The sequence below is a fragment of the Tachypleus tridentatus genome, chromosome 5, assembly GCF_004210375.1.
Source record: "Tachypleus tridentatus isolate NWPU-2018 chromosome 5, ASM421037v1, whole genome shotgun sequence".
In the NCBI taxonomy this organism is placed as follows: Eukaryota; Metazoa; Arthropoda; class Merostomata; order Xiphosura; family Limulidae; genus Tachypleus; species Tachypleus tridentatus.
The window spans coordinates 15,350,712-15,490,834 of NC_134829.1; the positions used below are offsets into that span (position 1 = coordinate 15,350,712).

The window sequence follows — 140,123 nt, forward strand, 5'->3', positions numbered from 1 at the left end:
AGTTTCTTTGTTATTATCGTGCTACACTCACACAGTTTCTTTGTTATTATCGTGCTACACTCACACAGTTTCTTTGTTATTATCGTGCTACACTCACACAGTTTCATTGTTATTATCGTGCTACACTCACACAGTTTCTTTGTTATTATCGTGCTACACTCACACAGTTTCTTTGTTATTATCGTGCTACACTCACACAGTTTCATTGTTATTATCGTGCTACACTCACACAGTTTCTTTGTTATTATCGTGCTACACTCACACAGTTTCTTTGTTATTATCGTGCTACACTCACACAGTTTCTTTGTTATTATCGTGCTACACTCACACAGTTTCTTTGTTATTATCGTGCTACACTCACACAGTTTCTTTGTTATTATCGTGCTACACTCACACAGTTTCTTTGTTATTATCGTGCTACACTCACACAGTTTCTTTGTTATTATCGTGCTACACTCACACAGTTTCATTGTTATTATCGTGCTACACTCACACAGTTTCTTTGTTATTATCGTGCTACACTCACACAGTTTCTTTGTTATTATCGTGCTACACTCACACAGTTTCTTTGTTATTATCGTGCTACACTCACACAGTTTCATTGTTATTATCGTGCTACACTCACACAGTTTCTTTGTTATTATCGTGCTACACTCACACAGTTTCTTTGTTATTATCGTGCTACACTCACACAGTTTCATTGTTATTATCGTGCTACACTCACACAGTTTCTTTGTTATTATCGTGCTACACTCACACAGTTTCTTTGTTATTATCGTGCTACACTCACACAGTTTCTTTGTTATTATCGTGCTACACTCACACAGTTTCTTTTGTTATTATCGTGCTACACTCACACAGTTTCTTTTGTTATTATCGTGCTACACTCACACAGTTTCTTTGTTATTATCGTGCTACACTCACACAGTTTCTTTGTTATTATCGTGCTACACTCACACAGTTTCTTTTTTGTTATTATCGTGCTACACTCACACAGTTTCAGTTTTTGTTATTATCGTGCTACACTCACACAGTTTCTTTGTTATTATCGTGCTACACTCACACAGTTTCTTTGTTATTATCGTGCTACACTCACACAGTTTCTTTGTTATTATCGTGCTACACTCACACAGTTTCTTTGTTATTATCGTGCTACACTCACACAGTTTCATTGTTATTATCGTGCTACACTCACACAGTTTCTTTGTTATTATCGTGCTACACTCACACAGTTTCTTTGTTATTATCGTGCTACACTCACACAGTTTCATTGTTATTATCGTGCTACACTCACACAGTTTCATTGTTATTATCGTGCTACACTCACACAGTTTCTTTGTTATTATCGTGCTACACTCACACAGTTTCTTTGTTATTATCGTGCTACACTCACACAGTTTCTTTGTTATTATCGTGCTACACTCACACACACAGTTTCTTTGTTATTATCGTGCTACACTCACACAGTTTATTTGTTATTATCGTGCTACGTGCTACACTCACACAGTTTCTTTGTTATTATCGTGCTACACTCACACAGTTTCTTTGTTATTATCGTGCTACACTCACACAGTTTCATTGTTATTATCGTGCTACACTCACACAGTTTCTTTGTTATTATCGTGCTACACTCACACAGTTTCTTTGTTATTATCGTGCTACACTCACACAGTTTCTTTGTTATTATCGTGCTACACTCACACAGTTTCTTTGTTATTATCGTGCTACACTCACACAGTTTCTTTGTTATTATCGTGCTACACTCACACAGTTTCTTTGTTATTATCGTGCTACACTCACACAGTTTCTTTGTTATTATCGTGCTACACTCACACATTTTCTTTGTTATTATCGTGCTACACTCACTCACACAGTTTCAGTTTCTTTGTTATTATCGTGCTACACTCACACAGTTTCTTTGTTATTATCGTGCTACACTCACACAGTTTCTTTGTTATTATCGTGCTACACTCACACAGTTTCTTTGTTATTATCGTGCTACACTCACACAGTTTCTTTGTTATTATCGTGCTACACTCACACAGTTTCTTTGTTATTATCGTGCTACACTCACACAGTTTCTTTGTTATTATCGTGCTACACTCACACAGTTTCTTTGTTATTATCGTGCTACACTCACACAGTTTCATTGTTATTATCGTGCTACACTCACACAGTTTCTTTGTTATTATCGTGCTACACTCACACAGTTTCAGTTTTTGTTATTATCGTGCTACACTCACACAGTTTCTTTGTTATTATCGTGCTACACTCACACAGTTTCTTTGTTATTATCGTGCTACACTCACACAGTTTCTTTGTTATTATCGTGCTACACTCACACAGTTTCTTTGTTATTATCGTGCTACACTCACACAGTTTCTTTGTTATTATCGTGCTACACTCACACAGTTTCTTTGTTATTATCGTGCTACACTCACACAGTTTCTTTGTTATTATCGTGCTACACTCACACAGTTTCTTTGTTATTATCGTGCTACACTCACACAGTTTCATTGTTATTATCGTGCTACACTCACACAGTTTCTTTGTTATTATCGTGCTACACTCACACAGTTTCTTTGTTATTATCGTGCTACACTCACACAGTTTCATTGTTATTATCGTGCTACACTCACACAGTTTCTTTGTTATTATCGTGCTACACTCACACAGTTTCTTTGTTATTATCGTGCTACACTCACACAGTTTCTTTGTTATTATCGTGCTACACTCACACAGTTTCTTTGTTATTATCGTGCTACACTCACACAGTTTCTTTGTTATTATCGTGCTACACTCACACAGTTTCTTTGTTATTATCGTGCTACACTCACACAGTTTCTTTGTTATTATCGTGCTACACTCACACAGTTTCATTGTTATTATCGTGCTACACTCACACAGTTTCTTTGTTATTATCGTGCTACAGTTTCTTTGTTATTATCTGCACACAGTTTCTTTGTTATTATCGTGCTACACTCACACAGTTTCTTTGTTATTATCGTGCTACACTCACACAGTTTCTTTGTTATTATCGTGCTACACTCACACAGTTTCATTGTTATTATCGTGCTACACTCACACAGTTTCATTGTTATTATCGTGCTACACTCACACAGTTTCTTTGTTATTATCGTGCTACACTCACACAGTTTCTTTGTTATTATCGTGCTACACTCACACAGTTTCATTGTTATTATCGTGCTACACTCACACAGTTTCTTTGTTATTATCGTGCTACACTCACACAGTTTCTTTGTTATTATCGTGCTACACTCACACAGTTTCTTTGTTATTATCGTGCTACACTCACACAGTTTCTTTGTTATTATCGTGCTACACTCACACAGTTTCTTTGTTATTATCGTGCTACACTCACACAGTTTCTTTGTTATTATCGTGCTACACTCACACAGTTTCATTGTTATTATCGTGCTACACTCACACAGTTTCTTTGTTATTATCGTGCTACACTCACACAGTTTCTTTGTTATTATCGTGCTACACTCACACAGTTTCTTTGTTATTATCGTGCTACACTCACACAGTTTCTTTGTTATTATCGTGCTACACTCACACAGTTTCTTTGTTATTATCGTGCTACACTCACACAGTTTCTTTGTTATTATCGTGCTACACTCACACAGTTTCTTTGTTATTATCGTGCTACACTCACACAGTTTCATTGTTATTATCGTGCTACACTCACACAGTTTCTTTGTTATTATCGTGCTACACTCACACAGTTTCTTTGTTATTATCGTGCTACACTCACACAGTTTCATTGTTATTATCGTGCTACACTCACACAGTTTCTTTGTTATTATCGTGCTACACTCACACAGTTTCTTTGTTATTATCGTGCTACACTCACACAGTTTCTTTGTTATTATCGTGCTACACTCACACAGTTTCTTTGTTATTATCGTGCTACACTCACACAGTTTCTTTGTTATTATCGTGCTACACTCACACAGTTTCTTTGTTATTATCGTGCTACACTCACACAGTTTCATTGTTATTATCGTGCTACACTCACACAGTTTCTTTGTTATTATCGTGCTACACTCACACAGTTTCATTGTTATTATCGTGCTACACTCACACAGTTTCTTTGTTATTATCGTGCTACACTCACACAGTTTCTTTGTTATTATCGTGCTACACTCACACAGTTTCATTGTTATTATCGTGCTACACTCACACAGTTTCTTTGTTATTATCGTGCTACACTCACACAGTTTCTTTGTTATTATCGTGCTACACTCACACAGTTTCTTTGTTATTATCGTGCTACACTCACACAGTTTCTTTGTTATTATCGTGCTACACTCACACAGTTTCTTTGTTATTATCGTGCTACTCACACAGTTTCTTTGTTATTATCGTGCTACACTCACACAGTTTCTTTGTTATTATCGTGCTACACTCACACAGTTTCTTTGTTATTATCGTGCTACACTCACACAGTTTCTTTGTTATTATCGTGCTACACTCACACAGTTTCTTTGTTATTATCGTGCTACACTCACACAGTTTCTTTGTTATTATCGTGCTACACTCACACAGTTTCTTTGTTATTATCGTGCTACACTCACACAGTTTCTTTGTTATTATCGTGCTACACTCACACAGTTTCTTTGTTATTATCGTGCTACACTCACACAGTTTCTTTGTTATTATCGTGCTACACTCACACAGTTTCTTTGTTATTATCGTGCTACACTCACACAGTTTCTTTGTTATTATCGTGCTACACTCACACAGTTTCTTTGTTATTATCGTGCTACACTCACACAGTTTCTTTGTTATTATCGTGCTACACTCACACAGTTTCTTTGTTATTATCGTGCTACACTCACACAGTTTCTTTGTTATTATCGTGCTACACTCACACAGTTTCTTTGTTATTATCGTGCTACACTCACACAGTTTCTTTGTTATTATCGTGCTACACTCACACAGTTTCTTTGTTATTATCGTGCTACACTCACACAGTTTCTTTGTTATTATCGTTACTCACACAGTATCTTTGTGCTACACTCACACAGTTTCTTTGTTATTATCGTGCTACACTCACACAGTTTCTTTGTTATTATCGTGCTACACTCACACAGTTTCTTTGTTATTATCGTGCTACACTCACACAGTTTCTTTGTTATTATCGTGCTACACTCACACAGTTTCATTGTTATTATCGTGCTACACTCACACAGTTTCTTTGTTATTATCGTGCTACACTCACACAGTTTCTTTGTTATTATCGTGCTACACTCACACAGTTTCTTTGTTATTATCGTGCTACACTCACACAGTTTCTTTGTTATTATCGTGCTACACTCACACAGTTTCTTTGTTATTATCGTGCTACACTCACACAGTTTCTTTGTTATTATCGTGCTACACTCACACAGTTTCTTTGTTATTATCGTGCTACACTCACACAGTTTCTTTGTTATTATCGTGCTACACTCACACAGTTTCTTTGTTATTATCGTGCTACACTCACACAGTTTCTTTGTTATTATCGTGCTACACTCACACAGTTTCTTTGTTATTATCGTGCTACACTCACACAGTTTCTTTGTTATTATCGTGCTACACTCACACAGTTTCTTTGTTATTATCGTGCTACACTCACACAGTTTCTTTGTTATTATCGTGCTACACTCACACAGTTTCTTTGTTATTATCGTGCTACACTCACACAGTTTCTTTGTTATTATCGTGCTACACTCACACAGTTTCTTTGTTATTATCGTGCTACACTCACACAGTTTCTTTGTTATTATCGTGCTACACTCACACAGTTTCTTTGTTATTATCGTGCTACACTCACACAGTTTCTTTGTTATTATCGTGCTACACTCACACAGTTTCTTTGTTATTATCGTGCTACACTCACACAGTTTCTTTGTTATTATCGTGCTACACTCACACAGTTTCTTTGTTATTATCGTGCTACACTCACACAGTTTCTTTGTTATTATCGTGCTACACTCACACAGTTTCTTTGTTATTATCGTGCTACACTCACACAGTTTCATTGTTATTATCGTGCTACACTCACACAGTTTCTTTGTTATTATCGTGCTACACTCACACAGTTTCTTTGTTATTATCGTGCTACACTCACACAGTTTCTTTGTTATTATCGTGCTACACTCACACAGTTTCATTGTTATTATCGTGCTACACTCACACAGTTTCTTTGTTATTATCGTGCTACACTCACACAGTTTCTTTGTTATTATCGTGCTACACTCACACAGTTTCTTTGTTATTATCGTGCTACACTCACACAGTTTCTTTGTTATTATCGTGCTACACTCACACAGTTTCTTTGTTATTATCGTTTCACACAGTTTTTGTTATTATCGTGCTACACTCACACAGTTTCTTTGTTATTATCGTGCTACACTCACACAGTTTCTTTGTTATTATCGTGCTACACTCACACAGTTTCTTTGTTATTATCGTGCTACACTCACACAGTTTCTTTGTTATTATCGTGCTACACTCACACAGTTTCTTTGTTATTATCGTGCTACACTCACACAGTTTCTTTGTTATTATCGTGCTACACTCACACAGTTTCATTGTTATTATCGTGCTACACTCACACAGTTTCATTGTTATTATCGTGCTACACTCACACAGTTTCTTTGTTATTATCGTGCTACACTCACACAGTTTCTTTGTTATTATCGTGCTACACTCACACAGTTTCTTTGTTATTATCGTGCTACACTCACACAGTTTCTTTGTTATTATCGTGCTACACTCACACAGTTTCTTTGTTATTATCGTGCTACACTCACACAGTTTCTTTGTTATTATCGTGCTACACTCACACAGTTTCTTTGTTATTATCGTGCTACACTCACACAGTTTCTTTGTTATTATCGTGCTACACTCACACAGTTTCTTTGTTATTATCGTGCTACACTCACACAGTTTCTTTGTTATTATCGTGCTACACTCACACAGTTTCTTTGTTATTATCGTGCTACACTCACACAGTTTCTTTGTTATTATCGTGCTACACTCACACAGTTTCTTTGTTATTATCGTGCTACACTCACACAGTTTCTTTGTTATTATCGTGCTACACTCACACAGTTTCTTTGTTATTATCGTGCTACACTCACACAGTTTCTTTGTTATTATCGTGCTACACTCACACAGTTTCTTTGTTATTATCGTGCTACACTCACACAGTTTCTTTGTTATTATCGTGCTACACTCACACAGTTTCATTGTTATTATCGTGCTACACTCACACAGTTTCTTTGTTATTATCGTGCTACACTCACACAGTTTCATTGTTATTATCGTGCTACACTCACACAGTTTCATTGTTATTATCGTGCTACACTCACACAGTTTCTTTGTTATTATCGTGCTACACTCACACAGTTTCATTGTTATTATCGTGCTACACTCACACAGTTTCTTTGTTATTATCGTGCTACACTCACACAGTTTCTTTGTTATTATCGTGCTACACTCACACAGTTTCTTTGTTATTATCGTGCTACACTCACACAGTTTCTTTGTTATTATCGTGCTACACTCACACAGTTTCTTTGTTATTATCGTGCTACACTCACACAGTTTCTTTGTTATTATCGTGCTACACTCACACAGTTTCTTTGTTATTATCGTGCTACACTCACACAGTTTCTTTGTTATTATCGTGCTACACTCACACAGTTTCTTTGTTATTATCGTGCTACACTCACACAGTTTCATTGTTATTATCGTGCTACACTCACACAGTTTCATTGTTATTATCGTGCTACACTCACACAGTTTCTTTGTTATTATCGTGCTACACTCACACAGTTTCTTTGTTATTATCGTGCTACACTCACACAGTTTCTTTGTTATTATCGTGCTACACTCACACAGTTTCTTTGTTATTATCGTGCTACACTCACACAGTTTCTTTGTTATTATCGTGCTACACTCACACAGTTTCTTTGTTATTATCGTGCTACACTCACACAGTTTCTTTGTTATTATCGTGCTACACTCACACAGTTTCTTTGTTATTATCGTGCTACACTCACACAGTTTCTTTGTTATTATCGTGCTACACTCACACAGTTTCTTTGTTATTATCGTGCTACACTCACACAGTTTCTTTGTTATTATCGTGCTACACTCACACAGTTTCATTGTTATTATCGTGCTACACTCACACAGTTTCTTTGTTATTATCGTGCTACACTCACACAGTTTCTTTGTTATTATCGTGCTACACTCACACAGTTTCTTTGTTATTATCGTGCTACACTCACACAGTTTCTTTGTTATTATCGTGCTACACTCACACAGTTTCTTTGTTATTATCGTGCTACACTCACACAGTTTCTTTGTTATTATCGTGCTACACTCACACAGTTTCTTTGTTATTATCGTGCTACACTCACACAGTTTCATTGTTATTATCGTGCTACACTCACACAGTTTCTTTGTTATTATCGTGCTACACTCACACAGTTTCTTTGTTATTATCGTGCTACACTCACACAGTTTCTTTGTTATTATCGTGCTACACTCACACAGTTTCTTTGTTATTATCGTGCTACACTCACACAGTTTCTTTGTTATTATCGTGCTACACTCACACAGTTTCTTTGTTATTATCGTGCTACACTCACACAGTTTCTTTGTTATTATCGTGCTACACTCACACAGTTTCTTTGTTATTATCGTGCTACACTCACACAGTTTCTTTGTTATTATCGTGCTACACTCACACAGTTTCTTTGTTATTATCGTGCTACACTCACACAGTTTCATTGTTATTATCGTGCTACACTCACACAGTTTCTTTGTTATTATCGTGCTACACTCACACAGTTTCTTTGTTATTATCGTGCTACACTCACACAGTTTCATTGTTATTATCGTGCTACACTCACACAGTTTCTTTGTTATTATCGTGCTACACTCACACAGTTTCTTTGTTATTATCGTGCTACACTCACACAGTTTCTTTGTTATTATCGTGCTACACTCACACAGTTTCTTTGTTATTATCGTGCTACACTCACACAGTTTCTTTGTTATTATCGTGCTACACTCACACAGTTTCTTTGTTATTATCGTGCTACACTCACACAGTTTCTTTTTGTTATTATCGTGCTACACTCACACAGTTTCTTTGTTATTATCGTGCTACACTCACACAGTTTCTTTGTTATTATCGTGCTACACTCACACAGTTTCTTTGTTATTATCGTGCTACACTCACACAGTTTCTTTTGTTATTATCGTGCTACACTCACACAGTTTCTTTGTTATTATCGTGCTACACTCACACAGTTCCTTTGTTATTATCGTGCTACACTCACACAGTTTCTTTGTTATTATCGTGCTACACTCACACAGTTTCTTTGTTATTATCGTGCTACACTCACACAGTTTCTTTGTTATTATCGTGCTACACTCACACAGTTTCTTTGTTATTATCGTGCTACACTCACACAGTTTCTTTGTTATTATCGTGCTACACTCACACAGTTTCTTTGTTATTATCGTGCTACACTCACACAGTTTCGTGCTTTGTTATTATCGTGCTACACTCACACAGTTTCTTTGTTATTATCGTGCTACACTCACACAGTTTCTTTGTTATTATCGTGCTACACTCACACAGTTTCTTTGTTATTATCGTGCTACACTCACACAGTTTCTTTGTTATTATCGTGCTACACTCACACAGTTTCTTTGTTATTATCGTGCTACACTCACACAGTTTCTTTGTTATTATCGTGCTACACTCACACAGTTTCTTTGTTATTATCGTGCTACACTCACACAGTTTCTTTGTTATTATCGTGCTACACTCACACAGTTTCTTTGTTATTATCGTGCTACACTCACACAGTTTCTTTGTTATTATCGTGCTACACTCACACAGTTTCAGTTTTTGTTATTATCGTGCTACACTCACACAGTTTCTTTGTTATTATCGTGCTACACTCACACAGTTTCTTTGTTATTATCGTGCTACACTCACACAGTTTCTTTGTTATTATCGTGCTACACTCACACAGTTTCATTGTTATTATCGTGCTACACTCACACAGTTTTTCTTTGTTATTATCGTGCTACACTCACACAGTTTCTTTGTTATTATCGTGCTACACTCACACAGTTTCTTTGTTATTATCGTGCTACACTCACACAGTTTCTTTGTTATTATCGTGCTACACTCACACAGTTTCTTTGTTATTATCGTGCTACACTCACACAGTTTCTTTGTTATTATCGTGCTACACTCACACAGTTTCTTTGTTATTATCGTGCTACACTCACACAGTTTCTTTGTTATTATCGTGCTACACTCACACAGTTTCTTTGTTATTATCGTGCTACACTCACACAGTTTCATTGTTATTATCGTGCTACACTCACACAGTTTCTTTGTTATTATCGTGCTACACTCACACAGTTTCTTTGTTATTATCGTGCTACACTCACACAGTTTCTTTGTTATTATCGTGCTACACTCACACAGTTTCTTTGTTATTATCGTGCTACACTCACACAGTTTCTTTGTTATTATCGTGCTACACTCACACAGTTTCTTTGTTATTATCGTGCTACACTCACACAGTTTCATTGTTATTATCGTGCTACACTCACACAGTTTTTTTGTTATTATCGTGCTACACTCACACAGTTTCTTTGTTATTATCGTGCTACACTCACACAGTTTCTTTGTTATTATCGTGCTACACTCACACAGTTTCTTTGTTATTATCGTGCTACACTCACACAGTTTCTTTGTTATTATCGTGTTACATCGTGCACACAGTTTCTTTGTTATTATCGTGCTACACTCACACAGTTTCTTTGTTATTATCGTGCTACACTCACACAGTTTCTTTGTTATTATCGTGCTACACTCACACAGTTTCTTTGTTATTATCGTGCTACACTCACACAGTTTCTTTGTTATTATCGTGCTACACTCACACAGTTTCTTTGTTATTATCGTGCTACACTCACACAGTTTCTTTGTTATTATCGTGCTACACTCACACAGTTTCTTTGTTATTATCGTGCTACACTCACACAGTTTCTTTGTTATTATCGTGCTACACTCACACAGTTTCAGTTTTTGTTATTATCGTGCTACACTCACACAGTTTCTTTGTTATTATCGTGCTACACTCACACAGTTTCTTTGTTATTATCGTGCTACACTCACACAGTTTCATTGTTATTATCGTGCTACACTCACACAGTTTCTTTGTTATTATCGTGCTACACTCACACAGTTTCTTTGTTATTATCGTGCTACACTCACACAGTTTCTTTGTTATTATCGTGCTACACTCACACAGTTTCTTTGTTATTATCGTGCTACACTCACACAGTTTCTTTGTTATTATCGTGCTACACTCACACAGTTTCTTTGTTATTATCGTGCTACACTCACACAGTTTCTTTGTTATTATCGTGCTACACTCACACAGTTTCTTTGTTATTATCGTGCTACACTCACACAGTTTCTTTGTTATTATCGTGCTACACTCACACAGTTTCTTTGTTATTATCGTGCTACACTCACACAGTTTCTTTGTTATTATCGTGCTACACTCACACAGTTTCTTTGTTATTATCGTGCTACACTCACACAGTTTCTTTGTTATTATCGTGCTACACTCACACAGTTTCATTGTTATTATCGTGCTACACTCACACAGTTTCTTTGTTATTATCGTGCTACACTCACAGTTGTTATTATCGTGCTATTATCGTTATTATCGTGCTACACTCACACAGTTTCTTTGTTATTATCGTGCTACACTCACACAGTTTCATTGTTATTATCGTGCTACACTCACACAGTTTCATTGTTATTATCGTGCTACACTCACACAGTTTCTTTGTTATTATCGTGCTACACTCACACAGTTTCTTTGTTATTATCGTGCTACACTCACACAGTTTCTTTGTTATTATCGTGCTACACTCACACAGTTTCTTTGTTATTATCGTGCTACACTCACACAGTTTCTTTGTTATTATCGTGCTACACTCACACAGTTTCTTTGTTATTATCGTGCTACACTCACACAGTTTCAGTTTTTGTTATTATCGTGCTACACTCACACAGTTTCTTTGTTATTATCGTGCTACACTCACACAGTTTCTTTGTTATTATCGTGCTACACTCACACAGTTTCTTTGTTATTATCGTGCTACACTCACACAGTTTCTTTGTTATTATCGTGCTACACTCACACAGTTTCTTTGTTATTATCGTGCTACACTCACACAGTTTCTTTGTTATTATCGTTACATTATCGTGCTACACTCACACAGTTTCTTTGTTATTATCGTGCTACACTCACACAGTTTCTTTGTTATTATCGTGCTACACTCACACAGTTTCTTTGTTATTATCGTGCTACACTCACACAGTTTCTTTGTTATTATCGTGCTACACTCACACAGTTTCTTTGTTATTATCGTGCTACACTCACACAGTTTCTTTGTTATTATCGTGCTACACTCACACAGTTTCTTTGTTATTATCGTGCTACACTCACACAGTTTCTTTGTTATTATCGTGCTACACTCACACAGTTTCTTTGTTATTATCGTGCTACACTCACACAGTTTCTTTGTTATTATCGTGCTACACTCACACAGTTTCTTTGTTATTATCGTGCTACACTCACACAGTTTCTTTGTTATTATCGTGCTACACTCACACAGTTTCTTTGTTATTATCGTGCTACACTCACACAGTTTCTTTGTTATTATCGTGCTACACTCACACAGTTTCTTTGTTATTATCGTGCTACACTCACACAGTTTTTTGTTATTATCGTGCTACACTCACACAGTTTCTTTGTTATTATCGTGCTACACTCACACAGTTTCTTTGTTATTATCGTGCTACACTCACACAGTTTCTTTGTTATTATCGTGCTACACTCACACAGTTTCTTTGTTATTATCGTGCTACACTCACACAGTTTCTTTGTTATTATCGTGCTACACTCACACAGTTTCTTTGTTATTATCGTGCTACACTCACACAGTTTCTTTGTTATTATCGTGCTACACTCACACAGTTTCTTTGTTATTATCGTGCTACACTCACACAGTTTCTTTGTTATTATCGTGCTACACTCACACAGTTTCTTTGTTATTATCGTGCTACACTCACACAGTTTCTTTGTTATTATCGTGCTACACTCACACAGTTTCTTTGTTATTATCGTGCTACACTCACACAGTTTCATTGTTATTATCGTGCTACACTCACACAGTTTCTTTGTTATTATCGTGCTACACTCACACAGTTTCTTTGTTATTATCGTGCTACACTCACACAGTTTCATTGTTATTATCGTGCTACACTCACACAGTTTCTTTGTTATTATCGTGCTACACTCACACAGTTTCTTTGTTATTATCGTGCTACACTCACACAGTTTCTTTGTTATTATCGTGCTACACTCACACAGTTTCTTTGTTATTATCGTGCTACACTCACACAGTTTCTTTGTTATTATCGTGCTACACTCACACAGTTTCTTTGTTATTATCGTGCTACACTCACACAGTTTCTTTGTTATTATCGTGCTACACTCACACAGTTTCTTTGTTATTATCGTGCTACACTCACACAGTTTCTTTGTTATTATCGTGCTACACTCACACAGTTTCTTTGTTATTATCGTGCTACACTCACACAGTTTCTTTGTTATTATCGTGCTACACTCACACAGTTTCTTTGTTATTATCGTGCTACACTCACACAGTTTCTTTGTTATTATCGTGCTACACTCACACAGTTTCTTTGTTATTATCGTGCTACACTCACACAGTTTCATTGTTATTATCGTGCTACACTCACACAGTTTCTTTGTTATTATCGTGCTACACTCACACAGTTTCTTTGTTATTATCGTGCTACACTCACACAGTTTCTTTGTTATTATCGTGCTACACTCACACAGTTTCATTGTTATTATCGTGCTACACTCACACAGTTTCTTTGTTATTATCGTGCTACACTCACACAGTTTCTTTGTTATTATCGTGCTACACTCACACAGTTTCTTTGTTATTATCGTGCTACACTCACACAGTTTCTTTGTTATTATCGTGCTACACTCACACAGTTTCTTTGTTATTATCGTGCTACACTCACACAGTTTCTTTGTTATTATCGTTACACTCACACAGTTTCTTTGTTATTATCGTGCTACACTCACACAGTTTCTTTGTTATTATCGTGCTACACTCACACAGTTTCTTTGTTATTATCGTGCTACACTCACACAGTTTCTTTGTTATTATCGTGCTACACTCACACAGTTTCTTTGTTATTATCGTGCTACACTCACACAGTTTCATTGTTATTATCGTGCTACACTCACACAGTTTCTTTGTTATTATCGTGCTACACTCACACAGTTTCTTTGTTATTATCGTGCTACACTCACACAGTTTCTTTGTTATTATCGTGCTACACTCACACAGTTTCTTTGTTATTATCGTGCTACACTCACACAGTTTCTTTGTTATTATCGTGCTACTTTGTTATTATCGTGCTACACACAGTTTCTTTGTTATTATCGTACTACACTCACACAGTTTCTTTGCTATTATCGTGCTGCACTCACACAGTTTCTTTGTTATTATCGTGCTGCACTCACACAGTTTCTTTGTTATTATCGTGCTATACACACAGTTTCTTTGTTATTATCGTGCTACACTCACACAGTTTCTTTGTTATTATCGTGCTACACTCACACAGTTTCTTTGTTATTATCGTGCTACACTCACACAGTTTCTTTGTTATTATCGTGCTACACTCACACAGTTTCATTGTTATTATCGTGCTACACTCACACAGTTTCATTGTTATTATCGTGCTACACTCACACAGTTTCTTTGTTATTATCGTGCTACACTCACACAGTTTCTTTGTTATTATCGTGCTACACTCACACAGTTTCTTTGTTATTATCGTGCTACACTCACACAGTTTCATTGTTATTATCGTGCTACACTCACACAGTTTCTTTGTTATTATCGTGCTACACTCACACAGTTTCTTTGTTATTATCGTGCTACACTCACACAGTTTCTTTGTTATTATCGTGCTACACTCACACAGTTTCTTTGTTATTATCGTGCTACACTCACACAGTTTCTTTGTTATTATCGTGCTACACTCACACAGTTTCTTTGTTATTATCGTGCTACACTCACACAGTTTCTTTGTTATTATCGTGCTACACTCACACAGTTTCTTTGTTATTATCGTGCTACACTCACACAGTTTCTTTGTTATTATCGTGCTACACTCACACAGTTTCTTTGTTATTATCGTGCTACACTCACACAGTTTCTTTGTTATTATCGTGCTACACTCACACAGTTTCATTGTTATTATCGTGCTACACTCACACAGTTTCTTTGTTATTATCGTGCTACACTCACACAGTTTCTTTGTTATTATCGTGCTACACTCACACAGTTTCTTTGTTATTATCGTGCTACACTCACACAGTTTCTTTGTTATTATCGTGCTACACTCACACAGTTTCTTTGTTATTATCGTGCTACACTCACACAGTTTCTTTGTTATTATCGTGCTACACTCACACAGTTTCTTTGTTATTATCGTGCTACACTCACACAGTTTCTTTGTTATTATCGTGCTACACTCACACAGTTTCTTTGTTATTATCGTGCTACACTCACACAGTTTCTTTGTTATTATCGTGCTACACTCACACAGTTTCTTTGTTATTATCGTGCTACACTCACACAGTTTCTTTGTTATTATCGTGCTACACTCACACAGTTTCTTTGTTATTATCGTGCTACACTCACACAGTTTCATTGTTATTATCGTGCTACACTCACACAGTTTCTTTGTTATTATCGTGCTACACTCACACAGTTTCTTTGTTATTATCGTGCTACACTCACACAGTTTCATTGTTATTATCGTGCTACACTCACACAGTTTCATTGTTATTATCGTGCTACACTCACACAGTTTCTTTGTTATTATCGTGCTACACTCACACAGTTTCTTTGTTATTATCGTGCTACACTCACACAGTTTCTTTGTTATTATCGTGCTACACTCACACATTATCGTTCACACAGTTTTTGTTATTATCGTGCTACACTCACACAGTTTCTTTGTTATTATCGTGCTACACTCACACAGTTTCTTTGTTATTATCGTGCTACACTCACACAGTTTCTTTGTTATTATCGTGCTACACTCACACAGTTTCTTTGTTATTATCGTGCTACACTCACACAGTTTCTTTGTTATTATCGTGCTACACTCACACAGTTTCTTTGTTATTATCGTGCTACACTCACACAGTTTCTTTGTTATTATCGTGCTACACTCACACAGTTTCTTTGTTATTATCGTGCTACACTCACACAGTTTCTTTGTTATTATCGTGCTACACTCACACAGTTTCTTTGTTATTATCGTGCTACACTCACACAGTTTCTTTGTTATTATCGTGCTACACTCACACAGTTTCTTTGTTATTATCGTGCTACACTCACACAGTTTCTTTGTTATTATCGTGCTACACTCACACAGTTTCTTTGTTATTATTATCACACAGTTTCTTTGTTATTATCGTGCTACACTCACACAGTTTCATTGTTATTATCGTGCTACACTCACACAGTTTCATTGTTATTATCGTGCTACACTCACACAGTTTCTTTGTTATTATCGTGCTACACTCACACAGTTTCATTGTTATTATCGTGCTACACTCACACAGTTTCATTGTTATTATCGTGCTACACTCACACAGTTTCTTTGTTATTATCGTGCTACACTCACACAGTTTCTTTGTTATTATCGTGCTACACTCACACAGTTTCTTTGTTATTATCGTGCTACACTCACACAGTTTCTTTGTTATTATCGTGCTACACTCACACAGTTTCTTTGTTATTATCGTGCTACACTCACACAGTTTCTTTGTTATTATCGTGCTACACTCACACAGTTTCTTTGTTATTATCGTGCTACACTCACACAGTTTCATTGTTATTATCGTGCTACACTCACACAGTTTCTTTGTTATTATCGTGCTACACTCACACAGTTTCTTTGTTATTATCGTGCTACACTCACACAGTTTCTTTGTTATTATCGTGCTACACTCACACAGTTTCTTTGTTATTATCGTGCTACACAGTTTCTTTGTTATTATCGTGCTACACTCACACAGTTTCTTTGTTATTATCGTGCTACACTCACACAGTTTCTTTGTTATTATCGTGCTACACTCACACAGTTTCTTTGTTATTATCGTGCTACACTCACACAGTTTCTTTGTTATTATCGTGCTACACTCACACAGTTTCTTTGTTATTATCGTGCTACACTCACACAGTTTCTTTGTTATTATCGTGCTACACTCACACAGTTTCTTTGTTATTATCGTGCTACACTCACACAGTTTCTTTGTTATTATCGTGCTACACTCACACAGTTTCTTTGTTATTATCGTGCTACACTCACACAGTTTCATTGTTATTATCGTGCTACACACTACAGTTTCTTTGTTATTATCGTGCTACACTCACACAGTTTCTTTGTTATTATCGTGCTACACTCACACAGTTTCTTTGTTATTATCGTGCTACACTCACACAGTTTCTTTGTTATTATCGTGCTACACTCACACAGTTTCTTTGTTATTATCGTGCTACACTCACACAGTTTCTTTGTTATTATCGTGCTACACTCACACAGTTTCTTTGTTATTATCGTGCTACACTCACACAGTTTCATTGTTATTATCGTGCTACACTCACACAGTTTCATTGTTATTATCGTGCTACACTCACACAGTTTCTTTGTTATTATCGTGCTACACTCACACAGTTTCTTTGTTATTATCGTGCTACACTCACACAGTTTCTTTGTTATTATCGTGCTACACTCACACAGTTTCTTTGTTATTATCGTGCTACACTCACACAGTTTCTTTGTTATTATCGTGCTACACTCACACAGTTTCTTTGTTATTATCGTGCTACACTCACACAGTTTCTTTGTTATTATCGTGCTACACTCACACAGTTTCTTTGTTATTATCGTGCTACACTCACACAGTTTCTTTGTTATTATCGTGCTACACTCACACAGTTTCTTTGTTATTATCGTGCTACACTCACACAGTTTCTTTGTTATTATCGTGCTACACTCACACAGTTTCTTTGTTATTATCGTGCTACACTCACACAGTTTCTTTGTTATTATCGTGCTACACTCACACAGTTTCTTTGTTATTATCGTGCTACACTCACACAGTTTCTTTGTTATTATCGTGCTACACTCACACAGTTTCTTTGTTATTATCGTGCTACACTCACACAGTTTCTTTGTTATTGTTATTATCGTGCTACACTCACACAGTTTCTTTGTTATTATCGTGCTACACTCACACAGTTTCTTTGTTATTATCGTGCTACACTCACACAGTTTCTTTGTTATTATCGTGCTACACTCACACAGTTTCTTTGTTATTATCGTGCTACACTCACACAGTTTCTTTGTTATTATCGTGCTACACTCACACAGTTTCTTTGTTATTATCGTGCTACACTCACACAGTTTCTTTGTTATTATCGTGCTACACTCACACAGTTTCTTTGTTATTATCGTGCTACACTCACACAGTTTCTTTGTTATTATCGTGCTACACTCACACAGTTTCTTTGTTATTATCGTGCTACACTCACACAGTTTCTTTGTTATTATCGTGCTACACTCACACAGTTTCTTTGTTATTATCGTGCTACACTCACACAGTTTCTTTGTTATTATCGTGCTACACTCACACAGTTTCTTTGTTATTATCGTGCTACACTCACACAGTTTCATTGTTATTATCGTGCTACACTCACACAGTTTCATTGTTATTATCGTGCTACACTCACACAGTTTCTTTGTTATTATCGTGCTACACTCACACAGTTTCTTTGTTATTATCGTGCTACACTCACACAGTTTCTTTGTTATTATCGTGCTACACTCACACAGTTTCTTTGTTATTATCGTGCTACACTCACACAGTTTCTTTGTTATTATCGTGCTACACTCACACAGTTTCTTTGTTATTATCGTGCTACACTCACACAGTTTCTTTGTTATTATCGTGCTACACTCACACAGTTTCTTTGTTATTATCGTGCTACACTCACACAGTTTCTTTGTTATTATCGTGCTACACTCACACAGTTTCTTTGTTATTATCGTGCTACACTCACACAGTTTCTTTGTTATTATCGTGCTACACTCACACAGTTTCTTTGTTATTATCGTGCTACACTCACACAGTTTCTTTGTTATTATCGTGCTCACACAGTTTCTTTGTTATTATCGTGCTACACTCACACAGTTTCTTTGTTATTATCGTGCTACACTCACACAGTTTCTTTGTTATTATCGTGCTACACTCACACAGTTTCTTTGTTATTATCGTGCTACACTCACACAGTTTCTTTGTTATTATCGTGCTACACTCACACAGTTTCTTTGTTATTATCGTGCTACACTCACACAGTTTCTTTGTTATTATCGTGCTACACTCACACAGTTTCTTTGTTATTATCGTGCTACACTCACACAGTTTCATTGTTATTATCGTGCTACACTCACACAGTTTCATTGTTATTATCGTGCTACACTCACACAGTTTCTTTGTTATTATCGTGCTACACTCACACAGTTTCTTTGTTATTATCGTGCTACACTCACACACTTTGTTATTATCGTGCTACACTCACACAGTTTCTTTGTTATTATCGTGCTACACTCACACAGTTTCTTTGTTATTATCGTGCTACACTCACACAGTTTCTTTGTTATTATCGTGCTACACTCACACAGTTTCTTTTTATTATGTTATTATCGTGCTACACTCACACAGTTTCTTTGTTATTATCGTGCTACACTCACACAGTTTCTTTGTTATTATCGTGCTACACTCACACAGTTTCTTTGTTATTATCGTGCTACACTCACACAGTTTCATTGTTATTATCGTGCTACACTCACACAGTTTCATTGTTATTATCGTGCTACACTCACACAGTTTCTTTGTTATTATCGTGCTACACTCACACAGTTTCTTTGTTATTATCGTGCTACACTCACACAGTTTCTTTGTTATTATCGTGCTACACTCACACAGTTTCTTTGTTATTATCGTGCTACACTCACACAGTTTCTTTGTTATTATCGTGCTACACTCACACAGTTTCTTTGTTATTATCGTGCTACACTCACACAGTTTCTTTGTTATTATCGTGCTACACTCACACAGTTTCTTTGTTATTATCGTGCTACACTCACACAGTTTCTTTGTTATTATCGTGCTACACTCACACAGTTTCATTGTTATTATCGTGCTACACTCACACAGTTTCTTTGTTATTATCGTGCTACACTCACACAGTTTCTTTGTTATTATCGTGCTACACTCACACAGTTTCTTTGTTATTATCGTGCTACACTCACACAGTTTCTTTGTTATTATCGTGCTACACTCACACAGTTTCTTTGTTATTATCGTGCTACACTCACACAGTTTCTTTGTTATTATCGTGCTACACTCACACAGTTTCTTTGTTATTATCGTGCTACACTCACACAGTTTCAGTTTCTTTTGTTATTATCGTGCTACACTCACACAGTTTCTTTGTTATTATCGTGCTACACTCACACAGTTTCTTTGTTATTATCGTGCTACACTCACACAGTTTCTTTGTTATTATCGTGCTACACTCACACAGTTTCTTTGTTATTATCGTGCTACACTCACACAGTTTCTTTGTTATTATCGTGCTACACTCACACAGTTTCTTTGTTATTATCGTGCTACACTCACACAGTTTCTTTGTTATTATCGTGCTACACTCACACAGTTTCTTTGTTATTATCGTGCTACACTCACACAGTTTCTTTGTTATTATCGTGCTACACTCACACAGTTTCTTTGTTATTATCGTGCTACACTCACACAGTTTGTTTGTTATTATCGTGCTACACTCACACTGTTTCTTTGTTATTATCGTGCTACACTCACACAGTTTCTTTGTTATTATCGTGCTACACTCACACAGTTTCTTTGTTATTATCTTGCTACACTCACACACATTTTTTTTGTTATTATCGTGCTACACTCACACAGTTTCTTTGTTATTATCGTGCTACACTCACACAGTTTCATTGTTATTATCGTGCTACACTCACACAGTTTCTTTGTTATTATCGTGCTACACTCACACAGTTTCTTTGTTATTATCGTGCTACACTCACACAGTTTCATTGTTATTATCGTGCTACACTCACACAGTTATTATCGTTACACTTTGTTCTTTGTTATTATCGTGCTACACTCACACAGTTTCTTTGTTATTATCGTGCTACACTCACACAGTTTCTTTGTTATTTGTTATTATCGTGCTACACTCACACAGTTTCTTTGTTATTATCGTGCTACACTCACACAGTTTCTTTGTTATTATCGTGCTACACTCACACAGTTTCTTTGTTATTATCGTGCTACACTCACACAGTTTCTTTGTTATTATCGTGCTACACTCACACAGTTTCTTTGTTATTATCGTGCTACACTCACACAGTTTCTTTGTTATTATCGTGCTACACTCACACAGTTTCTTTGTTATTATCGTGCTACACTCACACAGTTTCTTTGTTATTATCGTGCTACACTCACACAGTTTCTTTGTTATTATCGTGCTACACTCACACAGTTTCTTTGTTATTATCGTGCTACACTCACACAGTTTCTTTGTTATTATCGTGCTACACTCACACAGTTTCTTTGTTATTATCGTGCTACACTCACACAGTTTCTTTGTTATTATCGTGCTACACTCACACAGTTTCTTTGTTATTATCGTGCTACACTCACACAGTTTCTTTGTTATTATCGTGCTACACTCACACATCGTGCTACACTCACACAGTTCTTTGTTATTATCGTGCTACACTCACACAGTTTCTTTGTTATTATCGTGCTACACTCACACAGTTTCTTTGTTATTATCGTGCTACACTCACACAGTTTCTTTGTTATTATCGTGCTACACTCACACAGTTTCTTTGTTATTATCGTGCTACACTCACACAGTTTCTTTGTTATTATCGTGCTACACTCACACAGTTTCTTTGTTATTATCGTGCTACACTCACACAGTTTCTTTGTTATTATCGTGCTACACTCACACAGTTTCTTTGTTATTATCGTGCTACACTCACACAGTTTCTTTGTTATTATCGTGCTACACTCACACAGTTTCTTTGTTATTATCGTGCTACACTCACACAGTTTCATTGTTATTATCGTGCTACACTCACACAGTTTCTTTGTTATTATCGTTTCACACAGTTTCTTTTGTTATTATCGTGCTACACTCACACAGTTTCTTTGTTATTATCGTGCTACACTCACACAGTTTCATTGTTATTATCGTGCTACACTCACACAGTTTCATTGTTATTATCGTGCTACACTCACACAGTTTCATTGTTATTATCGTGCTACACTCACACAGTTTCTTTGTTATTATCGTGCTACACTCACACAGTTTCTTTGTTATTATTATCGTGCTACACTCACACAGTTTCTTTGTTATTATCGTGCTACACTCACACTGTTTCTTTGTTATTATCGTGCTACACTCACACAGTTTCTTTGTTATTATCGTGCTGTACTCACACAGTTTCTTTGTTATTATCGTGCTACACTCACACAGTTTCATTGTTATTATCGTGCTACACTCACACAGTTTCTTTGTTATTATCGTGCTACACTCACACAGTTTCTTTGTTATTATCGTGCTACACTCACACAGTTTCTTTGTTATTATCGTGCTACACTCACACAGTTTCTTTGTTATTATCGTGCTACACTCACACAGTTTCTTTGTTATTATCGTGCTACACTCACACAGTTTCTTTGTTATTATCGTGCTACACTCACACAGTTTCTTTGTTATTATCGTGCTACACTCACACAGTTTCTTTGTTATTATCGTGCTACACTCACACAGTTTCTTTGTTATTATCGTGCTACACTCACACAGTTTCTTTGTTATTATCGTGCTACACTCACACAGTTTCTTTGTTATTATCGTGCTACACTCACACAGTTTCTTTGTTATTATCGTGCTACACTCACACAGTTTCTTTGTTATTATCGTGCTACACTCACACAGTTTCTTTGTTATTATCGTGCTACACTCACACAGTTTCTTTGTTATTATCGTGCTACACTCACACAGTTTCTTTGTTATTATCGTGCTACACTCACACAGTTTCTTTGTTATTATCGTGCTACACTCACACAGTTTCTTTGTTATTATCGTGCTACACTCACACAGTTTCTTTGTTATTATCGTGCTACACTCACACAGTTTCTTTGTTATTATCGTGCTACACTCACACAGTTTCTTTGTTATTATCGTGCTACACTCACACAGTTTCTTTGTTATTATCGTGCTACACTCACACAGTTTCATTGTTATTATCGTGCTACACTCACACAGTTTCTTTGTTATTATCGTGCTACACTCACACAGTTTCTTTGTTATTATCGTGCTACACTCACACAGTTTCTTTGTTATTATCGTGCTACACTCACACAGTTTCTTTGTTATTATCGTGCTACACTCACACAGTTTCTTTGTTATTATCGTGCTACACTCACACAGTTTCTTTGTTATTATCGTGCTACACTCACACAGTTTCTTTGTTATTATCGTGCTACACTCACACAGTTTCATTGTTATTATCGTGCTACACTCACACAGTTTCTTTGTTATTATCGTGCTACACTCACACAGTTTCTTTTGTTATTATCGTGCTCTACACACACAGTTTCTTTGTTATTATCATGCTACACTCACACAGTTTCTTTGCTATTATCGTGCTGCACTCACACAGTTTCTTTGTTATTATCGTGCTACACTCACACAGTTTCATTGTTATTATCGTTATCGTGCATTGTTATTATCTGCTACACTCACAGTTTCTTTGTTATTATCGTGCTACACTCACACAGTTTCTTTGTTATTATCGTGCTACACTCACACAGTTTCTTTGTTATTATCGTGCTACACTCACACAGTTTCATTGTTATTATCGTGCTACACTCACACAGTTTCATTGTTATTATCGTGCTACACTCACACAGTTTCTTTGTTATTATCGTGCTACACTCACACAGTTTCTTTGTTATTATCGTGCTACACTCACACAGTTTCTTTGTTATTATCGTGCTACACTCACACAGTTTCTTTGTTATTATCGTGCTACACTCACACAGTTTCTTTGTTATTATCGTACTGTACTCACACAGTTTCTTTGTTATTATCGTGCTACACTCACACAGTTTCTTTGTTATTATCGTGCTACACTCACACAGTTTCTTTGTTATTATCGTGCTACACTCACACAGTTTCTTTGTTATTATCGTGCTACACTCACACAGTTTCTTTGTTATTATCGTGCTACACTCACACAGTTTCTTTGTTATTATCGTGCTACACTCACACAGTTTCTTTGTTATTATCGTGCTACACTCACACAGTTTCTTTGTTATTATCGTGCTACACTCACACAGTTTCTTTGTTATTATCGTGCTACACTCACACAGTTTCTTTGTTATTATCGTGCTACACTCACACAGTTTCTTTGTTATTATCGTGCTACACTCACACAGTTTCTTTGTTATTATCGTGCTACACTCACACAGTTTCTTTGTTATTATCGTGCTACACTCACACAGTTTCTTTGTTATTATCGTGCTACACTCACACAGTTTCATTGTTATTATCGTGCTACACTCACACAGTTTCTTTGTTATTATCGTGCTACACTCACACAGTTTCTTTGTTATTATCGTGCTACACTCACACAGTTTCTTTGTTATTATCGTGCTACACTCACACAGTTTCTTTGTTATTATCGTGCTACACTCACACAGTTTCTTTGTTATTATCGTGCTACACTCACACTTTGTTATTATCGTGCTACACTCACACAGTTTTTGTTATTATCGTGCTACACTCACACAGTTTCTTTGTTATTATCGTGCTACACTCACACAGTTTCTTTGTTATTATCGTGCTACACTCACACAGTTTCAGTTTTTGTTATTATCGTGCTACACTCACACAGTTTCTTTGTTATTATCGTGCTACACTCACACAGTTTCTTTGTTATTATCGTGCTACACTCACACAGTTTCTTTGTTATTATCGTGCTACACTCACACAGTTTCTTTGTTATTATCGTGCTACACTCACACAGTTTCTTTGTTATTATCGTGCTACACTCACACAGTTTCTTTGTTATTATCGTGCTACACTCACACAGTTTCTTTGTTATTATCGTGCTACACTCACACAGTTTCTTTGTTATTATCGTGCTACACTCACACAGTTTTTTTGTTATTATCGTGCTACACTCACACAGTTTCTTTGTTATTATCGTGCTACACTCACACAGTTTCTTTGTTATTATCGTGCTACACTCACACAGTTTCTTTGTTATTATCGTGCTACACTCACACAGTTTCTTTGTTATTATCGTGCTACACTCACACAGTTTCTTTGTTATTATCGTGCTACACTCACACAGTTTCTTTGTTATTATCGTGCTACACTCACACAGTTTCTTTGTTATTATCGTGCTACACTCACACAGTTTCTTTGTTATTATCGTGCTACACTCACACAGTTTCTTTGTTATTATCGTGCTACACTCACACAGTTTCTTTGTTATTATCGTGCTACACTCACACAGTTTCTTTGTTATTATCGTGCTACACTCACACAGTTTCTTTGTTATTATCGTGCTACACTCACACAGTTTCTTTGTTATTATCGTGCTACACTCACACAGTTTCTTTGTTATTATCGTGCTACACTCACACAGTTTCTTTGTTATTATCGTGCTACACTCACACAGTTTCTTTGTTATTATCGTGCTACACTCACACAGTTTCTTTGTTATTATCGTGCTACACTCACACAGTTTCTTTGTTATTATCGTGCTACACTCACACAGTTTCTTTGTTATTATCGTGCTACACTCACACAGTTTCTTTGTTATTATCGTGCTACACTCACACAGTTTCTTTGTTATTATCGTGCTACACTCACACAGTTTCTTTGTTATTATCGTGCTACACTCACACAGTTTCTTTGTTATTATCGTGCTACACTCACACAGTTTCTTTGTTATTATCGTGCTACACTCACACAGTTTCTTTGTTATTATCGTGCTACACTCACACAGTTTCTTTGTTATTATCGTGCTACACTCACACAGTTTCTTTGTTATTATCGTGCTACACTCACACAGTTTCATTGTTATTATCGTGCTACACTCACACAGTTTCATTGTTATTATCGTGCTACACTCACACAGTTTCATTGTTATTATCGTGCTACACTCACACAGTTTCATTGTTATTATCGTGCTACACTCACACAGTTTCATTGTTATTATCGTGCTACACTCACACAGTTTCATTGTTATTATCGTGCTACACTCACACAGTTTCTTTGTTATTATCGTGCTACACTCACACAGTTTCTTTGTTATTATCGTGCTACACTCACACAGTTTCTTTGTTATTATCGTGCTACACTCACACAGTTTCTTTGTTATTATCGTGCTACACTCACACAGTTTCTTTGTTATTATCGTGCTACACTCACACAGTTTCTTTGTTATTATCGTGCTACACTCACACAGTTTCTTTGTTATTATCGTGCTACACTCACACAGTTTCTTTGTTATTATCGTGCTACACTCACACAGTTTCTTTGTTATTATCGTGCTACACTCACACAGTTTCATTGTTATTATCGTGCTACACTCACACAGTTTCTTTGTTATTATCGTGCTACACTCACACAGTTTCTTTGTTATTATCGTGCTACACTCACACAGTTTCTTTGTTATTATCGTGCTACACTCACACAGTTTCTTTGTTATTATCGTGCTACACTCACACAGTTTCTTTGTTATTATCGTGCTACACTCACACAGTTTCTTTGTTATTATCGTGCTACACTCACACAGTTTCTTTGTTATTATCGTGCTACACTCACACAGTTTCTTTGTTATTATCGTGCTACACTCACACAGTTTCTTTGTTATTACACTCACACAGTTTCTTTGTTATTATCGTGCTACACTCACACAGTTTCTTTGTTATTATCGTGCTACACTCACACAGTTTCTTTGTTATTATCGTGCTACACTCACACAGTTTCTTTGTTATTATCGTGCTACACTCACACAGTTTCTTTGTTATTATCGTGCTACACTCACACAGTTTCTTTGTTATTATCGTGCTACACTCACACAGTTTCTTTGTTATTATCGTGCTACACTCACACAGTTTCTTTGTTATTATCGTGCTACACTCACACAGTTTCATTGTTATTATCGTGCTACACTCACACAGTTTCTTTGTTATTATCGTGCTACACTCACACAGTTTCTTTGTTATTATCGTGCTACACTCACACAGTTTCTTTGTTATTATCGTGCTACACTCACACAGTTTCTTTGTTATTATCGTGCTACACTCACACAGTTTCTTTACACTCACACAGTTTCTTTGTTATTATCGTGCTACACTCACACAGTTTCTTTGTTATTATCGTGCTACACTCACACAGTTTCTTTGTTATTATCGTGCTACACTCACACAGTTTCTTTGTTATTATCGTGCTACACTCACACAGTTTCTTTGTTATTATCGTGCTACACTCACACAGTTTCTTTGTTATTTGTTATTATCGTGCTACACTCACACAGTTTCATTGTTATTATCGTGCTACACTCACACAGTTTCTTTGTTATTATCGTGCTACACTCACACAGTTTCTTTGTTATTATCGTGCTACACTTGTTTCTTTGTTATTATCGTGCTACACTCACACAGTTTCTTTGTTATTATCGTGCTACACTCACACAGTTTCTTTGTTATTATCGTGCTACACTCACACAGTTTCTTTGTTATTATCGTGCTACACTCACACAGTTTCTTTGTTATTATCGTGCTACACTCACACAGTTTCTTTGTTATTATCGTGCTACACTCACACAGTTTCTTTGTTATTATCGTGCTACACTCACACAGTTTCTTTGTTATTATCGTGCTACACTCACACAGTTTCTTTGTTATTATCGTGCTACACTCACACAGTTTCTTTGTTATTATCGTGCTACACTCACACAGTTTCTTTGTTATTATCGTGCTACACTCACACAGTTTCATTGTTATTATCGTGCTACACTCACACAGTTTCATTGTTATTATCGTGCTACACTCACACAGTTTCTTTGTTATTATCGTGCTACACTCACACAGTTTCTTTGTTATTATCGTGCTACACTCACACAGTTTCTTTGTTATTATCGTGCTACACTCACACAGTTTCATTGTTATTATCGTGCTACACTCACACAGTTTCTTTGTTATTATCGTGCTACACTCACGTGTTTCTTTGTTATTATCGTGCTACACTCACACAGTTTTTTGTTATTATCGTGCTACACTCACACAGTTTCTTTGTTATTATCGTGCTACACTCACACAGTTTCTTTGTTATTATCGTGCTACACTCACACAGTTTCTTTGTTATTATCGTGCTACACTCACACAGTTTCTTTGTTATTATCGTGCTACACTCACACAGTTTCTTTGTTATTATCGTGCTACACTCACACAGTTTCTTTGTTATTATCGTGCTACACTCACACAGTTTCTTTGTTATTATCGTGCTACACTCACACAGTTTCTTTGTTATTATCGTGCTACACTCACACAGTTTCTTTGTTATTATCGTGCTACACTCACACAGTTTCTTTGTTATTATCGTGCTACACTCACACAGTTTCTTTGTTATTATCGTGCTACACTCACACAGTTTCTTTTGTTATTATCGTGCTACACTCACACAGTTTCTTTGTTATTATCGTGCTACACTCACACAGTTTCTTTGTTATTATCGTGCTACACTCACACAGTTTCATTGTTATTATCGTGCTACACTCACACAGTTTCTTTGTTATTATCGTGCTACACTCACACAGTTTCTTTGTTATTATCGTGCTACACTCACACAGTTTCTTTGTTATTATCGTGCTACACTCACACAGTTTCTTTGTTATTATCGTGCTACACTCACACAGTTTCTTTGTTATTATCGTGCTACACTCACACAGTTTCTTTGTTATTATCGTGCTACACTCACACAGTTTCTTTGTTATTATCGTGCTACACTCACACAGTTTCTTTGTTATTATCGTGCTACACTCACACAGTTTCTTTGTTATTATCGTGCTACACTCACACAGTTTCTTTGTTATTATCGTGCTACACTCACACAGTTTTTTGTTATTATCGTGCTACACTCACACAGTTTCTTTGTTATTATCGTGCTACACTCACACAGTTTCTTTGTTATTATCGTGCTACACTCACACAGTTTCTTTGTTATTATCGTGCTACACTCACACAGTTTCTTTGTTATTATCGTGCTACACTCACACAGTTTCTTTGTTATTATCGTGCTACACTCACACAGTTTCTTTGTTATTATCGTGCTACACTCACACAGTTTCTTTGTTATTATCGTGCTACACTCACACAGTTTCTTTGTTATTATCGTGCTACACTCACACAGTTTCTTTGTTATTATCGTGCTACACTCACACAGTTTCTTTGTTATTATCGTGCTACACTCACACAGTTTCTTTGTTATTATCGTGCTACACTCACACAGTTTCTTTGTTATTATCGTGCTACACTCACACAGTTTCTTTGTTATTATCGTGCTACACTCACACAGTTTCTTTGTTATTATCGTGCTACACTCACACAGTTTCTTTGTTATTATCGTGCTACACTCACACAGTTTCTTTGTTATTATCGTGCTACACTCACACAGTTTCTTTGTTATTATCGTGCTACACTCACACAGTTTCTTTGTTATTATCGTGCTACACTCACACAGTTTCTTTGTTATTATCGTGCTACACTCACACAGTTTCTTTGTTATTATCGTGCTACACTCACACAGTTTCTTTGTTATTATCGTGCTACACTCACACAGTTTCTTTGTTATTATCGTGCTACACTCACACAGTTTCTTTGTTATTATCGTGCTACACTCACACAGTTTCATTGTTATTATCGTGCTACACTCACACAGTTTCATTGTTATTATCGTGCTACACTCACACAGTTTCTTTGTTATTATCGTGCTACACTCACACAGTTTCTTTGTTATTATCGTGCTACACTCACACAGTTTCTTTGTTATTATCGTGCTACACTCACACAGTTTCATTGTTATTATCGTGCTACACTCACACAGTTTCATTGTTATTATCGTGCTACACTCACACAGTTTCATTGTTATTATCGTGCTACACTCACACAGTTTCTTTGTTATTATCGTGCTACACTCACACAGTTTCTTTGTTATTATCGTGCTACACTCACACAGTTTCTTTGTTATTATCGTGCTACACTCACACAGTTTCTTTGTTATTATCGTGCTACACTCACACAGTTTCATTGTTATTATCGTGCTACACTCACACAGTTTCTTTGTTATTATCGTGCTACACTCACACAGTTTCTTTGTTATTATCGTGCTACACTCACACAGTTTCTTTGTTATTATTATCTCACACAGTTTCTTTGTTATTATCGTGCTACACTCACACAGTTTCTTTGTTATTATCGTGCTACACTCACACAGTTTCTTTGTTATTATCGTGCTACACTCACACAGTTTCTTTGTTATTATCGTGCTACACTCACACAGTTTCTTTGTTATTATCGTGCTACACTCACACAGTTTCTTTGTTATTATCGTGCTACACTCACACAGTTTCTTTGTTATTATCGTGCTACACTCACACAGTTTCTTTGTTATTATCGTGCTACACTCACACAGTTTCTTTGTTATTTGTTATTATCGTGCTACACTCACACAGTTTCTTTGTTATTATCGTGCTACACTCACACAGTTTCATTGTTATTATCGTGCTACACTCACACAGTTTCATTGTTATTATCGTGCTACACTCACACAGTTTCTTTGTTATTATCGTGCTACACTCACACAGTTTCTTTGTTATTATCGTGCTACACTCACACAGTTTCTTTGTTATTATCGTGCTACACTCACACAGTTTCTTTGTTATTATCGTGCTACACTCACACAGTTTCTTTGTTATTATCGTGCTACACTCACACAGTTTCTTTGTTATTATCGTGCTACACTCACACAGTTTCTTTGTTATTATCGTGCTACACTCACACAGTTTCTTTGTTATTATCGTGCTACACTCACACAGTTTCTTTGTTATTATCGTGCTACACTCACACAGTTTCTTTGTTATTATCGTGCTTGTTATTATCGTGCTACACTCACACAGTTTCTTTGTTATTATCGTGCTACACTCACACAGTTTCTTTGTTATTATCGTGCTACATCACACAGTTTCTTTGTTATTATCGTGCTACACTCACACAGTTTCATTGTTATTATCGTGCTACACTCACACAGTTTCTTTGTTATTATCGTGCTACACTCACACAGTTTCTTTGTTATTATCGTTTGTTATTATCGTGCTACACTCACACAGTTTCTTTGTTATTATCGTGCTACACTCACACAGTTTCTTTGTTATTATCGTGCTACACTCACACAGTTTCTTTGTTATTATCGTGCTACACTCACACAGTTTCTTTGTTATTATCGTGCTACACTCACACAGTTTCTTTGTTATTATCGTGCTACACTCACACAGTTTCATTGTTATTATCGTGCTACACTCACACAGTTTCATTGTTATTATCGTGCTACACTCACACAGTTTCTTTGTTATTATCGTGCTACACTCACACAGTTTCTTTGTTATTATCGTGCTACACTCACACAGTTTCTTTGTTATTATCGTGCTACACTCACACAGTTTCTTTGTTATTATCGTGCTACACTCACACAGTTTCTTTGTTATTATCGTGCTACACTCACACAGTTTCTTTGTTATTATCGTGCTACACTCACACAGTTTCTTTGTTATTATCGTGCTACACTCACACAGTTTCTTTGTTATTATCGTGCTACACTCACACAGTTTCTTTGTTATTATCGTGCTACACTCACACAGTTTCTTTGTTATTATCGTGCTACACTCACACAGTTTTTTTGTTATTATCGTGCTACACTCACACAGTTTCTTTGTTATTATCGTGCTACACTCACACTTTGTTATTATCGTTTCTTTGTTATTATCGTGCTACACTCACACAGTTTCTTTGTTATTATCGTGCTACACTCACACAGTTTCTTTGTTATTATCGTGCTACACTCACACAGTTTCTTTGTTATTATCGTGCTACACTCACACAGTTTCTTTGTTATTATCGTGCTACACTCACACAGTTTCTTTGTTATTATCGTGCTACACTCACACAGTTTCTTTGTTATTATCGTGCTACACTCACACAGTTTCTTTGTTATTATCGTGCTACACTCACACAGTTTCTTTGTTATTATTATCGTTTCTTTGCTACACTCACACAGTTTCTTTGTTATTATCGTGCTACACTCACACAGTTTCTTTGTTATTATCGTGCTACACTCACACAGTTTCTTTGTTATTATCGTGCTACACTCACACAGTTTCATTGTTATTATCGTGCTACACTCACACAGTTTCTTTGTTATTATCGTGCTACACTCACACAGTTTCATTGTTATTATCGTGCTACACTCACACAGTTTCATTGTTATTATCGTGCTACACTCACACAGTTTCTTTGTTATTATCGTGCTACACTCACACAGTTTCATTGTTATTATCGTGCTACACTCACACAGTTTCATTGTTATTATCGTGCTACACTCACACAGTTTCTTTGTTATTATCGTGCTACACACACACACAGTTTCTTTGTTATTATCGTGCTACACTCACACAGTTTCTTTGTTATTATCGTGCTACACTCACACAGTTTCTTTGTTATTATCGTGCTACACTCACACAGTTTCTTTGTTATTATCGTGCTACACTCACACAGTTTCTTTGTTATTATCGTGCTACACTCACACAGTTTCATTGTTATTATCGTGCTACACTCACACAGTTTCTTTGTTATTATCGTGCTACACTCCCAGTTTCTTTGTTATTATCGTGCTACACTCACACAGTTTCTTTGTTATTATCGTGCTACACTCACACAGTTTCTTTGTTATTTCGTTATTATCGTGCTACACTCACACAGTTTCTTTGTTATTATCGTGCTACACTCACACAGTTTCTTTGTTATTATCGTGCTACACTCACACAGTTTCTTTGTTATTATCGTGCTACACTCACACAGTTTCTTTGTTATTATCGTGCTACACTCACACAGTTTCTTTGTTATTATCGTGCTACACTCACACAGTTTCTTTGTTATTATCGTGCTACACTCACACAGTTTCTTTGTTATTATCGTGCTACACTCACACAGTTTCTTTGTTATTATCGTGCTACACTCACACAGTTTCTTTGTTATTATCGTGCTACACTCACACAGTTTCTTTGTTATTATCGTGCTACACTCACACAGTTTCTTTGTTATTATCGTGCTACACTCACACAGTTTCTTTGTTATTATCGTGCTACACTCACACAGTTTCAGTTTTTGTTATTATCGTGCTACACTCACACAGTTTCTTTGTTATTATCGTGCTACACTCACACAGTTTCATTGTTATTATCGTGCTACACTCACACAGTTTCTTTGTTATTATCGTGCTACACTCACACAGTTTCTTTGTTATTATCGTGCTACACTCACACAGTTTCTTTGTTATTATCGTGCTACACTCACACAGTTTCTTTGTTATTATCGTGCTACACTCACACAGTTTCTTTGTTATTATCGTGCTACACTCACACAGTTTCTTTGTTATTATCTTGCTACACTCACACACATTTTTTTTGTTATTATCGTGCTACACTCACACAGTTTCTTTGTTATTATCGTGCTACACTCACACAGTTTCTTTGTTATTATCGTTTCACACTTTGTTATTATCGTGCTACACTCACACAGTTTCTTTGTTATTATCGTGCTACACTCACACAGTTTCTTTGTTATTATCGTGCTACACTCACACAGTTTCTTTGTTATTATCGTGCTACACTCACACAGTTTCTTTGTTATTATCGTGCTACACTCACACAGTTTCTTTGTTATTTGTTATTATCGTGCTACACTCACACAGTTTCATTGTTATTATCGTGCTACACTCACACAGTTTCTTTGTTATTATCGTGCTACACTCACACAGTTTCTTTGTTATTATCGTGCTACACTCACACAGTTTCTTTGTTATTATCGTGCTACACTCACACAGTTTCTTTGTTATTATCGTGCTACACTCACACAGTTTCTTTGTTATTATCGTGCTACACTCACACAGTTTCTTTGTTATTATCGTGCTACACTCACACAGTTTCTTTGTTATTATCGTGCTACACTCACACAGTTTCTTTGTTATTATCGTGCTACACTCACACAGTTTCTTTGTTATTATCGTGCTACACTCACACAGTTTCTTTGTTATTATCGTGCTACACTCACACAGTTTCTTTGTTATTATCGTGCTACACTCACACAGTTTCTTTGTTATTATCGTGCTACACTCACACAGTTTCTTTGTTATTATCGTGCTACACTCACACAGTTTCTTTGTTATTATCGTGCTACACTCACACAGTTTCATTGTTATTATCGTGCTACACTCACACAGTTTCTTTGTTATTATCGTGCTACACTCACACAGTTTTTTGTTATTATCGTGCTACACTCACACAGTTTCTTTGTTATTATCGTGCTACACTCACACAGTTTCTTTGTTATTATCGTGCTACACTCACACGGTTTCATTGTTATTATCGTGCTACACTCACACAGTTTCTTTGTTATTATCGTGCTACACTCACACAGTTTCTTTGTTATTATCGTGCTACACTCACACTGTTTTATTGTTATTATCGTGCTGTACTCACACAGTTTCTTTGTTATTATCGTGCTACACTCACACAGTTTCTTTGTTATTATCGTGCTACACTCACACAGTTTCTTTGTTATTATCGTGCTACACTCACACAGTTTCTTTGTTATTATCGTGCTACACTCACACAGTTTCTTTGTTATTATCGTGCTACACTCACACAGTTTCTTTGTTATTATCGTGCTACACTCACACAGTTTCTTTGTTATTATCGTGCTACACTCACACAGTTTCTTTGTTATTATCGTGCTACACTCACACAGTTTCTTTGTTATTATCGTGCTACACTCACACAGTTTTTTGTTATTATCGTGCTACACTCACACAGTTTCTTTGTTATTATCGTGCTACACTCACACAGTTTCTTTGTTATTATCGTGCTACACTCACACAGTTTCTTTGTTATTATCGTGCTACACTCACACAGTTTCTTTGTTATTATCGTGCTACACTCACACAGTTTCTTTGTTATTATCGTGCTACACTCACACAGTTTCTTTGTTATTATCGTGCTACACTCACACAGTTTCTTTGTTATTATCGTGCTACACTCACACAGTTTCTTTGTTATTATCGTGCTACACACTACAGTTTCTTTGTTATTATCGTGCTACACTCACACAGTTTCATTGTTATTATCGTGCTACACTCACACAGTTTCTTTGTTATTATCGTGCTACACTCACACAGTTTCTTTGTTATTATCGTGCTACACTCACACAGTTTCTTTGTTATTATCGTGCTACACACACACAGTTTGTTGTTATTATCGTGCACTCACACAGTTTCTTTGTTATTATCGTGCTACACTCACACAGTTTCTTTGTTATTATCGTGCTACACTCACACAGTTTCTTTGTTATTATCGTGCTACACTCACACAGTTTCTTTGTTATTATCGTGCTACACTCACACAGTTTCTTTGTTATTATCGTGCTACACTCACACAGTTTCATTGTTATTATCGTGCTACACTCACACAGTTTCTTTGTTATTATCGTGCTACACACACAGTTTCTTTGTTATTATCGTGCACACAGTTTCTTTGTTATTATCGTGCTACACTCACACAGTTTCTTTGTTATTATCGTGCTACACTCACACAGTTTCATTGTTATTATCGTGCTACACTCACACAGTTTCTTTGTTATTATCGTGCTACACTCACACAGTTTCTTTGTTATTATCGTGCTACACTCACACAGTTTCTTTGTTATTATCGTGCTACACTCACACAGTTTCTTTGTTATTATCGTGCTACACTCACACAGTTTCTTTGTTATTATCGTGCTACACTCACACAGTTTCTTTGTTATTATCGTGCTACACTCACACAGTTTCTTTGTTATTATCGTGCTACACTCACACAGTTTCTTTGTTATTATCGTGCTACACTCACACAGTTTCTTTGTTATTATCGTGCTACACTCACACAGTTTCTTTGTTATTATCGTGCTACACTCACACAGTTTCTTTGTTATTATCGTGCTACACTCACACAGTTTCTTTGTTATTATCGTGCTACACTCACACAGTTTCATTGTTATTATCGTGCTACACTCACACAGTTTCATTGTTATTATCGTGCTACACTCACACAGTTTCTTTGTTATTATCGTGCTACACTCACACAGTTTCTTTGTTATTATCGTGCTACACTCACACAGTTTCTTTGTTATTATCGTGCTACACTCACACAGTTTCTTTGTTATTATCGTGCTACACTCACACAGTTTCTTTGTTATTATCGTGCTACACTCACACAGTTTCTTTGTTATTATCGTGCTACACTCACACAGTTTATTTGTTATTATCGTGCTACACTCACACAGTTTCTTTGTTATTATCGTGCTACACTCACACAGTTTCTTTGTTATTATCGTGCTACACTCACACAGTTTCTTTGTTATTATCGTGCTACACTCACACAGTTTCTTTGTTATTATCGTGCTACACTCACACAGTTTCTTTGTTATTATCGTGCTACACTCACACAGTTTCATTGTTATTATCGTGCTACACTCACACAGTTTCTTTGTTATTATCGTGCTACACTCACACAGTTTCTTTGTTATTATCGTGCTACACTCACACAGTTTCTTTGTTATTATCGTGCTACACTCACACAGTTTCTTTGTTATTATCGTGCTACACTCACACAGTTTCTTTGTTATTATCGTGCTACACTCACACAGTTTCTTTGTTATTATCGTGCTACACTCACACAGTTTCATTGTTATTATCGTGCTACACTCACACAGTTTCATTGTTATTATCGTGCTACACACACAGTTTCATTGTTATTATCGTGCTACACTCACACAGTTTCTTTGTTATTATCGTGCTACACTCACACAGTTTCTTTGTTATTATCGTGCTACACACACACAGTTTCTTTGTTATTATCGTGCTACACTCACACAGTTTCTTTGTTATTATCGTGCTACACTCACACAGTTTCTTTGTTATTATCGTGCTACACTCACACAGTTTCTTTGTTATTATCGTGCTACACTCACACAGTTTCTTTGTTATTATCGTGCTACACTCACACAGTTTCTTTGTTATTATCGTGCTACACTCACACAGTTTCTTTGTTATTATCGTGCTACACTCACACAGTTTCTTTGTTATTATCGTGCTACACTCACACAGTTTCTTTGTTATTATCGTGCTACACTCACACAGTTTCTTTGTTATTATCGTGCTACACTCACACAGTTTCTTTGTTATTATCGTGCTACACTCACACAGTTTCTTTGTTATTATCGTGCTACACTCACACAGTTTCTTTGTTATTATCGTGCTACACTCACACAGTTTCTTTGTTATTATCGTGCTACACTCACACAGTTTCATTGTTATTATCGTGCTACACTCACACAGTTTCTTTGTTATTATCGTGCTACACTCACACAGTTTCTTTGTTATTATCGTGCTACACTCACACAGTTTCTTTGTTATTATCGTGCTACACTCACACAGTTTCTTTGTTATTATCGTGCTACACTCACACAGTTTCTTTGTTATTATCGTGCTACACTCACACAGTTTCTTTGTTATTATCGTGCTACACTCACACAGTTTCATTGTTATTATCGTGCTACACTCACACACATTGTTTCTACATTGTTATTATCGTGCTACACTCACACAGTTTCTTTGTTATTATCGTGCTACACTCACACAGTTTCTTTGTTATTATCGTGCTACACTCACACAGTTTCTTTGTTATTATCGTGCTACACTCACACAGTTTCTTTGTTATTATCGTGCTACACTCACACAGTTTCTTTGTTATTATCGTGCTACACTCACACAGTTTCTTTGTTATTATCGTGCTACACTCACACAGTTTCTTTGTTATTATCGTGCTACACTCACACAGTTTCTTTGTTATTATCGTGCTACACTCCCAGTTTCTTTGTTATTATCGTGCTACACTCACACAGTTTCTTTGTTATTATCGTGCTACACTCACACAGTTTCTTTGTTATTATCGTGCTACACTCACACAGTTTCTTTGTTATTATCGTGCTACACTCACACAGTTTCTTTGTTATTATCGTGCTACACTCACACAGTTTCTTTGTTATTATCGTGCTACACTCACACAGTTTTCTTTGTTATTATCGTGCTACACTCACACAGTTTCTTTGTTATTATCGTGCTACACTCACACAGTTTCTTTGTTATTATCGTGCTTCACACAGTTTTGTTATTATCGTGCTACACTCACACAGTTTCTTTGTTATTATCGTGCTACACTCACACAGTTTCTTTGTTATTATCGTGCTACACTCACACAGTTTCTTTGTTATTATCGTGCTACACTCACACAGTTTCTTTGTTATTATCGTGCTACACTCACACAGTTTCTTTGTTATTATCGTGCTACACTCACACAGTTTCTTTGTTATTATCGTGCTACACTCACACAGTTTCTTTGTTGTTATTATCGTGCTACACTCACACAGTTTCTTTGTTATTATCGTGCTACACTCACACAGTTTCATTGTTATTATCGTGCTACACTCACACAGTTTCTTTGTTATTATCGTGCTACACTCACACAGTTTCATTGTTATTATCGTGCTACACTCACACAGTTTCATTGTTATTATCGTGCTACACTCACACAGTTTCATTGTTATTATCGTGCTACACTCACACAGTTTCATTGTTATTATCGTGCTACACTCACACAGTTTCTTTGTTATTATCGTGCTACACTCACACAGTTTCTTTGTTATTATCGTGCTACACTCACACAGTTTCTTTGTTATTATCGTGCTACACTCACACAGTTTCTTTGTTATTATCGTGCTACACTCACACAGTTTCTTTGTTGTTATTATCGTGCTACACTCACACAGTTTCTTTGTTATTATCGTGCTACACTCACACAGTTTCTTTGTTATTATCGTGCTACACTCACACAGTTTCTTTGTTATTATCGTGCTACACTCACACAGTTTCATTGTTATTATCGTGCTACACTCACACAGTTTCTTTGTTATTATCGTGCTACACTCACACAGTTTCTTTGTTATTATCGTGCTACACTCACACAGTTTCTTTGTTATTATCGTGCTACACTCACACAGTTTCATTGTTATTATCGTGCTACACTCACACAGTTTCTTTGTTATTATCGTGCTACACTCACACAGTTTCTTTGTTATTATCGTGCTACACTCACACAGTTTCATTGTTATTATCGTGCTACACTCACACAGTTTCTTTGTTATTATCGTGCTACACTCACACAGTTTCTTTGTTATTATCGTGCTACACTCACACAGTTTCTTTGTTATTATCGTGCTACACTCACACAGTTTCATTGTTATTATCGTGCTACACTCACACAGTTTCTTTGTTATTATCGTGCTACACTCACACAGTTTCTTTGTTATTATCGTGCTACACTCACACAGTTTCATTGTTATTATCGTGCTACACTCACACAGTTTCTTTGTTATTATCGTGCTACACTCACACAGTTTCATTGTTATTATCGTGCTACACTCACACAGTTTCTTTGTTATTATCGTGCTACACTCACACAGTTTCTTTGTTATTATCGTGCTACACTCACACAGTTTCTTTGTTATTATCGTGCTACACTCACACAGTTTCTTTGTTATTATCGTGCTACACTCACACAGTTTCTTTGTTATTATCGTGCTTTGTTATTATCACTACACTCACACAGTTTCTTTTTGTTATTATCGTATTACACTCACACAGTTTCTTTGTTATTATCGTGCTACACTCACACAGTTTCTTTGTTATTATCGTGCTACACTCACACAGTTTCTTTGTTATTATCGTGCTACACTCACACAGTTTCTTTGTTATTATCGTGCTACACTCACACAGTTTTATTGTTATTATCGTGCTACACTCACACAGTTTCATTGTTATTATCGTGCTACACTCACACAGTTTTTATTTGTTATTATCGTGCTCGTGCTACACTCACACAGTTTCTTTGTTATTATCGTGCTACACTCACACAGTTTCTTTGTTATTATCGTGCTACACTCACACAGTTTCTTTGTTATTATCGTGCTACACTCACACAGTTTCTTTGTTATTATCGTGCTACACTCACACAGTTTCTTTGTTATTATCGTGCTACACTCACACAGTTTCTTTGTTATTATCGTGCTACACTCACACAGTTTCTTTGTTATTATCGTGCTACACTCACACAGTTTCTTTGTTATTATCGTGCTACACTCACACAGTTTCTTTGTTATTATCGTGCTACACTCACACAGTTTCTTTGTTATTATCGTGCTACACTCACACAGTTTCTTTGTTATTATCGTGCTACACTCACACAGTTTCTTTGTTATTATCGTGCTACACTCACACAGTTTCTTTGTTATTATCGTGCTACACTCACACAGTTTCTTTGTTATTATCGTGCTACACTCACATTTTTTTTATTATTATCGTGCTACACTCACACAGTTTCATTGTTATTATCGTGCTACACTCACACAGTTTCATTGTTATTATCGTGCTACACTCACACAGTTTCATTGTTATTATCGTGCTACACTCACACAGTTTCATTGTTATTATCGTGCTACACTCACACAGTTTCTTTGTTATTATCGTGCTACACTCACACAGTTTCTTTGTTATTATCGTGCTACACTCACACAGTTTCTTTGTTATTATCGTGCTACACTCACACAGTTTCTTTGTTATTATCGTGCTACACTCACACAGTTTCTTTGTTATTATCGTGCTACACTCACACAGTTTCTTTGTTATTATCGTGCTACACTCACACAGTTTCTTTGTTATTATCGTGCTACACTCACACAGTTTCTTTGTTATTATCGTGCTACACTCACACAGTTTCTTTGTTATTATCGTGCTACACTCACACAGTTTCTTTGTTATTATCGTGCTACACTCACACAGTTTCTTTGTTATTATCGTGCTACACTCACACATCGTGCTACACTCTCACAGTTTCTCTTTGTTATTATCGTGCTACACTCACACAGTTTCATTGTTATTATCGTGCTACACTCACACAGTTTCATTGTTATTATCGTGCTACACTCACACAGTTTCTTTGTTATTATCGTGCTACACTCACACAGTTTCATTGTTATTATCGTGCTACACTCACACAGTTTCTTTGTTATTATCGTGCTACACTCACACAGTTTCATTGTTATTATCGTGCTACACTCACACAGTTTCATTGTTATTATCGTGCTACACTCACACAGTTTCATTGTTATTATCGTGCTACACTCACACAGTTTCTTTTGTCTATCTTATCGTGCTACACTCACACAGTTTCTTTTGTTATTATCGTGCTACACTCACACAGTTTCTTAATTTGTTATTATCGTGCTACACTCACAACAATGTTTCTCAAACGCCAACCACTTGTTATTATCGTGCTACACTTCACACATGGTTATAATTTGTTATTAGTCATTTGTGCTGCCAAGCACACTCACACAGTTTCTTTGTTATTATCGTGACTTTACAAAGTGGAGAACTAAAGTTGCTTACAATATGTGATAGGCTTAAATTAGAATCACGCCATGTGGTTACTATGATGTACCAGCTACTTCTGAGCAACTGATGGAACTTACAGCACATCTTTTGCAACTGGATCAGCATCTAAGCTAACGAGCTTTTTGCGCTCAGTAACATGTTTTAGGCATACATTGAAAGTATAAGTATAGTATTTCAACATTTGCAAAGAGCAGGGCTGACACTGAAGCCAGAGATCGTTCTATTATGTGAATGAATATGGAGCTTTTAGAGCATAGTGTGAGTACGGATGGAATGCCCACAGACCCCACTAAAACAAAAGCAAGAGTACATTGGACTGAACCATCAAACAAGAAGTCAATGAAAAAGTTTCATGGCTTTAGGGTGTGTAAGATTTTTGGTGACCAACCTTTCAATAAAAGTAGTAATAACTCGATTCTCATTTTCACGGACTGAAAACTTTGTAAGATAATTTCAGTTACCAAAAATGTGTTTTGGTTGATAATTTAGTTCTAACTTATTTAAGAAAAAACATTATATTCGTATCATCTATAGATATGAAAAACAGTGTAATTTTAGTCGTGTTAAAGAATATGCAATTCACACATTAATATTTACCGTCACAGTTAATGTGCAGTAAAGAAAGAACTATTTAAATTTGTAATGAAAATAATATATGTCATTAAAAAACCAATATTATACAATATTACTTTTAAATCTTCTACTGACCGAAATATATATGTTTATGTCTTCTGCAAATACACAGGCATATTGCTCGTGTATAGTAAGTATTTATAAAATCACATTAAAGCAAAGAGTCAAACGAATTTTCCCTATTGTAGTAATAAAAACTTTAAATTAAAGTAAGAACACATGATTATTTAGTAAAACATCGAGATTTTGAATGAGAATAACCAGCTACTGCTGTAGCTGTCTTTTGTATACAGTTAAAAGAATATTCAGAAAACTCAACTTTAATGTTATCGTGTACAGTAGAAAAAATAGACAAAGTTTTAATATTTTATTTTAAGAAGTTTGAACGAGGAAAATCAGCTGTTTTTCCTCATGCTAATTTGTAACAAAATGTGTAAAATATAGTTTAGTTCAATGTTCTTTTTTTTTCCCCTCTGTTTTAAAAGCAATAAAATCAGTTTTAGTGGTGGTCATTGTCACGCTCAAGGGTCAAGAGAGGAAGCAGCAACTTCCGTAGCTGCAAACATGTGAAGCAACAATGTAGTTGAAGCTGCATTATATAAGATCTGTTTGAGAAGGCTTCTTTCTGCTGCATTGTTGCAATTTATACTCTTTGAAGTACTCATGCAACTGCATTTTTCTTGTACCATCCAGTGGATACCAGAAAGGGTGGCACTTAGCATGTAGGTAAAATTGTACACAACAATGATATGTTGGTAAATATAAACATACGAGAGATAAATTTATGTTTATTTTTATTTTTAAAACCTTTGCATTTAATTTCATTTATAGTTTGAGAAAAGTTAAGTGTATAGTTGAAATGGAGGTTTGACCAATCACCATACAATATTAAAACTTGAATGTTTGACCTACGTTTGGATAGGTTGGCCAGTAGTGATATAAACGCTTTTGTCTTTTTCTTAATTGGTATAGGACAGCGTTGAGAATAATCGTTGTTGAGGTGACCTTTGCAGTATTTTTGAAAATTTACTTTATTTTTAAATTCTAAAACAAACCCATATTATGTCGTTGTGGAAAACACATTATATCTCATTGATAAAGATATATTGAAGTTGTGTGTATGGAGTAAGTTTACCATTATGTTTATTGATTGTTATCCAGTGGCTTCACCAATATACATTGACTATTTACTTGTTTTCTAGACCATCTCACCATCAGAGATTTAATGTAAATATGACATGTTAAGAAAGTAGGCAGTCGCTCAAATCTCAACATCACCAAACACACGAACTTTGTGTCAAAGAAGGTCATACCTTTGATCTCATCCATCAACAAGTCAAGCGTCTCATTTTTGGCCACCACATAAAACTCAAAACAAATCTCTTTGAGACCACAACTTACGGGTTATGATGTAAATGCAGAAACCATTACCAAACTTAAGCAACATGCTGAAGAAACACCTTAACATATACGTTGTGTAAAGACAGCCAACACAAGGAACAGGAATGGGAGTGTCCTCGAACACTACTGAACTCTTGTTTATGTGTATTGGTTAAATACGATAAGCTTAACAATGATAAATAACGATTTGAGTCATTCGAATAGTTATCTGTCTTAGAAAGTAAAATACCTTTCATTTCTATAAAAATCTAAGAAGTCTTATTGGTAAAAATCAAGTAGTGAGATGCTTACCAAAGAAACTCCTTTCATCTTTCCAGAAGTGTATGTTTTATTTTTTCATTTTTATTTGCAAATTACACTACCAAATGTCAAATTACAAAATATCAATTATAAAATATTTTTGTTGAAACAGAATTATAACTATTATCTTAATACTCCAGGTGTCTCAATGGTAAATCAGCGAGCTTAAAATTCTAAAACTCGGGTTGCGATACCGAGGGAGGGAGACTACAGATAGTCCATTGTTGGGTATGCAAGGTTATTTAGTGTGTTATTATATGTTTATTTTATGATTTAATAGTTAATGATCGTTTAGTTTTCATGATAGAAGTGTTGAATATGGACTATTTTAAAAGTGTTAGCTTTGATAATTTTTTGTTGTTTATGCTTTACTAATATTATAAACATAATGTTATTCGAATCTTCGGTATATTTCTCATTACTTTAATTGACTATCGGTACATTAAAGCGCCCGTAGCATAGTTTGTAGAAAATTCAAGGCCTCAGTGAGCGAAAGTGAAGTAAAAGTTGAAGCAAAGTCAAATAAACGTACAGTTAGAAGGAAAGATAGTGAGTGATTGGCCTCAACGGTTGATATTTTAAAGCACTTTTCACAGAGATAAGGAGAAATAATTTGCCTTGCCAAAGGGTGTTCTAAAGTAATTGGATACGTCTGTGTGGACTTTGACGATAGAGAGCCATTTACTTAATTAAAGTTCAGGATATGACTGTGATAACCCACAGAGTATTGTAAATGAATTATTCACGGTTACTATTGTGGTAAGAGTAGAGAAAAATAATTCGTCTTGCCAATTGGATTCTAAAGATTTGTATCAGTGTGAACTTTTGACAAGAAAAGTTATTTAGAGTTTTAAATATATCTGTGATATCCTACAGTATAAAACATTTGGACATACGTTTTTAACATGTTTTGAATGTATTATTTTGTAACAAGTGAACTGTGTGCTTTTCATTTATTGTCCGAATTTATCGCCCATATGTCACAACATTTACTATAAAATAATCCAAGCCTACATTTACATGTTTAAACCCCAACATCCATTTCGTAATTTATGCTTACCACCAAACAAAAATAAATAATTGACAATACATATCAGAATAGCTCTCATAGTATCTTCATAATCAGTCAAATGCACTTAACCTCTTACGGAATAGACAAATATAAAACGTTAATGCAAATGACTTATTACTTCTATTATATATAATGTAACAAAAGAGTAATAGTATAAGTAAGATGAAATAGACTTGAAACTCGGATTAAAAATATGAAAACCAGAAACTGTTTCTTTTTTGCTTTTATTTGTATTTAAGTACACAAGGGGGTTATCTGTGTTCTACTCACCAAGAGTATTGAAGCCCTTTATTAGGGTTTTAAGAACTCTTGGGCCACTGAGGGGGTGCTTTTTTGCAATTATCCAACATTTATTCTCCTTATGGTGGGAAGCGGTAAGTCTATGAGTTTACAATGCTAAAATCAGGGATTCGACCACCCTCAATTGATATAACAGATAGCCTAAGGTCATTTTACTATAAACACACATTCACCTTATTTATATTATTGTCAACTTTATTTTCAGGCAGAGCAATTGCAAATAATTCTTGACAAGCATATGTACATTCATGGTTTTTGTTACAAAATATTTGTAAATTATTTATTTTTTTTTTTATTTTTTTTGTATTTCGCGCAAAGCTACACAAGCGCTATCTGCGCTAGCTGTCCCTAATTTAGAAGTGTAAGACTAGATAGAAGGCAACTAGTCATCATCACCAACCACCAACTCGTGGGCAGCTCTTTCATCAACGAATAGTAGGACTGACCGTAACGTTATAACGTTTCAACGGCTTAAAAGGCAAGCATGTTTGGTGTGACGAGGAATCGAACCAGCGACACTCAATTACGATTCTAACGCCTTAACCACATGGCCAAACCAGGCCAAATTATTTAAATCGCGCCATTTTGTTTTAAATAAATCAAAGATCGTCCAATGAGTTCACCTACCTCTATTAATGGGCCAGGCAATGCCAGGTGGATTAAGATGTTCAACTTGCAATCTGAGGGTCGTGGATTCGAACCCCCGTCGCACCAAACATGCTCGCCCTTTCAGCCGTGGGGGCGTTATTCGTTGGTAAAAGAGTAGCCCAAGAGTTGGCGGTGGATGGTGATGACTAGTTGTCTTCCCTCTAGCCTTACACTGCTAAATTAGGGAAGGCTAACGCAGATAGCTCTTGTGTAGCTTTGCAAGAAATTTAAAACAAACAAACAAAACCTCTACTAATTTCACCGACTACTTCATCTAACGCTCAAAAAACTTCAATAAAGTAAAGCTTTTAAAATACAAAAGTGTGTAGGATTAAATTAAGGATAATATTTTTTTATAAATTTCAACTTTACCCGGTCTGAATATCGAGTTTTTCGATAGCACTCCATATTATTTAGGCCTATTGTTCGTGACAAAAGTAACTTAGGAGACATTTTTCTTTTTTTGGTTAGTCCTAATGGGTTTCAGCGCTTCTTAAGCTTCAGGTGATTGAACGATAAATTTAAATATGCACCTCTGATTGAGAAGTTGGCATACAAGATCACATACACAAATTGTAGTGGTTTTCCAACAAGATCCAAAAGTCTAGCGATTTTTCTAATAGTTCACAATTTTTCAGGATAATGAATATGCAATATAACTTTAAATATATTATTGACAGCTATATTTTCGGTGTCAACCGATGAATAAAATACTTTTAGCAATTGTGATTGAGTATTCGTTAAATTTTTGTAATAAAGTTATTACTTTGTGTAATACTGTAACACGAAGAATTTGAAAACTATGTTATTTTACATGTTATACAAAGTTGTTATCTCCACTAAAATTGTGAATTTTTTGAAGAGATAAACGTGAAACCCAGTCTGTCATTCGATTCGCTATTTACCATAGATTTAGGCTGTTTCGAAAAAATCCACTTCTCACCAGCAACTCCGAAACTTTATAATTTTTGTTAAGAAGGTTTGTGTATATATATATATATATAAACAATTTATTCGCTGAAAAATTGAGAACAGACTAGTAGAATTAATGCTTTTTCTTCCAAATACCTAAATAAGTTCACTGTTGTGATTGAAGGACAAACTGATCAATATAATTTTCATGAAGATTTAACATGTTTACAATATTTAGTGCAAAAAATATTTTACATGCTCATTCATTTATGATACAATACTATTTTGTATGATATCTGTATAATGCCACATAGGTGAAACGATACGCGGGTTTAAACAAAACATATATGAAAATGCAGCTATTACGTCTGGAAAGCTGCTTGGTACCTGGAAATTTGTGTACCGTTAATTTATTTATAATACTGTTTGGTCTAAAGGGCGAAAAACAAAAAACGATGGCCTCTCTCACTTATTATACCTTTACGTTCAAAGTACTCTTTCTGCTGATGAGCGGGAAAGTAGTGTAGAGGCTTTGTAAAAAGGAAGAATCGGGTAGGGGAAGGTTTTGCATGGTGACGTACCAGTTGGTGACGTTCACGAGGGCGTGAGGCTGACATGCGCCATACTGATAATTCCTGTTATAAATTTTTCGTTATAATAGTCAGTTGATTGAAGAGCACGTCACTCAACGTTAGGAGGCAGTTAGCATTATTAAAGCTGTGCCTTAAACAGGAAATTCGGGCACAAGAAACCAGATGCAACCCAGTAAAATACTGCAGGATAAAACATTATTTAGGTAGATTGAATTATCCACCAGCCATTCTCCTGCAACTAGCCATATTTCTTGTCTTGGATTGTCTAAGAGAATGCTATTGGTATTATACTACCCGTTTTTAGTGTAGACTCTTGCTGATCAGAGTTAATGTAATGACGTTGTACTAGTTATCAAAGACTCCATCTGTGTAAAACCGTGTTAACTGCGTTCTTGGAAAGTGTTGTATATAACATTCGTCTCTTAGCAACATACCGGAACACGAGTGTGCCCCCCTATGTGGTTATGAAAGTGCCAGCAAAAATATTTGCAAACGAGATTAATATCTGTTTTCGAAGAAACGGGGAAATTTTATATTTATCAGCGTCAGTTTAGTCATTTTGTTTTGTTGTTGTTTTTTTATGCACGGTAAGCGGTGAAAGGCCTAAGTATACAAAATCGCAGCCATAATGGGAAATATTTTTTTATCGCAAAGTATTTATGTATTCTCTATGTTTGTTTTCTGTTGTAGAAAGAATGTCGTCACCTGTGAAAAAGTTAAAATTTCCTCAGTGCACTTTTTTTCACCACTTAAAAACAGCATTTACAATAATAATACAACTATGTTTCCGTTAATGTTTTGGTCTTTCCCTGTATTTAACCTTAAGGAAAGAATAGCCAATGAAGTTCAGCAAACGTCTACATCTAGAATTCTTAAACAGGCGTTTATCACACAGCCCAAGGCGACAGGTAAACCCGAATCATCAGTAATAGGATACAAAGGTAAGCCAGTTTTATAATATTTAAAGATGCTAGTCGAACATTATTGAAATACATTTAATATTGAACAGTTAAAGTTCGCAAGCTTTTAATATACTTTTACTTCACAAGCTTTGGGTTGAAATACTAAATATTCTATTACTGACAATTTTATTTTCAGATAAATAGATATAAACCCTCGGGAAATTTTTGTTATCTGTACGGTAAGGGTATTTGATTTATGGTTTAAAGCCCTTTAGTTTCTTAGATTTGTTATAATATTTGTACCAAACAAATTTAAATGATTTGCTCTCTGTATACGTAAGACTGTGTTAGATGATAAAATAATTTTGTTATGCATTTAGTGTACAATAAGTACTAGAAAACAAAAGCTACCTCAGTGACATTTTAAGTCTTGTTTTTGAATTTTTTAGTTAAGTAATAAAAATAAATTTTATTAAAACTCCTCTGAAAGCTGCTTTAATAAAATTTATTTTTATTACTTAACTAAAAATTTCAAAAAGTAACCACCAGATGTAACTTTAGTTAAACATTTTTCTGCTATTTCAGTTTCATAACGTGTTTAGTTTTGCAGATTATATTTTGACTTTTGCGTATAAAACATAAAGTAAAACATTAACAGCAACATATATATGTAAAGACGGCTCGTTTGGGTTGAGAAATTTTTTTATGTAGAGGAGTGAACAACGTTTAGGCCTTCTTCGGTCATCGTCAGGTTCACATCGTATTTTCGCTCCTCTACGTAAAAAAATTTCTCAACCCAAACGAGCCATTTTTACATATATTTTTCTCTACAAGTGGGTTTTGTCGACATCACTGATTAACAGCAACAGATCCTGTGGTGTACGTTATGGAAGGTAGACACAGTTTACAGACAGAAGTATTTGTCGCTGGTAATATCAGGGTTTTCTTTTTCTTTACTAATTTAGATTATGGAAACTAGACGCAGTTTACAGAGAGAAGGATTTATCACGGTTTGTTTTTACTGTTTTGGATTAGGGAAGCTAAAGGTAGATTGCAGACAGAAACATTTTTTAAGTTTTGTTTTCACTGCTATAGATTATAGAAACCAAACACAGTTTACCTACAGAATTGAGGATTTTTCAAGATTTGTTTTTACTGGTGTAGGTTATAGAAGCAAAACACAGTTTACTGACAGAAAGAAGTGAGTATTTCTCTGGGTTTGCTTTACTTTTTCTACTTTTTTGTTGTGACTTGTACACATTTAAACAGGACCTGTTCGATGTAGAAAAAGCATTAAGGATAGGTAGTACAAACACACTTATATAACCCAAACATCAATAAGATTCATTTGTGAATACAATTGGAAGAACACTGGCATATCAAAACCTCTTCCTCATATATTTATTTCTTCTAACGGTTTTGCGACTTCAAAGGTCTCTCACTCTTCAGGAAATAATGTTACCGAGAATCTGTAACAAAAAGAATACAAATACCGTTTTCAACTAAACATTAATTATTCAAATAAAACATATAAACTTTCCAAGTATACAAACATATAATACACTCTATTTATCAATTAATTAAATAACACAATCTCCAAAATAAATGCAATTAGCTAATACGCTTTATTTTTAAATTAAAACCTTATTCTAATTATATTTTCTCTTATTATCATAATAGAAAAGCAATTTATATGTCCTATAATTTCCTACTCTTACTTACGTTTTCTTTTTAGTAACTATTTTTACGATTTCACAATTCTTGCTGACTTAGAAAAGTGTCTTTTTTTATAAGGTTTATTGAATAATTCATAGAAGTTTTTAAGTTTCCTTCTTGGTGAGGTCAGGTGGTTAGGACGCTCGATTTGTAATCAAAGGGTTGGGTGGTTGAAATCCCCGTAGCACTACATATTTTCACCATTTCAACTTGTGGGGGCGTTATAATGTGTCAGTCCCACTATTCGTTAATAAAAAGAGTTTCCAAAGAGTTGGCAGTGAGTGGGATGACCAGTTGCCTTCCCTCTAGTCTTACACTGCTAAATTAGAGATTGCAGGCGTAGATAACCTTCGTGTAGCTTTGTGCGAAATTCAAAAACAAAAAAATATAGAAACCTTTTTGGTGAAATCATTTTATTATTTTGGAATCCATCTTTTAATTCAGAAATTGGGTATTTTTACGTACTTCGTAAAATCCATAAACTAAAAGAGATCAATGAATTATTGTTTAAAACAAAAAGTAAATATCTTCATATTGTAAAACCTTCCAGTATTCCAGGAAAACCGATTGTAAGGTGGTTAGGTTAGTTGATTGTTTGACATTTGTTGGCGTAAAGCAACTAGGCTATATCTGCGCCAAACAACTTGTAAAAATGTAAAAGCAAAAATTTATAAATTGTAATAATAAATCGAATTTAAAACCCAAACAATGTTCAAAACTTGAATAAAAGGTTCAACTGGAATGAAAAAGGTCAGTGGCTCATAAAAAATTTAAAAACAAAATTAAGTTGAACAGTGTCACCATCACTAGTGACACTGTCCAACGTTAGGGGTAAACCTGCAGAAAAGATGCATCTAAAATGGTGCCACCACTCGCAGTCGTAACGAGGGTACAATAGTGAAAAACGTTGAGTATTGTGACTTGAATGTCACAGAGGCCACATATTGGTGGACCCAGAAAAGAAAACGAAAAGTTTAAAAACTGTGACCAATACGTAACCTTGGCAGGACAACTTCCTCCTTCGAATCCTCACGGAAACAAGATGTTCAAAGAACAATAGTAGGTTTAATCTGGAATAGCTAGTTATCAATTTGGTCAGTCCACGTAGACTGCCAACTGGAGCGTAGCGGAGCCTTAAATACAGGACTGTAGTCCATATATGGGACAGGCACGGTCGTGACGGTACCAAAACAGACGAACTTAACTGAGGTGTCAGTGAGCTCCTTTCCATGAACGTGGCTAGGTGTCTAGGAAAAATGAACGTTAATTGAAGATGAAAAAAAGTGGCAAGTCGTTGTTGAATATCGACCAGAAGAAGGTGAGAAGTAATGTTAAGTGATACCAGGGCTAGTAGAGAGCTAAGAGAGTCAGTGTACTGCATAGTTTCTACGTGTTCCAGGAGAAGAGAAATGGTATACAATTGGCTGTTAACACAGAAACTGTAGAGGGGATCCTGTGAAAACTCATCAGCAACAACAGATCATGGCAGCATTCACAGACACATTATTTCGAACCATTTGTATAAGCGGGAATAGAAGAATAGTTAGAAAGATGTTCAGCAAAGAGAAGACTGTATTTCCAATGGAAGTCTGCCTTTCTCAGATAACTCAAAGAAAGGTCACAGGTGGGGATGGTAATAAGCCGTGGTAGGATGGGCTGTTCAGTGGAGAGAACAACAATACCCACTTCAGCCAGCTATGCCTGGATACAGAGGCCGAAAGAAAGAATAGCAGACCGTTTATTCCAAAGGAGCATAGCCCATTGAGAAAAGAAGACAAACCCCAGGTGGGATGCTGTGGTAAGGATTGTAGTTTAGTAGCATATTGTTTGTTTTTAATTTCACGCAAAGCGACACAAGGATTATAAGCACTTAGTAGCATATTGCAAACAGAGTTACAAATGACAGAGTTCAAGAGAAGGTTCATGGGGATCATTGTACAAACTCTGGGCTGTAAAAGTATGAAAAGCCACTGATAAGAACCAAACACTAGATGGTGAATATGATTTAGCATCTTCAAGGCCATAGAACAGAGACCCATACTCCAGTTTGGATCGAATGAGGGAACAACAGGTCTTGAACATAGAATCTGAATCCTTTGCCCAAGAGGTTGAAGAAGGGACACGGAAGACATTCAGTGCCCTCGTACATTTGAAACACAGATGTTTTATGTGAGGATTAAAAGTAAGCTTATGGTCAAAAATAAAACCCAAGAAATTTGCCTCTGGAACAACGAGAAGGCTAATATCACTTAGATGGAGCTCAGGATTATGATGTAGATCCCGATAATGGCAAAATTGCATGCAAACGGTTTTTTTAAAAAAGGTAAAACCATTTGCTGTGACCCACTTCAAAAGCAATTGAAGGCAGTCTGAAGCTGCCTCTCATTAAATCTTATATTCATCATCTAGCAAAATATGTGGAAGTCGTCAACACAGAGCCCATTTGCAACAGTAGGAGGAAGTTGTGTAACATTGATCTTGACGCTGGAAAGGGTGGCACCCAGGGCACAAGCCTGAGGGATTCCAAGTTCCTGAGTGAAAGAATGAAAGAGGGTACAACCCACACTGATTTGGAATCACATGTTTAATAAAATATTATGAATAAAAATAGGCAAATGGCCATACACCCCATATAATTGGAGGCTCTGCAAAATGCCTGACCTCCAAGTTGTGTAATAAGACTTCTCGAGATTTAAAAAAAACAACATAAACAATATCATTTCTTGGGGAAGTCTACCCTGGTTGATGTTTCAAGTCAAATCAGGTGGTCCACAGTGAAGTGCCGTCGCAAAACCAACATTAGGTGGGTGAGAGGAGGTTGTTTGATTCAAGAAACTGAACAAGATGAGCAATCAACATCCATTCTAAGATATTACAGTAAAAACTAGTCAAAGCATTTGGACGATAATTAGAAGGAATCTTGGGATTCTTTCTAGGCTTAAAAGAAGGTAGGACATATATCCTTATGTCAAGAATAAGGAAAAACATTTTCGTGCCAAATCAGGTTAAAAACAAACAGAAGAAGAGCAAGAGAGGCAAGAGATAGATGGTGCAACATCTTATAATGAACATCATTGGGCCCAACTAATGCATTGCCAGACTGATAGCGATCAAACTTGAGTTCCATCAGTATAAAGGAGCAGTTATAGTCTTAAAGACGATTGTTCCAAAAGGAAAGATGGGAATCGCTCTGCTCAAGATTTGATGATCAAGAAAGCAGGAGAGGAATCAAAAGTGCTGCAAAGATGAGAATACCTGCAAAAGATATCCCAGGTTCATTTTTAAGTCATTTTCTGTGTCAGCTTGCAGGCTGGAGGATACCATGGGAAATATGTTGAATTTTAGGTATAAAATAAACATCTGCTTAAACAATGCAATCGGTTATTGCTTCCATATAATTGTTAATAAATGGTAGATGAACGACAGCCATTTTTACTTAGATCGAGAAGATCTGGATTGAGAACCCTTCTATTTACCACCAAGCCATTTTTCTTTACTAGAAGAAGATCTATCGACCTCTATGGCTCGTGCCCTTGGTCAAGTGAGCAGATCCTCGTTAGGTGAAGTACATTCCAGTGACTGTGGGTGCTAATGAATAACCATCCTGCACGTCAGGGCTGAAGACGACAGACTCGGGCAGGCACCAGAATCTTGGGTTAAGGGGGATAGACCTGGGTAGTGAATGGAAGAAACAGTGCGAATAGAGGCAAGAATAAATGTGGACTTGTCAACTCTTTGTTTTATTCCTTGGAAAGCAAAAGATTCTTCATACGGTATGAAAAAGACTGTGATGGAAGTGCAGAAAAATCTCTATGCACACGAATTATAGCATCGTAGTATAGTGCAACTGCATGTGTCTGAGATGCACCTGGGGACTATAACTTCTAAGCCTCATAGTATGAAATATTATTGTTAGTTTTCAAGTGCTGTGCCTTTTTCTCCTCTACTAATTGAGGACAAGAAAGACAGTAAGAGGGATGGGAACCATTATAGTTAACGCAGTGAGGGTCCATTTGACACTCATATATGCATCGTGGACTTTGCCACCACAATAAGCACACGTCACAGAACTTTAACAAGATGCCTTCAAATGACTGAACCACTGACGCTAAAAACACTGCAGAGAGTTAGGAATATATAGCCGTATCTTACAGTGAAGACAATCTGTCTTTTAAAAAGCCTATTATATGCCAACAAAAATGTTAATGAATTTATTTTGAGAAAATTTAAAATTCTAAAAGAACCATATTTTCCTTTTCTGGAAAAGATTATTTATGAAAAACATATTTTATACATTGTTTTTAGTACCACCATAACTAAATAATAGTAAACAGGCATAACTTCTTGGTTGTAAAGTCAGCAGGAATTGTAAAACTGTGAAAACAGTTACTAAGACTTATAAGAAAGGTAAATAAGTAAGAGTATGAAATTATAGGATAAACAAATTTCATTTCTGTGACAATAACAAGAGAAAGTATATTGACTAATTGAAAGTATAATAAAGGTGTATTGACTAATTTCATTTATTTTGGAACATATGTATTGAACTTCATTTTCACATGGAGTTTATTATATATTTGTACATTTGGAAAGTTTGTGTGTTTGATTTAGATTATTGATCCTTACTTAAAAACGGTATTTGTATGTTTTTATTATAGATTTGCGGTAAAATTATTTTTTGAAGAATGACCTCTGAAGTCAGAAAATTAGTAGAAAAAACTTATAAACAAGTAAAAGAGTCTGATATTGCACTATTTTATTACGTTTGTGATTGAAAGTTTGGTTGTTTGATTGGTGGTTCATAGCTAGCTCAACTAGGCTATCTACGCCAAACAAGTTGTTTTTTTTTTTCGTTTGTTTTTGAATTTCGCGCAAAGCCGTACGAGGGCTGCCTGCGCTAGCCGTCCCTGATTTAGAAGCGTAAGACTAGAGGGAAAGAAGCTAGTCATCACCACCCACGGCCACTCTTGGGCTACTCTTTTATCAATGAATATTGGGATTTGTTTGTTTGTTTGTTTTGGAATTTCGCACAAAGCTACTCGAGGGCTATCTGTGCTAGCCGTCCCTAATTTAGCAGTGTAAGACTAGAGGGAAGGCAGCTAGTCATTACCACCCACCACCAACTCTTGGGCTACTCTTTTACCAACGAATAGTGGGATTGACCGTCACATTATAACGCCCCCATGGCTGAAAGGGTAAGTATGTTTGGTGTGACGGGAATTCGAACACGTGACCCTCAGATTACAAGTCGAGCGCCCTAACCATCTGGCCATGTCGGGCCAAACAAGATAAAAGTACAAAAATATATGAGTAACCGAACTTATCACTAATTTGCATTTTCATTGTGAAACAAATAAAAAATAATGATTGGCAACCATGGAAGGACATTCTGGCCATACCAAAATATCCATCAGATAGAACATTTATTCAACGTACATCATTCACACGTCCCAACTGTATGTTTAGAGCCACATTATATATACAGATTACAAAACATTTTTGGTGCCAGCGGGAGGTGTGATAAAAGCTAAATTAATTGTTAACGCTTTTCGAACTTCCTTGGCTACTTTAATATCTTATATCCATCAAAAGTCTCTGTATTTATTCTTCTTTTTGTTCCTGAAGCGATGTCGTCCATAAAACCCTTTTAGTTTTCTCTCATATTTGAATGCTTAACATTTAATTATTTAAAAGCCGGTAACCTTAACTTCTTCGTAGGCTTCATCTTTAGCATTGACTCGTTTAAGTACGATAGAAAGTTGAGATTAAGTAGTTTCCTAATCCTAGTTGAAACGTTACATATTGACCTCTAGTGACAAAATCTAAACCAGAAAAGTTAAATGGCATTTTTTCACTACAAAACAATAAGACGACCAAACTTTTCAAAAAGTTTTGACAGAGAACGAAAATGATATGCAGACAAATAAACTCTGAAGAATTCGTAGACTTATAAATCATAATAATCAATGATTTTCAAATATTGTTTCGTAGAACCACGAGGTCCCGCAAAGTGCCATTAGAGGTTTTTCCACAAAGGTAATGACTTTTTTTTTTTTTAAACTACTGAATGTTAACCCGTTAGGGACCAAATGTATTTTTAAAGATTACAAGTCACTTGATATTCACTTTTAATATTTTTGTATAGTTTTTGTTTTGTTTTTTAATTTTACATCAATATTTCTGTTACGTACTCGGTTGCTTTCACCTACGTTGTAGCCTTTAAAATTGGTTTAGAGTTGGAGTTTCGTGACGGAAGAAATTAAGTAGGAGGATTTCTTGACTTTGTAGAGATTCGAAACCACTGAGATATATGTGTAGATATAAAACTTTGATAGCAAAACAGCCCAAATTCAGAAGTTTCCAAAATCCAGAAAACAGTTAAAATGAAATAGAAAAATATTTAGTAAAACAACATTTTTCCATTAACAGTAGTGAAACTTTGTTTTGCTGAAATTTTTCTATTTTATTTTAAATATTTTCTGGATTTTAAAAATTACGTAGTGTGTGGGATACCTCTATAGATTCAGAAGGATACATAATTATTATCATAACAGTCTCAATACACAACCAGCTGCTTAGAACGCTCGACTCGTAATCTGAGGGTCGCGGATTCAAATCCTTGTCGTACCAAATATGCTGGCCATTTCAACCTTTGGGTCGTTATAATGTTACAGTCAATCCCTATGTTCTTTGGTAAAATAGTAGCTCAAGAGCGTGTGGTGGGTGGTGATGACTAGCTGCCTTCCCTCTAGTTTTAGAAATGCAAAAACAAACAATAAATACATTGATAACATATATCAAGCGCACACATATGTAAACAAATCCAAATATTAGCATGTTTAAATGTTTGCAAAATAAAAGCTACAAAGTATAAAGAATAAAATAGACTTTATGGTATGCGCGATTGATGACTAAAGAGACAAAAAGTAGTCTAGTAAAAAGGTAAGTAATTTGAAAAGTATTGATTTATATATAATGTCTATTACTGTCTTTTGCTATACGTTAGCAGACGCGTCTCTTTTCGGTATAGCGCGGAAAGATATCATTGATAAACATAATGAATAATAATATTCTACAATATTAGGTTTCACTTAACGTTTACCTGAAACCTTATTTATTTCAAAGCCTTGTGGTAAAATTTTACACACTTTAAACGTATAGAAAACGATTTACTGTTTTCGACATAAACCTAGTTTAAGATATATTCATGGCGCTAAGCCTATACTAAGCAGTTCAGTTTGTGAAAAATATTTTCTAAAACGTTTGAGTTTCTTTAATGGTAACTGCAGTAATAGTATACGACTTTGAATAACCAAAGCTATTCTGTAGACTTGAATATAAATACACATTTATATCATGTAGAGTTTCTGGCAAACTTCAGTAACAATGTTGCTCCAGAATATAAGTGTCTACTTATCTTTTTATTAGCTTAGACTGCTTGCTTATGAGATCTCAAAAATACATTAGAACAGTTTAAATAACGTATTGTAAATGCAACTCTACAAAAGTATTTGTTTCAAAACGTTTAATATTAGTCTTATTTTATTATTCCGTAGGCTTTTACATAGCTATGATTTTGCAAAGAAATATTGACTATTATTTTTTAAATAATCGTTTATTATTATTATTTCCATTCTGACAAATACTGTAAGATAAATCTCTAGTTTAGAAATTTTGGATGTCCAAGAAGGAATCATTGCCGATAGAGGTTCAGGAAATATCATCGTCCGTGAAATATTCGAGAATATAAACAATCTGGTTACGTAACCGGTGTACGAAACAAGTCTACAGGTTAAAGCAAGATTAAACAACCGGTTTACAACTTTATTCTGCAGTTTAACGTGCGTTAGCTGTTCGTCTTTCTTTTTGTAGTTGAGTTTCAAATGTTATTAGAATTTCACACAACGTTACATAAGTGCTAACTTTGTATAGTCGTTCCTAAAACTTGAACTGATAAACTAACGGAAAGTGGCTGGTCATCCACCGTTCAGCAGATTTGTTTGAAACGTTTTCCTTGAAAGGCTATAAACTGCATATGATATTGAACGGATTTTAATTATAATAAGTCGGTTTGCTAGAGGTGTTACAAATACGCAGATTGCATTGATAACCGTAGGCAGAAGCAATGAGATTTGCCAGCTATTTTATGAACCTTAAAATATATAGTTTATATAACATTTCAAACACAGATATACACACACATATATATATATAATATAAAATATTTATTCCTTGTTTTTCATTCAGTCGAAAACGCTTTCACACTCCTTTTTTAGGAATGCTCAACAATATACACTGCCGCTTGGCAACAAAACTATGCTTAAGCCAACAATGGTATTTACGTTGAATACTTGATATTCATTTTGATTTGTAAGAAAGATTTGTTTTCCATTCTTTGTTTTTTAAATAACTTCGGTGATGTAACAACAAAATAGATTATTTCAGAAGTTATATGACATTGAGTTATAGCCAAAAATAAAATAAAATTTACCAAGTCGTGTTTCAACTAAGCCTTACTTTACGTTTTAGGGCTAACGCTTAAATTATACTATAAACGGGCCTACTGTTACTAGCCTTATAGTTTGTTTGAAACGTTTTAAGTGGTGAATAAATGTTAGTTAATGCATATTGTGTCGGTATTTTAACACATATATTACATAATTGGCCTTAAAACTTAAACTTGATAGTCATAACTATCAAATATATTTTATCCTTTTCTGCTGTTGAAAAAGTTGAAAATTTGTATCGGAATGCCTACACTTTATTTTGTACTTCCTGATCTATACAGGAATACAGAAGAATACAATGAAAAGGCTTAAGAGTGCTATGTTAGTCTCTTTCAGAATGAACACGTATTTTGTGCTCGATAACACTTACTTTACTGCGTAGTTTTTGACTAAAAATGTGGTGATTAAATAATAACTTCGAGATTGATGAAGTAAATGAAGAGTAGGTGCATTTTGGAGGTAAAAACAAAATAGTTTTAGTTCAATTCTAAAATTTTCGATAATCATTCAACAATGGTTTCCCGCCATTTTTGACGGTCTTTTATACTATTTTATATGTACACATATATATATGTTTAATTAGAAAGTTCGAAGATAAAAACTCGAATTGTTTTGAAATCTTCATATGTAAAACTGTCTTTGATCACTTTATTTCGACATTGTTTTAAAAAAAGCAAAAACGAATGTAGTTAAACGTTTAATAATAATACAGAATCTAGTAACACGTAACTTGTTTCCTCTTTTCTGATTTCCCTGAATTCTATACAGTATTTAAACTTCCTTGTTTGTTCTAGTACTTGTATATTTTAATCTTTTTTTGCGCCAATTGACGCATAACGCCTCGTTGCTTATAATACGGTACACGTTATTCCATTTTATTCAGATAGAATTGTTTTACTTTCTACCCTTGAGTAATTTGAACGACCTTTACAGTGCTTAACATTTTCTACGAAAACAAAGCTTACTTGGCTTAACAACGCATACTCGTCTCATTGCTCACAGCCTATAACACGCAATATACTGCATATGATAGAACGTTAAAATTCATTTTATGTATAGTGAATGTGTAGCGGTTTCCAAATATTTGATTTGGTAATTTATGTGCAAATAAGCGTCTTTTATTCTTGTGTGACGAATGGTTTTTCATGTTCATAACATAATGTGGTAAGATGTTATCCATATTTATACTGAAGTTGAAATGTGGAATGAGGAAGCCTTTTTTCAAAAACATTTTGTAACGATACAGTAAATTTCATAGAACTGAACTATAACAGCACATAAATAAATGTGGCCAGTCCATTATTTCTCTTGTGTCTCAAACCAAATTTTTTTTTTATCATTGTTGATAGTAATATAATGTAGACCACGTATAGCATAAAGGTTATCGTGCTGTATTGTGAATTCAAGGGTTTCTGGTTCTGGTCTCGTACCTGTAAATTCTCGATCTGCACTTTGGGGCCGTTTGTGCGTTATAAGATTAATAGTCAGATCCAACTATTCAATTAAGAATAGCACAAGAGTTGGCGGTGAGTGTACTTGGTTAGCCGTCCTCCCTCTTCTTTTTCAGCTAAAAATTAAGTACGGTTAGCATAGATTATCCTTGTTTCTTTCTTCGAATGTTAGAATAAACCAAATATAATCTAAAGTAAATTTTTCCGTTTTCAACTAAGTTTCAGTTGGTCCTGTATACATATTTTTTGATATTGTTCAGTAAAAATTTATTTTATATTTTAGATAAAATGTGTAAATAACATACCAATCACTAATGCTCGGAAACTTGCAACACGGTAGTAGAAAGATTTTGTGTTTGATATTCAGAATTAGAAGCGGAAACGGATGGTCTACACATTTACATGAAAAGACAGGAAAACTGCCAAAACTGTAATTGAATTCAAGCTATTCTAGAATGTATTCCAGACTAAAAACTGACGAAATTTACCAAAGCGTATTCGCTGAAATTTTTTAGGCTTTGAAATCTACTAAGTAAAACTATTAAATTTAAGTCTTCTTAGAATGGAAGTTTCGTAAGAGGTGTAATGAAATTTGAAGTAAATTGATGATAGTGAAAGAAGCAAATCTTGACTCGCAATCTGAGTGTCGCAGGTTCGAATCTCCATCACCCCAAGCTTGCTCGCCCTTTCAACCGTCGGGGCGTTATAATGTGCAGTCAATCTCACTATTCGTTGGTAAACGAGTAGCCCAAGAGTTGGCGGTGGGTGGTGCTGACTAGCTGTTTTCCCTGTAGTTTTACACTGCTAAATTAAAGACGGCTAGCGCAGATAGCCCTCGTATAGCTTTACGCGAAATTCCACACAAAACAACTAAATACACCAATAACAGTCAGTGGATTAATACTTCACCTGCTGGAACTGCATCTGCGCTAATAAACTTATCTGATGAAACAAGTAAGATACACAAAATGTCATCTGTGTAATTTTGAAATTTAAATATGTTCTAAAGCCGGCTGCTATTGGTATTAAAGCTTCAATTAAAAATTAAAAAAAAATGACCTTCTTTGGTCATTTTCAGGTTAACCTGAAGTTAACAATATTTTGCCATACCTATTGCCTTAAAATGATTAGAAACCTAGAAATATTAAGCTAACTAATCTGGAGATTTTTCTTCCCTGATGTCAGTAAATTCCTCCCTGTGTATGTTATATAAATTAAAAAAATAAAGCAGAAAATTTTGTTAATATTATATAGAAATAGTGCGTGGTTTTTAAAACTTGTTCTACAAAATTACATTTCTAGTTAAACCTTTTTTGTGTGTGTGAAGTGTGAGTCACCCGCAGGTATAGCGGTAAGTATACGGATTTACAACGCTAAATTAAGAGGTTCGATAGCAGATAGCCCGATGTGGCTTTGCTGTAAAAAAACACATATACACGCGCGCGCGTTTATACTATAAAGTCTCCAAAACTTACGTTATATTTATAAAAATAAAAATCTGAAAAATCAAGTGACATGGCTACAACTAAGCATTAGTTTATTGTCAATACTTGGTTATCTGCAAGCTAAGCATTCACTTATGAGACTGCAGTGTATTCCTCACCTTTAAAAAAGGTGAGTATTAGATGGAGATATAAATAGATAGGTATATGGACTAGTAAACAGATATACTGTAATAATCAAATCCGTGACTTAACTATAGGAAACAGGGAAATGGAATTTCATTGAGGGATTACAAAAACAAATGATAATGATCATATAGTGCCTGGAAGCCAAACTGACACTAGAGGAATTCACTACCTAACTCTAAACTTGTCACTGAAAAAAACAACACACTTTGGCTTTTACCTTCACAGATTAAAAACTGTAACTGGTAGATTTTTACTGGAACAAAATTTTGATGTGAAAACCTTGTACAGTTTACACGCATAACCTAATTGGCTCATGAAAGCAGGAAATAAAGTTAAGGAGGTGACGTCAGCAAGCCTACGTACCAAGGTTAGTTGGTTGGCGCAGAGAGTTGTATTGCACAAAGCTCCATAGAAATACGCTAATAGAAAGTAACTGCGAGTTCAGTGTAATGATCATTATTTTAATATTTGTTTCTATCTCAGCACTGGAAGATATAGTCACCTGGTGATTGGACTTTGTAAACATAAAACATACAAGAGCCTACAAGATAAGCAATTCAAGGTCAGAAGAAACGTGTCCCCCATCTTGGAAATTTCCCCTTTAAACACGTACATTTTCACTGTGTGTTAACAATTATGCAGTGTTGAAAAGTTGTCACTAAACTGTAGGATTCACTAAAGCAGGATTTTTTTTTTGTTTAATTGTATAAACACATATTGTAATAACGAATATACAGAGGGTTGCTTTAGTCTTTAGGCATATGATGCAGGAACAATGAACAGACCGAGTTGTGCAATGGTCGTCAAATGTATAATACATGGGATACTATATTATACATAAGATACTATAGTATCGACAAGACTGAATTGTGTACTGGTCGTTAAATATAGCAACGATTTACTTACATACACATGTCCTAATGGCTTGTGGTTTAAAGCTCAAGCACAAATACCTTTTTACATTCAACATTACCAGTTTTGATCTGTGAATGAGATTAAAACGTGAAGACGTTTCGCTGTAAAAGAAAAAAATATACAAGTAATCCTGATAAATAAAATATTTTATTATGGTGAATTTTAGTGCCAGTTGCCTTATATTTTCTGTTTCTTGTTTGAAGCTTTAATATAAAAATCAGTGATGACGAGAAAACCCACATGCAGAAAAAAATATATATGTAAAAACGGCTGGTTTGGAACCTGACGATGACAGAAGAAGATCGAAACGTTGTTCGCTCCTCTACATAAAAATTTTCTCAACCCAAACCAGCTTTACTATCAAAGTTATTTGTAAATATTTCGTCTCTAATTTATTGTTCATATGCATAATTCATTCTAAATACATAATTACAAGAAAAGGCAAAACTGTTTGTTTCGTTGTAACTTATCTACATGTGATTGAATGATGTAACTACAACACTGTCGCTGTTATTATGTTATATACCTGGCCCGGCATGGCCTAGCGCGTAAGGCGTGCGACTCGTAATCCGCGGGTTCGCGCCCGCGTCGCGCAACATGCTCGCCCTCCAGCCGTGGAGGTGTATAATTTACGGATGTTCTTTAGTTCCAAACAAACAAAAACAATGTTATATGCACTATGATGTTCTTTAGTTTCGTAATTAGGATGACTTTGAGGAGAAGATACGTAGCGCAATGATGTAGCTAATAAATAAAACTAGGGAACTTGATGATCTATGGCTCTTTATTTACGGGTTTATCACCCCTTCCGTTTTTGATTGTGTAAACGTTATTACCAATTGTAAACTTAAAAATGTAGAAATAATACGATGAAAGTAGTTCAATAAAAGTATTTGAACTAATATTTTACACTTTTCCAGTTCACTGATCATGGCCGCTATAATGGAAATTTGATTTCTTCAACCAAGTTACGAACTGTTGTTAGTAGCCCCACTTTTTTATGTGCTCCAAATTAAATCAATGCCAGATTTAGGGTCCGCTTTCGGGGATTCCCTGGTAAAATTATTTTTGCGAAATACTCAGGTTCCCTTAGGGGTTGGGTGAAAAGACTTATTAGTGTGTAAAACCTCAATGGGGGTGGGGGTAAAATAATTCGATTTATAAGTTGGTGAGCCTAGAAGAAGATTTCGGGAAACCCCCGGGTCTCCCCAAAGCGTAGAGTGAAAATAATTACCTTTATTCAAGCCTCGGAACCTAGACAATTTGTTTGGTATCATTTATAAATAGATGCCACCAACTCTTAGGAAGAGTTACGTGACACATAAACAGAAACTGAATATTATTATATGAAAGTCGAATTGATAATATAATAAAAAATGCGAGTGGACTGAAACGACATCCAGCATCTATCCGTTAAAGAATTAATAATAATGTCAGTTACTTGTTTGCAATACAACAAATGTAATAAACAGTACAGTCGTATTGTGTGTTTACTATATCGTATGAGGCATTTCCTTTTAGAACATGTGAGATGACTATCAAAAATAGGACTGAGAAATTTAAGAAAATCTATCTAAACAAGTATAATATAGGTTTTGAATAAGAAGAGTGAATTTTATTAGTTCACTTACCCTTGCCGAAATGCACACCATATTAAGCCTTTGTGTCAGTGTCAGTGTTGGATAAACCATGAACAATGACGTTATAAACAGGAATTGTAAAAAAAGAAAGCTGCATTAATAATATCAGCCAAAGTAACTTAACCCTGTATTCATGAGTTTTGTCATGCATACGTCAACTCTTACTTGTGAGTGTGTTTGTTTTTTCTGGTTTAGTAACAACGTATAAGTAAAGTTTGCATTTACGTACAGTTTTTGAAGAAATCTGAATTCATACGATTCGAAAGTCTCTAAATTCTGGTGAACCAACTACATAAGAAACATTCTAAAATCTAACAAATGAAAGGCATTAACACATATTGAAGAGAAGACTATTATACTATTCGAAGACTGATTACCATTAAGTGAATTAGCTCTTTCTCTAGAGCAATTTTGCTTACTAGGCTGCTTAATTCGTGAACATTACATATTTCTATAATAAGGAAAGACTGTCTGAATAATGTTCGATATACATTAATAAATACATTTGATTTGTTTGTTGTTGTTTCTTTTTATTTGAGTGATTGTGATTTTTATTGTGATAAATAAACACAGTTATAGAACAGAATTGTACACATCCTTGAAAATTTCTTAAATATTTTCAAACGCTTACGTTCATTATTTAAGACTGTTTTGTTAGGTGGAGTTGTGGTAGTTTCAGTTATTGAACAGCGTCATATTGTCTGTTTGTTTGTTTTTGAATTTCGCACAAAGCTACTCGAGGGCTTACTGTGCTAACCGTCCCTAATTTAGCAGTGTAAGACTAGAAGGCTAGTCATTACCACTCACCGCCAACTGTTTGACTACTCTTTTACCAACGAATAGTGGGATTGATCGTAACATTATAACGCCCCCACGGCTGAAAAGGCGAGCATGTTTGGTGCGACGGGGATGCGAACCTGCGACCCTCAGATTACAAGTCGCACGCCTTAACGCGCTTGGCCATGCCGGGCCTCATATTGTCTTACTAAACAAATGCTAGTCAGTTAACCCTTTACTTCTCAGTTAGTAGAGTAATTTCCTTAATGTTTTAATATAAAGTGCTAGTCGGTTTACCCTTTGGTTCTCAGTTAGTAGAGTAATGAGATGTAGAGGAGGAATATTGAGTTTATCCAATCTGTCGGTACATTTTTCACCATTTGATATTCAGAGATGAATTGATTTCTATAGAATGGAGTTGGTCCTCTAATAATAATAAGGTGAAACAGGATATTTGCTGGTTAACTAAATTTGCAAATTCGACTGATTTAGTTGAGTGTGAAATCAACAGAGTAGAAAGGTTTGAAGTTAAATAAAACAAATTTTGTGAAAATTCAAGAACAAGGACATAAAACAGTTGACTGTCCACACAAGCACACAAACATTAGCTCTGTATTGGAAATATACATATACAGAGAGATGTAGCTTTTCATATCTCATGACGAACTCGTGTGAGAACTAAATACATAGCAAACCAAATAAAAGATAACTGCTGTAGCGAGTAAAACCAAAAAGCAATTTTTTAAATTAAAAACCAACTTACCATCTGACTTGTTCGCAGAAAAGCTCGGTTTTTTTCCGGTCCTATGGTGTAACCACGCGACTGATTTCTCTCTCTCGTAATCTGGATCGTCACATGTTCTTCCCTAAATTCTTGTAATTTTAATCATGGCTTTCATTCACCAATGGGATTTCCTACGTGATGGCTAATCTGTGCTATAGCTGAAATGTTTACGGTTTTAACTATCATATATGATATTCAGACAACAGTTCACAAATGAACAAGGTTTCACAATACAGTGAGACAACCCATCTTTACTTCTGTGTTGTGGATTTGGATGATTAATTATGACAGCCATATTCTTGCAATACAGTGAGTGATTCAACGTGCAATCATCTCTTGTGAGTTTCCAAAGCTCATTAGCCATTTTATTTAACAAGGATCATCTTAGATAGTGAATATCCAACCATATAAACAGTATTAAAATTATTTTATTATGACATAAAACCAAGAAATCATGAAACCTCTTACTTTTTCAGAGGTTGAGGCAGGTATCTTACTATAGCTATCTTGCTAGGTTTGTAGTGTCTCCATCTCCTCTTAACATGTGATCGAGAAATTCCATCTTTGTTTGCAGGAGTAAACATTTTCCGTGTTTCAGTATTAAAACTTTTTATTTATCCATTATAATACTATTTTTACTTTCTCAGTAATGGATTAAAAGTGTGACCCAACATAAAAAATACTATCCGTATGGACTAGGAATTTTTCCTATTGCAGTCCCTTCGGTATGAGATTCATTGGCCTTTTGAATGTGTTAAGTTCATTACATAGACTAAATGGCATGATGTGAAATTTACATAAACCATATTTACCATAAAAGTGGTCTTAGGTCTGCTCTAGTCACCCAGTTCTACTTGCCCTTTACCAGAGGTCATCTCTGGGATGCTGAGCTGATAGGGATCTTCTAATGCATTCACACAGTCAGGGTTTTGTGGTAAATGAAATGTATCAACACCTCTTATCACATCTAAAATCAACATTAACCTTGGCATACCAGTCTTCTTCCTGATAATCACTAGTGGGGATGACTAAGGATTTTACAAAGGTTATATGGCTTTCCTTTAAAATGCATTGTATGCCAGCACTGGTAACCTCCTTGGTGCTCCAGAATTACCAAAGCGACAATTTCTTTATTGAACACGTGTTGTCTATATCTATGTAAGTTTCAGTTATCGTTTTTTTTTTCTACTCAATCAATCATCTGGACCTACATATACATCAACATAATAAACCAGAAAGTCAATGAGCTGCTTTTACTGCATTGCACCAATCCTAAACCAGTGACCTCTTGTGTATTTATAGTCTTGTATTTGTTTTTGGATGTAATTCCATAGATATAACCATAGCAACGATTACTTTCACTTGGCCCACCATGTCTGAAAACATTTTAGTATCCAGCGTGATATAGAATCGCCCATAATTGCAAAAGAAAACCAGGATTGCATTCCATGTTAGACAAATGACTTTACAATCTAATACTGCCTGCTTTCTGTGCAGGAAACATCTCATGTGTAGTTTTTAAAACTTATTGTATGGTTATGATGCACTAGGCATTGTCTAGAGTAAACCATGGAAAACAACTTGTGTACAGAAAAGTACTGTTATTCCTTGTATCACATACACTCATGAAGTCCTTCGTTCCGAGGAATGATCTTGTCAGTAATAAATGAATATCCTGTAGAAAAATAGCTCACCTGCTTCACGGATGAAAATTATGAATAACTTCTACAGTTTATCCACCTCGAAGATGCCAATATCAGACAACTACTTCAGTTTTATGAGTGCCATTTCCTTGATACAGAGCTTTACATCTTCTCTAACTATTAGTTTATCATTATTTATCAGAATAAAGTTAGCACTGACTGGACTGGGTGGTGATTACGCTTTGAGGACTTGGAAGATCACAAGGTGTACTAAGGTTCTCATTGCTTCTGTATCAACCAGGAAATAACCTCTCACCTTTGTACTATATAAGCACTCAGAAAACTGAGCTGACCGCTAAATATTTTGGTGCCAGTATTTCATTTTGGCCTCGTCTTAAGTTCATGAACAACAGAACTTGTGCTTCATAAGTTTTCTTGGATGTTTGTCACTCATTATTGGTTGTCCTTTTCTTTGTGATCTGGCAGCCGGGAATGGAAACCTTACCTATTTTATGCTTGGTAAAGTACTGGTATTGTTCAATAGCTTGCAGCTTTTGAGTATTTGGGTTAAACTGATTGCTCTGTCATCTTTGCTACCTAAGAGAGTATGGGCAGTGTGCTTGGCACTACTTGCTACTGTCCCTCTTCTCCAGTACCACAAGCATTGCAGATGCTTTACTTCTCGTATCCTGGAAAACACCTGTGCAGAGACAGTACTGGCGTAATTTACCCTATGAGTGGACCTGCATAGTCCTGTTTATCCATTAGAATACAGTGTTGCTGCATCACAGTGCAAAGATTGTGGATAGCTAGCCGACCTTCGGTAAAGGTCTTACCCAATGTGACAGAGGTACCTGAGTGGGCCTATCCTTACATGTTGTAACGACAACAACTATTGCTGTAATTTGTTTTTCCTCTGGTGACTTTTAAAAGTTACCACTTCATATCTGGTTATAAATAAGGTAGATAATGCACGTTCTTAGCCAGTCACTTTCGTGCCTTAAATTTAGCCCTTTGGATACCAAATTCTGTACTTGATTAAGTCGATGACGTAATTCGCTGATGAATTTTTTAAATTCGTCATTCAGGTGATCAACGGCATCAAGAGCTGAACTCTTCAAGCTCGGCGTCAGGTATTGGACTGCCTATTCCTGAGTCCATCCATTCCAGGTAGTTACCTATCGGAAATGTTTTAGGAAATTGGCTCAAGTCTTCCTTCACTGCACCTTTGAACATTGGGAGCATGATCTGTGTGGCATTGTTCGCATGGAACTGTGGTCTGTCCTAAATCTCTCTTTTACAGGTTCTTTGTCAAAGCTTAGCTGAGGTTCTACTGATGTTGCGAGTATAGGATGATGGACTTTCTCATGCACTCTGACAATCTGTTAAATATTTCTACCAATCCACATTTTTCATATCTAGTACCGATAACGCCTTTTGTTCAATACAATTGGGCTACTCTTTTATCAACGAACAGTATGATTGACCGTTCTTTATAACGTCCCCACGGTTGAAAGGGCGAGCATGTTTGGTGTGGTGGGAATTTGAACACGTGACCCTCAGATTGCCTCTCAAGCGTCCTAACCACCCGACAGATTTGGACTGCCTACTTATAACAATTGTAACAAAATACTTTTGGAGATATCTTGTAAAGTTTATAGGATGACTGAACATAGCAGTAGTACATTTCCATATTGATCAGAGGACCAACAAACGCATACATAGATATCGTGGTTTCCACCACATATTATTCTAAAAGGAAACTTTCTAACAAATCTCGTTGAGAGAGAATCGCACATCCAAACAATCTATTCAAAAAGCGAAGTTCAAATTGAAAATACACTTTCAGTAAGTGGAGAAACCGCTAACCTGTCTGTAGGTATTAAACACGTTTACTGATGTCACATTAATAATTACTTTCATATCACCTTTCAAAAGCCTCCAAGCAACATCTGTGAATTACCATATGTATATAGCCCCTGAGTATAAACATATATGCGACAACCTTATTTCGTATTCATTCGTTCACAGCGAAATTCCTAGAATAAAACTTTTACCACGTTCCTAGAATGTCGTTGTTGCATATATGTTACCCAATGTTTAAACACAGCCACCTTACATACTTACATTGATCAGAACAATCAGTACGCTAAGAGATATCAATATTTATGTATTTTGTTACTTATTCTTGCTGATAAAATTTTCTGGAACTTCTACACACAAAATCCAATTCAACTAGTTGGCTTCTTGCACTATATAAAAAACAGAAACCGGGAATATAACTTATTGTTTGTAAAGTGAAATTTGAGAACAAGTACAAACAAAGTTGTTCCCCTACCATGAAGTTTCTCATGAGTGCGTTTCACATTTGCTGGACGAACTTGTGTGACTTTTCGACTTTAAAGTGGAACTCCGCCTCTCATATATCGTTATTGTATCTGAATGCATTATGTCAGCTCAACTGTATCTTTTGGTTATTGAATATAAGTGTTATAGTAAATGTGGGACTCTTTAATACCGCGTGTCCCATCAGTACTCCGACCCGTGACTTAAAACTCTGATAGCCGTTTATTTACCCATTCTTCCGTGTATGAGTTTGGAACTAAAGAGAAGCGATTTGTAGAGCAGTCGTGTACATGTATATCAAAGGATTCTGTAACTTTAATTGACTAAAACACGTTTTAATTTCTCCTGATTTCCAGTAATCTTTCTCTACCTTGGCTTGGAAGAGGGGTGAAATGCTTGAAAAGCGTTGATACTGCCCCTTCTACAAGTTATAATTAAAGGTGTTGTACCCCACAGACTTAACCTGTAAGTATTTTCATGAGATATTCCGTTCATAAATGATATAGCCATTTATTTTTGTTTTGATTTCCATTTTTCTGCATTCATCTTGAGAGCTGACGAAGGTGTATGGCGTCGTAAAAATGGAGCATCTTGTTGTTAGTGCATTCGGTCAGGTATCTTAGCAGGCTGTTAATTTTTTTACCTCTCCAATGGCGACATTATAAGTAGACAGTCCGGATCTGGGGACAACGAAATTTCTCGGAAATCGCGTAACGTACAGGTTTATAATATTTTTGTGGTTTTAAGAAACGGCTTTTACAAAGCAGTAGGAAAGACACATTTCTGAGACACTGTGTTTGTTTTTTATTAGTGATATTTGTAACGTTTCGGCGCTCTGTTCTTGGGAACTAGTCTCATTATGACTAGTTTCCTTTGTGTTCGAAGTTTGTTTTTTGCAATGTACTTGACTTTAACGCTGGAATAAACAATAATTAAGTCCTCCCTGTTACGTATCTACGTAGAAATGTATATTAATAGCAACATAGCAACATGTATATTAATAGCAATATAGTTTAAATAAGATTTGATTTACTGTTTGATTAACGAGGGGAAGCTTTGTTTAAAACAGGTACAATTACCACGTTAAAAACATAAGCGGAAATCATTTTTAACCAAGAAAATGAATCAGCTCAAAACGCAGGTAGGTCAACAGAAAGTAAAATTACAAACCCTATGATGAGACACACCTGTCTGGGTCGCTAAACTAATGTATATATGCTTAAAGTAAAAGGTCATAAACAGGTGAGTGCATTGGTATAGTGGTGGGGGTGTTTCCTTATAGAAAAGCCACATCGGGTTATATGCTGAGTCCACCGAGTGGAATCGAACCCCTGATTTTAGCGTTGTAAATACGTAGACTTACCGTTGTACCAGTAGGGGAGTATTGATATAGAGATGATATCTCAAATTGTTTGACTCTGTATGTAGATATCAGGGGAAAAGATTTACCCAAGGTGATTAGGTGAGGTCACTTCCGTTACAGTTTTTGTTTGTTTTTGCTTAACTTACAGGTGGTTAATCGCTCGTATAATTTATAGTGATTTGTTTAATTTTTGGAATTATAAGAGTATACATATAAGAAGACGTATTTTTAGTATATTGTAAACAAAATTATTGTACTTGAATGCCCACAATTTATGATAAATTAAATTTCGGTATTATTTTTAGCATTTACTAATCCCCCATCCGCCAGCGGCATGTCTGAGGACTTACAACGTTAAAAACCGACTTTCGATACCCGTGGTATGTAGAACACAAATAGCGCATTGTCTATCTTTGTGCTTAACTTCAATCAAACAAACAAAAATAGTTTCTTATAAACACTGTATGCATTACACTGAAAGTATTTTACCCGTAAATTGCTTAATAAAGGTATGGCTATTTGACTTACATATTAATAACACTATGTAACAAATTTTGTTTCTGGATAGTATGTGTTATTTCTTAATTCTTTATGTTGTAAAAGTACAGAAAATGGCCATTATTCCCTTCAAATTTTGCTTCTGTGACCTGGATAATGAAATTTATAAATTAACCTATTTTCTATGTAAAAACGGGCAAATTTGCACATTTTCATTTACATAAGATCTGAATAAAACAACATATGAATCAAGATTTACATATATTCATACTAAAGTTATACAAAAATGTTTAGAAGTGAGTAGTTTTCCAAGATTTGCTACTGTAATGTAAACTACTTTCACGTATCAGCCCCTAAATATAGTCTCCATTCATGTTTTCGTTATACGCTCCTTGGTAGCAACGTTCAAAGTCCAGTATATCTTGGTGGAAGCCCTTGCCTTGCTTCCCTGAGTATGCTTTCATGCTCTCCTTGAATTTATCAAGAATAGCGTCAAGGATATGGACTTTCAGGGACATCCTGCAGCCAATTTTGCTGTAGTTCTTCACCAGAGCCTCAACTAGTTCCACATAATTTTCGGTCTTGTGATTGCCCAAGAAGCCCCGAACCACTGCGACAAAGCTGCACCAAGCTTCATTCTTTCTTACTGAGCTTCTTGGGGAATTCTGTGCACTCCAGGATCTTCTTTATTTGTAATCCAACGAAGACACCACCCTTGACCTTTGCATCAGACAGCTTAAGGAAGAAGTCTCGAAGGTACTTTGAGGTTGCTGAGTCCTTATCAACAGCTGAGACAAATTGTTCCATAAGACCCAGTTTTATGTGCAATGGTGGGAACATCTTCTGGAGGTTCACTAGTGGCTCACACTTGACATTGTGCCTCCCCACAGAGAACACGGTCCGTTGTGGTCAATGCTTCCTGTTGTAGTGCGCTGCGGTGTCCCAGCTGTCCCAAAGGCAAAGATAACAGGGAAATTTGGTAAAGCCTCCTTGGAGACCCATCAGGAATGCCACCATTTTGAAGTCTCCGATAACCTCCCAGCCATACTCATCATACAGGTCTTGACGCTGTTGTATTCTTCTTTGAGGTGCACCGAATGAGCCAGGGAAAGAGATGGATACTTATTCTAGAAAATGTTTGAAAATTATTGTAAGGTCGAAAAAATTCTCTATCAGCTACTCAGCACTGAATCTACATGGAATGTTCTGGAAAATGGGTAAATTTGAAAATTTCATTACCCAGGTCACAAAAGCAAAGTTTGAAAAGAAAAATAGGTCTTTTCCATTTACTTTAGGCATAAGCAATTGGGAAATAACGCTTTCTCCCCAGGAACAAGAAAAAGTAAAAATTTTGTTACATATTTTAATCAGCCATTGTCACTGCAAGTATCGAAAGGAGAGCTGCTTCGAAAAATCGCGAAGACTATCTTTTTTTTCTACATTTTCCCGCATATATCTATTTAAGATGTGCGAGGACTTTTTTTTACACCGATGAATAACGCTTTCAGTAAAGCAGCAAGAGGAAATCCTTAATAATCAGGGTTGTAATTAGATCTTAAATTGGTCAAGAGATGGAGCTATGAGCTAAAAGATTATACCTTAAAAACCTCTCTAATTGTATGAGCCGCGGCCACAAAGAAAAATAACTGCCATACTGATGAGTGTGGTAGAAGTTTGAAGCTGTACAGGTAAAATTATCATGCACGAATACTGAACTTTTAAAGGTATCTTACAGTTGTAAAATTTCCAAGGATCAAATATACGAAGTAGCTGAGTAGTTTTACGAAAGATAATTGAGACACACATATTCTATTATATGTAAGTTCAGGGTGTATATGTTTGTTTGGTTTCTGAATTTCGCGCAAAGCCCTACACGAGAGCTATCTGCGCTAGCCGTCCCTAATTTAGAGTGTAAGACTAGAGGGAAGTCATCACCACCCACCGCCAACTCTTGGGCTACTCTTTTACCAACGAATAATGGGATTGACCGTAACATTATAACGCCCCCATGACTGAAAGGGCGAGCATATTTGGTGTGACGGGGATTCGAAGCCGCGACCCTCAGATTACAAGTCAAACGCCTTAACCCACCTGACCATGCTAGGCAACCAATGTGGATATAAATAACATTATGTGTCATACATTTAAGAAAGAAAGTTTCTTGGACTATTGGACTAACGTTCTGAACCATTTCAGAATACAATTATCTATCCACAATTACGTTGTAGCTCTACGATATGTGGCGCGTCACGTTTTCACACTATCTTTATTGATGCAGAAATTTATTAAAATTTTCATATAGTCTGTTTATGTGTAGTTTTAGCATAAACATGTGGTTCAGAAAACCGCTGAAATTGTTTTGTTATTTTTTATTACAAATAAAATTTACTTTACTCGCGATAAAACCGCTGCAACTTTGCACGTTTTATAGGAATTTATCAATGACTGTAACGTCCTTTGATGGCTTGGCGAGTGGTGTCTGTATGTTAAAGCAGACGACTGCTTTGAGACAATGATCAATTTTGTGATGACACAATCGTAAAGAGACGATAGAGCTTTCTTGGATAATTCGATCAGAACCTTTATACTTTCAGTTTTACTTAGTGATCGTAGTGAATAGTTCCACAGTGGGGTAGTTTTTAAGAGAAGAAAACTGTTATTCTACTGGCAGATTCAGTATTAAGGCGAATAAATTGTATCAGTGCAAGTACTCACGCTATTTGTTTTGGAGTTGTGTATTATGGAAATTGTTTTATTTAACATTACACGTGGCCAGTATCTTTATTTACGACGTAGCTAAAATCTCAATAGAGTTTTTAAATTCACATGATTTCTTAAAATTCCTGTTTCATCGTCCCGATAATTAAGTAGACCTATTGATACTTGATGGGAAACAGCGTATCTGAGAATATCACATTTCAAAACAATTTCGAGGCAGACTTAGTGTTTAGCATGCCGAGCATGAATCTGAAAATTCACGAATCAAATCTCATTGCCGCAAAATGGTGCTCTATATTTTGGGTCTATGCGCTATAAGCATAACAGTTATGCCCACTTGTGTGATTAGATTATCCGAAGAGTTTGTGTTAAGTACTGTTGACTAACTGCCTTCATTCTAATGTATAATTCAAAATTAGGATCAAATACTAAACATATATTTGTACGACTATCCGAAATAAACAAACTCAAGAAAAAAAAAGATTTATAGTAAGTATTCGGTTTGTACGTGGGTCTGGAGTGATCTAGTTGTAAGCCTGTCTGGAGTATAAAACGGTGGATTTATGATATTACCCCAAACAAAACAACGAAAATACACACGAGGCTTTTACTTTGGAACCATGGGTATTGTATTTGAGAGGACAAGAGAATTTTAAAGAGTTTGCAGTGGAGGTAATTGACTAGCTACCTTTCTACTAGCCTTTAAGTTGAAAATTAAGATGGCTATAAAATAGCCCATGTGTTGTCCTGCATAAAATTCTTAAGCAAAACGTTAAAGCGCCTTCTTTTTCTACAGTAGTCTGTGAACAAAATATTTCGTTTTACTGTTGTTAAGCTCAAACTACGCTATGTCCACCATGAGAATCAAAACCTGATTTTTTAGTGGTTTTGAACCCTTAGATTTATCGCTGAACCATGAGATCGAGTGAACAAGTAATGCTGCAAATCCGGTTTCCTCAAAAGGAAACTGCTGTCTGGAGGGATAACCTGTCTTAACACCCGCACCATTATACAGTAGTGTATTGTCTGTCAATCAGTGAGTCGATACCAAAATTATATCAGTAAAAGGTATGCATGCTATGAATAACGGGGAGAATTATGCACTCTGTAAGCTACAAAGCAGCATGACATATGAACTTGAAAAACAAGAAATAAAAATATTTGTTACTGTTAATTTTCTTCCTATTTAGTCTAAAAATTTTTTTTAGAAACCCTGCGGAAATACATCAGTAATATACAGTAATTTGTACACAGTACACACACACACATTCTTGTTTTAATTCAGTTTCAGTTCATCCTTTCATAAGAAAATAATTGGCATGTGACCCATATAAAAAGAACAGGTGTTTCATATCAGGAACATTTTAAATTGTTTTAAATACGGTTAAGAACTATATTAATATATGGAAGCTTTTTATTATTTACCTGCTTTCTTGTAAAAAAACTGTAAGAAATATCTTTCAACCGAAAACTTAACAATGCGCTATGAAGAACTAAATATACTCTTCAAAAAAAGAAACGCAAAAGGGATATTTTTTATTTTGAAGAGAAATATATGTAATAACGTTACAAGGTCAGAGTATGTTATGTTACACGTGTTAAGGCACTGATTGTCAGACCAAAATGACAATAAAAGTTGTGCACTTTGAAAACGGAGGAAAACATCGGATTTTTCGCCAAAACGCATTCGTGCCCAATAAATTTGTTTGAGAGACCTGCATGTTCAGCAAGTGCAACATGTGCAAAATCCCTATAAAAGTGACGGGTTCTCGGTTTCCATAGCTCAGTGTTAAGCCACCGACACGCAATACAGTTACGCCAAGACTGACTGAAGCACAACGCAACAACGCCATTGGTCGCTTGGAAGCAGGCGAATCTCGATCAGATGTTGCCAGAGCTGTGAATGTCCACCCAAGCACCATCACAAGGCTATGGAATCGTCACCAACAACATGGATCAACTCGTGACCGTCCACGATCTGGCAGACCTCGTGTGACCACGCCCGCACAAGATCGCTACATCCAGTTACGTCACCTTCAGGATAGGACCACCACTGCGACCTCTACTGCCTCAACCATACCAGGGATGCGTAGGATTTCCCATCAGACCGTACGCAACCGTCGACGAGATTCTTAGGCCCCATGTGCAACCCATCATGGTAAACGTCAACGACGTTTTTCAACATGACAACGCTCGTCCTCACACAGCCCAACTCACCACTGTCTTCTTGAGACACCACAACATCAACGTTCTTCCCTGGCCCTCCAGATCACCAGATTTAAATCCCATCGAATATCTTTGGGACGAGTTGGACCGACGTCTGCGACGGCGACAACCTCAACCGCAGACTCTACCTCAGCTTGCAGCAGCTTTGCAGGCTAAGTGGACAGCCATCCCACAGGATGTGATTCGTCATCTCATCGCTTCCATGGGCAGGAGATGCCAAGCAGTTATTGATACTCACGGGGGGCATACTCGTTATTGACGTTGAGTGACGTTAAACTTCAACTAGTGAGCGTGGACTTCGCCTTTGCAGACTTTGGATGTTCAGCAGTGAATGTGCAAAGTTTCACACATGTCATACAGAACTACCCGGAATAAAGTTGTTAACAATTTGTCTCATATTTTGCCTTTTGCGTTTCTTTTTTTGAAGAGTATATATAGATTAAGAGCATAGTTTAAATAAGTAAGGTTTGTTTGTTTGTTTGAGTTTCGCTCAAAACTTCACGAGGGCTATTTACGTTAGCCGTCCCTCATTTAGCAGTGTAAGACTAGAGGGAAGGCAGCTAGTCATCGCCACCCACCACTAGCTCGTGGGCAACTCTTTAACCAACGAATAGTGGGATTGACTGAACAATATAACCCCCTCCCCATAGCTGAAAAGATGTATGATTATTGTGATGGGTATTTGAACCCGGGACGCTGAGATAACCAGTCGAGTGCCTTAACCACCTAGTCATACCGAACCGAACGAGTAAGATTAGCAATTTATTGTAAATAACTGAAAATTTACGTCCGAAATAACGGTAGTCAATTGAGACGCAATCACAATAGTAAAATTTTATCTTTTCAATTCCTTGAATTTTCTTCTTCGATATACATCCAGGACTTTATTAATGTTACATGCGTAATTAGTATTACCTAGTTTTCTACTTATGTTCACACATATTTGATTCCCACTAATTTCCCCTTAAAACAACGCGTAACTTCCTTTATCATGCAACCACGGGCAGAATAATTAGAAATACCAATCACGTGATTTTATTCACGTGACTATGATCCGTAATGTTGCCATTAAAACAGAAGCTTTACGCGAATACGTTTAATGTTTTTAATGTTCTCTAAATGCATAGTATTAGAAAGCAAAAGGTTGTGTGAGATTTTTCGCTGACTGCTAATATAAGATCACATACATATATTCAGATTTACAGTTTAAATTGTTTGTTTTTTAACTAAATATTATGTCTGTAAACATGAATTACTTGTACGTTTCAATACGTTTCAGTTTCCGTTCTGTAAATTCTTGAAAATTAGTAACGCGGGTGGGAAACAACTGAGTTCTGAGTAAGACCTGTTTATACCAAAATAGGTTATTTTCGAAAGTTTTACAGTTTTTGTTGTGTTTTTTTTTTGTTATAATAACCTATTTTCTACACGGAATGAAACAAAGTTGAAAGAGTTACTGTGTGTGTTCAGTAAGAATTTTGGTGAAGCGGAAACACTTTGTCACCTGTTATTTTAACGTGGATGGATACTACATATATAATTGAAACAGATCATACAGATTGAAAAAAAGAAACTCATTTTCAGATGTGACTAACAGTGTGCCCCGGCATGGCCAAGCGTGTTAAGGCGTTCGACTGCTAATCCGAGGGTCGCGGGTTCGAATCCAGGTCGCACCAAACATGCCCGCCCTTTCAGCCGTGGGGGCATAATTATGAGATGGTCAATCCCACTATTCGTTGGTAAAAGAGTAGCCCAAGAGTTGGCGGTGGGTGGTGATGACTAGCTGTCCTTCTTCCAGCCTTACATTGCTAAATAAGGGACGGCTAGCGCAGATAGCCCTCGAGTAGCTTTGCGCGAAATTAAAAAAACAAACAGACTAACAGTGTGAACGATTTCGTACTCTTGTGTTTGAAATCTTGTAAAAAACAACAACAACAAACTAAGACCCCATTGATAAAGCAAACCATGAAGGACCAAATTTATTTTTCAAAAGTGACTTGTGGGTTACAAATAGAACAAGATAAATAAATAAAAACATTTCTCACCTCATAATGAAACAAGAGCCCTTGTGGCACAGCGGTATGTCTGCAGACTTACGACATTAGAAACTGTATTTCAGTACCCGTGGTGGACAGAGCACAGGCAGCCTTTGTGTAGTTTTGTACTTAGTTACAAACAAATGAAACAGAGCAAGATAAATCGACATGAATTATTGTTTAACCAAAGGATGCTAACTGTTCCAACTGCCACAATAAAACATTAGCTGAAACGCGAATCTCAAGATCAAATATCAAAAATACATTTTTAATGACCATATAACGTTCTTATATAATGTTTTACTCAACCCTGTAACTTCTGAGATGAAAGTACTAGCTGGGTAGTTTGGTGTTTATATATATTACAGGTTTTTACAACCAAAACTTTTTTATGGTTTATTTAACTTTTGTACCAGAGTTAGCACTTGGAGATTCAATACAAATGTGCCTGTAGTACATGCAAAATATTGAACAGGGCAAATTTATCAAACGATGTTACTAAGCCCCAGGTCCCCAGTTATCTTTATTACAGAACAAACTGTTCCGTCTGTTTATAGAAACCGCATCCCTACCTTTTGTGTAACTAGATGGCGCTGCAATAATATAAAATTTTCTAAATATTTCAGCCACGATTATGTGCCGAAAATCAAGATTTATTTACATACATTTTTTTTATTTACCTACAGTTGCAAATATCAGAAAAATTAATACTGATATTTTTGTTATTGTGAAATGTGATGCATTTGATTCCTCTTATGAATTGGAATTTAATCTTGTTCTCAGAACTCTTCCTACTTAAGTGTCTTCCATACAAAAACTCCATAATGATCAACCAAGAAGATGGCAGGCTTAACTTAAACTCATTTAAACTTGTTCCATACGGCATTACTCTCTCAACTCCGAAAAAACTATCTGTATGAGAAGCCGTTTTGAGTAGATCCGTAGCTAATCTCTTGCCTTAACCCATCACTTTTGACTTGGAAGATGCGTGGTGATTTTCCAAAGTATTGTTAAAGAAAAAAGTGCGTCTTGCAAGTCGTAAAATACGGTAACTGTTTCAGAAACAAAACGAAACCTCATTACAATTACTCTCATGTCTTGTAATTATGAATGTTGATATGTGAGAGTTTTACTTGAATTTGTTGACTAATATCCTATTCTGTTTGCTTTATTAGAAACCTTTACCAAATAACCTAAACATTTCAAGAGTAAAGTTGCTACAGCTGACTGATCTTTAGAGATTTTACTTAGTATTTTACTTAGTTCTTTCAAAGCAAATCACCTGTAGGTAAAAGTGCTATTATGTAGACCTTTAATAATGAATTCAAACACTGTATTTAATGACACATAACATAGTCGAAGTATAGTGTAGTATATGACTTACAAATTGATCGTGTACTGTATTGTGGCCAAAGGATAATTAAGTATACTCTTGATTCTAACAGTTTACATTATGTATTAAATCCATTTATATCATAGTTACCAAATGGCACTTGATGACATTCTCCATAATTATGACTTTTTATTGTATAATTGTTGTTGTTGTTTGTTATTAAGCAAAAAAACTACACAAAGGGCCATCTGTCCACCAGAGGTATCAAAATCCGGTTTCTAGCAGTACAAGCCTGCAGACATACCGCTAAGCCACTGAGGGGTACAAAATGATGTATAACGTTTACTTTTCCTGCGTAACACCAACACAAACTTTTGAATTTTACAAAAGATAAAACTTTTATATCTATAATTGTAAGAACGTAACTTTACCAGCATAAGTAATTAAAAAACTGTTATGTTGTTAAAAGAATCTTAAATCGACGAATGAAATATCATTTTTTAGCTTGGACTTCAAAATAATTAATTACACCTCAAATTGACAGTTTTAAAGATAATGCTGTGTTAAAAGTCTTCAAGCATTAATCACTTCACATTTAGTTGAAAATATAAAACTCAACAATGTAGATGACATTTACAACACTATCTTTACTTCTATTATTACGAGCTGTTGCCATATAAATATTTCGATTACCCTAATTACATACACGCACACACACGCATATATAATAAAACTGGTTAAGATTACTTCTAAATGGCTGCTCAAAACAAACGGCAACAAATGTGAGCGTTGCCTCTCTTACTATAATAAATCAAACATAAAAACCATCCACTATACTATAATTCATGTACATCATTCCAAAGGAAAGCTAAATGGCTGAAAGTTTATAAAATTAAATGGAATTATACTCATTACTTGAAAATAAATAGTAGTCATTTTCTGGTGGAATATATAGGTTTTACTTTTTGAAATTCACGAACGTCATAATCGGCAGTGAAACATTATTATTCTATTGTATTTTGGCCTTTAATGTCTTTGACAATGCCAGTCCTAAAGTCTGACTTCAAATGATACTAAGTTTCTTAGTGAAACGTAAGAACAGAATATTACTGGACAGCTACAGTCATTGTGCTATAGGCCTAGGAAGCTATAATTGTGATTAACACTTATTAATCAGAAAACTACAGAATTTTACCAGGAACGTTAAATATTTCGAACATTACAAATCGTTCTTCAACGAATTACTTCGGACGTTATTATTTCTATAAGGACATTTACTATCTTCGCCGGTAAAATTAGGTTGTGTGTGGCTAGGCGATAAAAGACGTCGTTAGCTTAAGCTAGATGCAACAATACCAGCCCGGAAGTAGTTTCTTCGTCATGGACCTGGAGCCTCGATAAAGTATTTAGTTCTGGATCGGATATAAGACTCAGTGTTGTCTTTAAGTTTGTAAAACTGTTGTATATAAACCATCATTTGTAATAACTATTAGTAATAATCGTTGCAATGAATTGTATTGTTTTTATGTTAGTATATTGAAATATATTTGCGCTTAAAAAAGAAATTTGTGTATCAATTTAGTTGGCAAATAACATATATTTAGTGCATATTAACATTTAATTAACTACTGAGCTTTAATTAAAATCCCCATTATTTGAAGTAATTGTACGTAACCGTAACGTACGGTGGACTTAGGAAATAGGCCGATGTGGCTTTGCTATAAGGAAAACGCGCACATAACACACTACTCATCGGAACTAAATTATAATATGTAACATAACAAAATGAATTCATTTCTTTGAAGAATTATTGAAAAAATGTCCTTACAACTATAGTTATAAAATACAACAGCGAATTTGTTGACGTCATGCAATAAATAAGTACCTTAGTTTATGAGTTCCTAGGTCTTGTGTTAATATTTGCTGTATTTCTGTTTTTTTACCAAAAGTTGAATGTTTTGCGAACGATTTGGATAAGGTTAAGAATATCTGTGAGAAAACAGCGATTATAAACTAAAAGAAATGTGTTTGTTAATTGTAAGATTGTTTGATTTTGATAATAGCGCTTCTCTGATTTTGCTTCTATACACTGTTATGCCAGCTGGGAAGTAATTTCTATTCAATAAACCTACAAGATAAAACTAATAAATAGAAACTGTCATTTCTTCTCAGAAATTTCTTTGGATGTTTAGATAAGCTTGTCAAAAACTATTGAAGTTTTGAGGACTTTTATTAATAATATCTGCTAAGTCATCATTCATATATTTCTGTTTAGAAGTACGGCAGACAGCAGTAGGTGATTGGTGTTCTAAGGATTCGGACTGTAAATCTTCAAAGACCACATGTGTCAGGGGAACCTGCCAGTGCATCATTAATTATCCTGTTGTTGTTACTATAAACTCAGAGAAGGAATGTATGGCAGGTAAACTTTTCAAGAGTTTGTTTGTTCGTCTTTAAACGTAAAGCTGTATAATGGGCTACTTGTGCTCTACCCACCACGGGTATCGAAACCGATTTTTATTATTAACTTACCATAGAGCCATCGGCGGACAAATTTTCCAAGATAAGTTTTAAAATGTTACCGTCTAATTTGTAAACTTTAAAAGCGTCAACAAACTAATACTTAGTGTCGGATACACGGAATCTTTGTTTAAAAATATATTTATTTTACTCAAAAATTATAATCTTAAATAATAATATGATACCTATTTGTATAGCTCAACTATAACGTGGGAATATCCACTCACGAAATGGAAATATTTTGTATGGTTATCGAAAAGTTTTGTAATTAATTCACAATTAATACATATTGATGTTGAACAAATTCGTAACAGGGGGAAAATGTTATTCTGGTGTTTTGTCAGTCAATAATTTTAAAATGTAACTTTCTTGAATAATGATTGTGTTGTAAAATGTTCCATAGACCTTACACGACAATTGATAATATATATTGATATATATGTGCCGCTGAAGTAAGGTGTTTTATATTATATCACAATTTTTAGACTACTATTAATTACAAACTGTAAATGTAGCTTTTACACATAACTTATTCCTATTATTTATATAGAAAATCTAAAATGAACTTTTGATTCAGTTCGCAGTGTCGTGTAAGTGTTTACAGAGAGGTAGTTTTCCATTCACAAATGGTGAATAACACAAAGATTAGTTTAAAGACCAAACTTGTGATGTTCGATCAAGGGGTTTATTAAAAATTAACTCGGAGGACAGAAATGTCCTGCCAGCTGGGAAACAATATCTGTTTAATAAACCTACAAGACAAAACTGGTAAATAGAAACTGTCATTAACAATCAAAATATCCTTGAATGCTTAGATAACCTCGTCAAAAATTATCAAAGTTATGAGCCATTGTTTTCTTAAATACAAATTTGTTAATTAAAAAGAACAGTAAAACACTGTCTGAATGTTTCGTTTACTTAATCTTTATAAGTATTTGATCATAAGTTACAGCTTTTACAGTGAGTTAGAAGTGTGTTTTTTCACAGGTGCGATCGCTTTCAAATATACAGGTGTTAGTGATAAGAAATGTTTTAGTATTTAAATCAGAACTAAACAATATAACGACAGTGGTTACTTGAGATTAACAAATAATATGAATGCAGTAACAATGCAACATTGTTACTGAGTTTAGTTTCCAGACTGATTACAATATGTTACAAAATTTTTACATTTTGTTGTTCCTGGGGAGAAAGTATTATTTTCCCAATTGCTTATGCCTAAAGTAAATGGAAAAGACCTATTTTTCTCTTCAAACTTTGCTTTTGTGACCTGGGTAATGAAATTTTCAAACATGATGGGAGACTATATTTGGGGGCTATTACGTGAAAGTGATTTACATTACAGTCAGAAATCTCGAAAAACTTCTCACTTCTAAACATTTGTGTATAACTTTAGTATAAATACATGTAAATCTTGATTTATATGTTGTTTTATTCAAACCTTATGTACATAAAAATGTGCAAATTTGCCCGTTTTTACATATAAAATAGGTTAATTTTTAAATTTCATTATCCAGGTCACAAAAGCAAAGTTTGAAGGGAATAATGGCCATTTTCTGTACTTTTACAACATAAGCAATTAAGAAATAACATATACTATCCAGGAACAACATTTGTGTTACATAGAGTAATGAATGTGTTACCTGTGGAGGTAATGAAAACACTGGCATGGATTTCGCATTGCAATTGTATGTGCGATATTTAGTGGAATAAGATATCTTATGCAAAAGATTTGGATATGGTGAAGAATATGTGGAAATATAGTGATTATAAACATAAATAGATATGTCTGGGTGTTTATTAATTGTAGGATTGTTTGATTTCATTAATAACGTTTCTCTGAGTTTTCTTCTGTTAATATCAAATTCATGTTTTCACATGGAGATATGACGTTCACAAAAACGTTTTGTTCATACGTTTAATGATGTCAAAAATGGGACTTTTAGTGTTGTTTTAACCTAATCTTTAAGGTAAGTCCTGTTTTCTAAAACGTAAAAGACTGGATAATTGTTACACTTTATTTTCTAAATGTTTCCTGGCGGGGTGGGTTCGTTATGTATTTTTAACATGTATTTGTGACTCCAATTGATTATGTTACGTGTTTATAATTTATCCGGGACAACTCTTTAATTTATTATATAACATACGTTATGTTTTACGATTTCAACTAGCTGGAAATTTTAATTTTAATTTAGAAGTTAATCGAATTTCGATACGTATCAAATTTATAATATTTGTCAACAAGATTGATACAGTTTTCTTTCTTAACACAAATTATCTTAATATACAAACAACAATACAATTTATAATAACGGTTTATTGCAAATTATCTTAATATACAAACAACAATACAATTTATAATAACGGTTTATTGCAAACCGTTATTTCAAATATTTGTTTATATACAAGAATTTTACAAACTTAAAAACTCTACTGAGTCTTTTATCTGGTCTAGAGTTGAATATTTTATCGACAGTCCATATTTACAGCGAGCAAATTAATCCTGAGTTGATATTGTTGCACTTTGCTTAAGCTAGCTAACTGTCTTTTCTTGGCTGGTCTCACACCGCGTAAAAGCTGACTTTTTAGATAGGAAGATACTTAATGTTCTCGTAGAAATAGCAACGTCCGAAGTTAATTCACTGAAGTTGAACGGTTCGTAATGTTCGAAATCAATAAACGTTCCTGGTCAAATTCTGTAGTTTTCCGATTAATAAGCGTTTATCACAATTATTGTTTCCGGGATTTACAATATATTGACTGTAATGAAAACAGTAAAGAAAATGTTGATTTTGCTGTTATCACTTGCCAAACTTATTTTAATGTGGAGAAGGGCACAATAGAAACTTGGCTGAGTTAGAGGATTAGAAGTCGCTGCTATTTAAAGTTTGTAAAACACTAGTCCATGTAGCCAAGCTGTTAAGACGTATGAAGTATCATCTGCTAAGATGAGTTAAGACGTATGAAGTATCATCTGCTAAGATCCCTAACTCTAGCTTGCCACATTCCACCGGTAATCCTTGATGAACTACCACCTGACTTCTCCTCCCCAACTCTAGCTCGCCACATTCCACCGGTAATCCTTGATGAACTACCACCTGACTTCTCCCATAGATACATTTTCTTCTTGATCGACTATTACAAACCTAATATTTCAGTTGACCCGATGAAAACAAGTATCCTGCAACGTGGCGGAGTTTTCCTCCAGCTCTCCACCATGAAAGACTTCACATTTCTATGTAAACCTTGGAATGCGAACATTAATGTACAGTCTTATGCGACTGAAAGCCAAACCAGCTTGTTTTCTGTCTTCCTCAGAGACGTTCACTCATCTATCTCCCTAGACGATGTACAATATTCATTCGAAGCTACCACTTCATCAAGCCTACCTGCCATAAAACGAATCCGTTCGAGAATCACTGGTCAATGTACCCACTTCATGAAAGTGGTAACCTATTCTAGACAACTGGCAAAATATATTCTGATTCACGGCTGTTTTCTACACTTCTTTCACCACAAAGCCGAACGTCCTCGCCGAAGACCACCACCACGAGAAGTGAACAAGTTCTATAAACGTATGTTCACACGTAATATTAACCCTACAACCCCTTCACTGCCTATAACCTCAACTACCAACAGTGCCTCAACTTCTACCTTGAAGCCGAAAAACACCTCTATCCAGACTGTCACAGACAGTTGCCTCCAGTCCAAGTCAACTCCGAAGAAATGCAACAAATTTAGCCAGACTCTACCTGCCCCCAACTTAATCACAACCACAATCCAAACTCAAACAACACGTGTTTCAACTACCCATTCGTCAGCTTCAACGGACAACATATTTACAACCTGCCAGCAGACAGAAACCCGAATTGTGAGAAAAGATAAAAAACTCCAGACCAATGAAGACCAATTTGATGATCATTACCTATTTCTACGATTGCCTCTACCCCCTCCCCCCAATCTCCTGGCATCATTCATCGAGAATTTCAACCGTAGGACAACGCAAATGAAGATCTGACCGAAACGTCTTACTACTTTTAGTTCAAATCCACGAGACGACCGTAGCATATGTGTTTTTACCAACTAATTCACCTGTACCACGTTTATGTTCATTGTGACATCTCTCACATTACTAGTTTTGTGTTTATATCATTCATGCCAGTTATATTTCCTATGATGTTGCATCAACCTTGATTTCCTTCTCAGCTATTCTCGGGCACAGTTACGGTAACTCAATCTGCGCCCAGGCCGTGAAAGTGGGTTTTCCTGGGGTATTTTCGTTCCCCTCAAGCTAAATTATTTTACTTTGTCGTTAAATCCTATGATCTTTGTCCTGAAAGGTACCTTCTCTTGTAAGTGTTTAAAACGAAGTTTAAGTCACGCAAAATCTATATTGAAAGTGAAAAAGTGTCATTCACAGTTTAAACTAACTGTTAAATTATTGTTTAGCCACATTTCTTTAGTAAGCCTTTTATCTTGTTCATTTTGTAAATCCAAGAACTCGTTACTTCATCACAGGCTCGATTTCTTCCGCATTATACGGATTTACTAGTCGCTATTTATGTCCTGTGAAGCCAGCATTATTCCCCCCAAGGACGTCCTCCTCTCAGTCCTCCTCAACTTGTGTCTCTCCATGCTCACAGCCTTCTCTCCAACTTTGACATTAATTCTAATTCATTTTTAAATTTACCCAGTGTTCTCATGGAATTACATTTCCCCCATGTTTGGTCAATATTCGCCTACACTTTGAACCAGACCTATTTTCGAGCGCGGAGCTGAAGAGAAACAAAAGTTTCTAAGCGCCCCTGGTTGTTTCACAAGCCCCCTAGAGGCTCGTGTGATTTAAAATCTAAACCACTGCCATGCATGATTGAATTGGATTGGTGGATACAAAATTGAGGCTTTTTCTAGCGCCAAGTTCCTGGTGGATTACCTGATGAGAAAACCAGTTAATGTACTTTTCGTTGTATGTGTGTTTTCTATGAATATTAGTAGTATAATGTTGATATGTAATAAATTTACAATGGAGTTATTTTCATTTTATACAGTAAATTGTATGTCTTTTTTGTATTGAAATATACATTATTTCCTGCTGTAAAAGCTGTAACTTGTAAAAAAACAGTAAGGTAAAATAAAAAGAAATGCATGTTTAGCTTCCCCATCTGCTCTCATTTTTGGAGACGCCTTCCCCTTGTTGGTGATTTTTTTTCTTTTTTTGAATTACTGTTTTTAGATCATACTAAGAGACAAAGAAGACTTCTGAATAAAATATAAGATGGACTCAGTTTATTCATTTTGCTTTTTATTTATTTGTCATAAGTTATGTATAGTTTGATTAAAAAAAATTAACAAATAATTATGTTTGGCATGGACCTTTTGAAAACAAGGAATAATAAAAAAACAAGTGCAAACTTTATTTCAAAGATGTTAAAAATAGACCTCCTTCCTTTTTTATGGAAAACTCAGAATGTTAAACATGTTTATTTTTGCTTTCTTTCAACTGACCTGAAATGCCTTGTTATCGGGTGACTGATAAATGAAAATAATCATTCAAAGACAGGAATCTTAGGGAAGAATGTACCTACAGCCAACAATGTAGTTTTAGGACGTCTAACGCCGTATGTAGAAATAATCGTTGCGAGTGCAAACCCGAACACGATTCAATAGTGGACGACTATGGAGTTCGAAAGTGTTACCAAAGGGGTAAGCAATACTAAAATAGTTGAAGTTACGCAAAATGAATTAGCTCATGTAAACAATAAAATGAGTATCGAGTGAAATGTTACAATAGGATTCAGGTCAGGTTCATTTGTGATATAGAAAGTATCATCAGTTGTGCAGTTTTTCCTAACTGATCTCATCATTATGTTAATAAAGAAAGACAATTTTTGAACGCGCCAATTGAATCCAATATTTCTCACAATATTTTAATTGGTGTAAAACATTTGGTTTATGAAGGTGGTTGATCAAAACTTACTGAAATATTTTAGTTATATTCTAAATATATTTATTTATACGTATTCTGTGGACTTTTAAACCTTAATTGCACATGTGGTTCTGAGCAAAAATGGTTTTATTTTTATGATTAAACTATAAGATATTTTCAGTTTTATTGCATGCAGCATTATATGCCTTTAACATTTTTACAATAATTAAAATATCGTATTTTGATGTATATAAGTATATATATCTAATGTATTGCAAACAATAATAGAGTATTTAAATGTTTGTTTTTTAAATTTCGCGAAAAGTTACACGAGGGCAATATGCGCTAGCCGTTCCTAATTTAGCAGCGTAAGACTAGAGAGAAGGCAGCTAGTCATCACCACCAACCGCCAACTCTTGGGCTATTCTTTTACCAACGAATAGTGGGATTAACCCAAACATAATAACGCCTCCACGGCTGAAAAGGCGAGCATTTTTGGTGTGACGGGGATTCGACCCGCGACCCTCGAATTACGAGTCGAGTGATTTAACTACCTGGCCATACCGGGCCTTGATTATTTAAATACTTAACTTTAATAATTACTTTTTCCACCCTTTAATTTTTTCAAAAACAAGTTTGAAACCTCAGATCTCATATTTCCTGAATTATGATTACGCTAGAGATATAATTTCATTCAAAAGAAAATAAAAATATTATTACAAAGACTCAAAGTAAAAATATTTTAATATTTCAATATATGCTAAGCCTTAAGATAAGTTTGATTAAATTAAACTACCAAAAAGGGTAAAAAAACAAGCAACTAACTTTCCGTATTTCCTAGTATACTTATGTTATTGCTTTTAGTGCAAAATATTTATATAAATGTTCTCTTATGTTTCGGCAGTAAGTTAAGGGACTTGCATCTCTTAAGATCTAGGTGTTTTTTTTTCTCACCACGGTTGGTAGAGCGAAGATAATCCATCTTGTATAATGATGACAAAAACAATGTTTACATAACTTTTCCCCCTTTACAGATAAACCAGTAAATACGCTTACAAACACGTGAAAGTTAGAAAACTACATTTTTATTATATGTTGCTGTACTTCATTAAACGTTCACGTGTCATTCAGAAAATATGGTCAAACACCATTGGTGTAGTCCTGCAAGGGAAAGACGGGTGCCAATCTCTCACTTCATGTTCAGTAGGGGAATAGTTTATATGATTCAAATACAGATAATTTCTCGTGTTGCTTTTTTGTTTTTACATCCAAATGTCGATCGATGGGTATATAATCGTGCTTTTATACGGAACGTTGTATATAAAGTGAAATTTTTATCATTAGATGAATGTATTTTGATTTTGCATATACCACACCTGTAGAATGATATACCTTAAGCAATGTATATGGAACGTTTTAATTAATCACTAAATATGGTGGTCATATCAAATAACCAGTTTAATAATTACCATTGGTTGGTTAGGGAAATTGTGGCGACCCCTCACTTCTAAATTTACCACTATACCACTATCAAAAACTGATAAAGAGTTGGAAACAGATTTATATGTGAATATTTATTTTCAACTATAGAAAAAACTATGTCTTGAAACACATTCAGGTGCTTGTCCGTAGATAAATAAATAAATAAATAATGTAACTCGATAAAATATTTTTAAAAATGCATTCTACGGGAAACTTTAAATTTAAAAATTGAAGCTGTAGAGTAACTGAATTGTTTGTTTGTTTTTGAATTTCGGGCAAAGCTACACGAGGACTATCTGCACTAGCCGTCCCTAATTTAACAGTGTAAGACTTGTCATCACCACCCACTGCCAACTCTTGGGCTTCTTTTATCAAAACAGTGAGATTGACTTTCATATTATAGCGCAAGAGCGACCGTGTTTAATGTGACGGGGATTCGAATCCACAATCCTCGGATTACGAATCGAGCGCCCTAACCACCTGGCCAAATTGGATGGAGGAAATTGTTTAAATTGTAGAATGTTTAAACATGACACATTGTTATATCTACATAATAGTTCAAATAACTATTGCTGAAAATAAGAAAAAGTTATATAAATTGTTTCTTGTTAAAGCGACACAATGGATTATTTGTTCTGCGCCTACTGTGGGTATCGAAACCGGTTTTTAGTGTTACAAGCCTTCAGTTTTACCCCTGAGCTACAGGAGGCTATCATATAAATACAGAAGATAACTCAAATCTGAAAGCTTAGTCAAATTCTCAAACATTTAAGTAAGCAAAGGTTTAATAGATTAGTTTATCAAAAGGGATTTCATTTGTCAAATAATTTTAATTATTAAACACGAGTTATTAACCGTTTCAAACAATATAATCTTATTCAGCGACGTATTTACGCACAAACCGACTACGCCCAAACCTAGGTTGGTATAGTTGCGACGACTTTTCTTTAAAAACAAACAATGATGAATAAAAATATGCATCTAATACAACACTAATAAACGTAGAGTCGGTACTTTCGAATAACCTAGCGATGGCAAAAATTTTAATACGTTACAGATAATGAAAATTTATATTATTGGGATTATCCTGGAATATATTTAAAGCAGTAAAATATTGAATGTAACCAACAGGACTTCTTACTAAAAGTTAAAAGGTGGATTGAAATAAAATTTGTTTTAAGTGAAATCTAAATTTAGAGGGAAATTAGATAATTATTCAACACAGGTTCAAATAAGACGTTAGTTATTCACAATTGGGCGAGTATTAGAAAACCTGTAATCGTTAGATTATTTCATTTTGGTATTCATTAAAGAAGTTCACTAATTTATTATTATTTACTGTTAAGTAATTAATGCATAATTTGGGAAATATTTTACAAAAATTATGAATAATGATTTTGTGCTTTAAATTAAATTAAATTAAACAACGTAAATTACTAAACATTTAAACCACAATACAAATAGAACACTCAGCAGGAATTGATGTAAACCACTGATATTTTAGTATTTGTATATTTTACCAACAGCCAAATGTAATACTCTATGAAACACAAAATGATGATTATTATAAGATATAAATATGCATAACAGTGTAAGTTTTCGTCTTTTGTTTTTAAATACAGAAGCTTTGCATCATACAGCTAATTTTGATGAACCCTGCCAGTACGATATACAGTGTGAATGGGTGTCGGGTGGTGCGCCGTTGGTTTGTTTGTTTGGTAAATGTGCATGCCGGAATAGCTATGTGTTCGTTCGACGATCGTATCTCGAGCCTGGGTGCTATATAAAAGGTAAGACACACACCCAAAGAGGAACTACATACATTAGCTCTTTGTAAAGGTACATCATAACAAAAAAATAAAACGTTGTTTAAAAAAAGAAGCTATACTCATTAGTACCCTGGAATAGTATGTCACAAAACAGAAAGGGTGTGTTTCAAAGAAGTACAAAACTTATGAGCTCATTAGAAACATAATGTTTGAGTTATGATGGTATGTAACATTGATATCATGGATAAAGAAATTATGAAAGAAAGAATGGAGTTTACACGTGTAGTAAAGCTAGTCGAGGGCTATCTCCGAAAGCCGTCCCTATGTTTGAAGTTATAGTAGAGAGAAGGCAACTAGTTAACAGCAAATACTGTCAATTTTGAGCTACTCTTTATCCGCGAATAGAAAATTTAACTGTCACATTATAACGTTTCCACGGCTGAAAGGGCTAGCGTGTTCGGTAATAGGATTCGATCTCACGACCCATATGTGTTTGTTTGTTTGTTTGTTTTTTAATTTCGCGCAAAGCTACTCGAGGGCTATCTGCGCTAGCCGTTCCTAATTTTGCGGTGTAAGACTAAATGGAAGGCAGCTAGTCATCACCACCCACCTCCAACTCTTGGACTACTCTTTTACCAACGAATAGCGGGATTGACCGTAACATTATAACGCCCCCACGGCTGAAAGGGCGAGCATGTTTGGCGCGAAGGGGATGCAAAGGGGATTACGAGTCGCACGCCTTAACCCACCTGGCATGCCGGACCATACCCATATGTGAAGCAAGCGTCCTTTTAAAACTTCATTAAACTATGCGAAAAAAAGAGAAATTATGATTAAGGGAATATAAACAACGTAACCATATTATTGTTTCAAGTTCAATTTATTCAATTTTTAGATTCGGGCTTAGCTTATAAATAATTATTAAAAAATAAAATAATTAAAATTTTATTAATTGCATTTTATGCAGTTTAACCCTATTTTAACACGTTATAACATTTTAATATATATTCTTCAACTCGTATATTTTTATGTATCATTTATACTTGTTACAATTTGCAATGTTTCTCGGACGAGTCTCAGATTTGTTATGCTTCGCAAGTTACGTATTACGATTTCAAATAGCTGGAAATTTTAATTTTAATTCGGAAGTTAATTAAATGTTGGTATGTATTAAATTTATGATATTTGCTAACAAGTTTTATACACAGAGTTTTATTTCTTAACACAAATATATTTTAATACACAAACAGCAATACAATTTCTAATAACAGTTACAACAAATAATGATTTACATAAAAAAGTTCTATAGACTTACAAACAATACTGAGTCTTCTATCTGTTCTGGAACTGAATATTTTATCCACAGTTCAAGATGAACGAATAATTCTTTGTTAATGTCAGTACATTTCACTTAACCAGCAAGATATATCTCGCTTCTCACACGTCACGTGAGAATCTTCTACAACTTTAGTGAAATAGGCGGAAGTGTCGCATTACAGATTTAACAGTTTAAGTTATGTACATTTTTAAATATAAGTTAAACAAACACCGATATTAAAATAAATATCGTAGATCTGTCACAATGCGTAAAGCTTTTCTAGAAATAAGTGGGAAAAGAAATTATATATATTTCCAAGGTTAATGAGAGAAATTTTAATTCGTACATAATAATAATAATATAATACTTTCATAAATGCTGATCAATACAGTTATATTAACCTTTATTTTTGTGGCTGTAATAATATTTGTATGGAATATGCAAGTTAAATTGTGCTTAAAAGCTGTAATATGTTTTTATCATCGTTTAGCCACACTCTTTGGAAGTTGCGAGGTGACCGAGCAGTGTACCATGCCTAACACTCTCTGTTCTGCCAATGGCAAGTGCGTGTGTGAGTACGGTTATCACTACCGCAACGAGAAAGGTTGCGTACAAAGTACGTACTTCCATAAAAATGTAAACAATACATTTAGATTTTTTAAAAATCACTGTTAATTATTACCTTCAACCCCGTATTTTAGTGTGCTCTAATAATGTTGTAAATCGATCAATCTATAATAACAACAGGGTGTGTCTGTGTGTGTGTGACCGCCATAGCTCAAAGAGGAAAGAACATATAAACCTGAAATTTCGCATCTACACTAGACGGTTCATGAGTCTTTGTACTTGGTTATTATTGCCTATTTTAAAATGAGGCAAGTTAGCAAAAAATACATAAAAAGGAATTGTAACTGCCATTTCTCCAACAAGAAAGAGCTTAGGAACCTTACATTCTGCCCCATACTAATTGGATCCTAAGGGTGTGTACCTGAATATTGCTTATATCAATCATATGCGTGCGTGCGTGCATGTATGTGCATCTTTTTAATGGATTAAACTAGCAACAAAATACGTAGAAAATAAGTGGTTCCTCTTTTTCCAAAAATAAATCACAGACAAGTACGCATACATGTGTATGTGTGTGTAATCTCCATAGCTTCAAGAAGAAAGAACCTAGAAATCTGAAATTTTGCACCCATATTAAGTAGATCCTGAGAGTATGCATCTGGGGATCACTTATCCACATACGTAGGTCCAGGCACGTGCGAACCTTTCTAGCGAGGCAATTCAGTAAAGAGCCACATAGATAGAAGTGGTTCCTTATATAACAACTTCTAAGATATGGAGAAACCAGTGCGTTTTGGTAACAATGTGTTCCAACAATGGCTCTTATATCACGTTGCTTAGCAACAAAAGTATATAAGTTATACTTTTATGCTGAAATTGGTTCAGAATACACACACTATTAACCTAATAACCCGCGCGAATCCAAGTTACCTTTGCTAACTTTAAATACAAATAACTTTGCGCACTTACTTGTCGTTACTACTATTTACTTTCTTTCACCCAGAAAAGTTTAGTTGGGTCGGGTATTATCACCCTTTAAGTTGAAGCATATGGCAGCAGAGGGTGTAATATAATGTTCCTATGTTATACGGCATTAACGGTATCAATACGCAGTATGTAAAAATCAGCAAGTCTACTTAATCATTTTCACAGTGCACTTCCACCACAGCCATGTACTCACGTTCCTGTTTGAAAATGGCGTTGAATATGATTCTAGGTTCTCTTCAGATATCTGCTATCTGACTGTAAGGTGAAATATGAATGAGTCATCTGGAAAAATAATGTTGCTGGTCAACTAGACTTGTTTTTGACATCACTGAAGACGGGCTGTTCGGTATTTTGCTGTGAAAGTAATGAACTTCACTGGACTTCTGATACATAGGTCAACCCTGTGCGGTTCCTTTTTACCTTTTGTGTACTAACGTGGTATCCAGTTGTAGCTGTGTACATCCGATTTATCCTCTTAGTTGGTACTCTGTAATTGTAGCAAGGTAAAATCAAAAGATTGTGGTCGCTTGTTTGTACTGCACTTAAATGTCTGTTTTGCCCAGTTATATGAGCATATATGTTATTGAGTTAGAAACAGTTTTTTCTTCTCCTAATGACACTTGTAGACAATTTGTAAAAAACTGTTATAAGTAGCTGTCATCTAAATTTATATTCTTCCTATAATTTTCTTACGAATGAAATAACCAGATGTTTTCTGTGACATCTCACTGTTATTTGTTAACAAACTGATAACGAGATGTCTTCTGTGACATTTCACTGTAATTTGTTAACAAACTGATAACGAGATGTCTTCTGTGACATCTCACTGTTATTTGTTAACAAACTGATAACGAGATGTTTTCTGTGACATCTCACTGTTATTTGTTAACAAACTGATAACGAGATGTCTTCTGTGACATTTCACTGTAATTTGTTAACAAACTGATAACGAGATGTCTTCTGTGACATCTCACTGTTATTTGTTAACAAACTGATAACGAGATGTTTTCTGTGACATCTCACTGTTATTTGTTAACAAACTGATAACCAGATGTCTTCTGTGACATCTCACTGTTATTTGTTAACAAACTGATAACCAGATGTCTTCTGTGACATCTCACTGTTATTTGTTAACAAACTGATAACGAGATGTCTTCTGTGACATTTCACTGTAATTTGTTAACAAACTGATAACGAGATGTCTTCTGTGACATCTCACTGTTATTTGTTAACAAACTGATAACCAGATGTCTTCTGTGACATCTCACTGTTATTTGTTAACAAACTGATAACGAGATGTCTTCTGTGACATTTCACTGTAATTTGTTAACAAACTGATAACGAGATGTCTTCTGTGACATCTCACTGTTATTTGTTAACAAACTGATAACGAGATGTTTTCTGTGACATCTCACTGTTATTTGTTAACAAACTAATAACGAGATGTCTTCTGTGACATTTCACTGTAATTTGTTAACAAACTGATAACGAGATGTCTTCTGTGACATTTCACTGTAATTTGTTAACAAACTGATAACGAGATGTCTTCTGTGACATCTCACTGTTATTTGTTAACAAACTGATAACGAGATGTTTTCTGTGACATCTCACTGTTATTTGTTAACAAACTGATAACCAGATGTCTTCTGTGACATCTCACTGTTATTTGTTAACAAACTGATAACGAGATAGATGTCTTCTGTGACATCTCACTGTTATTTGTTAACAAACTGATAACCAGATGTCTTCTGTGACATCTCACTGTTATTTGTTAACAAACTGATAACGAGATGTCTTCTGTGACATCTCACTGTTATTTGTTAGCAAACTGAAGTTGAAGCTCTTTATATTCCACTTCGCAGTGACTACCGAAACAAGATTGTGCGAGACTTATATACAGGTACTGAATGACCAACTACTTCATATTCTTCACTAGTCATTATTTAGCCAATTTTCATCATAATGAACTGTAGGGAGGGACTGCTAGGCCTATCCATAGTTACTATGTTGTAAATTTCGATTGGTTTTCAATTGTTTGCGTAGTGTAACGATACTTTAATAACTTAAAACGTAAAAATATTTTTAAATATTTATTTTGCTACTTTTTTTAACCGTCTTTGATTTATTTTATTCAGATGACATGGAGTCTAATAAAGCAAAGGAAGTCTACACTGCAGCTATGATAGCCGCAGCCTGTCTTATGGTCGCAGTGTTAGGTATATTGTTAACTTGCATAATCCGACGGTACGTTTTAGTTGTTTTTTATCATTCTATAGTGTTTAAATAATAAAAAAACAGTGATATGTAATTCGAATTTACAAGGAAAATAAACTACAAATTAAAGAAGTTTCATTAACAAATATTGAGTACAGGGCATACGTGAAAAAAATCTCAGGTTAAGGTTTACTTGCTACACTTGAATAAATGAATAATTATCTCGAACCTGTCTTCCTGTTCTTGTACCAGATAGTTACAAACACTTTGGAGAAATTGTGTTTAACCTAAATGATGTACAACGTAGTATTTCTAATTTCAACTATTAATTATCAGGTTTGTCTAAATTAGATCACAATTACTCTATTAATTTCCTTAGTCTCGCTGTCACTCAAGTTTGCATAAATTTTTAGTTCTGATTAACTCTAATGTTTTGTTTTGTGCAAATAAGAGTCATAATCGAAACTTTACCAAACAAAAAAGACAACAATAAATAATTAATGAAGATCTAAAATAGATAGAAATAGAATTTATGAAGAAGACAAAATTAAGTCAGTACAACTAAGTAGCGAAGACATAAGCAAACTAGTCTTACTTTTGCACTTTAACAGCATATTCATTTTATTTGTTACATATGATTATAAACCAACAAATAGAAAGCCTATTAACTAGTGATAATAGTTTTAAGATATATCATATAGTTAGTAGGTTAATACTGGTCTAAAATAGATAATGTCGTGGTTTTAATTACTGTAAGAATTTATTTATTAAAAATAAATATGAAGCATAACTTTCATTTGATTCACCACTTGTGAATTATACTGGTTTCGGGAAATGTAACCTCTCATCAGTAACTGTGAATTGGTGATGAATCAAATAAATTAGTAATTCCGAGGCTCAATGTGATGAGTATAGACCTAATCGGTACACGCATAACGCTAGCTTATTTTTCTTGTGATTTAGATTTCAAACAACCTAAAAATCGTAAAATAATATTAGCTTCATTCCGATGTTTTATATCTTAATGAACAAGAAAATCGGGTGTTATTACTGAATATGCATGTATACCTCTTTAAAACCTAATTCTACCCGTATCAATGATATTATTCATGTGTTAGTTTTGATAGTGGTATTACTCAATTGTAGTGTTAATTCTAGTGGTTGTGTTATTCACATGGTAATATTAGCTCTATTAGTGGTGTTATTCACACGATACAGTTAAATCCTTGTCAGTAGTATTACTGACATGTGATCTCTGTACGTGGTATATTTCACACAACAGTATTAGCTCAGTTAGGGTGTTTCATTACACATGATAATGTTTTAAGTTACTACCGCATATCATTTACCAGTGATATAATTCAGATGATAGAACTTGATCTTATTATAAATCAGTACTGCTTGGAAAAAAATTATTTTTATTGGTGTTATAATTCAGATCATTATATAAATAACTATTTTGTTAAGAACAATCACATCTGACATTTTTTCGCATATCAAACGTTATTGGGTCGTAACATATTTTTATTTACAGGTATTTATTATCTCTTTCAATTTTCTATATTTTTTGTGAGCTTAAAACATACTATATTCATTTATACCATGTGACAGGCCCCACGCTAGTACAGCGGTATGTCTCCGGATTTACAACGCTAAAATCAGGGGTTTGATTCCCCTCCGTGGGCTGAGCAGATAGCCCTTTGTGGCTTTGCTGTACGAAAAACACACACACACCACATGACAGTTCTTTTCAGTTTTTATATTTCATAAGGCCTAATGTGTTATGTAAAATATACGTAGTTACTAATAGTTTAACATTCAATGCTTCAGGTCCTTTTGTACTCGAGGAAATTACAATAGAAGGAACGGACACGATTCTAGTGGATCTAATGATGTATTTACTATTAGTGATGAACTGGGAGCTCTACGAGCAGTTGATAAACCCCCAACTTATGAAGAGGTTATGCAACGAGAGAGAGAGGTAAGACAAAAAGTGTTCTCAGTTACATAAATTTATATGACACTAAATACAAATTAGCATTTAAACTATATTCAAGGTTAAATGTATAACTAACAAAGTGTAGAAAAATGCACAGCTGTTACTTGTGTCCCTTATAATAATAGCGCTCTCGTTTTACTGTAGTGCCATCTTTGTTTTGATATGTGAACCAAAGCAGTTATGCAGACGTGAATCATTTAGAGTAATTTACATAACCGAGTAATAACGTACACAAACAAATTCATTCCTTTGAAACACATCTTTTATATTATCATATACAGGATGGTTCAAAAGTGGGTTACAATTTCAACAGGTCATTCTGCGTTTTTATATGACGCAGTATTTGAAGTGGCAATGGTGCATCTTTTAACACAAACACCACTGATGTAGTAATCAATTGACACCAGATGATCAGCACTGTTATCACTCTCACGTTTAAGTATTACAACTATAATGTTTGGCAATAACGATAACTAGAAAAAAAAAACGTTGTTGCTACTGATAGAGAAATTAATATTCATCGATACTTGTTTGGCTGTTTGTCATGGATATTTGAACAGTATCTGGCCCGGCATGGCCTAGCGCGTAAGGCGTACGACTCGTAATCCGAGGGTCGCGGGTTCGCGCCCGCGTCGCGCTAAACATGCTCGCCCTCCCAGCCGTGGGGGCGTATAATGTGACGGTCAATCCCACTATTCGTTGGTAAAAGAGTAGCCCAAGAGTTGGCGGTGGGTGGTGATGACTAGCTGCCTTCCCTCTAGTCTTACACTGCTAAATTAGGGACGGCTAGCACAGATAGCCCTCGAGTAGCTTTGTGCGAAATTTCCAAACAAACAAACAAACAAACAAACTTGAACAGTATCCTTTATTTCAGATAATCTTCATAATTGTTTATTCGTGCAAAACCCCAGGTGGATTAATGGTAAGTGCACGAGGTCAATTTTAGCTACGCACTAAGAAAACATCATTTTTCGTGTCCAGTATCACCTATTTTTGCGTCGTGCTAGTCTAGTGTTTTTGGGGTTTGTTTCACGTGTGAGCGTTTCTGTCAACGATTTAATGTTTTAACAGTTTTTAAACAACATGTCTCAATAATTTGTAGTTTGAACAGTGTTTAAATTATATGTGGCAACAATTGGTTGTTTGAACAGTTTTTAAACTACTGTTTTTTTATGAATCATGAGTCGATGAGATGAAAAAGGTATCAAGCAACGTGGAAACTAAGTTTGGGAAGTAACACGAAACTTACCATATATAATGGTGATATGCACTGAACAAACATCTATATATTGTTTATACATCTTATAGTTACTTTGGCGGATCTAGCTAAATTACAATAAATGGTTTGTCTGTTGTTAAGCACAAAATTTCATAATTGGCTATTTGTGCTCTGCCCTGAGCTGAAACTGTTACTGCTGAAACAAAATTACATTTTGCACTTTAGGGCACATAGTAAGAGTGGTTGTTTACTCCCATTGTTCAATCTGACAAGAGTAGCCCAGGAGTTGTCGGTGGGTGGTGTTGACTACCTGCATTCCTTCTAATTCATTACTTCAAAATTTGGTACAGGTAGATCAGATAACCCTCGTATAGCATTGTGTGAAATTCAAGGAACAAACTTATTTTTGTTTAAAAATTAGACCCTGGTATTACATAAAAACACACAAAATATTTGAAATATTTGTTAATATGTTAGGAGATGTTGGAAGTTAGAAAAGTAATTAAAATCTCATTATTCTTCCTGCTTTATTGATAAAGCAAAATATACAGTCAATGAAATGTAATTTAAAGCCCAGTTTGTCAGACGATTCATCTCCTTTTAGTGTTCTAAACAGCTTGTCTACTGAATAATGTGGAAGATTATTATGAATACAGATTCGTTGTGTATATTGTTCATTCTCACACTCGAGAATCTTCTAAAACTTTAATGAATAAGCAAGGAGTTCGAATTACAGATATAACAGTATAAGTTTTGTAAATTTAACTTAAACAGACACAGATGTTAAAATGTACGTACATATATATATATATATATATATGTAATAGTAGACCCGTCACATATTTCCTTCATGAAATGTTTTAAAAATTTAAAACACAAAAGTTAGAAAAAAGTAGAAAAAGACCAATTTTATCTGATTCTACAATTTGTTAGCAAGTATTTTTATATCATCTTATTGTAATTACAGGGCCTATAGGTAATTTCTCATCGGTAAAGATGGCAGATTTCAGATTAAGAGTACGTTTCCAAGTGAAATAATGCTTGTCATTAAACCGGTTGTAATAAGTAAAAGAAGTGGTGTCTCACCGAAACATTACAAATTAAGATGAACAACCGAATTAAGAAAAAAGAATTAGCTGTGTAAAAATGTAACGTTTACATGTAAAGGGGAGCAAAATAAGAGGAAACGTATTAGCTTAACGAAATTATGATATAGAAGAATTTCACTAAAGAGTGCACAATTAGGCCCGGCATGGCCAGATGGTTAGAACGCTTGATCCGTAATCTGAGGGTCGCGAGTTCGAATCTCTATCACAACAAACATGCTCGCCCTTTCAGCCGTAGGGGCGTTATATTGCGACGGTCAATCCCACTATTCGTCGGTAAAAGAGTAGCCCAAAAGTTGGTGGTTGGTGATAATGACTAGCTGTCTTTCTTTCAGCCTTACACTGCTAAATTAGGGATTGCTAGCGCAGATAGCCCTTGTGTAGCTTTGCGTGAAATTAAAAAACAAACAAACAGTACACACAAGAATCTGTCTTGGTTTTATGGTATCATCTGCATACTTGTGCATATTTTTAGTAAAATAAACATTTATACTGATTTTATAATGTACTTCAATGTAAAGTTAAGTGACAAGTACCTGTAGGCTTTTAGTGTATGATTCTTTTTAAAAGTTTCTATATCGAGGTAAGGGCGTACTTCTCAGTCTCAACTGTGTGTTGTTAAACTTTTTTATCATAAGACTAACGTTATCAGCTACTTAGACCCATTACTTAGAAATCACGTCTTTAAATGATTGGCTGTTTAAATAAATTGGCCAGATATAAACATCTCGAAAGCTTAAGAGCATCAGCAAGTATTTTCAAAGTTATGTTTGAAAGCTGTTCAGTTTCGAATCACATTTTCCCTAGAACACCGACTTAACTTTCAAGGATTACAAAAACATTCACGGTTTGATGATTGGACCGTATGGAAGTGAATTATGCTAACAGATTTAACTGAGTTTTTCTAATGCAAGTTTTGATGTTGTTAAAACAATAATTATGCCTACGATGTTGATTATTCTGAATTATATATACAGAGAGCTTATGTATACAGTTTTTAAGATGTCTGTTCATTTAAAAGATTCGGGATACTCGTTTCTTCTTTATCAGCTTTTATATACTTCATTTAAAGTACGTGTTTACGGAAACATGGTGATAATCGAAATATTTGTTTGACTAAAGTTTAACACACTATTAGCTAGAGTTGTAATAAGTTTAATGTTTGTATTCAGTAAAACAAAATTGAACAGAGAACAGATGTGTTTTTTAAGTATTTACATGCAGTAATGATATATTACTGTGAATCAGAGAAAATAATATCATTCGTATTTTCAACAGATTATTGGAATCCCTCCACCTGAATACACACATGCAGAAATTACTCGTTCTTTTTCTCCAGTTCCGCGTCTCTCTAGCGATGTATTTGCCTTGAGAAATACCTCAGATATGCTTCACTCGGGTGACCCCGAGGCTGCAGAATTTACTTCTTTTTTGATAGCATCGAGTCATCAACCACGTTTTGGAGCCACAGTTCAACTGTCGCTGTCCCCATCTGAAAGTATAGACACGCAATGCCAAGAACATGCTAACTCACCTTCTAATGTCAAGGATAATAGTAACAATAGCGTTACAATGATTGACCAGGGTGCTACGTTACTGCCATCTATCAGCTCTGAAGAGTACTACGATAATCCTACATTCCATCCAGATTGATGCAGGTTTATTGAAACAAATGTAAAAGAAATATTGAACAATCTTTATGCGTAACGCTTGTGCCTTAATATTTTTATTATTTAATCAACAATATCATGATTGTTAATTTTAACTTTTTTGTCTGTTTAACAGATGAAATTTTTTTATTGACACTGAAACTTATTGTGATTTATATGTAAAGCAAAAGATTTATTTTGTTTTCCATTGATTTACACTTGCTATGAAGTAAAAGTAGTTTCCGTAAATGATTTTTAAATACATCGATTCCAATATAAAAAGATAATATTAAAAAGGTATTGTCAACTCATAAAATTGGGTATATATTAAATACACCAACGCACTTATTTTACAAAAGTCTTCATAAATTGTAGAACTTAAACATCAGACTCTTAGCACTTATAATATCAAGCAAGCTGCATGATAGCCCGTTTTTAACCAGAAAAACAAAATTGTATTCTATAAAAACTCAATTCAAATATATATCACGTTTATTCCAAATTATGGTCACATCGATTTTGCTTTTCCACGAAAGTTTTTATAATTAATGTACTTCATTGATACGCTATCACAGTTTTAAGGTAATCTAAGGCATAACATTTAAAGAAAATAATTTTATTTAAGCACTGTAATCAAATGGTAAGTTTCATTGAAATGTCTCGCAAGTTGGCTTAATATGCATACACGCGTTAGTTTTTCCTCTGGTGGTAACGAAGCGCTAGTCCAATCAAAAATTATAATCTAACATAATATTTTGTCGCGTCTCCTGGTGGGACAGCGGTAAGACTTTGGATTTACAATGCTAAAATCAGGTGTTCGAGTTTCCTCGGTGGACACAGAAGATAGCCCGTTATGGCTTTACTATAAGGAAAATACAACACACATCTCGACACATTCTTCGTTTGTGCTTAGCGATATCTAGTTCATAAGAGAGTTTTGAAACACATCTGTTATTAGTAATAATAATTAAACTGGGAGAAGTGTTAACTGAAATAGTCTACTGCATTCATAAAACGATGAATGATTTCATGACAGAATTTTACGGTTCGTCCAGTGTTTACACTTTAAAGTATAGTGTGATCTGAAAAGTAGTTCTAGTGCTTAGTCAGTGCGTGTGATGACTTTTACGCGTCCCTGATAGAGAGCTCGAGAGGTCGCATCGTATTATTTACATACAAAACCCTACATCAGCAAAGGAAAACAAAATGTAGTCTATTGCCACAGACCAGGAGGATTAAAACAACTGTATTGTCGTATAGAACAATTACCAAAACCTCCATTGAAGGTTACAATGCTATTAAGATAAATCGTTACAATTCCTGGTTTAACATAACTTAGTTTCCTGTTGAATAAATACTTCCTAGTCTAAGTGATTATTGTAGGTATTGAATTAAGATAACAACGGTGAGATTGTTTTTGGAAGAAAATAAATAATGATTTTTTTCTCTCCATCACTTAAAATTTTTAATGTCAGGTAGTTCTGTGTGTTGAAATTAATTTAAATGCATTTGTGTTGTACTTCGTTCTTGTTAAATCTCGTATAATCGATTAGTTGATGAAAATTATTTTATAACATGTTATTGATTTATAAATGTTTGTATTACAATACTAAATCGTTATATTTTTGTATATATACTATATTTTGACTGTAGTGCTAAAGAATATTTCCTTTCTTCAATAACATACATCAAAGATAACTTCAACAATGTTTCTTATAAGACTACAACTTCTACACTACATACCGTCACTATTTTAACAGATATTTCTCCCCATGTTGTTTACAGTTTCAGTGTAACCCTAATCACAGGAAAGGAAAGTGAAACCAAATCTTAGTATAGTTATTTCCCATTTTATCTGTTTTTCGAGTATTTAAAAGTTGGTGTGATATTTGAAATGATCAAGATTGTTACCTGTAAAGTGATGCGGTTTAAAGTCTTCTGTACAATATTTTAGTGGTGCCCGTATTTACTATTTAAAGTTTGTTTTTAAAATTTAGACTTACCTTTTCAGAAAAGGTGAAACTAAACAACGCAATTACATTACATTTATTCTAAATAGAAATTAAGTTAATGCATATAAATTTCTCAACAAGTGGGTTTCTCGACATCACTGATTATATTTTAATCAATGGTATGTTTGTTTTTAACAAATACCAATTTTCTATTTATTTTGATGGGATTAATCTAGAAATGAATTCACGAGCAAGAAACCTTAATTCAATAATTAGAAATAAAAACAGACAAAATATAATGAAAAATACATTAGTAACTTACGTGATTAGACATCGTAACAGGTAATGTTATTACTTTCAAGGCGACGCGTCAATCCTTTTACTTTGGTCATAATCAAGCTTAGGTTTCACAGTGGACGAATTTAAGCCAAAAAAAAAGCTGTGTGCGTGAATCGACAGCGACAGTTTACAGTATTGTTGGTAAAACCATAGTGATACTACAGTAAAACTGGTAAAGTCAAGGCTTTATTGACGATTGTGATACGTGTGTAAAATAGAATAGTTATTTTCTAAGAATAAACATTCTCTCATTAGGAGTCCTAATCATTAGTTTTCCGATGCGGATTGTTGAAATAAGTTGACTTGAAAGACAATTCTCATTCTTGAAGGGCACCCTCAGAAGTGTAGAGGCACAAGGGAAAACCAGGCACATAATTTATTTATCATGAGTCTGATTGTCATCAAAGTATTATGGTTAAAGCAACGGTTAACTGTGTTGAATGTAATAAACATACCTGTTTATTTGTTGATTTTTATTCACCATAACGTGATTTTCAATGAAGAATGGATAAGTGGAAGCCAGAGAAATTGTAAACATATATAATATGGAATTGTATTAAGTAAATTAATTACATTTATAGTGATTATAGTTTTTCACCCTTTAAGGACCTTCAGTGGCTCAGTATTAAGCTTTGAAGCTTATAACTCTAACGCCCGGGTTTCAGTATCTCTGGTCGGCACAACATGCATGACCATTGTATAACTTTGTGCTTGATAATAAACAACCTTTATTAATGAAATTAGGGTTTCTTTGCAGTGAGTCTTTTGTAAATATACCAACACAATAATATATGATTGGAATTTGTTACCAGAGGTGAAATAAAGCCTGTGTGGTCCAGATAGTTTACCTATAGGAATTTTAGTTGTGTACCAACACATTATGTTGTCAAGTCATTCTATGTTTCGATATATCTAAACAATTTTTGCTAATATTGTTGGATTTCGTTTTATATTGCTGTATAAAAACACTGTGCACCAGGTTCTATTCGTAATCGTGTGAGATGTACGCACGTGAATCAGTTAGTGATCGCCATAACAATTGCCTAGGGGTGGAACTAATTTAGTAATTTTTGAGAAAGATGGGCAAAGGTCACCTGGAGGGGTCACCTGCTTTAATTGCTCACACCAGTATTCAACATTGGGTTTTGTTAGTCAGTCAGTAGACACTAAAATGACGTCACGTAAGGGACGTTTAACGTTACAGTTTGTATCATCGTGACGTTAGTTATAAGTGCGCATGCCACAACTCACGGGAAGAATTATTCACTCTGTAGCATGTAAAACAGCTAGACATAGGAGTTTCAAAAGCAAGAAATACAAATATTTGATACTTGTAATTTTGGTTTTATTTACTGTTGAAACAAAACATTTTCACGGGCCTGCGGAAGTACGTCTAGTTGTACTTTGTATGTATGGTAAAGCTACGTCTTTCCAAATTTTGAACTGCTAACCACCCAGAGGAACAACAACCAGTCAACAACACTCTATCACCAACCATGGTTAGTGATAAACTGTCAGTCTTATAAGGCACCCACAGCTTATAAAAGTGCGGGAAACATTTAGCGACACAGGACGGATTCGATCCCGTTTCGCAGTGTTCTACCCCAGGGCCTACCCATCCCTCGAAGTTGTATAACAGCGGATTGCCAGTGCTGGCTCCCTAATACACACATTTTTATCAGAATATTTTCTATGTATGTTTATGTACGTAAGTAATCCATAAATCTTAGTACACCGAGTTTGTATACATGCGACAAATAAAAACTAAAGTAATGACGTGTTCTCATGTATGTTTATAACAAAGTAAAGTTAGTACATGAGCATTTATGCTACGAGGAGTTTTAAATGAGTAATGGCATAACGTTTCGAAATCACAACGACAATAAACGTTCATCAGTGATTTGTTACAAACAAGATGTTTATATACCAGACTCTCTTAGAGACCGAAACGTAAGAAATATGAAACTACTAAAGGCCTAAATAGACAATGTGAAATGTAGGTGAACTGTAATGGAATACAAGTATTATTAATAAAGGATATTACATTGATTAATTGACCACATTGTGCAAGGTTCGAAATTCGTTATCATTCGAAGCACATATTGCTTCAGCCATCGACAGTTACATCATCCATGATACAACTAATGTTCTGAGGTATTCAATAACGTTTAAATTAAACAATATATAAATTCATTAGGTTTTGGTCTTTATCATTTGAACTAAGTTCTATGTCAGAACTTAAAGAGTTCCATTTCGGTATTTTGTGAAGGTCCGCTGTTTCTTAGTAATGAGTGAAGACTCCATTATGACTCCATATATGTACCGTGAATATCGAAATGTACTGGAATAGTTTACAAGATTTTGGATATTCAACATAATGGTTCAAGTATTACATACTGCCATGATTAAACTGTCTTTTAAATCACTGTTGTTACGTTTGATAATTAATCTCGGACGAGTATGGATTTATTATATTATGTACCTTACGTATTATGATTTTAAGTAGCCAGAAATTTTAATTTAGATGTTAATTGAATGTCGATATATATTAAATTCATATTTGCCGACAAGATTAATAACACAGTTTTCTTTCTTATCACAAATATATTTTAATATACAAACAACAATACAATTTATAATAACGATTATTACAAATAATTATTTTTTTTTACAAAAATTTTACAAACTCACAAACAGTATTCAGTCTTCTATATTAGCTAAAACCGAATATTGTATCGACGATTCAGGAACTTGACGAACAAATTAATTCTGAGTTAATATTGTTACATCTCGCTTAAGTTTTCTATTCATAGCTGGCCTTGAGTCGTTTACAAGCAGCAGCTTATTAAAACGATTGGCGTGGTTTTGTAGAGTTATCAAAACAAAAATCGGCAAGAATTTAGGTTTAACATATTTAAAGCCGCAAAGGGCCTGAAAAACTAGACGGGGCTCTCAGAAACCTGAGTTTCTCGCCACACCGCCCGATGAAAAGGTTAAACCAAAGGAATTTGAAGTGGAATAACATCTGGGCTTAATATTAGTGACGCAATAAGGAGGAGTTTGTTTTGTTTGTTTGTTTGTTTTTTGGGAATTTCGCACAAAGCTACTCGAGGGCTATCTGTGCTAGCCGTCCCTAATTTAGCAGTGTAAGACTAGAGGGAAGGCAGCTAGTCATCACCACCCACCACCAACTCTTGGGCTACTCTTTTACCAACGAATAGTGGGATTGACCGTCACATTATACACCCCCACGGCTGGGAGGGCGAGCATGTTTAGCGCGACGCGGGCGCGAACCCGCGAGCCTCGGATTACGAGTCGCACGCCTTACGCGCTAGGCCATGCCTGGCCAATAAGGAGGAGTAGATGTTGAAATGTGAAGAGAGATTGGAGTCTAAGCACGTGTAGCCGTAACACGTGGTGTTGAAGTACACATAGCTGCAATCTACAGTATGGCTTAAACCAGGGGTCACCAAACTTTTTTCACAGGAGGCCAGATTACTTGGGGGAATGAGAAGCGCAGGCCGCATGATCATTATGTTCAATATTCATAAGCTAGAACGAAAGCTCTCTGTAAAAGACTCAACACTAAGTTTAGGATGCCACATTAGCCATGTGGGAGTAGCATGCCATACACACATATAACAAAAAACAAACAGAAATATAACCAACATTTTTATTTACCAAAAGGTCATCAAAGAAGGTGACATTAGCAAAAACAGTTGTCACATCGCACATAGTGAGTACATATCTGAATTTCACTAAGCCGCAAAAAAGTTAGTGAGATTTATGAAATTGGCGTTTGGCTTTCAAAATATCTTCAATGTTCGGTTTTGAATTGCTGCATCCAATCATTAGAATTGCTTTCAAATGTTCATCAGTCAACCTTGATCGATGTACCGACTTCACAAACTTCATTTTTTAAAATGCTTGTTCACAAACATAAGTTGTTCCGAACACTGATGCCATACCAGATGCGAACTGCTTCAGCTTTGGAAAATCATTTTCATGTATGCAGCTGTAAAATTCAATAAGTTGCCCCTTTCTGTGTTTTGCTTTCAACAAGTCATTTCCTTGCAAATCGATGACCTCCAGCTAAAGTTCCACTGGCACGTCATCAATGACACAATCAAAAGGATTCTGAAAAAGGAGAATGTCACTTTCGATTATGTCGAGATCCAAAAATCTCTCTAAAAATGCTTATTTAAATCACCAACAATCTTTTTTCTGAAACTCCAGATTGACATCTTCTGTTATTACAGCATGAAACTCATTGAATCACTGAAAATGAGAGAGGTTTCCTCCTTCCAAATGTGCTTCAAACAATGACAGCTTTCTCCGAAAACCTTTAATGATTCTATAGAGATCACAGACAAGGTTATTCTTCCCCAGAAGTTTCAAGTTCAATTCATTCATGTGGGATGTGATGTCAACCAAAAATGACAACTTTGACAACCAGGTTGGATCCGACAGAAGTGGATCGGCTCTATATTTCTCGATAAGAAATATATCTATTTTTCTTCTCAGCTTATAAAAACGAGACAAGACTTTACCGCAGCTGAGCCACCTCACCGCCGTGTGATAAGGCAAGTCACAGAAATCCGAATCAATTTCTTCAAGAAACGCCTTGAACTGGCGATGATTAAGTGCGTGACCCCGAATGAAGTTCACTACAGAAATGACTTGTTTCAGTACGCAAGAAATATCTAAGTCTTTTCCACAGAGTGCTTGCTGATGTATGATGCAGTGTATGAACAGAGTGCTTGGTAGTTGAAGATCTTCCAACTGTTTCCTGATCAGCCCCATCAGACCCTTCTTTACTCCAGCCATGTTTTTTTCCTACATCAACTGTTACACCTCTAAGTTGATTCCACTGAAGGTTATAGTCTTACAAAGTTTTATGCACTTCCATTAAAATGTCTTCTCCAGTTGTTCTTCCGTGAATGCTGCAAACTGATGCCAACTATTCCGTGGTCTGAAAGTCCAAATTAACTCCACGAAAGAACACGAGAAGTTGTGACGTAGTCGAGAGATCAGTAGACTCATCCAGTGCCAGAGAATACCATAGGAAGTTTCTAGCTTTTGACGTATCTGTAATGCGATGTTCTCTCCAAGTTCTTCTGCTCTCCGTACAACTGAAGTTGCTGAAAGGCTGATACTTTCAAAGAAATTGGCTTTTTCAGGACACAGCTCATTTGCTGCTTCCATCATACACTCTTTGATGAAGTTGCCGTCAGTAAAAGGTTTTCCTCGCTCTGCCATCCGTTGCACTATTTTGTAACTTGTACGAGTGACAGATTCATTTTCAGCAAACTTTCTCGTGAGAGATTCTTTTGAAATTCAAAAACACGTTTCATGGATTCAAATTTTTCAGAATGGAACTTTCCTGAAAATTTCAAATATATTGATAGATGATTTGTTTCATAGTGACGTTAAAGATTGTACTATTTCAAAACGGTAACACTTTCAGTGCAAATCACACAAGTAGCTTTCTGGTTTTTTGTTTTCACAAAGAAGTACTTTTCTCCCCATTCTTCATTGAAAGCACGACACTCAGAGTCCACTTTTCTTCTTTTAAAAGCAGCCATAACGATGGGTGAAAAAAAAACAGGATCTGAAAATGAAAAACACAGAACGTATTGTACTGGTCCAAGAACGCACAAACAAAATATATTGAAACGTACGTTTGCCACGACACTTACCTGAGAACGAGTTACGAAAAGCGCATAACCCGACTACTAAGAGAAATGAGCTTGTTGAAGTGGTAACCCTAGGCCGCTGAATTTACAAGACGAGTCAATAGGACGAGGGTTAAGTCTGTACTTGTTCTCGAAATCCTAATGCTTTCATAGATACATGCCTCGATATGAATAAACAGGCAGTAAGGACGAAAGAAGAATTTTCTTATTGGTTAAAAATGCGCGTGACAGCCTTGTTTCTCTTTATCATAACGCCTTGTGTTTGCCAGCTTAAAGCGACCATCGGTGTGATTTGTTATGACAGTCGGACATTTGATGAAATGTCACTTTTTATTTCCAAGTTACATGATCGGTTTAAATAAAAAAACAACAATATGAATGAAAACACCATGATAACACGCCCTCTATGAAATCTCTTTTTGATGTTCACATAGTTTAAAGAATAAACATCTCTTCTTAAAGTCTATCCACATTATCAAACAGATTTTGTACTCTTACGTATATTAGAAACATCAATGGAAGAAATTGTCTCAAGGTACATCAACACTGTCTGCATTCAGATACATCTGTAGTTTCTTTTAAAACAGAACTTCAATAATCTAAAGATGGTTAATGTAGAGAACAATGGAAGCTTTCATTTTCCTTTAAGGAACAGTGGGTTGGCTGTCACGTTTTTGAGCTCGCACAGCTGTAAGGGCGGGCATATGTATGAATGGGATTCAAACCTTAGACTACTACAACTACTAGGCAATGCCAATCCTAACAGTTTTATGGAAAACTATCCTTCTTAAGATGTACTAATAATGTTTATTACTTTTTCATCGTGAATTACAACGAGACTTAACGACATAAAAGCGACCACGAAAATTAAAAACTATTATTGAATTTGTTAAATATTTTTATCACTTCTTCAGAATATTTCCCCTAGGAGTTCTAAATCATTCCAGGCGATTCCTGAATTTTTTATGTAAATAGAAAGGTAAAACTTTTTTATCCTGAAATCTAACTGTAATTTTTACATTGTTAACTGTACCAGTCAGTACATCAACTGAATAAAGATAAATGTTCTAGCATTATTAGTCCTACATATTTTGAAGAATGTTTATTTCATTTTCCAAATCCAATAAGAATTACCTTTGTATAAAATATCCAATTTCGAATGAGTGTTGAGGCGTGCGACTCGTAATCTGTGGGTCGCGGGTTCGCATCTCCGTCGCGCCAAACATGCTCGCTCTTTTAGCCGTGGGGGCGTTATAATGTTACGGCCAATTCCACTATTCATTGGTAAAAGAGTAGCCCAAGAGTTGGCGGTGGGTGGTGATGACTAGCTGCCTTCCCTCTAGTCTTACACTGTTAAATTAGGAACGGCTAGCATAGATAGCCCTCGAGTAGCTTTGTGCGAAATTCAAAACAAACAAACAATTCAAATGAGTTTCTTTTTCCTTCGTACCAAAAGTACGGAAATGTTATTTAATAGAAAAACATACTTAGCTTTTATTGATTTGTTATTCAAAGTTGTTACACTTCTGAGTCGCATTTGGGGTAAATAAAAGCAAAATTATTTGCAAACTGGGCGATAATTTTAGTGCACTCCTACGCAAAAAATCACGCGAGCTATTGATCTAATGTTTTTATAACAGTTTCAAAGTGAAAGTAACGCAGCATGGCTAGGTGGTTAAGACACTCGACTCGTAATCTGAGGGTCACGGATTCGAATCTCCATCACACCAAACATGCGCGCCCTTTTAGCCTTGTAGGCATTATAATGTAACGATCAATCCCACTATTCATTAGTAAAAGACTAGCCCAAGAGTTGGCGGTGGGTGTTGATGACTAGCTGCAGTGTTACACTGTTAAATTAGGGACGGCTAGCCCTCGTTTGGCTTTGCGCGAAATTCAAACGAAACTAATAAATTTTATAAAAGTAACCTAACTGAAACACGTTCAGCGTCAAATTGTATTACCTTAATCAATTAACATGAATAATGACGCTCGATACGGCTGTATCGATTGCATGTTGGTGATTAAAAAAAACTGTTAATCTAAATTTCATGGCGTTGCTATAAAGGAAGCTATTAACACTGTTTTAGAGAAGAATAACTATCATGCACCATATATTTTTTTTAAAATCTGGCTGGTTTTATAATGTAAAGATATGTTTCGAATAATATGGTTGTGATCCTAAATTTAATGTGGGTTATAATCATGTATCACTTTTTTACTTGCTGTGGTTTCCTGGTATGTATTGACAAAAAGACATGAATCTAATTAAAATCGCATTAAGTGGGAAAAAAGGTGCAGCTAAGAAAAAGGGGAGGGTTGGGTGTGCGACTTAATGGAATCAAAACTGGCAACCAAACTAGAACCTATATAATTTAACTGATATGAAGTTTACAGCAACTATTCATTCATTAGTTAGGTAGACCGTGCGTTTTATTTTAACCCACAATCATGTCCCAAGCTGAACAAAAAACGTTGTCTGTAAAATTATTATCATTACCATAAGCGTAGCTTCCAATCTGGAAGTCAATTTTGATTTCATTCTTTTAAGTCGTACACTGAATATTTTTCTTGATCGTACTTTTTCTTTACCATTCCTAAGGTGTTTTTCATTTTGTAAATGATTCTGTAAAGAAACCTTGGGTTATTTCTTTTTAATATTCCAATATTGTAACGATACTTCTATATTTCACTGTACTCTCCAATCGCAGAGTCGTGTGTTGTCTGTCTGTCAGTCAGTTGACACTAAAATGATGCCACATAAGGGACGATTAACGTTATAGTTTATAATGTTGTGACATCAGTAAAACGTAAAAATGCCATGAATCGCGAAAAGGAAAAAAAAAATTGTTATTCTTAATTCTGGACAATTTACTTGTGCAACACAACACTTTCAGGAACCTTATGAAAGTACACCTATTACTTATTTCTTTATACAAATAATTAAAAAAGTAAAATATTTCCTAGACGGTAAAGAGGCATTTGTACCAAATCTTAATACACTGGACTGTCAGTGTTACGTTATGAATATATGTTATTGATATATAACGGCCTCGACTCGCAATGTGCGGGTCGTGAGTTCGAATACCTTTCACCAAACGTGCTCACTCTTTCAGCCGTAGGGGCGACATAATGTTATAATCAATTCCACTATTCGTTGGTGAAAGAGTTGCTGAATTAGAGACGATTGAGACAGGTAACCTTTGAGTAGCTTTGAACGAAATTCAAAACAAACTAATACATATGTGATCTTTAATAAAGCTGTGCCAACAAACTTTACAAGAAAAACAGTTTGAGGAAATGAAGTACAAAAGCATCTACTAGAGAGCATGGCAATTATGCAAAATTAATAGGCATATCATGTACAGTGACATGTGGATTGGAAGGTTACCTTATGAAGATAAATGTGGTATACCTATAAAAATGACGTCAGCAAGCTCTTATCTCAAACCTTAAACCATAAGTTAAAATACAACAGATAGTACCGAACAACACAAACTGTGATAATAAATATTTTTCTATATTCGGCTTCCTTGCTTGAAAGAATTTCTAGCTGCATACATTTCTCAGTCTTAACCAAGGACAAATAACAAAAATCGAACAATGTGAGACTGTAAACAACTTTTCGTACATTAAAAATCACCTGGTTGGTGGAAATTGTCGTATAAAAATCTGTTTGTTGTACAATAAATCAATTTATTGGTTCGAGATATTGTCGATAATAAAATGAATTGCTAAGATAGGTAAACTTGAAGTTCTTGATAGCGGCAGATCAGTCCTAACGATTTATAGCACTTGTTGGAAAAAAAAAACACCATATTTTTACTTCAATCATTATTTGGATGACAACAAAGCCAATCAAAGTTGTTCTGGGGGTAACGAAACCAATCTTGAAATAAAAGCATGGATACAGACAACCACGTCCTCTGGAGGGAAGTAAGAAATCTCGAAGTAATCTCCCCCAGTTTTGCAAAGTCTAAAGACTTATAAGAATAAAGAGGTGCACAAAAAACAAACAAGTAACGAAGTAACCAAAAATAAATATATACAGCTTATTTGAGTTAGAGCGATAACAGTCTTTAGCAGGAAAAATACTAGAAGACCATCAAAATGACTCAAGTAATATTTCCGCATGTTTGATGTCGTAACACAGAAACCAGTTTTGTGGCAGGGATAAAGAAGGTTGTTAAATGAACCAGTGATGTTTATAAAGCAACCACAGGAACGGTTAATGTAGTTATAGTTTTGATAGATAAAGAATCCGTCATGGGTAGGTTTTTTCTCATCTTCCTAATACTGCTGATAATTGGTAAGTTGTTATTTCAATGTTCTAATGGGAGTGTGAGAACTAATTAATTTATTAGGTTACTCGTAATTTCTAGAAACGAAAACGAGGCTGTTCTTTTCATTGCTCATATCGCACACTTCCTCAGTTTATGTATCCAAAAGACAAAATCGTTTAGCAAGTTCTTTTATAATAACATTATTTGCATAAAGTGCTATAACTCATATATGCTCCTGAAACATATGTACAATATAAAAATAATAGGGATAGCACACTTTTACTGGCTACAACGTAATAAAACGTGAGGCTATTGCTCTGAAAATACATCTAATTTACGAGTAAGCAGTAAGTATAAGGATTTATACAAGATGCTAAAAAAAAATCTATATTCGTTTCCCACACTGAACATAGCGCAAATAGCAGCCCAATGTGTAGCTTAGGGTTAAAACAACGATTTCCTGTCCAATGCACTTCATTTACAAATACAGCTGTAAACCTTTGCGCAATGTTAAATATATTAAATTCGGATTCCCAATTGGTAAAAATGAAGAATAATAATAAGGATGAAGACCCTCGACAAAATTCAAATCGTTGTATTTGCAGAAGGAATGAAGGGTTCGATTCCCTTCGGTCGACTCGGAAGATAGCCCGAAGTAGGTTTGCTATAAGAATGTTTCCTGTCCAATGCACTTCATTTACAAATACAGCTGTAAACCTTTGCGCAATGTTAAATATATTAAATTCGGATTCCCAATTGGTAAAAATGAAGAATAATAATAAGGATGAAGACCCTCGACAAAATTCAAATCGTTGTATTTGCAGAAGGAATGAAGGGTTCGATTCCCTTCGGTCGACTCGGAAGATAGCCCGAAGTAGGTTTGCTATAAGAAAACAAACACACACGCATTTACAGAAGGAATGAAGGGTTCGATTCCCTTCGGTCGACTCGGAAGATAGCCCGAAGTAGGTTTGCTATAAGAAAACAAACACACACGCATTTACAGAAGGTTTTATTGTTTTGTAATGCAGCGAAATTTCAAAGTAATTTTACCATGATATTTGTTAACTGATGCTATATTATCATTAATCAATAATTTACTCATATATTCGGGTCCGGCATGGCCAGGTGGTTAAGGCACTCGACTCGTAATCTGAGGGTCGCAAGTTCAAATCCCCGTCACACCAAATATGCTCGCCATTTCAGCCGTGGGGGCGTTATAAGGTTTGAGTTAATCTCAGTATTCGTTGGTAAAAAAAGTAGCCCAAGAATTGGCGGTGGATGGTGATGACTAGCTGCTAAATTGCGCGAAATTCAAAAACAAACTTACATATTTAGTAAAATGATAAACAGAAGGAAAACAGATTACAGAATATATTTCGAATGCATCATGAATTACAAGATGCCTGAGACAACTATAACTATTCTTAACAAACAACTGAGTTTTAAGTGTAAAAATTTACAAAAGTTTAAATCAAGAGAGGTTTGTAAGTCGTTAATAATAAGAGTATTTTATTACACTTTCTTTAATGCAATGTTCTAGGTCTGAATATCCCGTAATAACGATAGATGTTATTGGTTTGGAATTAAACACAAAGCTACACAATAAACTATTTTCTAGCGTCATAACTTCTCTTTAGTGGCATAGTGGTATGCCTGTGAACATGTGAACAAATAGATGAGTGGCTGGGTTTATGTAATGGACAACTGGTTTTATTTGATATTCCTAAATATTCACAGACTAAATTTCAAGTGGTGTTTTGTTTAGCCAGGTTTTAGTTCTGATAAAGTCATATTTCATTTGAGTTATCTTCAACCTGTTGGTGTCTGTTAACAATATCTAATGAAAGGCCTTAATTTTAAACATTTCAACTTTGAAACTCAACTATGCTAATCATATTTATAATTATAGAAAGGCTTAGAGAACCCTTACTGTCTTTCTGTTATTCACTAACCCGAACAACAACACAGCGCACGTTCTTGTAGAAACTCCACTCTCATATGATTCTCATCATCCAACCTCTTCATTAAATGATGATAAACTACACACTCTTTATTCTGTCCGAGAACAAAGATGTTATTATCACTAAACCAGACAAAGATATTGGTGTTATCATTATGAAAAACAAACAAACCTTACTCTGTTGATAAACTAAACCACCAGTTTAGTGACCCTTGTACATTAAAAAAACTAGACACACAGTTGCTCTTCCCGAGAGGAGATTGTACGTTTCTTCAAAACCATTAAAAATCAAAATGTTATCTCTAAAACGACTTTTCACTAGATTGCTCCAAGTAGCACTAAACTCAATATTTTTATGGCCTACCTAAAGTGCATAAAATTGGTTATTTTCTATGCCCTATTCTCTCAGCTGTAGGCTCCCGCAATTGAAACCTATTGAAAGTTATCGCTCCTGTCCTCAGTTCCTCACTTTGAGGAAATTTACTGTCAGCTATCGATTAACATGTTATGGTCAGTTTTTGATGTTGAATCTTTATATACTAATTTTGATGAAACTTTGAATTTAATCGTAGACTTCTTCTTTCTAACTGACATTAAGCAGTATCTCAGTTTCACCTTAAACAGTTGTTGGAGGGTCTTACACTCCCTACATTTCGTTTTTAATAACATCATTCATAGCCAGATAAGTGGAATCGCCATTGAATCTTTGCTGAGCCCAACGATAGCCAATAGTTTTCTTTGCAACTGGCTAAAAAAACTGCCCACGTTAATTCAAATCTATCTTGTACAAATGTTACAGCGATAACATTTTCTTGCTGTTTAGACAGTATAGTTACGTTGTTTAGACAGTCTAGTTACGTTGTTCAGACAGTCTAGTTACGTTGTTTAGACAGTCTAATTACGTTGCTTAGACAGTCCAGTTACGTTGTTTAGACAGTCTAATTACGTTGGTTAGACAGTCTAGTTATGTTGTTTAGACAGTCTAGTTACGTTGTCAGACAATCTAGTTACGTTGTTTAGACAGTCTAGTTACGTTGTTTAGACAGTCTAGTTACGTTGTTTAGACAGTCTAATTACGTTGTTTAGACAGCCTAGTTACGTTGTTTAGACAGTCTAATTACATTGTCAGACAGTCTAGTTACGTTGTTTAGACAGTCTAGTTACGTTGTTTAGACAGTCTAATTACGTTGCTTAGACAGTCTAGTTACGTTGTTCAGACAGTCTAGTTACGTTGTTTGGACAGTCTAGTTACGTTGTTTAGACAGTCCAACTACGTTGCTTAGACAGTCTAGTTACGTTGCCCAGACAGTCTAGTTACGTTGTTTAGACAGCCTAGTTACGTTGTTTAGACAGTCTAATTACGTTGTTTAGACAGTCTAATTACGTTGCTTAGACAGTCTAGTTACGTTGTTCAGACAGTCTAGTTACGTTGTTTGGACAGTCTAGTTACGTTGTTTAGACAGTCTAGTTACGTTGTTTAGGCAGTCTAGTTACGTTGTTTAGACAGTCTAATTACGTTGTTTAGGCAGTCTAGTTACGTTGTTTAGACAGCCTAGTTACGTTGTTTAGACAGTCTAATTACGTTGTCAGACAATCTAGTTACGTTGTTTAGACAGTCTAGTTACGTTGTTTAGACAGTCTAGTTACGTTGTTTAGACAGTCTAACTACGTTGTTTAGACAGCCTAGTTACGTTGTTTAGACAGTCTAATTACATTGTCAGACAGTCTAGTTACGTTGTTTAGACAGTCTAGTTACGTTGTTTAGACAGTCTAATTACGTTGCTTAGACAGTCTAATTACATTGTCAGACAGTCTAGTTACGTTGTTTAGACAGTCTAATTACGTTGTTTAGACAGCCTAGTTACGTTGTTTAGACAGTCTAATTACATTGTCAGACAGTCTAGTTACGTTGTTTAGACAGTCCAACTACGTTGCTTAGACAGTCTAGTTACGTTGCCCAGACAGTCTAGTTACGTTGTTCAGACAGTCTAGTTACGTTGTTTGGACAGTCTAGTTACGTTGTTTAGACAGTCCAACTACGTTGCTTAGACGGTCTAATTACGTTGCTTAGACAGTCTAATTACGTTGTTTAGACAGTCTAGTTACGTTGTTGAGACAGTCTAATTACGTTGCTCAGACAGTCTAGTTACGTTGTTTAGACAGTCTAGTTACGTTGTTTAGACAGTCTAATTACGTTGCTTAGACAGTATAGTTACGTTGTTCAGACAGTCTAGTTACGTTGTTTAGACTGTCTAGTTACGTTGTTCAGACAGTCAAGTTACGTTGCTTAGACAGTCTAGTTACGTTCCTTAGACAGTCTAGTTACGTTGTTTAGACAGTCTAGTTACGTTGTTTAGACAGTCTAGTCACGTTGTTTAGACAGTGTAATTACGTTGTTTAAACAGTCTAGTTACGTTGTTTAGACAGTCTATTTACGTTGTTTAGACAGTCTAATTACATTGTCAGACAGTCTAGTTACGTTGTTTAGACAGCTTAGTTACGTTGTTTAGACGGTCTAATTACATTGTCAGACAGTCTAGTTACGTTGCTTAGACAGTCCAACTACGTTGCTTAGACGGTCTAATTACGTTGCTTAGACAGTCTAATTACGTTGTTTAGACAGTCTAGTTACGTTGCTTAGACAGTCTAATTACGTTGTTTAGACAGTCTAGTTACGTTGTTGAGACAGTCTAATTACGTTGCTCAGACAGTCTAGTTACGTTGTTTAGACAGTCTAGTTACGTTGTTTAGACAGTCTAATTACGTTGCTTAGACAGTATAGTTACGTTGTTCAGACAGTCTAGTTACGTTGTTTAGACTGTCTAGTTACGTTGTTCAGACAGTCAAGTTACGTTGCTTAGACAGTCTAGTTACGTTCCTTAGACAGTCTAGTTACGTTGTTTAGACAGTCTAGTTACGTTGTTTAGACAGTCTAGTCACGTTGTTTAGACAGTGTAATTACGTTGTTTAAACAGTCTAGTTACGTTGTTTAGACAGTCTATTTACGTTGTTTAGACAGTCTAATTACATTGTCAGACAGTCTAGTTACGTTGTTTAGACAGTCTAGTTACGTTGTTCAGACAGTCTAATTACGTTGCTTAGACAGTATAGTTACGTTGTTCAGACAGTCTAGTTACGTTGTTTAGACTGTCTAGTTACGTTCCTTAGACAGTCTAGTTACGTTGTTTAGACAGTCTAATTACGTTGTTTAGACAGTCTAGTTACGTTGTTTAGACAGTCTAGTCACGTTGTTTAGACAGTGTAATTACGTTGTTTAAACAGTCTAGTTACGTTGTTTAGACAGTCTATTTACGTTGTTTAGACAGCTTAGTTACGTTGTTTAGACAGTCTAATTACATTGTCAGACAGTCTAGTTACGTTGTTTAGACAGTCTAGTTACGTTGTTCAGACAGTCTAGTTACGTTGCTTAGACAGTCTAGTTACGTTGTTCAGACAGTCTAGTTACTTTGTTTGGACAGTCTAGTTACGTTGTTTAGACAGTCCAACTACGTTGCTTAGACAGTCTAGTTACGTTGTTTAGACAGTCTAGTTACGTTGCTTAGACAGTCTAATTACGTTGCTTAGACAGTCTAATTACGTTGTTTAGACAGTCTACTTACGTTTCTAAATTCCTTTCTTACATTAATTCTCAATATCACAACATCAATTTCACATTCAAACTCCAAGAAAATGAATCTTCACTTTTCCGAGACATCAGTTTTACCAAAGAAGTTAAAAATGTTTCTACCTCCGTTTATTGTAAAAAAAATACTTTTACAGATTTTTATATTAATTTTAACGGCTTTGTCTCCAACTTCATACTAAAGCTAGTTTTGTCACTATTTGACACATTTTTGAAATATTTTCTCGAATTATCGTATTTTACAACGAGATATTAAACTTTGGATCCGCATGGGCAGATGGTTAAGGCACTCGACGCGTAATCTGAGGGTCGCGGCTTCGAATCCCCGCCATACCAAACACGCTCGCTCTTTCAGCCGTGGGGACGGTATAATGTTGCGCTCAATCCCACGATTCGTTGATAAAAGAGTCGCCCAAGAGTTGGCAGTGGGTGGTGATGACTGGTTGTCTTCCCTATAGTCTTACACTACTAAATTAGAGACGGCTAGCGCAGAGTGCCTTCGTGTAGCTTTGCGCAAAATTAAAAAGCAAACAAACATTATACTTTTGTACAGACACTAGTTAAACAATGTCTTTCTAATTGACTTTCAAATAAATATTACTCGCAAATTTCTAAACAACAATTTCTCGCTACCTGCTACTGTCCCCAAATTTCCCCTTATTATCCGCTCCTTTTTTTATGAACTCAAACATAACCTAACAAAAAACAAAGAAAACACTTCCTTAATAAAACCTTCTTCCCTTAAATTCAGCTGACACAAATATATTGACCTAGCTTCTGCATTAAACACTTATTTCTATATAAAGATTAAATACGTACATGTTCACGGTTCGTGTAAAAGCACAAGTTTATAAAACTCTGCCTTTCTCTGACGTAATAACACACTGAGTGACTATCTTTTAGAATTTCGAACTAATATCGGGTTGGACTACTGTATTTGCTACAGTAGCATGTACATGGTGTGGCACAGACTCAGAAAGACGCTGGATAGTATTTTTTGGTCAATACGTCTTTGGGCGTAGTTCGTATTTCGTAAACGGATGTTGGAAACAAATCACAATGGTGAATGCAGCATCATAGCTTAAAAAGAATTTGTAGTTGTTCTCTCCAATAAATATGACGACTGTAGTTATCATAGTGTTTTCTAAATGTCCCCCAGTGGCAGAGCGGTGTGTCTTCAAACGTACAATGCTAGAAACCGGGTTTCGATAGCCCATTATGTAGCTTTGTGCTTAATTCCAAACAACAGCTCTCTAAAACTAATTTTGAATAATACTATAGTAGTGAAATTTTGCTTATTATATTGTGGGATGGACATGATCAAAAACTACGTTCAGGCGCCCTCTGGATGTAATTCCAATTTTAAGGAATTGAATCCTTAACATGGTAACACTTACAACAACTTTGTAGAAGCAAGATCAATTTTTCAATTTCAGAGCAACACAAACAGGATAAGTTCCTTATGTGATTGCTTCTACTTGTAATAGTATAATATTATAGCAAAAACGTGAAGCGCCACCTATCAGATCCCATCACACAGTTTCATTACTATTCATTACTGGAACTCTCAACATTTACCTTTTTAAGATCGGTTCATTTATCATGTGACACAATTTGTACCGTTCTTTGAATACTGTAGGCGGAGATTTCTGAACACTAGGTACCGTTGAAGGAATCAGTCACTCGTCTGGCTCTGTTACCTTTATTAACCATCTTCATTCGTCCAGGTCTCTGTCTTCCAGGCTCTGTTTCCTTTATTAACCATCTTCATTCGTCCAGGCCTCTGTCTTCCAGACTCTCTTACCTTTATTAAGCATCTTCATTCGTCCAGGCCTCTGTCTTCCAGGCTCTGTTACCTTTATTAACCATCTTCATTCGTCCAGGCCTCTGTCTTCCAGGCTCTGTTTCCTTTATTAACCATCTTCATTCGTCCAGGCCTCTATCTTCCAGGCTCTGTTACCTTTATTAACCATCTTCATTCGTCCTCGCCTCTGTCTTCCAGGCTCTGCTACCTTTATTAACCATCTTCATTCGTCCTCGCCTCTGTCTTCCAGGCTCTGTTACCTTTATTAACCATCTTCATTCGTCCTCGCCTCTGTCTTCCATACTTATTTATAGACTTATTTGTGTGTGGATGATGATTCAGACCATCTGTTCATATAGAGCTGGCTCAAAGAAACAGTCTTTGATAATAATGAATTTATGAAAGTCATAGGGACATTTGTTCTTACTCATTTGTGGATGGAAGACAAATAATTTCGTTTATTGCCGTATTTTTTAATTCTTTCCACACATGAACTTTGTCATTCCTCAATTGTGATATAACCTGACGAAAATGTAAAGTGACATTTTGGTATTATTGTGATGGTTTATATTGTTGGTTGGTTCTTTTGGATTATTCAGTGAAACTAATAACGGAAAGTTATTCCATTTAATGATAACAAGAAATATTTATTTCTTTTAATACCAGAGTTAGCGAAATCAACATTCAACGATAGGCAAAGCTTCCCAAATAAAATACGTTTAACAGAAAATTTGCTTGTTTATAATTCGAAACACAATGAACTAGCTAAAATGGTTAATTAGTTATGGAAAATAATCCGACTAAAGCATGCACTGATTACTCAGTAGCTAGTAATCTCTCTCACGCACTACAACAATCTTTTTTTTTTTCTTTAGTTAAGGCTCAAATCGTTTCTTTAGTTCTGGAGATTGTTTACCACACAAATGGCACGCTCATCTAATTACTGTAAGATCCCTCCCAACCACACAACAATATCAGTTTCTAGAAATATCTAGATAAACAGTATAATCTTTAATATTATTTAAGAATGTGATTAATTTCATACAATAGAGCTATTCTACATCCTTAAGATTTTATTTGTTGTAAATGTATAACCAATCTCAGAGGTTGATAATACAAAAACATTAACCTTGTAATATAGCTTAATAACGAACTGTGGATCGAAGTTTCACACCCTCTTCCTCCCAAAGAAAGCATCATCCTCTGCTCTTGGTGTTCGTTCGTTATAAGAACGACATTCAAATCCCTCTATTCGAGTATAAGTGGATGATTTTGACTAGCTGTCTTTCTTCAACCTTCAACTACATCACTTTAAAATTACGAACGACTAAAAATATCAGTTAAACAAACTAATACCATTGAAGAAGAGAATTGGTCTAAATTAAAAAAATCCAAAATGGCTTGAGGCAATGTTTTATGTACTTGGTACAAAAAAAACAAACTAGAATAATTTATCATATAGAAATGTTTGAAAATTGAATAAAGTCAGTTATAACACATTTACTTCTAAGTTTTAGGCTCACAGTGAACTTATTTAGCACTTTGAATTTGTTCTCCAAGCAGAAAAACAACTAAGCTGCCCGTTTCTTCTTGTTGGAACAGATGAACACATTTTTCTTAAAATGGCAGGCGCTAAAAATTCCGCCATATTGTTCGAACATTAAACATTTTTTTATTAATATTAAATAGTTGTTCCTCTTTTTGGCATGGAATCAATATAGCTGTCAAATTATAACTGAATCTGAAACGTTTTCTTCTATATCCGAAAATGCATTTAAAATTGATCTTCAGTGAAGCAGTTTTGTTTTTTGTTTTGAATTTCGAGCAAAGTTACTCGAGGGTTATTTGCCCTAGCCTCCCTAATTTAGCAGTCTAAGACGAGAGGAAAGCCAGCTAGTGATCACCACCCACCGCCAACTTTTGGACTACTCTTTTACTAACGAATTTTGGGATTGATCGTAACATTATAACATCCCCACGGCTGAAAGGGCGAACATGTTTGGTGCGACGGGGATTCGAACCTGCGACCCTCGGATTAGAAGTCGAGCGTCTTAGCCACTTGTTCATGTCGGGCCAAGCAGTTTTGTAGCGTCTATACAATAGTATTTACACTATCACCGATTTACAAGTGTTCTTGTACCAATATTAGCCTTTACTTGAATATCTTTCTCATTGCAAAAAATATCGCTTTCTCTAAAAGTCGAAAACTCTCACTGCAAACTAATTAATAATGAGCCTACCCACGATTCTCTTAATCTATTTTGAGTTAAAATATATCAATAAAGATAACTGAGGTAACCTCTATTCTTAACTGCGGTCTCATGTGGATTACTTTAAGTTAACAAACGAAAGTATCGAAAGCAGATTATATTTTGTTCAAAAACTGACTATTTGTTGTTGGGTTTTGTTTCAAGTCAAAACGTTTATTGAACGTCCAGAAAACGACAGTTCTCTGTGTTATTTACTAGGAATTTTTGTATGTTAAACGAACAAATTGTGCATTTTTATTAGTTTATACTTTAATAACAATAAAAAAGATAAACGAAACACAAAACCAAAGAGCAACAAGATCTCAACGTAAATAATGTTTAACGATAATTAATTAATTCAGATTCTTGAGTGACTTTTGGCCAATCTAAAATAATCTATTTGTTTTTCTGGATGGTTATTATTTACTACTAGAAGGTCAAATTGAAGGAACTAGCTTGAAGAAATAGTTTAGATTTAAATTCACTAGTCTTATTTCAAGGTCTGTACCAGACACATTGCCAAGAATGTCACATGCGGGAGCTCGATATATGTGTGGCAACTCTGGTGTTCAGTCGAGAATATGGAGTTCCGGAAACTGAGAGAGAATTTGATATTCAATGCTCGTAAGTACAGTGGAAAAAATATTTATCAGGCCAACAAAACGACTTGTGAATTAACCTGTGTAGCTAAATATTTAGTGACCCTAACTACATATACAACGTTTAACCATGGAAATGATAATTTCTAAGCCCACGTAGATAATCTGATATTAATTACAGTCGCATATATAACTTATTTAGCTAGAAGAAATATAATTTCTAAAACAAGAAACTTAAATAATGCATTTTTCTGTAAAAGTCCGTTTCTGGAAGGAATGTTGTTATTTAGCGAAATTTTTCAATTCAAACCAAGAGGTGTTCATCATATTGGTTCTGGTGACGGGGATGATTTGTTCTCTGTTTCGGTAAATTTACTGTATGTATTACAAAGTAGCTGTTACTTGTCCTAACAGAACTTGGAGTATGAAAAGCAAAGTTTGTAAGAGGTACACTAACCCCGTCAATCAAAGTAAGTAAAATATTTTTATTGAAAGTAATCCTTCGAAACGTTAAAAAAAAAATTGGAAGGATAGAAAAGCAGTTTTATACCACATAAAAGTTATTTAAATATCATATAAAAAAGGTTGCACCACACCAAAATTCTATAAATGTAACACCTAAAACACATCTATACTATATCAAGGTTCTTTAAATATCGTGCAAAAACTTACAAGAAATAATAAATTTCAATTAACGATTTAAATAAACTGAAAACATAAAAGTAGTGGGGACATATTTTTAGTTTTGTTTTAATTATTAACTAAAGGCCTTTAATATCGGATAAGTAAGGCTTACTATTTGTGTCTAACCTAAAATAATTAATTTTACTTATTAATGTAAAATACTACTGCGAGCGTATAAAGCAAAGTGTTTATTAAGTACTATTTCTACGCTTAAACCTCTTTATATTGCATTAGTATATAATATTTTATTATTGTAGACAACCGACATCAACTTTCATTAACGATAAAAAAAATAAACTCGCTGTTGAAAACATCACCGAAATATATAGATTACAATAAATATTTCTTTCGTTACTTTAAAAACAATACTAAAACAAAAATACAAACATCATATGATTTCTGATGAAACGACAAAAATAACCACGAAGCTCCTTTTTTTGTTATCTTTAATACAACAACGAGATATTAAAAGAGATTGATGTTATGTTTCTTGAAGACGACACAAAAACCAAACAAAAGCTTTCTGTTGTGACTTGGATAAACGCAACAAAATTAAAAAGTCTATTGTTATTTCGTTAGTAATCAAAAACGCAAACTTACGATTACCTGCCGTTTCTTTGTACACTAACAGTGTGGTTAATATTACTCTTGTTACTTTGGAAACAACATAATAACAGATAAAAAGCATTTTGTCGTCATTTGAAAATAGAAGTAAAACTGTTTCTTTAATCGAATTAAAGATTAACATAAAAGTAAGATAAACTTTCTAACGTTATCTTAAAAACTGATATAAAAATAAAGCAGACTGAAGTCACACTGAAAACAACACGATTCAAGACACTGGTTTCCAAATTTGGTTCTATTTAAGTGTGATATTTTCTTGAATAAAATACAAAAAGCCTAGATAAAATTTTGTGAAGTTATTTTGAAAGGAACATAAAAATAAAGACGCAGCTTTCTAACATGAGCATGAAGATGTGGTATTAATAACAACTTATTAGTATTTCTTTACATTTTGTAGCTCATTTGCTCTTTATGTAATGTTCCCAGGTTGGACTACGGTAGGTTTACGAACTCACAACGCTAAAGTACATTATACCATAACCAACAGTGGACATAGCAGATAGCTCAATGTGGCTTTAATATAAAACAAATTTAAATAATATATCAATCAACTGGAAAGTTTGTACGTGACATTTTAACATAAATTAATACCATGATGGTAAACATTATAATTCAACATTATGTTTGCTTCATTTCAAGTAAAGAAGTTTTATCTTAGTTTATTTTTAAATTTTAATATTTCGATTAAAGAAACAGTCGTGTGGACCTATGTAAACAAGATTATTCAATGTCAAGCCTGTTATGGATTTAATTTAACATATATTAATATTTCTATGAGATATATCTTTGAAGCCCAGGAGTGCGTTTTGAACTACACGAAATCCTGCATGATGCCAATGCAAAGTGAATTACTCAATTTCGTAGGAGAAGGATCCGACTCATTAATTAATCAATACTGTTCGAGTGGCACCCAGCTCAGAGAAAGTAAGTTTGTCGTATTTAGATACGATTTTATATAGCTTTTATGACAAAGAAGTTTAGGTATCTATACGAAATAAATAAAGACACTGGAAGGAGGAGCTGGTGGATTATTGTATATATATGTATATATGTAACAGAGATCAGGAGAAGTGAGTTTTATAGATCTATTTGACGGAGTAATAATATTATGAATTGATGATTATGATGAAAATCAGGACTGTTAAAGTATACATATATATGAAAGATAAAGGCAAGAAAATGTAAACTTTACGTATCCATCTGATGGATATCAGATGAACTAAATGTTATATTTCCATACATTGTGGCGCGAAACGAACCAATACACAGTTACATTGGTGAACAGCTAGACCGATTTGTTACCAAATTCGGTATACACCTCCACATTCTCCTCTCTGGAAGTGACATAAGGGGGAGGGGTCAGCGTTCGGATTTGATCATACGGGGACTTTTATGCCTCTCCGATGAGCTGTACCTGATTATAACTGACGAATTACAGAACCTATTTTTACCAAAATAAGCATGTATCCTTAAAAGCTACATGGTGGAGTGACATAGGAGGTACGGAGTTTGGAACCGAACACCTTCCCCATGCTTACCAGGGTACGGAGTTTGGAACCGAACACCTTCCCCATGCTTACCAGGGTACGGAGTTTGGAACCGAACACCTTCCCCATGCTTACCAGGGTACGGAGTTTGGAACCGAACACCTTCCCCATGCTTACCAGGGTACGGAGTTTGGAACCGAACACCTTCCCCATGCTTACCAGGGTACGGAGTTTGGAACCGAACACCTTCCCCATGCTTACCAGGGTACGGAGTTTGGAACCGAACACCTTCCCCATGCTTACCAGGGTACGGAGTTTGGAACCGAACACCTTCACCATGCTTACCAGGGTACGGAGTTTGGAACCGAACACCTTCCCCATGCTTACCAGGGCTCCTTTATCTACCTCGTGCACTAAATGAATAAGTAATATCAAAAGGAAACTCTCTGATGTTAGCTTGAAAAGAACGTATATGTGATCGATATTCTAAGTAGGATTTAAATGCTAAACTGACGAAGATTAACGGGTGTAATTGAAATCTCTCTTCAACGAAAAAGTAGGTTCACATGCGTGCCTAAAGATTGGAGATCAAAGAAGTAATTTTAGAACATTTTTCTGCAGGAGCTCAGGAAAAGAAAGTCTTTTATGTCTGAGTGACCTGGCAAGACCCGATAATTAGGGCATTTGACTTACAATATGCGGATTGTAGGATTGAAATCTGTTGATGAACATGCTTGCCCTTTCAGTCGCGAAGGAGCTTTAATATGACGGTCAATTCCACTATAGGTTGATAAAGTAACCCAAGAGTTGAGGGTGGCTAGTCTTTAATACCTGATTTATCTTTAGCCTATCACCTCAAAATTGGGGCGGTTAGAGCAGATAGACCTCTAGTGGATTTGTGTGAAACTAAAGAAGCAAACAAACTGCGTATCTATGTAAACAATAAAAAAAGAAAGTATTAAGTTCTTTGTCTAGCGAAAAGCAGGGGGTCTCGCACCTGTAGAATGTTCAGGTAATTGAGCTGAAAGCTTGCTGTGCGTTAGAAAACTAAAAAACAAATATGCGGTGATAGTCCAAATAATATTTAATACTGAGGTGGCTGTGTTTGTACTATATTTGAATTTGCTAAGTAACAATTTCGTGTATGAATCTATTTCTCTCTCTTAATAGTTTGAATACACTGCCATTTTTGATGAATACACGAAGTTTTTATTATCTTAGATGTGATATTCCGAAATCCATTTTCAATTTTTATAATTTTTAGAAATACACATGTAGCAATTTGTTTGGACATAGTTCTTTCTCTCAATATTTGAACTGTTCTGAACTAGCAATGCAAGCAGATAGAAAACAGCGAATCCTTAAGAGTTGTTAACATATTCAAATTTCATACGTTACGTAATTTTTCCAAAGATGGCAGATTCTCCTTAACTGTATCTTTCAGTTTTGCCTGATAACTTTTACTTCATAATTTTATCTTTTCAAATACCAGGAAGAAAATTTATTGTGTACGATATTTAGTTACCCAAAGTTGAATAATAATTTGAGACAGAGATGATTATTTTACATGAGATTACAGTTCTAATTGATTACTTAATATTTATTGTAATCTTATTTTTTCTCTTTTGCCTGTTCCTAGATTACCTGAATAAATCCACTTGTCTCAATGAAGCTTTCAACCAGTTCACACCATGCTGGAGAGATTTGGAAGCTGGATTGGACAAGTTCGGTGAGATAAGTTATGAGTCTCGTGCCCCCATCTTTTGTTGGTGAGTTTATTAAATGAAGTAAACAGTACTTAATTTAAACACGTACTGGACGTAAACAAAAGACTGGTGTAAATATAAGTTAGTAGACGTTTTATACAACAACGTATTAAAAGCTTATCAAAATTTTTAATAAGATCCAACGTTAGGTCATAAAATAACATTATAAGTTTATTTAATGATATATTAAGTAGGTAATGTTTAGCCCTAACTAAAATGTACACAAGTTACAGTGCTAATATATCTCTTTTATAGAATATAGGCCGTATATAATAAAGGCTTATCTGAAGCTATGCCTAAAACAAGTGGACTAGATTTTGTTTTGATTATAATTATTTTGTAATTTTCTAGAAATCCTGGAATTAAAGAAGTAATGTGACAATAAAGATAATTTGACTATAAACATTTTGCATGTCTCTGCGACAAATATAAAGGTGAAGTTCGAAAGAGATGTAATAATTGAACTTCACTTAAGTCGCAACAGTACCTTGTGATATTAAGATATACATCTATTCGTAATAATACTTCGTACACACTGGCAGAGTTAATTATTATTCCAACATATTCATATTAAAATAAAATACTGTTTTAACTACAAATACATTTTGTATTTTTATAAGTCAGAACGAAATATATTTCATATCACTTTTATGGTGTAAATACTTCTTCCAAGCTGGCGAGGCATGATTATAATTAGTGCGGCCCTGCATGGCCATTGATTAGGGCGCTTGATTTCTAATCTGAAGGTCGCGGGTTCAAATCTCTGTCACATGAAACATGTTTGACCTTTCACCCGTAGAAGCGTTATAATGTTACAGTCAATCCTATTATTCATTGGTAAAAGAGAAGCTCAAGAGTTGGAGGTGATGACTAGCTGCCTTCCCTCTAGTATTTCACTGCCACACGACGACTATCTGCGCAAGTCGTCCCTAATTTAGCAATTCTTTTACCAATGAATAATGAGATTGACTGTAAAATTATAACGATCTTACGGCTAAAAAAGTGAGCATTTTTTGTGTGATGGAGATTTGAACCCGTGACCATCATATTACGAGTCGAACGCCCTAACCACCTGGCCATACCGAGCCTTAATGTGGTCGAATTACTATTATTTTTAGGTGTCCCTAACGGATGGAATAATTAATATAATTTTAAAAGGTGTTATAGGTTTAACACTGATGTCTCATGATAAGTATAATTAATTATATTTCATATATTCAAGTTTGCCAAGCTTTTACTAGTAATAAAGTTGTGTATTCGAATTGTTATCGCTATGATTCTTGTGACAATAATTATAAAGATTTTTAACTTCCGACTTTATTAATACTACATAAAACACAGAGTACCTACTCTTTAAAAATAATATATGTTATTTGTGATAGCACGTATCGAAGACTTTTCGAGTGTGTTCGAAAAACAGTTGAAGCCGAATGTGGAGTGGAAGGCGTGGAGTTTGTTTTGGAGCTCCTGAGGATTGGTTTCTCTCGAATTCCAGAAATTATCTGTAGCGGATACAAACACCTTAACAAACAATGTGTAGATTTACTGCCCCCATCCGGCACAGCACCTAAAGGAAGCAGGTCCAAATCTGTATTGTCTCGTCTCTTATTCTATATTAAGAGCCCTTAATCTTCAGTAGATTAAAACTGAGCAAAAATCTAAAATAATCAACGTGATATTTTGTGCTATAAGTTTAAAACGTTTTTACTTTTATTATCGAAGTGCAGAATGCCACAGTTACAGTTTATCAATTACAGAGCTCATTGTGTGTGTTTAATGTTTTTTTTTTTGTCTCAGACTTCAAAACGAGAACTACGTGAACGTGTATTAAGTGTTGACAATAAAGAACCTTCGTTTCCATATATGTTTACTTTGGTACATCAGCCTTACCTTCAGTCCAATTAGCCATTACAACCTTAGTGATCAAAATCACTACACAAAGTAGAGACAAATAACAATGTTCGTAAATTGTTTCAAAAAGAGACAGTCTTTCATCATGACCTACAATTAAGTAATATAATTATCATACACAAAAATATTTCGACAAAGAGCTAGAATGTTGAAAATGAGACCGAAACCCAGTATTGTAATACCAAGTATATATAAACAAAAGTATATAGTAAAATTACTGAAACAACAAAAAACAAACAAACCTGAATGCTTTCGAAAAATGGTCCTTTTTTCTTCAAGGGTAAACTGGAAGAAAGAGCTCAGGTTACAGTCATGTGAAAAAGTTAGGACACCCTATGAAAGCCTGTGTATATATGTAACAATTTTGAATAAATGAATATGTAATTTTAATTTTAATTTAATGAGAGATTAAAGTAATATAACTAAACAATTAAAACTGAAGAAAAGACTTTTCAAAATCTTCTGTAAAATGTAATTCGACAAAAATGCATATTCTGACTGAGGAAAAAGTTAGGACACCCCCACATTTATACCCACATAAAATGGTTCAATTCACACACAGGTGTATCACACCAGGTGCACGTAATTAGAAGATCGTTACTCAGCATTGTAAATGAGGCTTGCCCTATTTAAACTTCAGACATTTAGTTTGGTGTGCTCCTGCCTGTTGAAGTGAGAGTGTACACCACTTCTAAGCCTGTTAGGATTTTGCCATGCATTGTGGTGCCGTGACTGTTTCGGATGTTTTTTGTGTTTATTATCGTGTACTGTAACGTGTCCAGCTCTTATAGTGTAACTTAGCTCTGTGTTGTGTTGTGTCCGCGCTGTTTCGCGGCCGTTTCGTGTGTGTGTGACCTGTATTGTGTAGGTCGGTATGGCTGCGGCCATATGGCCATACTCTGTTCGGCCGCGGTCTATCTGCTTCGTGGTGCCCGCGGTAACGCTATCCTCGGTGGTTATAGACGCCTTGAACGCTGCTGTTGGGGGTAGCCACACCGAGTGCGTCCAGCATTTTGCCGGCGGGCGCTACGTGGCGATGCTGGCGTCGGCCGCTCATGCCCGTCGCTTGCTGGACCAGGGAGTCTTTCCCTTGGGGGACAAAAGTGTGCCTGTGGAGCCGGTCGGGGAGAACATTAAGTGGATCACCCTCCGGTCGGCCCCTTTCGAGATGCCCCATGACGTTGTTAAGGACGTGTTGACGGCGTATGGGACAGTGCCCCCTGTCCCCCCTGTTTGTGTGGGGTGGGTCCCTCTGAGGAGGGTCCTGCTCCTCCTGTTTGGGATGGGTCAGTGGGGGTGGTCGGGGACTCTGAGGAGCCCCTGGCTTCCACTGCTGGAGCTGCTGAGGTTGGGGTTTCAAGGGACCCTCGGAACTGGCTCTGGGGTTTGTGGTTGTTCCGGCCCCTTTCTCCGAGGTGCAAACCCCGGCATTGGACGAGCTGTTGTCACAAAGCTCGTTCATGAGTTTGTTGGACTTCGCCAGTTTTCCCTGTCTCTCTGGTTTGGGTGAAGACAATGGGGAGGTGCAGGGGCCTTGCAGCCCCGTCTGTTGCCGGACTTCAGTCCAGATGTCCCTTGCATGCAGCGGCGGTGGTCGGATATTGGTGGCCGCTGCTGCGAGGAGGGGGTGGGGTCGGGCAACCTCAAGAGGCCACACGCACCCCTGCCTCCGTCAACTTTGTCGAAGCAGCAGCATCACTAAGTCCTCCCCTCTGATTGGTTGATAGGTTTTTCCTGCCTTACTCTGAACATCCGGGGGATGCGTAGCGCTGCTAAGTAATTCTACACATTCTCCCTGTTCAACTGCTTTGCAGTTGATGCGATATTCTTGCAGGAGACCCATTTTGCCTCTCAAAGGGACCATTTTTCGTTTTATTCCCGTTACCCTGTCCATGCCTTCTGGTCGTTTGGCACTACACGTTCGCGTGGGGATCCTTTTCCATCCGCATTTTCTTGGGACCATCCTCGCGTCGCATAGCGATGCTGATGGGCGGGTGGTGTACGTTGACATTGTCACTGGGGGTCATAAGATTTGGCTTGTCAATGTCTATGCGCCTATCGGAACCAGGGAGCGAGATGCTTTCTTCTCTGGCTTGGACAGGTTCATGGTCACACAGGCCAATATCGTCTTTGGGGGCGACTTCAACTGTATTTTGGATCCTCCCCTTGACAAGATTGGGGGGTGATCCTCTTTCTGGTGATCAGTGTGTGCGGTCTCTGCGTGCAGTGCTGTCAGGTTTCGCTTTTTGTGATGTCTGGTGTGCACTGCATGGGTCTGCTTCTGTGGCTACCAGGCCTAAGGCAAAGCCTCAGCGGGGCTGCTGTTCATCGGGTTGGGGATGTCTTGTTTACAATGTCTGACCATCGGGCGTTTCTCACCACACTCCGGGATTTTATCCCCGTTTCTTAGGGCCCCGGTGTGTGGAGGCTCAACGTCTCCCTCCTTTCTGAGAATGGGGTTGGAGACACTTTGCTTGCCCTTGTTCGGGGGCTCTGTTCTGTTGAGTCTGTCACTGGGTCTTGGTGGGCGGGTCTCAAGGAGGCCTGTGCCTCCTTGCTGAGGCAAGCTGGCATACGGCTTTTGAGGGCCCGCTGCCTGGCCTTCCGGGGGCAAGCAGGACATCTTAGCTGCCTTGCTTCGTGGTGGACCATCGGATCGCTGGGTCCTCTCAAACATTGAGACACTATGTAAGGATATAGATTTGGATTATTCCAATCTGTTCCGAGTGGCGAGCGTCTCTAGTCTCTAGTCTGATCGAGTCGCTCGATCCCAGTACTGTCACCAGAGTTCCACTGGGCAAGGCACGGGAGAAGGCTAAGACCCGCCACATCTCCAGCCTGGTGTTGGAAAACAGTCATTCTTCATCTGACATTCTGGACGAGTGCCTCGACTATTATCGCCATTTGTTTTCGGTCTCGCCCGTGGACGAGGGGTTGTGGGATGACATTACTCAGTTTTTGCCCTCCCTCGACCCTTCCTTTCACGAACAGCTGGTGAAACCAGTCTCACTGGGTGAGTGTTGGTTGGCCATTCGGTCCATGCTGCTTGGTAAATGTCTTGGGCCAGATAAGCTGCCAGTGGAATTTTACCACCATGTGCGGCATGTGGTCGGACCCTACTTCGTCGGACTTTTTAACAACTGTCTGCCACCGGGAATGCTGGATGGGCTACTTACACTTATCTGTAAGAATCCCAGCCAGTCTGAAGATCTTTCCTCATGGCAACCCATTCCTCTCCTGTACATGGATGCAAAGATTAATCCTAAGGTCGTGTGTGCCCGTTTGGGTGCAGTCATGCCTACTTTGGTCCACTGCACTCAGACTTGTGGCATGTGGGGCAAAAGTATTCAAGAAAATCTTGTGCTTCTCAGGGACCTGTTCCATTACATCACGGATTGGGATATCCCTGCAGATTAGAGGAAAGCCTTCAAACGAATTCACCATGGATTTCTGTGGTACGTTCTGGGGAGGTGTGGCCTTCCTCCAGTTTTTGTCTGGTATGTGCAAGCCTTGTACGTAACCGCTTTGAGCAGGCTCTTGGTTAATGGGTACCTGACGTCTTCCTTTCCCATCTAACAGGGGGTTTGTCTCGTGTGCGGGGCTTTGGCAAATGGGCCTCGTCTGCCGACTCCCTGTTTGGTCTGGATTGGCTCCTTTCCCCAATCACCTGTTTTGGGGTTCGTTTTCTCGCGGGCCCTGGGGATGCTTGGGAGGGGGTGGTTCAGTGTTTTGGTTCGGCGATGCACGATTACCTCTACTGCCCTGTCAACCTGTTTTACAGGGCAAAGGTGGTGCAGAGGAGGATCCTCCCCTTGGTCTGGTATCTGGGGGCTGTCCTTCTTCTGGATGACTGCACTGCACATCCATCAAATGCCATATTTTTGCCTTCCTGTAGGGCAGCAAGTCAGAGGCAGTGTCGTAGTACCTCTTGACGCTGCCGTCTCGTAGGGGTGGTCTTGACATTCCATGTGTCAGGACCCAGTGTCTTTCCCTTCTTCTGTCTGTTGCCTTTTGCTGTCCGTCTTTGGAGGGTCACCTCTGTTGCCACCTCATGAGATTCTTGGTTGGCACAGGGTGCAGGCTCTTTGGTGTTCCTATGAGCCTGCAGACACCAATGTGTTTTGATCCTCTTTTCTAGTACGTCGACGCTGCTACTGCGATACGGCGGTGTCATTCCTTGTCTGTCGATATACCGACGGACTCCCGTTCTCTCTACTGCCTGCTGGTCTCCACATATGCACACAGGATCGAGCTACACCACGCTGCTCTGCCATGGGATATTGTCTTGTACCGCATTGAGCTGCACCATGTTGATCACTACCTCCAGGTTTTCAACTGGCGTGTGGTGCATATCATCCTGCCAGTGAGGGAGCGTACCTACCTGTGGAACTCAAGTACAACTTTGTTGTGTCATGTGTCACACCTAGGTGGAGTCTGTCTTGCACAGGTTGGTCCTCTGTCCGACGTCAGCAGAGATCTGGGAAAGGGTTGCGGGCCTATTCCGGTTTCAGTCTCTCTTGGTGGAGGCCATGCTGTACCTGTCCCTGTTCCCGGCCACCTGGCCTTCACCTTTCTGTACACTATTACCATCTTCATGTACGTCATCTGACTTGCTCGGAACAACTTGGTCTTCGAGCAGGCTCCGGTGTCGTACATTTTGATACTGGGTATGGCCAGATATCGGCTGTTACTCCGCCTAGAGGCAGACTATCAGCGCCTGGGTTCTTGGACGTTTTACCATCTCTGGCGGCCGGACGTCTCGCCCCTTTGTGCATTAGTGGGGGTCAGGTGGAGTTCGGCTTATAAGCTGCCCTGCCTCCACTCTCGCTTCTTGTGTTTTTGCTTGTATCTATTTCTTTTTTTTTCCATTTGTAAATATTATTGTTTGTATTTATTTCATGTATTTCGTGGTAAGGGATTTAAAAAGATCTCAAAAGAGTTTGAAACCAGCCATTCCACTTTGTGAAAAATAGTCAACAATTTTCTTTATTGCTCGACACAAATATGGAACCATCCAGTATCTAATCTGATACATATTCTTCTATAGCGCTTAATCTTCACGTAGGCGCGAACTCTCTATGCTTGTCTTTCCTGTTGAACATCGCGGGCCACTCGGCGACTCGTTGCGGGCCGGACTTTCTGCACCACTGTTTTATATTATAAGGGTTTTATTGTTTTATATTAAGACTTCTTGAACCTACGGGATGGACAAGAAAGGTATCTCCCTTAAAGATATTGTTATTTTGGGCCATCTTGTACTAGATAACAGATCTCAAACCTTAATTTTAACAGTGGCTTTTCTAAATATCTGAACTTTTCATGATTTTAGTTAGATTTTCTCATAAAAAGTGTTGTACACGTGCTGTAGTTTCTTGGATCTTCTTATTCCAATTAGCCTACAAAATGATGAAATGTTATATATTAAAAGGTACAGCAAATAACAACATTTTAAACAGGGCACTCTAGTGTACGTGATTTTCAGACATCGTGAATGAAAGAACCGTAGTTATAATTAAAAATGCATGGCCAAACAACAAGACATGGCCAGGTGGGTTAAGGCGTGCGACGTATCCCCGTCGCACCAAACATACTTGCCTTTTCAGCTATGTGGGCGTTATAATTTAACGTTCAATCCCACTATTCGTTAGTAAAAGAGTAGCCCAAAAGTTGGCGGTGGGTGGTAATGACTAGTTGCCTTCCCTCTAGTTTTACACTGCCAAATTAGGGACGACTAGCACAGGTAGCCCTCGAGTAGCTTTGCGCGAAATTAAAAGAAAAAGCAAACAACATCAACAAGAGTTCATATTGCTATTAATATACTGAATTATTGGTTTAGGAAAACTTCTCTTGGAAAGCCATCTCCACCACCTTTTTGCAAGCTCAGAAAACGAAAACTCCTGACAAAACTAGCATGTATAAATGGGTAACTTGTTTCTGTATTTACAAAGGCTAATATATACTCTTCAAAAAAAAGAAACGCAAAAGGGATATTTTTGTTATTTTAAAGAGAAATATATGTAATAACGTTACAAGCTCAGAGTATGTGATGTTATACGTGTTAAGGCACTGATTGTCAGACCAAAATGACAATAAAAGTTGTGCACTTTGAAAACGGAGGAAAACATCGGATTTTTCGCCAAAACGCATTCGTGTCCAATAAATTTGTTTGAGAGATCTGCATGTTCTGCAAGTGCAACATGTGCAAGATCCCTATAAAAGTGACGGGTTCTCGGTTTCCATAGCTCAGTGTTAAGCCACCGACACGCAATACAGTTCCGCCAAGATTGACTGAAGCACAACGCAACAACGCCATTGGTCGCTTGGAAGCAGGCGAATCTCGATCAGATGTTGCCAGAGCTTTGAATGTCCACTCAAGCACCATCACAAGGCTATGGAGTCGTCACCAACAGCATGGATCAACTCGTGACCGTCATTACGAGTAAACGTCATTAAGTAAATTTCCTTAAGAGTAAACTTTCCCATGTTTAACTTTCAAATAACGATTATTAATTCAATATTGTTCAGGGACATCTCATGCACTGCTGACCATTCTAAATAGTTTTGCTGATGAAAACATGACTAATAAATTTCTCTGGCGAGGCTCACAATGAAAATAATTAAATAATGATTTAAGGAAAATAATTGTACGAGATATAAAATATATCAAACTGACTGCATTTAACATAATAATAAGTTTCAAGAAATACAATAAAAACGTAGGATGTACGCATTCCTAACTATCAAAAACAGTGTCAACATGTTTTCGTAAGAATGAAATTTTACAACAAAAAATTATTAAACACTAGTAAAATTAGTTTATACTTTTCGCTGCGTTATTTTTTTTATTAGTACAAAGCTACACAATAGACTATCTGCACTCTGTCCATTATGAGGAATTGAACTTCCAATTTTAGCGTCACGACATGTGCAAAATCCCTATAAAAGTGACGGGTTCTCGGTTTCCATAGCTCAGTGTTAAGCCACCGACACACAATACAGTTACGCCAAGACTGTCTGAAGCACAACGCAACAACGCCATTGGTCGCTTGGAAGCAGGCGAATCTCGATCAGATGTTGCCAGAGCTGTGAATGTCTACCCAAGCACCATCACAAGGCTATGGAATCGTCACCAACAACATGGATCAACTCGTGACCGTCCACGATCTGGCAGACCTCGTGTGACCACGCCCGCACAAGATCGCTACATCCGGTTACGTCACCTTCGGGATAGAACCACCACTGCGACGTCTACTGCCTCAACCATACCAGGGATGCGTAGGATTTTCCATCAGACCGTACGCAACCGTCGACGAGATTCTTAGGCCCCATGTGCAACCCATCATGGTAAACGTCAACGACGTTTTTCAACATGACAACGCTCGTCCTCACACAGCCCAACTAACCACTGTCTTCTTGAGACACCACAACATCAACGTTCTTTCCTGGCCCTCCAGATCACCAGATTTAAACCCCATCGAACATCTTTGGGACGAGTTGGACCGACGTCTGCGACGGCGACAACCTCAACCGCAGACTCTACCTCAGCTTGCAGCAGCTTTGCAGGCTAAGTGGACAGCTATTCCACAGGATGTAATTCGTCATCTCATCGCTTCCGTGGGCAGAAGATGCCAAGCAGTTATTGATGCTCAGGGGGGCATACTCGTTATTGACGTTGAGTGACGTTAAACTCAACTAGTAAGCGTGGACTTCGCCTTTGCAGACTTTGGATGTTCAGCAGTGAATGTGCACATGTCATACAGA

General features: G+C 35.8%; 2 protein-coding genes across 2 annotated transcripts; both read left to right on the forward strand.

Annotated features, from left to right (window-relative positions):
- The first annotated feature begins 44,597 nt into the window (after positions 1-44,597).
- Positions 44,598-106,393, forward strand: LOC143250590 (uncharacterized). Its single transcript, XM_076501384.1, has 9 exons — positions 44,598-44,616; positions 48,947-49,061; positions 82,882-83,028; positions 88,683-88,829; positions 92,157-92,324; positions 94,112-94,237; positions 97,311-97,419; positions 99,220-99,370; positions 102,992-106,393. The coding sequence occupies exons 3-9, from the start codon at positions 83,022-83,024 to the stop codon at positions 103,364-103,366; spliced, it is 1,083 nt and encodes a 360-aa protein (XP_076357499.1). The 5' UTR covers positions 44,598-44,616; positions 48,947-49,061; positions 82,882-83,021; the 3' UTR covers positions 103,367-106,393.
- Positions 106,394-115,556: 9,163 nt separating this feature from the next.
- LOC143250231 (uncharacterized) lies at positions 115,557-132,276 on the forward strand. The gene is made up of 5 exons (XM_076500708.1): positions 115,557-115,658; positions 125,792-125,915; positions 127,977-128,122; positions 130,325-130,454; positions 131,834-132,276. The coding sequence occupies exons 1-5, from the start codon at positions 115,616-115,618 to the stop codon at positions 132,078-132,080; spliced, it is 690 nt and encodes a 229-aa protein (XP_076356823.1). The 5' UTR covers positions 115,557-115,615; the 3' UTR covers positions 132,081-132,276.
- Positions 132,277-140,123: the final 7,847 nt, after the last annotated feature.

Bases quoted from the DNA above. Each gene is read 5' to 3' on its own strand.
- LOC143250590 (XM_076501384.1), top strand. The intron at 88,830-92,156 runs GTAAGCAATACT...TTTTAAATACAG, and splicing joins TCGAAAGTGTTACCAAAGGG to AAGCTTTGCATCATACAGCT. The intron at 97,420-99,219 runs GTACGTTTTAGT...TCAATGCTTCAG, and splicing joins TTAACTTGCATAATCCGACG to GTCCTTTTGTACTCGAGGAA.
- LOC143250231 (XM_076500708.1), top strand. From the start codon at position 115,616: ATGGGTAGGTTTTTTCTCATCTTCCTAATACTGCTGATAATTG. The intron at 125,916-127,976 runs GTAAGTACAGTG...TATTTCTATGAG, and splicing joins GAATTTGATATTCAATGCTC to ATATATCTTTGAAGCCCAGG. The intron at 130,455-131,833 runs GTGAGTTTATTA...TATTTGTGATAG, and splicing joins CGTGCCCCCATCTTTTGTTG to CACGTATCGAAGACTTTTCG.